The sequence below is a fragment of the Bos mutus genome, chromosome 26 (genome assembly GCF_027580195.1).
Source record: "Bos mutus isolate GX-2022 chromosome 26, NWIPB_WYAK_1.1, whole genome shotgun sequence".
Classification (NCBI taxonomy): domain Eukaryota; kingdom Metazoa; phylum Chordata; class Mammalia; order Artiodactyla; family Bovidae; genus Bos; species Bos mutus.
The window spans coordinates 35,176,557-35,281,783 of NC_091642.1; the positions used below are offsets into that span (position 1 = coordinate 35,176,557).

General features: G+C 39.1%; 1 protein-coding gene and 1 long non-coding RNA gene across 5 annotated transcripts; one reads left to right on the forward strand and one right to left on the reverse strand.

Moving 5' to 3' along the window:
* Window positions 1–41,884: 41,884 nt before the first annotated feature.
* Window positions 41,885–65,905, forward strand: LOC138985788 (uncharacterized). Of its 3 annotated transcripts, none has more exons than XR_011462743.1 (3): window positions 41,885–54,750; window positions 54,917–57,690; window positions 58,605–65,905. It is a non-coding gene; the product is annotated as an uncharacterized lncRNA (long non-coding RNA). The 3 variants fall into 3 exon arrangements; XR_011462744.1 differs by having other exon boundaries at window positions 58,873–65,905; XR_011462745.1 differs by having other exon boundaries at window positions 58,901–65,905.
* A 5,629-nt stretch (window positions 65,906–71,534) lies between these two features.
* Window positions 71,535–99,018, reverse strand: LOC102279508 (cytochrome P450 2C9-like). Of its 2 annotated transcripts, XM_014482011.2 has the most exons (9): window positions 98,851–99,018; window positions 97,162–97,324; window positions 96,826–96,975; window positions 91,152–91,312; window positions 89,811–89,987; window positions 81,608–81,749; window positions 76,337–76,524; window positions 72,629–72,770; window positions 71,535–71,898 (listed from the first exon to the last, which is right to left on the reverse strand). In XM_014482011.2, exons 1-9 carry the CDS (start codon window positions 99,016–99,018, stop codon window positions 71,717–71,719), a joined length of 1,473 nt encoding a protein of 490 aa, XP_014337497.2. In that variant the 3' UTR covers window positions 71,535–71,716. The 2 variants fall into 2 exon arrangements, with proteins under 2 accessions (XP_014337497.2, XP_070219621.1); XM_070363520.1 differs by lacking the exon at window positions 89,811–89,987.
* Between the last annotated feature and the right edge of the window lie 6,209 nt (window positions 99,019–105,227).

Consider the following 105,227-nt stretch of genomic DNA (forward strand, 5'->3'; position numbering starts at 1 on the left):
TTTTATTTGTTTGTTTGGTTTTTTTACAACACAGTATCTCTTAACTATTTTTCATAATTGGATTAGAAGTTTCAAGCCTCATTTGAAATTTTTAAAAAATCACTAAGATAATAAGCTTTCTAGAGTTTCAGCAGTAATACTTGATGCCAGAATAAATGGAATTATATCAAAGGTTTGAGTGAATATAACTTAGAATTCTAGCATTCTATTCATACATAGTAAAACAAGTGGAACCAAAATGTCATATATTTTTTAGCTAAGCAAAAATTCATAAGTTTTCTAAAATATATATATTGTATTATACATATATAAATGAAACCTTTTCTGATAAAGGTTTGAGAAAGAACAACAACAAAAATGGACAGAGAAATTGGAAAACATAAACTAAATGAAATGGGAACACTGAATATGAAAGAGAAAAAGTGAAATAAACTAGATAAAAATAAAAAATTATCATATAATCCAGTTACTTTTAAATATGGCTGCTCACTAGAATCACATCTGGAACTTTGGAGAAAATAACAATACCTAAGCATTTACATTTTTCAAAAAATTCGAAGATAATTCTAATGTGCATCTGGACTTGAAAAAGTGATTATGGGTTTTTCTATTAAGTGGTAGTTTTAGTAATATAGAATTCTATTATTTTCTGTTGACCAATCATGACACAATGGTATTAAATGAACAGTAGTCACCTAATCACAATAACGAGAGATGTTTATCAGTTTTCACAATTAATAGCCAGACAAAAAGTACATAATTGCAGTTGCTAGCCATAATGGAAACATGATTAACCTAAAAGTAAAAAATAATTACATTTTGAGGGCTTAAGTAGAGTGATGTGGTAAGTGGAAATGCATACATGCATATATTTCATCTTTCATCCACCCAGACTGTCTTTAGGCTGGTGCATTTAATCCATTTACATGTAAGATTATTATCAATATATATGCTCCTATTACCATTTTCTTAATTGTTTTGAGTTTATTTTTTGTAGGTTGATCTCTTCCTTCTCTTGTGTTTCCTGTCTAGAGAAGTTCCTTTTTCATTTGTTGTAAAGCTGGTTTGGTGGTGCTGAATTCTCTTAACTTTTGCCTTTGTAAAGCTTTTGATTTCACCTTTAAATCTGAATGACAGACTTGATGGGTAGAATATTCTTGGTTATATCTTCTTCCTTCTCATCACTTCGAATATATTGTGCCATTCCCTCTGGCTTGTAGAGATTCTGTTGAGAAATCAGCTGATAAACTTACAGGAGTTCCCTTGTATGCTATTTGTCATTTTTTCCCCTTGTTTTTTAAATATTTTATCTTAGTCTTTAATTTTTGTCAGTTTGATTACTATGTGTCTTGGTGTGTTCATCCTTGGGTTTATCCTGCCTGGGATTCTCTGTGCTTCCTAGACTTGGCTGAGTATTTCTTTTCCTATGCTAGGGAAGTTTTCAGCTATTATCTTTTTGAATGCTTGCTCAGATCTGTTCTCTCTCTCTTCTCTTTCTTGTTCATTGTTGAATCACTCAGTCATGTCCGACTCTTTGCAACCCCATGGACTGCAGCACTCCAGGCTTTCCTGTCCTTCACTATCTCCTGGAGTTTGCTCAAGCTCATGCCCATTGAGTTGATGATGCCATCCAACCATCTCACCTCCTCTCTCCCCCATCTTCTCCTGCCCTCAATCTTTCTGAGCATCAGGATCTTTTCCAATGAGTCAGCATCAGGTTGTCAAAGTATTGGAGATTCACCTTCATAATCAGTCCTTCCAATGAAGGACTCAGCTTCATCAGGAGACTCTTTAGTTTCTCTTTATTTCTCTCATTAAGGTGGTATCATCTGCATATCTGAGGTTATTGGTATTTCTCCCTGCAATCTCGATTCCAGCTTGTGATTCATCCAGCCCAACATTTTGAATGGCGCACTTTACATATAAGTTAAATAAGCAGGATGACAATATACAGCCTTGTCATATTCCTTTCCCAATTTTGAACCAGTCTGTTGTTCCATGTACAATTCTAACTGTTGGTTATCGACCTGCATAGAGGTTTCTCAGGAGGCAGGTAAGCTGCTCTGGTATTCCCATCTCTTTAAGAATTTTCCACAGTTAGTTGTGATACATGTGGTCAAAGGCTTTAGTGTAGTCAATGAAGCAGAAGTAGATGGTTTTCTGAAATTCCCTTGCTTTTTCTATGATCCAATGGGTATTGGCAATTTGATCTCTGGTTCCTCTGCCTTTTCTAAATCCAGTGTATACGTCTGGAAGTTGTCTGTTCACATACTGTTGAAGCTTAGCTTGGAAAATTTTGAGTATTACTTGGCTAGCATGTGAAATGAGTGCAATTGTGCAGTAGTATGAATATTCTTTGGCATTGCCTTTCTTTGGGATTGGAATGAAAACTGACCTTTTTCAGCCCTGTGACCACTGCTGCTAAGTCACTTCAGTTGTGTCCGACTCTGTGCGACCCCAGAGATGGCAGCCCACCAGGCTCCCCCATCCCTGACCACTGCAGAACTTTCCAAATTTGCTGGCCTAGTGAGTGCAGCACTTTTACGAGCTTCATCATTTGGGATTTGAAATAGCTCAACTGGAATTTCATCACCTCCACTAGCTTTGTTCATAGTAATCCTTCCTAAGGCCCACTTAACTTCTCACTCCAGGATGTCTGGCTCTAAGTGAGTGAGCACACCATCGTTGTTGTCTGGGTCATTAAAACATTTATTGTATACTTCTTCTATGTATTCTTGCCACTTCTTAATATCTTCTGCTTATGTTAGATCCATATCATTTCTATCCTTTATTGTGCCCATCTTTGCATGAAATGTTCCCCTGGTATCTCTAATTTTCTTGAAGAGATCTCTAGTCTTTCCCATCCTATTGTTTTCCTCTATTTCTTTGCTTTATTCATTTAGGAAGGCTTTCTTATTTCTCCTTGCTATTATTTGAAACTCTTCACTCAGATGGTTATATCTTTCCTTTCTCTTCTGCCTTTCACTTCTCTTCTTTTCTCACCGATTGGTAAGGCCTCTTCAGACAACCATTTTGCCTTGTTGCATTTTTTTCCCCTTGGGAATGGTTTTGTTCACTGCCTCCTGTACAGTGTTGCGAACCTATGTCCATAGTTTTTCAGACACTCTATCAGATCTAATCCCTTTAATATATTTGTCACTTCTGTTGTATAATTGTAAGAGATTTGATTTAGATCATATGTGAATGATCTGGTGGTTTTTATCTACTTTCTTCAATGTAAGTCTGAAGTTTGCAATAAGGAGTTCATGATCTGAGACACAGTCAGCTCCCAGTCTTGATTTTTTCTGACTGTATACAGTTTTTCCATCTTTGGTTGTGAAGAATATCATCAATCTGATTTTGGTATTGACCATCTGGTGATATCCATGTATAGAGTTTTGTTGGAAGAGAGTGTTTGCTATGACCAGTGTGTTATCTTGGCAAAACTCTGTTAACTTTTTCCTTGCTTCATTTTGTACTCCAAGACCAAACTTGCTTGTTACTCCATGTATCTCTTGACTTCCTACTTTTGCATTCCAATTCCCTATGATGTAAAGGACATAATTTTTTGGTGTTAGTTTTGGAAGGTCTTGTAGGTCTTCACAGAACCATTCAACTTCATCTTCTTCAGCATTAGTGGTTGGGGCATAGACTTGGATTACTGAGATATTGAATTGTTTGCCTTGGAAATGAACTGAGATCATTCTGTTGTTTTTGAGATTGCACCCAACTACTGCATTTCAGACTCTTTTTTTTGACTAAGGGTTACTCCTTTACTTTTAAGGGATTTTTGCTTGCAGTAGTAGATATAATGGTCATCTGAATTAAATTTGCCCATTCTTGTCCATGTTAGTTCACTGATTCCTAAAATGTCGATGTTCAGTCTTGCCATCTCTTGCTTGACCACTTCCAACTTACCTTGATTCATGGTCCTAACATTCCAGGTTCCTATGCAATACTGTTCTTTACAGCATTGGACTTTGCTTTCACCACCAGTCACATCCACAACTGGGTGTCATTTCTCTCTCTCTCTTTTTTTTTAAATTTTATTTTATTTTTAAACTTTACATAATTGTATTAGTTTTGCCAAATATCAAAATGAATCCGCCACAGGTATACATGTGTTCCCCATCCTGAACCCTCCTCCCTCCTCCCTCCCCATACCATCCCTCTGGGTCGTCCCAGTGCACTAGCCCCAAGCATCCAGTATCGTGCATCGAACCTGGACTGGCAACTCGTTTCTTACATTATATTTTACATGTTTCAATGTCATTCTCCCAAATCTTCCCACCCTCTCCCTCTCCCACAGAGTCCATAAGACTTCTATACATCAGTGTCTCTTTTGCTGTCTCGTACAGGGTTATTGTTACCATCTTTCTAAATTCCATATATATGCGTTAGTATACTGTATTTATGTTTTTCCTTCTGGCTTACTTCACTCTGTATAATAGGCTCCAGTTTCATCCACCTCATTAGAACTGATTCAAATGTATTCTTTTTAATGGCTGAGTAATACTCCATTGTGTATATGTACCATAGCTTTCTTATCCATTCATCTGCTGATGGACATCTGCTTTGGCTCAGCCTCTTCATTCCTACTGGAGCTATTTCTCCCCTCTTCTCCAGTAGTATATTGGTCACCTACCAACCTGGGTTTTCATATTTCCATGTCATATCTTTTTTCCTTTTCCTTTTCATTCCTGTTCATGTGGTTCTCAAGACAAGAATGCTGAGGTGGTTTGCCATTCCCTTCTTCAGTGGACCATGTTTTGTCAGAATTCTCCACCATGACCCCATCCATCTTGGGTCACCATACATGTTACATTAAGTTCCACAAAGCTGTGATCCATGTGATCATTTTGGTTAGTTTTCTGTGATTGTGGTTTTCATTCTGTCTGCCCACTGACGGATGAGGATAAGAGGTTTGTGCAAGCTTCCTGGTGGGAGGGGCTGGCTGTGGGGAAAGCTAGGTCTGCTTTGATGGGCAGGGTCATGCTGAGTAAATCTTTAATCCAATTTCTGCTAATCAATGGGGCTGTGTTTGGCCTAGGCCAAACTATGGTAGGGGAAATGGTGACCTCCCCCAAAAGGACTTATGAAAGTATGTCCTCGGGCTTCTGCTATCAGTGCCCCTGACCCCATGCTGGCCATTGTCAACCTACACCTCCGCTGGAGACTCCTGGACACTCACAGGCAAGTCTGACTTAGTCTCTTGTGCTGTCACTGCTCATTTCTCCTGGGTTCTAGTGTGCACAAGGTTTCGTTTATGCCCTGCAAGACTCTCTGTTTCCCCAGTCCTGTGGAAATTCCATAATCAAGTCCCACTAGTTTCAAAGTCAGGTTTCCTGGGGATTGTAAGTCCCTTTGCTGGATCCCCAGGTTGTGAAGTCTGTTGGGAGCCTAGAAATTTTGTAACACTGTAAGAACTTCTTTGGTATAATTGTTTTCCAGTTTGTGGATCACCCACCTGACAGCTCTATATTATTAATGGTGACCTCCTCCAAGAGGACTTATGCCACATGTCACACCTTCCAGGACTGCTGCTACCCTGTCCCTGCAGTGGGCCACTGCTGATCCATGCCTCTGCAGGAGACCCTCAAACACTCAAAGGCAGGTCTGGCTCAGTTTCTTGTTGGAGTCACTGCTCCTTTTGCTGGGTCCCGATGTGCACAAGGTTTTGTATGTGCCCTCCAAGGATCTCTGGTGGGTATGAGGCTTGATTTTATATATGATCACACCCCTCTTACCATCTTGTTTCAACTTCTCCTTTGTCCTTGGACATAGGGTATTTTTTTTTTTTTGGTAGGTTCCAGCATTCTCCTGTAGATGGTTGTTCTTAACAGCCATTTGTGATTTTGGTGTTCTCACAGGAGAAGATGAGTGCACATCCTTCTACTCTCCCTTCTTGAACCTGTCTTCCTGTCTTCTCCTTCTGGAACTCTTATAATGCAACTGTTTGTGTTTTTAATGTCTCAAAAGACTCCTAGGCTATCTTCATTTTTTTTTTTCCATTCTTTTTTTATATTCTGTTCTACAGCAATGTTTCTACCTTTCTTACCTGTTCTTATCTGGTCACTTATCTGTTCTTCTGCTTCAGTTATTCTGCTCTTAATTCCTTCCAGTGCATTGTTCATCTCTCTTTACTTGTTTTTTAGTTCTTCTAGGTCTTTGGTAAACATTTCTTGCATCTTCTCCATTCCTTTTCAAAGATCCTGGATCATCTGCACGATTATATCAAGTCTTAGCGTTTACAGGCTCTATGATAGGGTTTTCATTCTGTCTTCCCTCTGATGGAGAAGGATAAGAGGCTTATGGAAGCTTCCTGACGGGAAAGACTGACTGAAGGGGAAACTGGGTCTTGTTCTAATGGGCAGGGCCATGCTCTGCTAAGTTGCTTCAGTCGTGTCCGACTCTGTGCGACCCCATAGACGGCAGCCCACTAGGCTCCCCCACCCCTGGGATTCTCCAGGCAAGAACAGAGTGGGCTGCCATTTCCTTCTCCAATGCATGAAAGTGAAAAGTGAAAGTTAAGTCGCTCAGTCGTGTCCGATCCTCAGCGACCCCATGGGCTGCAGCCTACCAGGCTCCTCCGTCCATGGAATTTTCCAGGCAAGAGTACTGGAGTGGGGTGTCATTGCCTTCTCCAGTTCTCAGTAAATCTTTAATCCAATTTTCTGTTGATGGGCGGGGCTGTGTTCCCTCCCTGTTATTTGACCTGAGGCCAAACTACGGTGGAGGTAATTAAGATAATGGTGACCTCCTTCAAAAGGTCCCATGCACCCACTGCTGCACTCAGTGCCCCCAACTCTGCAGCAGGCTGCTGCTGACCCAAATCTCTGCCAGAGACTCTTGGATGCTCATAGGCAAGTCTGGGTCAGTCTCTTGTGGAGTTACTGCTCCCTTCTCCTGGGTCCTGGTGCACACAAGATTTTGTTTGTGCCCTCCAAGAGTCAGTTTCCCCAGGCCTATGAAAGTTCTGGTGGCTCTATGGTGGGGTTAATGGTGACCTCCTCCAGGAGAGCTTGTGCCGTACCCAGGTCTACTGTACCCAGAGCTCCTGCCCCTGCAGCAGTCCTCTGGTGACCTGTATCTCCGCAGGAGATACTCAAAACACAGTTCTTCTCAGTCTCTGGGGGTTTTTGGCTTCTGGTGCACCCAGTGTTTGTTTGGGCACTCTGAGCCTCTCTGGAAGGTATGAGGTTTGATTCTAAATTGATTTTGCCCCTCCAACGGTCTTCCTGGGCTTTTCCTTTGCCCTTGCCCTTGGACATGGGGCCTCTCCTCAAAGTTGCTTCAGTACCATGCAGGCGCTGGAGAAGACTCTAAACATGGACATCACCAGATGGTCAATACTGATCCAGACTGATTACATTCTTTGCAGGCAAAGATGGAAAAGCTCTATACAGTCAGCAAAAACAAGACTGGGATATGACTGTGGCTCAGATCATGAACTCCTTATTGCCAAATTCAGAGTTATATTGAAGAAAGTAGGGAAAACCACTAGACCATTCATGTATGACCTAAATCAAATCCCTTATGATTATACAATGAAAGTGACAAATAGATTCAAGGAACTAAATCTGATAGAGTGCCTGATAAACTATGGATGGAGGTTCATGACACTGTACAGGAGGCAGTGATCAAGACCATTCCCAAGAAAATGAAATGCAAAAAGGCAAAATGGTTGTCTGACCAGGCCTTACAAATAGCTGTGAAAAGAAGAGAAGCAAAAGGCAAAGAATAAAATGAAAGATACACCCTTTTGAATGCAGAGTTCCAAAGAATAGTAAGGAGAGGCAAGAAAGCCTTCCTCAGTGATCAAAGCAATAAAACAAAGAAAAACGATAGGCTAGGAAAGACCAAAGATCTCTTCAAGAAAATTAGAGATACCAGGGGAACACTTCATGCAAAGATAGGCACAATAAAGTACAGAAATGGTATAGACCCAAAGAAGCAGAATATATTAAGAAGAGGTGGCAAGAATGCACATAAGAAGTATATAAAACAGTTCTTCATGACCCAGATAACCATGATGGTGTGGTCACTCATCTAGACCCAGACATCCTGGAATGCAAAGTCAAGCGGGCCTTAGAAAGAAAGCATCACAATGACAAAACTAGTGGAGGTGATGGAATCCCTGTTGAGCTATTTCAAATCCTAAAAGATGATACTGTGATAGTGCTGCACTCAATATGCCAGTAAATTTGGAAAACTCAGCAATGGCCACAGGACTGAAAAAGGTCAGGTTTTATTCCAATACCAAAGAAAGGCAATGCCAACGAATGCTCCAACTACCACACAATTGCACCCATTTCACATGCTAGCAAAGTAATGCTCAAAATTCTCCAAACCAGGCTTCAAAGGCACGTGAACTGTGAACTTCCAGCTGTTCAAGCTGGATTCAGAAAAGGCAGAGGAACCAGAGATCAAACTACCAAAATCCATTGGATCATTGAAAAAGCAACGGAGTTCCAGAAAAACATCTATTTCTGCTTTATTGACTATGCCAAAGCCTTTGACCGTATGGATCACAATAAACTGTGGAAAATTCTGAAAGAGACGGGAATATCAGACCACCTTACCTGCCTCCTGAGAAATCTGTATGCATGTCAAGATGCAACAGTTAGAACTGCACATGGAGCAACAGACTGGTTCCTAATCAGGAAAGGAGTACGTCAAGGCTGTATATTGTCACCCTGCTTATTTAACCTACATGCAGAGTACATCATGAGAAATGCCAGACTCGATAAACCACAAGCTGGAATCAAGATTTCCGGGAGAAATATCAACAACCTCAGACATGCGGATGACACCACCCTTATGGCAGAAAGTGAAGAAAAACTAAAGAGCCTTTCGATGAAAGTGAAAGAGGAGAGTGAAAAAGTTGTCTTAAAACTCAACATTCAGAAAACTAAGATCATGGCATCTGGTCCCATCACTTCATGGCAAATAGATAGGGAAACAATGCAAACAGTGACAAAATTTATTTTGGGGGAGCTCCAAAATCACTGCAGATGGTGACTACGGCTGTGAAATTCAAAGATGCTTGCTCCATGGAAGAAAAATTATGACCAATCTAGACAGCATGTTAAAAAGCAGAGACATTATCTTGCCAACAAAGGTTGATCTAGTCAAAGCTATGGTTTTTCCAGTAGTCATGTATGGATGTAGAGCTGGACTATAAAGAAAGCTGAGCACAGAAGAATTGATGCTGTTGAACTGTGGTGTTGGAGAAGACTCTTGGGAGTCACTTGGACAGCAAGGAGATCTAACAAGTCCACCCTAAAGGAAATCAGTCCTGAACATTCATTGGAAGGACTGATGCTGAAGCTGAAACTCCAATACTTTTGCCACTTCATGTGAAGAAATGACTCATTTGAAAAAATCCTGATGCTGGGAAAGGTTGAAGGCAGGAACAGAAGGGGATGACAGAGGATTAGATGGTTTAATGGCAACACTAACTCAATGGACATGAGTTTGAGTAAACTCTGGGTGTTGGTAATGGACAGGGAGCCCAGGTGCTTGCAGTCCATGGGGTCACAAAGAGTCGGACATGACTGAGCAACTGAACTGAACCGAATGATAGGGTTAATAGCAATTTCTCAAGAGGGCACTTGCCAAGAGGCTCCTCCCAGGACTGCTACTACCATTGCCCCTGGACTGTGTGGATCACAATAAACTGTGGAAAATTCTGAAAGAGATGGGAATACCAGACCACCTGATCTGCCTCTTGAGAAATTTGTATGCAGGTCAGGAAGCAACAGTTAGAACTGGACATGGAACAACAGGAAAACTCCAAATAGGAAAAGGAGTATGTCAAGGCTGTATATTGTCACCCTGCTTATTTAACTTATATGCAGAGTACATCATGAGACATGCTGGACTGGAAGAAACACAAGCTGGAATCAAGATTGTCGGGAGAAATATCAATAACCTCAGATATGCAGATGACACCACCCTTATGGCAGAAAGTGAAGAGGAACTAAAAAGCCTCTTGATGAAAGTGAAAGTGGAGAGTGAAAAAGTTGGCTTAAAACTCAACATTCAGAAAACGAAGATCATGGCATCTGGTCCCATCACTTCATGGGAAATAGATGGGGAAACAGTGTCAGACTTTATTTTTCTGGGCTCCAAAATCACTGCAGATGGTGACTGCAGCCATGAAATTAAAAGACGCTTACTCTTTGGAAGGAAAGTTATGACCAACCTAGATAGCATATTCAAAAGCAGAGACATTACTTTGCCAACAAAGGTTCGTCTAGCCAAGGCTATGGTTTTTCCAGTGGTCATGTATGGATGTGAGAGTTGGACTGTGAAGAAGGCTGAGCACCAAAGAATTGATGCTTTTGAACTGTGGTGTTGGAGAAGACTCTTGAGAGTCCCTTGGACTGCAAGGAGATCCAACCAGTCCATTCTGAAGATCAGCCCTGGGATTTCTTTGGAGGGAATGATGCTAAAGCTGAAACTCCAGTACTTTGGCCACCTCATGCGAAGAGTTGACTCATTGGAAAAGACTCTGATGCTGGCAGGGATTGGCGCAAGAGGAGAAGCGGACGACAGAGGATGAGATGGCTGGATGGCATCACTGACTCAATGGACGTGAGTCTGAGTGAACTCTGGGAGTTGGTGATGGACAGGGAGGCCTGGCGTGCTGTGATTCATGGGGTCGCAAAGAGTCGGACACGACTGAGCGACTGATCTGATCTGATCTATGTTGCTGCAAGTAGAATTATTTTGTTCTTTCTATGGCTGAGTAATAGTCCATTGTATATATGTATCGCATCCTTTTTATCCATTCCTCTGTTGATGGACATTTAGGTAGATTTCATGTCCTGGCAACTGTAAATAGTGCTGCAGTGAACATTGGGGTGCATGTTATTTTTTGAATTATTTTCTATGAGTATATGCCCAGGAGTGGGATTACTTGATCATATGATAGCTCTATTTTTAGATTTTTAAGAAACCTCCATACTGTACTTCATAGTGGCTGTACCAATTTATATTCCCATCAACAGTATAAGAGAGTTCTCTTTTCTTTCCATCCTCTCCAGCATTTAGTGTTTGTAGATTTTGATAATGGCCCTTCTTACCAGTGTGAAGTGACAATTTATGATAGTTTTGATTTGCATTTCTCTAATAACTAGTGATGTTGAGTATCTCTTCGTGTGTTCTTTGACCTTCTGTATGTCTTCTTTGGAGAAATGTCCATTTAGATCTTGTGCCCATTTTTGGATTTTTTTTTTTTATATTGAGCTGCATGAGCTTTTTGTATATTTTGGAGATTAATCACTTGTCAGTTGCTTTCTTTGCGAATATTTTCTCCTATTTTGTGAGTTGTCTTTGTTTTGTTTATGGTTAGCTTTGCTGTGCAAAAGATCCCAATGCCTCTGATCTCACCAGTAAGTAATCATTCCAAGTCTCAACCAATTTTTTTCTTAACAAAAGCACCTTATTTTCTGTGAGCTTCAATTGTAATTTTTAAGTTTTTTTTAAGCTTTTTTTTTTTTTTTGCCAAGTTGTGAGGTGTGCAGGACCTTAGATCCTTGACCAGGAATGGAACCTGTGCCCCCTGCAGTGGAAGTATGGAGACCTAACAAATGGATCTCCAGGGAATTCCCACCAATCATAATTCTGACAAACAATTTATGTAGCTCTGCAGTTTTTTGCCTTTATAAGCTTCTCCCATTTGGTAATCTGGTGGGACTCAATTCAAGTGCTTCTTGAAACTGTGTCTCCTGGGCTGCAGTCCTAATAAAACTCAATTAGACACATCTTTATTTCAACGAGGTTTCTGTTCTTGTAATTCTTGGTTAACACTAACATAATTCAAGCATCTTAAATGACCAAACACAAATTGATTAACTAACTAAATTACATGAAATCTTCCCCTTTCCTCTAAAAATAATAAAATAAAATAAACAGAGATTATTTTTTCATACTTTTCAAATGAGTGAAATGAAGCCTCTGGGAGAGCAGGAGAGCTTTCCAGGGTCACACAGCTATATTTAATAAAACTAGGATTGAAACTGAGATCTTCTGGTGCCCATTTCTAGCACTCAGTTATTACCAAAGAAGAAAAACTTTAGTAAAAAATCAAACTAAACTGCCGCCAACACAATCAATTAGTTCAGTTTAGTTGCTCAGTCATGTCTGACTCTTTACAACCAAATAGCCTGCAGCACACTAGGCTTCTCTGTTCATCACCAACTCCTGGAGCTTACTCAAACTCATGTCCATCAAGTTGGTGATGCCATCCAGCCATCTGATTGCCATCCCCTTCCCCTTCCTCCTACAATCTTTTCCAGCATCAGGCTCTTTTCCAATGAGTCAATTCCTCGCATCAGGCAGCCAAAGTATTGGAGCTTCAGATTCAGTATCAGTCCTTCCAGTGAATATTCAGGACTGATTGCCTTTAAGAGTGACTGGTTTGATCACCTTGCAGCCCAAAGGACTCTGAAGTATCTTCTCTAACACCACAGTTTAAAAGCATCAACTTTTCAAAGCTCAGTTTCTTTATGGTCCATCTCTCACATCCATTCATGACCACTGAAAAAATCATAGCCTTGATTAGACAGACTTTTGTTGGCAAAGTAATGCCTCTACTTTTTAATATGCTGTCTAGGTTGGTCATAACTTTTCATCCAAGGAGAAAGTGCCTTTGAATTTCATGGCTGCAGTCACCATCAGTGGTGATTTTGGAGTCCCCCCTCCCCCCCAAAAAAATAAAGTTTGTCACTGTTTCCATTGTTTCCCCATCTATTTGACATGAAGTGATGGGACCAGATGCCATGATCTTAGTTTTTTGAATGGTGAGCTTTCAGCCAGGTTTTTACTCTCTTTCACTTTCAAGAGGCTCTTTAGTTTCTCTTCACTTTCTGCCATAAGGGTGGTGTCATTTGCTTTTCTGAGGTTATTGATATTTCTCCCAGCAATCTTGACTTCAGCTTGTGCTTCATCCAGTCCAGCATTTGGCATGATGTACTCTGCATATAAGTTAAATAAGCAGGGTGACAATATACAGCCTTGACATACTCCTTTCCATTTTGAACCAGTTCATTGTTTCATGTCTAGTTCTAACTGTTGCTTCTTGACCTGCATACAGATTTCTTAAGATTGGTCAGATAGTCTGGTATTCCCATCTCTCAAATAATTTTCCACAGTTTATTGTGATCCACACAGTCAAAGGCTTTGGCACAGTCAATAAAGCAGAAGTAGATTACTTTCTGGAACTCTCTTGCTTCTTTTATGTACCAATGTATGTTGGCAATTTGATCTCTGGTTCCCCTGCCTTTTCTAAATCCAGCTTGAACAGCTGGAAGTTCTTGGTTCATGTACTGTTGAAGCCTGGCTTGGAGAATTTTGAGCATTACCTTGCTAGCGTGTGAGACAAGTGCAATTGTGCAGTAGTTTGAGTATTCTTTGGCATTGCCTTTCTTTGGGATTGGATGAAAACTGACCTTTTCCAGTCCTGTGGTCACTGTGGAGTTTTCCAAATTTGTATATTGAATGCAGTGCTTTAACAGTGTCATCTTTTAAGATTTTAAATAGCTCAACTGGGATTCCATCACCTCTACTAGCTTTGTTTGTAGTGATGCTTCCTAAGGCCCACTTGACTTCACATTCAAGGATGTCTGGCTTTAGGTGAGTGATCACACCATCATGGTTATCTGGTCATGAAGATCTTTTTTGTATAGTTCTTCTGTGTATTCTTGCCACCTCTTCTTAATATCTTCTGCTTCTGTTGTGTCCATACCATTTCTGTCCTTTATTGTGCCCATCTTCACATGAAATGTTACCTTGGTATCACTAATTTTCTCGAGGAGATCTCTAGTCTTCCCCATTCTATTGTTTTCTTCTATTTCTTTACATTTATCACTGAGGAAGCCTTTCTTGTCTCTCCTTACTATTCTTTGGAACTCTGCATTCAGATGAGTATATCTTTTCTTTCCTCCCTTGCCTTTCACTTCTCTTCTTTTCTCAGCTCTTTGTAAGGCCTCCTCAGACAACCATTTTGCTTCTTAGAATTTCTTTTTCTTGAGGATGGTCTTGATCACAGCTTCCTGTACATTGTCATAAACCTCCATACATAGTTCTTCAGGCACTCTGAAGATCTAATCTCTTGAATCTATTTGTCACTTCCACTGTATAATCGTAAGAGATTTGATTTAGTTCATACCTAAATGGTCTAGTGGTTTACCCTACTTTTTTCACTTTAAGTCTGAATTTTGTGACTAGGAGTTCATGATCTGAGCCACAGTCAGCACCTGGTCTTGTTTTTGCTGACTGTATAGAGTTTCTCATTTTCAGCTGCAAAGAATATAATCAGTCTAATTTTGGTATTGATGATCTGGTGATATCCATGTGAAGAGTCGTCTCTTGTGTTGTTGGAAGAGGGTTTGGTATGACCAGTGCATCCTGTTGGCAAAACTCTATTAGCCTTTGTCCTGCTTCATTTTGTACTACCTTGCCAAACTTGTTTGTTATTTTAGATATCTCTTGACTTTGTACTTTTGCATTCCAGTCCCCTATGATGAAAGGACATCATTTTTTGGTGTTAGTTCTAGAAGGTCTTTTGCTGCTGCTGCTGCTGCTAAGTCACTTCAGTCATGTTCGACTCTGTGCGACCCCATAAACGGCAGCCCACCAGGCTCCCATCCCTGGGATTCTCCAGGCAAGAATACTGGAGTGGGTTGCCATTTCCTTCTCCAATGCATGAAAGTGAAAAGTGAAAGTGAAGTCCCTCAGTCGTGTCCTACTCTTAGCGACCCCATGGACTGCAGCCTACCAGGCTCCTCCGTCCATGGGATTTTCCAGGCAAGAGTACTGGAGTGGGGTGCCATTGCCTTCTCCGAGAAGGTCTTTTAGGTCATCATAAAACCATTCAACTTCAGCTTCTTCAGAATTAGTGATGGGGCATAGACTTGGATTATGGTAATATTGAATGGGTTGCCTTGGAAATGAACAGAGATCATTCTCTCATTTCTGAGATTGCATCCAGATAATCACGATGATGTGATCACTCACCTGGAGCCAGACATCCTAGAATGTGAAGTCAAGTGGGCCTTAGAAAGCATCACTACAAACAAAGCTAGTGGAGGTGATGAAATCCCAGTTGAGCTATTTCAAATCCTAAAAGATGATGCTGTGAAAGTACTGCACTCAATATGTCAGCAAATTTGGAGAACTCAGCAGTGGTCACAGGACTGGAAAAGGTCAGTTTTACTTCCAATCCCAAAGAAAGGCAGTGCCAAAGAATGTTCAAACTACCGCACATTTGCGCTCATCTCACATGCTAGTAAAGTAATGTTCAAAATTCTCCAAGCCAGGCAGGCTTCAGCAATACGTGAATCCTGAACTTCCTGATGTTCAAGCTGGTTTTAGAAAAGGCAGAGGAATGAGAGATCAAATTGCCAACATCTGCTGGATCATCGAAAAAGCAAGAGAGTTCCAGAAAAACATCTATTTCTGCTTTATTGACTATGCCAAAGCCTTTGACTGTGTGGATCACAGTAAACTGTGGAAAATTCAGAAACAGATGGGAATACCAGACAGCCTGACCTGCCTCTTGAGAAACCTATATGCAGGTCAGGAAGCAACAGTTAGAACTGGACATAGAACAACAGACTGGTTCCAAATAAGAAAAGGAGTACGTCAAGGCTGTATATTGTCACCCTGCTTATTTAACTTATATTCAGAGTACATCAGAAACTCTGGGCTGGAGGAAGCACAAGCTGGAATCACGATTGCCGGGAGAAATATCAATAACCTCAGATATGCAGATGACACCACCCTATGGCAGAAAGTGAAGAAGAATTAAAGAGCCTCTTGATGAAAGTGAAAGAGGAAAGTGAAAAAGCTTGGTTAAAGCTCAACATTCAGAAAACTAAGATCATGGCATCCGGTCCCATCATTTCATTACAAATAGATGGGGAAACGATGGAAACAGTGGCAGACTTTATTTTCTTGGGCTCCAAAATTATTGCAGATGTTGATGAAGTCCTAAAATTAAAAGACGCTTCCTCCTTGGAAGGAAAGTTATGACCAATCTGAGAGCATATTAAAAAGCAAAGACAGTACTTTGTCAACAAAGTTCTGTCTAGCCAAGGCTATGGTTTTTCCAGCATTCATGTATGGCTGTGAGAGTTGGACTATAAAGAAAACTGAGTGCAGAAGAATTGATGCATTTGAAATGTGGTGTTGGAGGAGACTCTTGAGAGTTCCTTGGACTGAAAGGAAAACCAACCAGTCCATCCTAAATATCAGTCCCGGGTGTTCATTGGAAGGACTGATGTTGAATCTGAAACTCCAATACTTTGGCCACCTGATGCGAAGAGCTCACTCATTTGAAAAGATCCTGATGATAGGAAAGATTGAGGGAGGGAGAAGGGTTGACAGAGGATGAAATGGTTGGATGGCATCACCAACTCAATGGACATGGGTTTGGGAAAACTCCAAGATTTGGTGATAGACAGGGAGGCCTGACATGCTGCAATTCATGGGGTCACAAAGAATCGAACACGACTGAGCAACTGAACTGAACTGAACTGTATTTCAGACTCTTTTGTTGTCTATGAGGTCTACTCCATTTTGTCTAAGGGATTCTTGCTGACAGTAGTAGATATAATGGCAATCTGAATTAAATTCACCCATTCCAGTCCATTTTAGTTCACTGATTTCTAAAATATCGATGTTCACCCTTGCCATTTCCTATTTGACCACTTCCAATTTACCTTGATTCATGGTTCTAACAATCCCAGTTCCTATGCATAAATTATTGTTCTTTATAGCATCAAACTTTACTTTCATCACCAGTCACATCCACAACTGGGAATTGTTTTTGCTTTGGCTTCATCCTTCATTCTTTCAGGAGTTATTTCTCCACAATTCTCAGTAGCATTTTGGGCACCTGCCAACCTGGGCCATTCATAATAATAAACAAGCAATAAGCAGTCTATGATAAAGAATTAAAGTGAAAGTGAAAGTCATTCAATCATGTCCAACTCTTTGTGACCCCATGGACTATACAGTCCTTGGAATTCTCTAGGTCAGAATACTGGAGTGGGTAGCCTTTCCTTTCTCCAGGGGATCTTCCCAACCCAGAGATCGAAGCCAGGTCTCCCACATTGCAGGCAGATTCTTTAACAGCTGAGCCACAAGGGAAGCCCATAATACAGAATAGAAGAGTATTATCTGTGTCAAACTGAGAACTATAGCCCAGGAGACAGTCTCTCAGTAGCCTTGAGAAACTGCTCCAGACAAGGATGGTTTCATCACAGTTTTCTATCTCATCAGAGGAAAGGTCATACATCAAACATGACAGGGGTACATACCTTCAAGGTTTGAAAAGAGACAGATTAGCATTTACACAACGAGGTAGTGTGACCTCGGCATCTGAGAAGGAAACCTTATCTTCAATGGACTACTAGTATGAGTACCATAGGAAGGGAGGCATTTTACCCCTATTTTCAAAGTGAACATTCTTTACTTCTGAATTTTATCTTCTTTTCATTAATGGTTAAAGTAGATGTACAACATATGATAAAGCCATAAGACAGGCTCTTCTAGTTATCCTAAAGTTCAGGTTAAATCATGTATAAGCAGAATGACTTCCCTGCATCTCAATTCATGATAATTTCTTCAATCATCTCCAAACATGTTACTCTGAATGTACACCCCACTGACTGTTCACAAAAACTAGACTGCATATTAAATAGATGCCTCTTGACTCCAAGGATTAAAGGGTCATAGATTCTCAAGAGAGAAAATAAAAGATAGGAATTCTCCCCTCTCCATCACTGCAGAGGTGAAACTTGCTCAGGTACTAAGGAAAGAGCCAATCTCAATATTTTAGTGGGGACAGTTTGAAAAACTATGGCTCAAGCCTCCTAGCAGCCTTCAGACACACAATTGCTTCTGTTCTTTTGAAGTCTGTGTTTGTCAGAAATAATAGAATGAAGTATGCACAGTGTTAACAAAAATCTAGAAAATGAAGACCTGATTAAAATTAAAAAGTGTTTATTGGAGGTTTGTTAGTACTGTACCCTAGGAGACAAAGACACAAGAAACACTTGAATTGTGCTTCCCTGGACTACAAAATAGGGGAAACTTATAAGTGTGAAGATTGCAAAGTTACAGTTAGTAACATGAGTTGTTTATCAAGATGTATAATTGACGGTGGAAAGAAGTAAGTGTTCTTACTGAAAAAGTATTGGTTGGTGTCTCAAATGGTTGCACAGTTAAAAGGGGAGACCTTGAGAATACGAAGATGCAGCTGGTATGTGTTGTTCTGAATAGGGCTAGTCCTGTCCTTGGGTTTGGATCAGGTCAAAGAAATGCCAAGTTCTCAGTGATACAAAGACATACCCAAGACCACATCCCCAAAAGCCCACTGACTCCATTTTTGTATGTCTGAACTGTAATTATTCCTTTATAATATCAATTTATCATCAAGAGCAAGGAAGGGAGATTTTACATAGAACAACAGGTGTGGATTCAGTGGAGGATGGGAGACAAGGATTTCATTAAACTGATGCTCAGCACAGAACTACCAGACATGCAGACCTGAACAGGAGAGGATAGTTAGTGGTCATGAAGATCTAAATATCACTGGGATGGTAAACATCACTAGATCACTAATGCTGGTACTTTACAAACATATATTCTACAAAGATATCTTCATATTAGTTTAAGGTGATAAGTGTATTTATTTCTAAGGACTTTTAGTAAGGAAAAAAATAAGTTTCTGTCAAGACCTAATTACAAAATGTTTTGTTCCTAATGTTTGCATGGATTCATGTTTTATTCCTCATGTAACTGAGAATTGGCATACCCGTGATAACTCTTTGGATTCTTTCAATTACCTCTTCCTGAGACACTCACGCTTCTCTCTAAGCAAACATTCAATTCTCCAGGTGCTGATTATGTACTATGACTCAATATTTTGTCATTTATTCGAGTAATGATTTTCCAAATATATCAATTTGGTTAATAATTACAGCATCAGTTGAATAAAATGAGGGTCAGAGAAGTTTAGCTTTGTATATGAACTTTAAACTTTACTGACTCCAAGACTCTGTGTAATATTTATTTAGGACAAAGAGAATCAGTAATTTTCTGCCTAACTCACACAGCTTTATACTGTAAAAGAGGTACACCAGTTTATTTTGGATCAAACAAATTTTGTCACTTTCTCTAGAGCAATCATTTTATTCTTTGGGGAAATATTGTCCTTGTTCTGTCCCACTTCCCCTCTGTTGAAGCCCATTTCCTTTTACAGAATTAAAGAGTCAAATGTAACTTAGAAATACAAGGAATCTCTGAGATCAATTAGTCTAATCTTTATCTCTCCTAAAGAGCAATTGGTGAGATAGTGTCATCACTGTGTTAGTACAAGACCTTGTCTTACAAACTCTAGTTTCCCAACTTTCAGTTCATTGGCACTGCACATCAAATAGCATTTCCATTGCTTTTCAAATGATCAGGAGGTCATCAACATCAAGCCCTCCATTGTCACAGACTAATGAAAACCAGTTCGACTAGTTTGACTAGAGTTGTGGATTAGGGATTTTTTTTTATTAATACAATTTTTTAGAACAGTTTAGGTTCACAACAAAACTAACCAGAATGTACATAGTTCTCACACCACACTTCTCCCACCCAATACAGTCTCTGCTACCACCAACAACCCTCACCAGCGTTGTATATTTGTCACTATTGGTGAAACAACATTGATACATTATAAACCAAAAGTCCATAAATAACATTAGGGCTCACTCATAATTTTGAGACTTCTATGGATTTTGACCACTGCGTAATGACATGTATTCACCACTAAAATAATACAGAATAGTTTCACTGCCTTAAAAACTGTCTGTACTTCATCTATTCATCCATCCATCTACCCAAGACCCTGATAACCACTGATTTTTTAATTTTCTCCAAAGTTTTCCCTTTTCTAAAACATTATAGAGTTGGACAATAATGGCATGAAGTCTTTACATACATTTCTTTCACATAGTAACATTCAGCATGTCTTTTCCTGGCTCGATACTACATTTCTTTCTATGAGTGAACAGTATTCCATTGCACTGATGTATCACAGTTTGTTTATACATTCACCAATTGAAGTATTTCTTGGGTGTTTCCAAGTTTTGATATAAACATGAATAAGGTAACTATAACTACTTGGTTAATGAGTAAACATAAATATCATTTTGCTCATACACATACATTTATGAATAAAGCAACTATAAATGTTCATGTGCAAGTAAGCAAGGGAATTCCAGAAAAACATCTATTTCTGTAAAGCCTTTGACTGTGTGGATCACAACAAATTGGAAAATTCTTAAAGAAATGGGAATACCAGAGCAGCTTACCTATCTCCAAAGGAACCTGTATGCAAGTCAAGAAACAACAGTTAGAGCTAGACTTGAAACAACTGATTGGTTCAAAACTGTGAAGGGAGTAAGACAAGGCTGTAGATTGTTACCCTACTTATTTAACTTATATGCAGAATACATCATGGGAAATGCTGGGCTGGATCAATCACAATCTGGAATCAAGATTGCCTGGAGAAAAATCAACAACCTCAGATATGCAGATGTTGCTACCCTAATGGCAGAAAGTGAAGGAGAACTAAAGGGCCTCTTGATGAAGGTGAAAGAGGAGAGTGAAAAAGTTGGCTTAAAACTCAACATTCAAAAAACGAAGATCATGGCATCAGCGGATGCCATGCCAAATGGAAACTGACAGACTTTGTTTTCTTGGTCTCCAAAATCACTGAAGATGGTGACTGCAGCCATGAAAGTCAAAGATGCTTGCTCCTTGGAAGAAAAGCTGTAACAAACCTAGATAGCATATTAAAAAGCAAAGACATCATTTGCTGACACAGGTTCATCTAGTCAAAGCTATGGTTTTTCCAGTAGTCATGTATGGATGTGAGAGGTGAATCATAAAGAAAGCTGAGGGCCAAAGAATTGATGCTTTTGAACTGTAGTGCTGTAGAAAACTCTTGAGAGTCCCTTGGACTGCAAGGAGATCAAACCAGTCAATCCTAAAGGAAATCAACCCTGAATGCTCATTGGAAGGACTGATGCTGAAGCTGAAGCTTCAGTACTTTGGCCACCTGATGTGAAGAGCCGACTCACTGCAAAAGACCATGATGCTTGGAAAGACTGAGGGCAGGAGAAGGGTGAAACAGAGGATGTGATGGTTGGATCGCATCATTGACTCAGTGGACATGAGTTTGAGCAAACTCTGGGAGATAGTGAAGGACAGGAACGCCTGGCATGTCCCAGAACAACCACAAATCACATGTGCATTAGGCAAACATTCTATCCCAGTCTGTTGCTTATTATTCCCTTGGCTGTGTGTTTCACAAAGCAGAAGTTTTTAACTTTAATGAAATCCAAGTTATCAATTCTTTAATGGATGATGATTTTAATGATGTATTTAAAAGGTAATCATCAAACTCAAAGTAATCAGATTTTCTCCTTATGGTGTCTTTTAAAAGTTTTGCATTCTGCATTGAGTTCTATGATCCATTGTTGAGTTAATTTTTGTAAAGTATATAACATCTGTGTGTAGACCTTTTTTTTTTTTTGCATATAAGTGTCCTGCTGTTTATCAAGTCAAGGAAGTTCCCTCCTTATTCCTGCTTTCCAGAGAATTTTTATCCTGAATGACTTTTATTTTGCCAAATTGTTTTCTACATCTATTAGTATCATCATGTTGATTTCTCTTCTTTAACCTGTTGCTATTGAACCTTAATTGATCCAAATGATGGATCAATCTTGCATACATAAAGTAAATCCCACTTGGTCATAGGCTATAAATCTTTTTATATATTCCTGAATTCTATTTGCTGTTTTCCTAAAAGCTATACTGAATTCTTTAGTGACTAGATCATAATAGTCCATGGATTTGTGCTTAATTCTTAGCTGCAGCTGCTGCTAGGTCGCATCAGTCAAGTCCAACCCCACGGACAGCAGCCCACCAGACTCCCCCGTCCCTGGGATTGTCCAGGCAAGAACACTGGAGTGGGTTACCATTTCGTTCTCCAATGAATGAAAGTGAAAAGTGAAAGTGAAGTCGCTCAGTCGTGTCTGACTCTTAGCAACCCCATGGACTGCAGCCCACCAGGCTCCTCCATCCATGGGATTTTCCAGGCAAGAGTACTGGAATGGGTCGCCAGTGCCTTCTCCGTAGTTGTTAGAGAATCACTGATTTCTTTTGGCAATGGCTTGTTGCCTTCATTTTTCATGTTCTTATAGTTTTGTTTTGTTGCTTTCATATTTGAAGTAGCAGACACCTTCTTAAATCTTAATTGGTTGCCTACAGATGGTGGTATTATTTATTGGTGTTTCTCTATCTGAGGTGTCCTAGGTTTTGTACTGAAAACTCACATTCTTTCTTTGTTCTCTCTTATGGCAGAATTCTTAATCTTCTGTTTTCTCTTGTTCTTAAAACTAATCAGACTGCTGGTGGAAACCTCCTTTCTGTTTTCCAGAAGATAGGACTAAGGCTTCATTTTATAGTTCCTCACTTCTCCAACACACCCTGGTCTGATTTTCTGAGAGTACTCTGATTGCTAGTTCTGCCCACACCACTAGAATAGACAACAGACATTAGTATCCAACTATAATGTGTAAGTACTGGATTTAGCACTCCAGGCAGTGGTAGTGCCTGCAGACCTTGTGGGGAAACCCTCAATGCGAGGCATTGCCAGAGGCTTGTGGGCAGACTCCCTGCTGAAGGACTCTGTCCCTTATAACATCCTCTGAAATTTTTATCTGCTTTTCTGCCCCTGGTCATGGGAGTCCTGCTGTAGTACTCTGGTTGCTGCTGGAAAGAAATGAGTTTCTCCAGTTGCATCCCACATAACTAAGGTGGCCAGGCACTCACTCACTGCTTTCCACCTTCTCCACGGGAGAGGACGTTGCCACCACACAGCTCAATCTCTGGCAGAGGGGCAAAGGGAGGGGTCTTTGATGGAGTTCTTCTCTCTTCACTGTATCTAAATTCAAATCCTTCTTGCTCTGATGCTATGCTGGAATTGTCCCTCAGACACACTAGACTTCTAGAAATTCCCTCTCATCTGTGGATATCTGCCAAAGTCAGCACTCTCCATGTTTTTACCCTGATGGCAGCAAGAGGTAATGGGGCAGTTTCACTGACTTCTTTGCATTGTCAGCCATTACTGAGGTCTGTCTATTTTGGGGGGCACACGTGGCTCCACAGTTCCCACTGATGCACATTATTCATGGATAGCTCTTTAAATGATTGTTGTTAAAGTGAGGAGAGAAAGGAGGAACATTTTAAGTCACCATGATGACGACATCTCTCATCCTCTGTCTTTTCTGATTACTTATACTTGCTTTTGGAGAAGGCAATGGCACCCCACTCCAGTACTCTTGTCTAGAAAATCCCATGGTCGGAGGAGCCTGGTAGGCTGCAGTCCATGGGGTCGATAAGAGTCGGACACGACTGAGCCACTTCACTTTCACTTTTCACTTTCATACATTGGAGAAGGAAATGGCAACCCACTCCAGTGTTCTTGCCTGGAGAATCCCAGGGATGGGGAGGACTAGTGGGCTGCTGTCTATGGGGTCGCACAGAGTTGGACACGACTAAAGTGACTTAGCAGTAGCAGCATCAGATCAGATCAGTCGCTCAGTCGTGTCTGACTCTTTGTGACCCCATAAATCGCAGCATGCCAGGCCTCCCTGTCCATCACCAACTTCCGGAGTTCACTCAGACTCATGTCCATTGAGTCAGTGATGCCATCCAGCCATCTCATCCTCTGTCATCCCCTTCTCCTCCTGCCCCCAATACCTCCCAACATCAGAGTCTTTTCCAATGAGTCAACTCTTCGCATGGGGTGGCCAAAGTACTGGAGTTTCAGCTTTAGCATCATTATTTGCAAAGAAACCCCAGGGCTGATCTTCTTCAGAATAGACTGGTTGTATCTCCTTGCAGTTCAAGGGACTCTCAAGAGTCTTCTCCAACACCACAGTTCAAAAGCATCAATTCTTCGGCGCTCAGCCTTCTTCACAGTCCAACTCTCACATTCATACATGACCATAGGAAAAACCATAGCCTTGACTAGACAAACCTTTGTTGGCAAAGTAATGTCTCTGCTTTGGAATATGCTATCTAGGTTGGTCATAACTTTCCTTCCAAGGAGTAAGCGTCTTTTAATTTCATGGCTGCAGTCACCATCTGTAGTGATTCTGGAGCCCAGAAAAATAAAGTCTGACACTGTTTCCACTGTTTCCCCATCTATTTCCCATGAAGTGGTGGGACCGGATGCCATGATCTTCGTTTTCTGAATGTTGAGCTTTAAGCCAACTTTTTCACTCTCCACTTTCACTTTCATCAAGAGGCTTTTGAGTTCCTCTTCACTTTCTGCCATAAGGGTGGTGTCATCTGCATATCTGAGGTTATTGATATTTCTCCCGGCAATCTTGAGTCCAGCTTGTGCTTCTTCCAGCCCAGCGTTTCTCATGATGTACTCTGCATATAAGTTAAATAAGCAGGGTGACAATATACAGCCTTGACGAACTCCTTTTCCGATTTGGAACCAGTCTGTTGTTCCATGTCCAGTTCAAACTGTTGCTTCCTGACCTGCATACAAATTTCTCAAGAGACAGATCAGGTGGTCTGGTATTCCCATCTCTTTCAGAATTTTCCACAGTTTACTGTGATCCACACAGTCAAAGGCTTTTGCATAGTCAATAAAGCAGAAATAGATGTTTTTCTGGAACTCTCTTGCTTTTTCTTTTTTTTTTTTTTTCTCCTTTTTTTTTTTTTTTTTTTTATTAATTTTAAAAAAATCACATGCTCCCCATCCTGAACCCTCCTCCTCCCAACCTCCCCATACCATCCCCTGGGCCTTCCCAGCGCACCAGCCCCAAGCATCCAGCATCGTGCACTGAACCTGGACTGGCATCTCGTTTCATACATGACATTTCACATGTTTCAATGACATTCTCCCAAATCTTCCCACCCTCTCCCACAGAGTCCATAAGACTGTTCTATACATCAGTGTCTCCTTTGCTGTCTCGTACACAGGGTTATCGTTACCATCTTTCTAAATTCCATATACATGCGTTAGTATACTGTATTTATGTCTTTCCTTCTGGCTTACTTCACTCTGTATAATAGTCTCCAGTTTCATCCACCTCATTAGAACTGATTCAAATGTATTCTTTTTAATGGCTGAGTAATACTCCATTGTGTATATGTACCACAGCTTTCTTATCCATTCATCTGCTGATGGACATCTAGGTTGCTTCCATGTCCTGGCTATTATAAACAGTGCTGCGATGAACATTGGGGTACACGTGTCTCTTTCCCTTCTGGTTTCCTCAGTGTGTATGCCCAGCAGTGGGATTGCTGGATCATAAGGCAGTTCTATTTCCAGTTTTTTAAGGAATCTCCACACTGTTCTCCATAGTGGCTGTACTAATTTGCATTCCCACCAACAGTGTAAGAGGGTTCCTTTTCTCCACACCCTCTCCAGCATTTATTATTTGTAGACTTTTGGATGGCAGCCATTCTGACTGGTGTGAAATGGTACCTCATAGTGGTTTTGATTTGCATTTCTCTGATAAAGAGTGATGTTGAACATCTTTTCAAGTGTTTGTTAGCCATCTGTATGTCTTCTTTGGAGAAATGTCTATTTAGATCTTTGGCCCATTTTTTGATTGGGTCATTTATTTTTCTGGAGTTTGAAAGCATTTCCTCTAAAGTCAGGAACAAGACAAGGGTGCCCACTTTCACCATTACTATTCAACATAGTTTTGGAAGTTTTGGCTACAGCAATCAGAGCAGAAAAAGAAATAAAAGGAATCCAAATTGGAAAAGAAGAAGTAAAACTCTCACTATTTGCAGATGACATGATCCTCTACATAGAAAACCCTAAAGACTCCACCAGAAAATTACTAGAACTAATCAATGATTATAGTAAAGTTGCAGGATATAAAATCAACACACAGAAATCCCTTGCATTCCTATACACTAATAATGAGAAAACAGAAAGAGAAATTAAGGAAACAATTCCATTCACCATTGCAACGAAGAGAATAAAATACTTAGGAATATATCTACCTAAAAAGAAACTAAAGACCTATATATAGAAAACTATAAAACACTGGTGAAAGAAATCAAAGAGGACACTAATAGATGGAGAAATATACCATGTTCATGGATTGGAAGAATCAATATAGTGAAAATGAGTATACTACCCAAAGCAATTTATAGATTCAATGCAATCCCTATCAAGCTACCAACAGTATTCTTCACAGAGCTAGAACAAATAATTTCACAATTTGTATGGAAATACAAAAAACCTCTCTTGCTTTTTCGATGATCCAGTGGATGTTGGCAATTTGATCTCTGGTTCCTCTGCCTTTTCTAAAACCAGCTTGAACATCAGGAAGTTCACGGTTCACATGAAGCCTGGCTGAAGCCTGGCTTGGAGAATTTTGAGCATTACTTTACTAGCCTGTGAGATGAGTGCAATTGTGCAGTAGTTTGAGCATTCTTTGGCATTGCCTTTCTTTGAGATTGGAATGAAAACTGGCCTTTTCCAGCCCTGTGACCACTGCTGAGTTTTCCAAATTTGCTGGCATATTGAGTGCAGCACTTTCACAGCATCATCTTTCAGGATTTGGAATAGCTCAACTGGAATTCCATCACCTCCACTAGCTTTGTTCGTAGTGATGCTTTCTAAGGCCCACTTGACTTCACATTCCAGGATGTCTGGCTCTAGGTCAGTGCTCACACCATCATGATTATCTGGGTTGTGAAGATCTTTTTTGTACAGTTCTTCTGTGTATTCTTGCCATCTCTTCTTAATATCTTCTGCTTCTGTTAGATCCATACCATTTCTGTCCTTTATCGAACTCATCTTTGCATGAAATGTTCCTTTGGTATCTCTGATTTTCTTGAAGAGATCCCTAGTCTTTCCCATTCTGTTGTTTTCCTCTATTTCTTTGCACTGATCACTGAAGAAGGCTTTCTTATCTCTTCTTGCTATTCTTTGGAACTCTGCATTCAGATGTTTATATCTTCCCTTTCCTCCTTTGCTTTTCGCTTCTCTTCTTTTCACAGCTATTTGTAAGGCCTCCCCAGACAGCCATTTTGCTTTTTTGCATTTCTTTTCTATGGGAATGACCTTGATCCCTGTCTCCTGTACAATATCACGAACTTCATTCCATAGTAGCAGCATACCTGCTTTGTTACTTCTTTTCTGATTGTTTCCCTAGGGCTCCCCTAGTGGTCCAGTGGTAAAGAACCCATGTGCTAATGCAGGAGACTTAAGGGATGTGGGTTTGATCCCTGGATCAGGAAGATCCCCTGGAGGAGGGCATGGCAACCCACTCCAATAGTCTTGCCCAGAGAATCTCATGGACAGAGGAGCCAGGCAGGCTACAGTCCATGTCCAAGTCCACTTTAAAATAATTTAATAATGTTTTATAGCAAGTACAAACACCTTGTAACAGAATATGTCTAAGACTTCTCTCCCCTTACTTGTATCATTTTTTTCATTTATCTCACTTTTCCTAAGATAATTTCACAAAATACATTATTGCTATATTTTCAAATAGACTATTCTATTAAATCAATTAAAAATAACAAAAAAGTTGTTATGTTACCTTCCATTATATCATGAGAAAACATACAAGAATAAACTCAAAATGGATTAAAGATATAAATATGACCATAAAACTCCTAAAATGAGGGGATTGGGAGGGTCCTAAGATGGCAGAGGAATAGGACAGGGAGACCACTTTCTCCTCCACAAATTCATCAAAAGAGCATCTGAATGCTGAGCAAATTCCACAAAACAACTTCTGAACGCTGGCAGAGAACACCAGGCATCCAGAAAGGCAGCCCATTCTCTTTGAAAGAAGGTAGGACGAAATATAAAAGACAAAAAGATAGACAAAAGAATTAGGGACAGAGACCCATCCTGGGGAGGGAGTCGTGAAGGAGGAGAAGTTTGCAAACACCAGGAAACCCTCTCACCAGCAGGTCTGTGGGGAGTTTTGAAATCTTAGAGGGCAACATAACCAGGAGGAAAAAAAAAAAAACCCACAGAATACATGCCTAACCACAACTCCCAGCAGAAAAGTAGCCCAGACACTCACATCCACCACCAGCAAGCGAGGCTGAACAGGAAGGCGAGGGTTGCATGCTTAGGGTAAAACTGGGCCTGAATGCCCTGAGGACAATCTGAGGGAGCTAACGTGAGATAGCAACCCAAACTCACGGATAGCCAGAGAGAGGGAAAAAGACAGAGAGAGAACTTACCACGAAAAGCTCTAACCTAAGGCACACACAGCCTGGCCTGCTCACAGAACAAAGGACTTGAGTGAATACCAAAGGAGAGCTAGTGGGCTATGGATCAGCCCATCCCCCCACCAGCAACAGCCAGAGCCAGCCAGAGCCAGAAGGCGAGGGGCAATCTCAGCCCCAGAGACGCCCAACTGTGAGCCACCAAACTGTGAGCAGGCTCCCAGTCGCTAACCAAGTCTTACTGGGATCCTGGACGGTTGACACCTGCCAGGAGGGTCGCACCCTGAGATCAGCTTACCAGAGGAGACACACAGGACACCTGGGACGGTGCCCTTGCGGTGCACCCAGGATACCAAGTGGCCGGGACTAGGGAGGTGATTAAGATGCACAGCCCACTTGGGACAGTGTGTTTGCCAAGCAAACGTCACCTGAGCGGCTCTGATCTGGGAAGGGCACAAAACGCAGGCCCAACCAAGTCTGTGTCCTGTAGAGTACCCAAGAACCTGGACCTGAGCAGCTTAGACCAGGGAAGTGCATGAATCCCAGGGCCCGCTTTGGATAGTTCCCCTGCAGAGCAACCTGGAGCCTGAGCAGTGTAGACCAAGAAAGCACACACCCCGAGAGCTGGGCAAACCTAGTGTGGTTCATACACTGCAAGCACTGCCCACACATGCCAGTGATATTTGTTTGCAGTGTTCCTCCCTCCCCACATCACAACTGAACAAGTGAGGCTAAATAAGTGACCTCTGCGCCCCCTTGTGTCAGAGCGGAAATTGTGCACTGTAGAGACCGGCAAACAGAGAAAGCCAAAATAAAGAGGGAACCGCTCTGGAAGTGACAGGTGCAACAGATTAAAGCAGTGTAGTCAGCATTGACTAAGCATTGGAAGCGGGAGAAGGCGATGGCACCCCACTCCAGTACTCTTGCCTGGAAAATTCCATGGACGGAGGAGCCTGGTGGGCTGCAGTCCATGGGGTTGCTAGGAGTCGGACACGACTCAGCGACTTCACTTTCACTTTTCACTTTCATGCATTGGAGAAGGAAATGGCAACCCACTCCAGTGTTCTTGCCTGGAGAATCCCAGGAGCAGCAGAGTCTGTGGGCTGCCATCTATGGGGTCGCACAGAGTTGGACATGACTGAAGCAACTTAGCAGCAGCAGCAAGCATTGGAAGGGGCCTATAGACCTTGAGAAGAAATATAAGCTGGAACAAGGAGCCATCTGAAACTGAACTGACCTCATACTGCCCTCAACAGCCCCAGAGAAATTCACAGGTATGTTTTGTTATCATTTTTTAATTTTTTTATTTTTAGGTTCTTTTTTGTTCCTTTAATTTTCATCTTTATAACTTACTATTACCTTGCAAAAAAAAAAAAAGACCCTATTTTTAAAGCAAGTTTCACATTTATATATAATAATTTTTGTGATTGATTTTGTTTTGTATTTTTAATATTGTACTTTTGAGAGTCTAACCTCTACTACAGATTTTTAATCTTTGCTTTTGGGTATTTGTTATCAATTTTGTACCTTTAAAAATCTAATCTTCAGTACCCATTTTTACTTAAGGGTGTGATTACTGGCTTGATTGCCCTCTCCCCTTTTGACTCTACTTTTTCTCCCAGGTCACCTCTATCTCCTTCCTCCCACTTCTCTTCTCTACTTAACTCTGTGAATCTCTCTGGGTGTTTGGGGCTGTGGAGAATACTTAGGGAACTGATTACTGGCTAGATTGGTCTCTCCCCTTTTGACTACCAGTCTTCTCCTTCTGGTCACCACTATCTACCTCCTCGCTTTTCTAGTCTCTATGTAACTCCGTGAACCTCTGTGAGTGTTCCAGACTGTGGAGAGCACATAGGGAATTGATTACTGGCTAGATTGCTCCCTAGCAATCTAGAAGAGAAGACTCCCCCTCTTCTCCTTCTGATCACGTCTATCTCCCTCCTCCCTCTTTTCTTCTCCATGTAACTCTGTGAAATTTTCTGGGTGTCCCTCACTATAGAGAATCTTTTCATCATTAACCGAGATGTTTTATAATCTGTGCTATATGGATGGAGAAGTCTTGAGGTTACTGTAAGAATAAGACTGAAAGCTAGAGGCAGGAGGCTTAAACACAAAACTTGGGAACACCAGAAAACTCCTGACTCCAGGGAACATTAATCGATAGGAGCCCTTCCAAAAGGCTCCATGCTGCTGCTACTGCTGCTAAGTCGATTCAGTCGTGTCTGACTCTGTGCGACCCCATAGACGGCAGCCCACCAGGCTCCTCCGTCCCTGGGATTCTCCAGGCAAGAACACTGGAGTGGGTTGCCATTTCCTTCTCCAATGCATGGAAGTGAAAAGTGAAAGTGAAGTCGCTCAGTCATCTCCGACTCTTAGCGACCCCATGGACTGCAGCCCACCAGGCTCCTCTGTCCATGGGATTTTCCAGGCAAGAGTACTGGAGTGGGGTGACACCACCTTCTCCAAAAGGCTCCATACCTACATTGAAATCAAGCTCCACCCAAGAGCCAACAAGTTCTAGAGCAAGACATACCAAACTAATTCCCCAGCAATGCAGGAACATAACCCAGAGCATTAAAATACAGGTGGCCAAAAGTCACACCAAACCCATAGACACCTCAGAACTCACTACTGGGCACTTCATTGCACTCCAGAGAGAAGAGATCCAGCTCTGCCCACCATAACACTGATGCAAACTTCCCTAACCAGGAAACCCTGAAAAGCCACTTGTCCAACCACGTCCACAGGGAGCAACTTCCACAATAAAGAGCAACCACAAACTTCCAGCATACAGAAAGGCCACCCCAAACACAGCAATCTAAACAAGATGAAAAGGCAGAGAAATATTCAGCAGGTAAAGGAACATGATAAATGCCCACTAAGCCAAACAAAAGAGGAGGAGATAGGGAGTCTACCTGGAAAAGAATTCAGAATAATGATAGTAAAAATGATCCAAAATCTTGAAAACAAAATGGAGTTACAAGTAAATAGTCTGGAGACAAGGATTGAGAAGATGCAAGAAATGTTTAGCAAGGAACTAGAAGACATAAAAAAGAGTCAATCAATAATGAATAATGCAATAACTGAGATCAAAAGCACTCTGGAGAGAACCAACAGTAGAATAACTGAGGCAGAAGATAGGATAAGTGAGGTGGAAGATAGAATGGTGGAAATAAATGAAACAGAGAGGAAAAAAGAATTAAAAGAGATGAAGACAAACTTAGAGACCTCTGAGACAATGTCAAACACCCAAACATTCGAATCAGGAGTCCCAGAAGAAGAAGACAAAAAGAAAGGCCATGAAAAAATACTTGAGGAGATAATAGTTGAAAACTTCCCTAAAATGGGAAATGAAATGGCCACACAACACCAAGAAACCCAGAGAGTCCCAAACAGGATAAATCAAAGGTGAAACAACCCAAGACACATATTAATCAAATTAACAAAGATCAAACATGAAGATCAAATATTAAAAGCAACAAGGGAAAAGCAACAAATAACACACAAGGGCATTCCCATAAGGATAACAGCTGATCTTTCAATAGAAACTCTTCAGACCAGGAGGGAGTAGCAGATGTACTTAAAGTGATGAAAGAGAAAAACCTACAGCCCAGATTACTGTACCCAGCAAGGATCTCATTCAAATATGAAGGAGAAATAAAAAGCATTACAGACAAGCAAAAGCTGAGAGAATTCAGCACCACCAAACCAGCTCCTCAACAAATGCTAAAGGATCTTCTCTAGACAGGAAACAGAGAAAAGGTGTATAAACTCGAACCCCAAACAACAAAGTGAGGGCAATGGGATCATCAGTTCAGTTAAGTCGCTCAGTCGTGTTGGACTCTTTGCGACCCCATGAATCACAGCACGCCAGGCCTCCCTGTCCATCACCAACTTCCGGAGTTCACTCAGACTCACGTCCATCCATTCAGTGATGCCATCCAGCCATCTCATCCTCTGTCATCCCCTTCTCCTCCTGCCCCCAATACCTCCCAACATCAGAGTCTTTTCCAATGAGTCAACTCTTCGCATGGGGTGGCCAAAGTACTGGAGTTTCAGCTTTAGCATCATTATTTGCAAAGAAACCCCAGGGCTGATCTTCTTCAGAATAGACTGGTTGTACCTCCTTGCAGTCCAAGGGACTCTCAAGAGTCTTCTCCAACACCACAGTTAAAAAGCATCAATTCTTTGGGGCCTAGCTTTCTTCACAGTCCAACTCTCACATCCATACATGATCACAGGAAAAACCATAGCCTTCACTAGACTGACCTTTCTTAGCAAAGTAACGTTTCTCCTTTTCAATATGCTGTCTAGGTTGGTCATAACCTTCCTTCCAAGGAGTAAGCATCTTTTAATTTCATGGCTGCAGTCACCATCTGCAGTGATTTTGGAGCCCCCAAAAATAAAGTCTGACACTGTTACCCCATTCATTTCCCATGAAGTTATGGGACCAGATGCCATGATCTTCATTTTCTGAATGTTGAGCTTTAAGACATTTTCACTCTCCTCTTTCACTTTCATCAAGAGGCTTTTGAGTTCCTCTTCACTTTCTGCCATAAGGGTGGTGTCATCTGCATATCTGAGGTTATTGATATTTCTCCCGGCAATCTTGAGTCCAGCTTGTGCTTCTTCCAGCCCAGCATTTCTCATGATGTACTCTGCATATAAGTTAAATAAGCAGGGTGACAATATACAGCCTTGATGTACTCCTTTTCCTATTTGGAACCAGTCTGTTGTTCCATGTCCAGTTCTAACTGTTGCTTCCTGACCTGCACATAGGTTTCTCAAGAACCAGGTCACGTGGTCTGGTATTCCCATCTCTTTCAGAATTTTCCACAGTTTCTTGTGATCCACACAGTCAAAGGCGTTTGCATAGCCAATAAAGCAGAAATAGATGTTTTTTCTGGAACTCTCTTGCTTTTTCGATGATCCAGCAAATGTTGGCAATTTGATCTCTGGTTCCTCTGCCTTTTCTAAAACCAGCTTGAACATCAGGAAGTTCACGGTTCACATATTGCTGAAGCCTGGCTTGGAGAATTTTGAGCATTACTTTACTAGCGTGTGAGATGAGGGCAGTTGTGTGATAGTTTGAGCATTCTTTGGCATTGCCTTTCTTTGGGATTGGAATGCAAACTGACCTTTTCCAGTCCTGTGGCCACTGCTGAGTCTTCCAAATGTGCTGGCATATTGAGTGCAGCACTTTCACAGCATCATCTCTCAGGATTTGAAATAGCTCCACTGGAATTCCATCACCTCCACTAGCTTTGTTCATACTGACACTTTCTAAGGCCCACTTAAGTTCACACTCCAGGGTGTCTGGCTCTAGGTGAGTGATCACACCATCGTGATTATCTTGGTCATGAAGATCTATTTTGTACAGTTCTTCTGTGTATTCTTGCCACCTCTTCTTAATATCTTCTGCTTCCATTAGGTCCATAGCATTTCTGTCCTTTATCAAGCCCATCTTTGCATGAAATGTTCCCTTGGTATCTCTAATTTTCTTGAAGAGATCTCTAGTCTTTCCCCTTCTGTTGTTTTCCTCTATGTCTCTGCACTGATCACCAAGGAAGGCTTTCTTATGTCTCCTTGCTATTCTTTGGAACTCTGCATTCAAATGGGAATATCTTTCCATTTCTCCTTTGCTTTTCACTTCTCTTCTTTTCACAGCTATTTGTAATGCCTCCCCAGACAGCCATTTTGCTTTTTTGCATTTATTTTCCATTGGGGTGGTCTTGATCCCTGTCTCCTGTACAGTGTCATGAACCTCCGTCCATAGTTCATCAGGCACTCTGTCTATCAGATCTAGTCCCTTAAATGTATTTCTCACTTCCACTGTATAATCATAAGGGATTTGATTTAGGTCATACCTGAATGGTCTAGTATTTTCCCTACTTTCTTCAATTTAAGTCTGAATTTGGCAATAAGGAGTTCATGATCTGAGCCACAGTCAGCTCCCAGTCTTGTTTTTGCTGACTGTATAGAGCTTCTTCATCTTTGGCAGCAAAGAATATAATCATTCTGATATCAGTGTTGACCATCTGGTGATGTCCTTGTGTAGAGTCTTCTCTTGTGTTGTTGAAAGAGGGTGTTTGCTATGACCAGTGGGATCATACTTATCAATAATTACCTTAAATGTAAATGGGTTGAATGTCTCAACCAAAAGACAAAGACTGGCTGATTGGGTACAAAAACAAGACCCCTATATATGCTGTATACAAGAGACCCACTTCAAAACAAGGGATACATACTGACTGAAAGTGAAGAGCTGGAAAAAGATATTTCATGCAAATGGAGACCGAAATAAAGCAGGAGTAGCAATAGTCATATCAGATAAAATAGACTTTAAAACAAAGGCTGTGAAAAGAGACAAAGAAGGACACTACATAATGATTAAAAGATCAATCAAAGAAAAAGATATAACAATTATAAATATATATGCACCCAACATAGGAGCACCACAATATGTAAGCAAATGGTAACAGGTACGAAAGGGGAAATTAACAGTAACACAATAATAGTGGGAGACTTTACTACTCCACTCACACCTATGGATAGATCAACTAAACAGAAAATTAGCAAGGAAACACAAACTTTAAATGATACAATGGACCAGTTAGAACTAACTGATATGTATAGGACATTTCACCCTAAAACAATGAATTTCACCATTTTCTCAAGTGCACATGGAACCGTCTCCAGGATAGATCACATCCTGAGCCATAAAATTAGCCTTGGTAAATTAAAAAAAAAAATCAAATCATTCCAAGCATCTTTTCTGATCACAATGCGGTAAGATAAGATGTCAACTACAGGAAAAGAAACTATTAAAAATACAAACATATGGAGGCTTAACAATGCACTTCTGGATAACCAACAAATCACAGAAGAAATCAAAATATACATAGAAATGAATGAAAATGAAAACACAGCAACCCCAAACCTAAGGGATTCAGTAAAAACAGTGCTAAGAGGATCAGATCAGATCAGATCAGTCACTCAGTCGTGTCCGACTCTTGCGACCCCGTGAATCGCAGCACGCCAAGCCTCCCTATCCACCACCAACTCTCGGAGTTCACTCAGACTCACGTCCATCGAGTCAGTGATGCCATCCAGCCATCTCATCCTCTGTCGTCCCCTTCTCCTCCTGCCTCCAATACCTCCCAGCGTCAGGGTCTTTTCCAATGAGTCAACTCTTCTCATGAGGTGGCCAAAGTACTGGAGTTTCAGCTTTAGCATCATTCCTTGCAAAGAAACCCCAGGGCTGATCTCCTTCAGAATGGACTGGTTGGATCTCCTTGCAGTCCAAGGGACTCTCAAGAATCTTCTCCAACACCACAGTTCAAAAGCATCAGTTCTTCGGTTCTCAGCCTTCTTCACAGTCCAACTCTCACATTCATACATGACCATAGGAAAAACCATAGCCTTGACTAGACGAACCTTTGTTGGCAAAGTAATGTCTCTGCTTTTCAATATGCTATCTAGGTTGGTCATAACTTACCTTCCAAGGAGTAAGCGTCTTTTAATTTTATGGCTGCAGTCACCATCTGTAGTCATTCTGGAGCCCAGAAAAATAAAATCTGACACTGTTTCCACTGTTTCCCCATCTATTTCCCATGAAGTGGTGGGACTGGATGCCATGATCTTAGTTTTCTGAATGTTGAGCTTTAAGCCAACTTTTTCACTCTCCACTTTCACTTTCATCAAGAGGCTTTTGAGTTCCTCTTCACTTTCTGCCATAAGGGTGGTGTCATCTGCATATCTGAGGTTATTGATATTTCTCCCGGCAATCTTGAGTCCAGCTTGTGCTTCTTCCAGCCCAGCGTTTCTCATGATGTACTCTGCATATAAGTTAAATAAGCAGGGTGACAATATACAGCCTTGACGAACTCCTTTTCCTATTTGGAACCAGTCTATTGTTCCATGTCCAGTTCTAACTGTTGCTTCCTGACCTGCATAAAAATTTCTCAAGAGGCAGGTCAGGTGGTCTGGTATTCCCATCTCTTTCAGAATTTTCCAGAGTTTATTGTGATCCACACAGTCAAAGGCTTTGGCATAGTCAATAAAGCAGAAATAGATGTTTTTCTGTAGCTCTCTTGCTTTTTTGATGATCCAGTGGATGTTGGCAATTTGATCTCTGGTTCCTCTGCCTTTTCTAAAACTAGCTTGAACATCTGGAAGTTCACGGTTCACATATTGCTGAAGCCTGGCTTGGAGAATTTTGAGCATTACTTTACTAGCCTGTGAGATGAGTGCAATTGTGCGGTAGTTTGAGCATTCCTTAGCATTGCCTTTCTTTGGGATTGGAATGAAAACTGACCTTTTCCAGTCCTGTGACCACTGCTGAGTTTTCCAAATGTGCTGGCATATTGAGTGCAGCACTTTCACAGCATCATCTTTCAGGATTTGGAATAGCTCCACTGGAATTCCATCACCTCCACTAGCTTTGTTTGTAGTGATGCTTTCTAAGGCCCACTTGACTTCACATTCCAGGATGTCTGGCTCTAGATGAGTGATCACACCATCGTGATTATCTGGGTCGTGAAGATCTTTTTTGTACAGTTCTTCTGTGTATTCTTGCCATCTCTTCTTAATATCTTCTGCTTCTGTTAGGTCCATACTATTTCTGTCCTATATCGAAGGTTCACTCAATACACGCTTACCTCAAGAAACAATAAAAAAGTCAAATAAATAACCTAATTCTACAACTAAAGCAACTAGAAAAGGAAGAAATGAAGAACTCCAAGGTTAGCAGAAGGAAATAAATCATAAAAATTAGGACAGAAATAAATGCAAAAGAAAAAATGAGACCATAGCAAAAATCAACAAAGCTAAAAGGTGGTTCTTTGAAAAGATAAATAAAATTGACAATCCATTAGCCAGACTCATCAAGAAAAAAAGGGAGAAGAATCAAATCAACAAAATTAGAAATGAAAACGGAGAAATTGCAACAGACAACACAGAAATACAAAGGATCATAAAACACTACTATCAGCAACCATATGCCAATAAAATGGACAACTTGGAAGAAATGGAAAAAATCTTAGAAAAGTATAACTTTACGAAACTGAACCAGGAAGAAATAGAAAATCTTAACAGATCCATCACAAGCATGGAAATTGAAATTGTAATCAACAGTCTTCCAGCAAACAAAAGCCCAGGACCAGATGGCTTCACAGAAGAATTCTACCAAAAATTTAGAGAAGAGCTGACACCAATCCTACTCAAACACTTCCAGAAAATTGCAGAAGAAGGTAAACTTCCAAACTCATTCTATGAGGCCACCATCACCCTAATACCAAAACCTGACAAAGATGCCACAAAAAAAGAAAACTACAGGCCAATATCACTGATGAACTCAGGTGGAAAAATCCTTAGCAAAATTCTAGCAAACAAAATTGAACAACATATTGAAAAGATCATACATCATGACCAAGTGAGCTTTATCCCGTGAATACAAGGATTCTTCAATATCCACAAATCAATCAATGTGATATACCACATTAAAATTTGAAAGATAAAAACCATATGATTATATCAATAGATGCAGAGAAAGCCTTTGACAAAATTCAACATCCATTTATGATAGAAACTCTCCAGAAAGCAGGAAGAGAAGGAACATACCTCAACATAATAAAAGCTATATATGACAAACCCACAGCAAACATTATCCTCAATGGTGAAAAATTGAAAGCACTTCGAAGCCCTAAAGTCAGGAAAAGGACAAGGGTTCCCACTCTCAACACTACTATTCAACATAGTTTTGGCCACAGGAATCAGAGCAGAAAAAGAAATAAAAGGAATCTAGATTGGAAAAGAAGAAGTAAAATGCTCACTGTTTGCAGATGACATGATCCTCTACATAGAAAACCCTAAATATGCCACCAAAAAATTACTAGAGCTAATCAATGAAGATAGTAAAATTGCAGGATATAAACTTAACACACAGAAATCCCTTGCATTCCTATACACCAAAAATGAGAAAGCAGAAAGAGAACTTAAGGAAACAATTCCATTCACCATTGCAATGAAAAGAATAAAATACTTAGGAATATATCTACCTAAAGAAACTAAAGACCTATATATACAAAACTATAAAGCACTAATGAAAGAAATCAAAGATGACGCAAATAGATGGAGAAATATACTGTGTTCATGGAGTGGAAGAATCAGTATAATGAAAATGAGTATGCTACCCCAAGCAATCTATACATTTGACGCAATCCCTATCAAGCTACCAAAGGTATTTTTCAGAGAACTAGAACAAATAATTTCACAATTTGTATGGAAATACAAAAAAACCTCGAATAGCCAAAGCAATCTTAAGAAAGAAGAATGGAACAGGAGGAATCAACCTGCCTGACTTCAGACTATACTACAAAGCTACAGTCATCAAGACAGCATGGTACTGGCACAAAGACAGAAATATAGATCAATGGAACAAAATAAAATAATAAGAGATAAATCCATGCACCTATGGACACCTTATCTTTGACAAAGGAGGCAAGAATATATAATGGAGAAAAGAAAATCTCTTTAACAAGTGGTGCTGGGAAAACTGATCAACCACTTATAAAAGAATGCAACTAGAACACTTTTTAACACCACACACAAAAATAAACTCAAAATGGATTAAAGATCTAAATGTAAAACCAGAAACTATAAAACACCTAGAGGAAAACATAGGCAAAACACTCTCTGACATAAATCACAAGCAAGATCCTCTATGACCCACTTCCCAGAATATTGGAAATAAAAGCAAAAATAAACAAATGGGACCTAATTAAACTTAAAAGCTTTTGCACAACGAAGGAAAGTATAAGCAAAGTGAAAAGACAGCCTTCAGAATGGGAGAAAATAATAGCAAACAAAGCAAGTGACAAGGGATTAATCTCAAAAATATACAAGGAAGTCCTGCAGCTGAATTCCAGAAAAATAAATGACCCAATCAAAAAATAGGCCAAAGAACTAAACAAACATTTCTCCAAAGAAGACATACAGATGGCTAACAAACACATGAAAAGATGCTCAACATCACTCATTATCAGAGAAATGCAAATCAAAACCACAATGAGGTACCATCTCATGCTGGTCATAATGGCTGCTATCAAAAAGCCTACAAACAGTAAATGCTGGAGAGGATGTGGAGAAAATGGAACCTTCTTACACTGTTGGTGGGAATGCAAACTAGTACAGCCACTATGGAGAACAGTGTGGAGATTCCACAAAAAAACTGGAAATAGAACTGCTATATGACCCAGAAATCCCACTGCTGGGCATACACACTGAGGAAACCAGAATTGAAAGAGACACGTGTACCCCAATGTTCATCACAGCACTGTTTATAATAGCCAGGACATGGAAGCAGCCTAGATGTCCACTGGCAAGTGAATGGATAACAAAGCTGTGGTACATATACACAATGGAATATTACTCAGCTATTAAAAGAAGGCATTTGAATCAGGTCTAATGAGGTGGATGAAACTGAAACCTATTATACAGAGGGAAGTAAGTCAGAAAGAAAAACATCAATATAGTATATTAATGCATATATATGGAATTTAGAACAATGCTAACAATGACCCTATATGCGAGACAGCATGAGAGACACAGTGTAAAGAAGAGTCTTTTGGACTCTGTGGGAGAAGGCGAGGGTGGGATGATTTGAGAGAATAGGATTTAAATATGTATATTATCATATGTGAAACAGATTGCCAGCCCAGGTTCAAGGCATGAGACAGGGTGCTCAGGGCTGGTGCACTGGGATGACCCTGAGGGATGGGATGAGGAGAGAGGAGGGAGGAGAGTTCAAGATGGGGAACACATGTATACCCATGACTGATTCATGTCAATGTATGGCAAAAACCACTACAATATTGTAAAGTAATTAGCCTCCAATTAAAATAAGTACATTAATTAAAAAAAAAAAAACTGAAGCAACTCAACATGCATACACAGGATTTATTTATATTTTATAACAGGAAATTTGTACCTTTTGACCAGGTTCATTCATTTTGAACACTTGCAGTGTCTGGGAGTCATCAATGTTTTCTCTGCATTTATTTATGAGTTTCAGGATTTTATTTTATAGATCATGTATGGGTAAGATCATATGGTATTTCATTTTCTCTTCCTGATTTACTCTACGAAGCATAATGCCTTCAAGGCACATCTGTGTTATCATAAACGGCAGAATTTCCTTCCTTTTTATGACTATATAATATTCCATTATAAATGGGTTATTTATACACATAGTTTAAAATGGCAGTTTAAAATGGTTAGATGTAGTGTATGATTTACTTCAGTGTACTACTTTTTATTGTAAAAAGTACAATACCAGAAATTTTCTGGAAATTTTTTTAAAATATCAAGTATTGTACTTTCTAGTTTCTGAATTTCTATTTGGTTCTTTATTATAATGCTCCTCTGATTATTGATATTCCCAATTGTTCTTATACTTCTCTGATATTCTTTAGTTCTTTATATGGTTTCATTCATCTCTCTTAGCATATCTAAAACATGTATCTTATAGGTTTTATCTAGTAAGTTCAGTGTCTGGGCTTCCTCAGCAGTGGCTTGTGTCATTTTTTTTTTTTTTCAGCTGTCAATGGACCATACTTAAGTGTTTTATATATTGTCATGTGGTAACTCTGGAAATAAGATTTTATACTCTTCTAACAATTGCTATTTTTATTTGATGAAGACTGTATGTCCAAGGTCAGGGCAGCGGCCAAGAGGAGCAACCCCACGTCCAAGGAGCCGGCTGCTGTGCGGGCACAGGAGGGCTGAGAGGAGCTACTCCACGTTCCAGGTCAGGAGGGGGTGACCTCGTCCAAGGTAAGGAGCAGTGGCTGCGCTTTGCTGGAGCAGCTGTGAAGAGATGCCCAACGTCCAAGGTAAGAGAAACCCAATTAAGATGGTAGGTGTTGAGAGAGGGCATCAAAGGGCAGACACACTGAAACCATAAACACAGAAAACTAGCCAATCTGATCACACGGACCACAGCCTTGTCTAACTCAATGAAACTAAGCCATGCCATGTGGGGCCACCCAAGACAGGAGGGTCATGGTGGAGAGGTCTGACAGAATGTGGTCCACTGGAGAAGGGAATGGCAAACCACTTCAGTATTCTTGCCTTGAGAACCCCATGAACTGTATGAAAAGGCAAAATGATAGGATACTGAAAGAGGAACTCCCCAGGTCAGTAGGTGCCCAATATAGGAGATTAGTGGAGAAATAACTCCAGAAAGGATGAAGGGATGGAGCCAAAGCAAAAACAAAACCCAGTTGTGGGTGTGACTGGTAATAGAAGCAAGGTCCGATGCTGTAAAGAGCAATATGGCATAGGAACCTGGAATGTCAGGTCCATGAATCAAGGCAAATTGGAGGTGGTCAAAGAGGAGATGGCAAGAGTGAACATTGACATTCTAGGAATCAGCGAGCTAAAATGGACTGGAGTGGGTGAATTTAACTCAGATGACCATTATATCTACTATTGTGGGCAAGAATCCCTTAGGCGAAATGAAGTAGCCATCATATGACCCAGAGGGATGGTACGGGGAGGGAGGGGGAGGGGGTATCTGGATGGGGAGCACGGGTACACCCGTGGTGGATTCATGTTGATGTATGGCAAAAACCAATACAATATTGTACAGTAATTAGCCTCCAATTAAAATAAATAAATTTAAATTAAAAAAAAAAAAGAGTCTGAAATGCAGTACTTGGATGCAATCTCAAAAATGACAGAATGATCTCTGTTCATTTCCAAGGCAAACCTTTCAATATCACGGTGATCCAAGCCTATGCCCCAACCAGTAACACTGAAGAAGCTGAAGTTGAATGGTTCTATGAAGACCTACAAGACCTTTTAGAACTAACACCCAAAAAAGATGTCCTTTTCATTATAGGGGACTGGAATGCAAAGTAGGAAGTCAAGAAACACCTGGAGTAACAGGCAAATTTGGCCTTGGAATATGGAATGAAGCCTTAAAAAAAAAAAAAGGCTTTTTAAGGCTTTTTCTGCCTTAAAAAAAAAAAAAAGGATGCATAAAATATATACCATTTTTTCTATCATAAAATTCTTTAATAACAATTCCATTAATTTGGACCCTGTATCCCTGATTCAGCTGCCTTCTGACTACTGTTAACTCCTTGACTGATGCATTTTAATATATGCATATGAGTCAAGAAACACCTGAAGTAACAGGCAAATTTGGCTTTGGAAAACGGAATGAAGCAGGGTAAAGACTAATACAGTTTTGCCAAGAGAACGCACTGGTCATAGTAAACACCCTCTTCCAACAACACAAGAGAAGACTCTACACAAGGACATCACCAGATGGTCAACACCAATATCAGATTGATTATATTCTTTGCAGCCAAAGATGGAGAAGCTCTATACAGTCAGCAAAAACAAGACTGGGAGCTGACTGTGGCTCAGATCATGAACTCCTTATTGCCAAATTCAGACTTAAATTGAAGAAAGTAGGGAAAACCACTAGACCATTCAGGTATGACCTAAATCAAATCCCTTATGATTATACAGTGGAAGTGAGAAATACATTTAAGGGACTAGATCTGATAGACAGACTGCTTGATGAACTATGGATGGAGGTTCATGACATTGTACAGGAGACAGGGATCAAGACCACCCCCACGGAAAATAAATGCAAAAAAGCAAAATGGCTGTCTGGGGAGGCATTACAAATAGCTGTGAAAAGAAGAGAAGTGAAAAGCAAAGGAGAAATGGAAAGATATTCCCATTTGAATGCAGAGTTCCAAAGAATAGCAAGGAGACATAAGAAAGCCTTCCTTGGCGATCAGTGCAGAGACATAGAGGAAAACAACAGAAGGGGAAAGACTAGAGATCTCTTCAAGAAAATTAGAGATACCAAGGGAACATTTCATGCAAAGATGGGCTTGATAAAGGACAGAAATGCTATGGACCTAATGGAAGCAGAAGATATTAAGAAGAGGTGGCAAGAATACACAGAAGAACTGTACAAAATAGATCTTCATGACCAAGATAATCACGATGGTGTGATCACTCACCTAGAGCCAGACACCCTGGAGTGTGAACTTAAGTGGGCCTTAGAAAGTGTCAGTATGAACAAAGCTAGTGGAGGTGATGGAATTCCAGTGGAGCTATTTCAAATCCTGAGAGATGATGCTGTGAAAGTGCTGCACTCAATATGCCAGCACATTTGGAAGACTCAGCAGTGGCCACAGGACTGGAAAAGATCAGTTTTCATTCCAATCCCAAAGAATGCTCAAACTATCGCACAATTGCACTCATCTCACAGGTTAGTAAAGTAATGCTCAAAATTCTCCAAGCCAGGCTTCAGCAATATGTGAACCGTGAACTTCCTGATGTTCAAGCTAGTTTTAGAAAAGGCAGAGGAACCAGAGATCAAATTGCCAACATCTGCTGGATCATCGAAAAAGCAAGAGAGTTCCAGAAAAACATCTATTTCTGCTTTATTGACTATGCCAAAGCCTTTGACTGTGTGGATCACAACAAATTGAGGAATATTCTTAAAGAGATGGGAATATAGAAACTAGGATCACAAGAAACTGGAAAATTCTAAAAGAGATGGCAATACCAGAGCACCTGACCTGGTTCTTGAGAAACCTATATGCAGGTTAGGAAGCAACAGTTAGAACTGGACATGTTTATGATTGTGTTTCTGGGAACAAGTGGCATGTGACTCCAAGTCTCAGTGAGGAAAGTTTACATGTCATTCAATCTGTTCTCCTGCTACCAAACTTGAAATTACATGTGACAGGGCTTTGTCACTTGCCCTCATATTTTGCCGTGTCTTTCAGAGAGAGAGAGACCCCCATAGATCCCTGAGAGATAAAAAAGACACTTGATGCTTCCTCTCTTTCACTCTTTTCTTCATCTGACACCGAATCCCTTTTTCTTGATTTCCTATGGCTAGTAACAGGGAACAGCAGGGTAATGCACTTCACAGGCAAAAGCTCTGATTCTCCCAGACTGGTATCGTCTCTCCTCACCCCCAAAGACTTCTTGCTGACTCTGTGTTCTAAGTGGTCAAAGCAAACCAAGAAATAATATGAATCAAATGAAGAGAAACCAGCTCTAAAGAAGGTGAACACAGGAGCAGTGCAGGGGAAAGGCTAGATGGGTAGGAAAGTGGAGATTTTCTCTCTTATTCTGGGAATATGGATGTGATTAGTGTTGAAAACTGAGAGATCCCTGTGACAGGGATTTGAGATTCCTATTTCTTTTTTGCCTGTCTCTGGCCCCAACACTTTATCATTGTGAGGCCTTGTCAGAGCTCTGTCCCTTGTATCATTTACAATCTAATCTGTCAACTGTGGGCTTCCCTGATGGCTCAGTGGCAAAAGAACTTGCCAGTCAATGCAGGAGATGTGGGTTCAATCCCTGGGTCAGGAAGATCCCCTGGAGAAGGAAATGGCAATCCACTCCAGTATTCTTGCCTGGGAAATCCCATTAACAGAGGAGCCTGGCATGCTACAGTCCACTGGGTTGTAAAGAGTTGGACACGACTTAGTGACTAAACAATAACTGTCAGCTGAGGGGTCTTGAAGAATCAAATAGCTAATGTCATTCTCCAACTTTGAGCCAATAAAACTGAGTCCCCCAAACCAAAAGGTCTCACTGCTGCTGTTAAGTCACTTCAGTCGTGTCCGACTCTGTGCGACCCCATACACGGCAGCCCACCAGGCTCCCCCATCCCTGGGATTCTCCAGGCAAGAACACTGGAGTGGGCTGCCATTTCCCTCTCCAATGCATGAAAGTGAAAAGTGAAAGTGAAGTCACTCAGTTGTGTCCGACTCCTAGTGACCCCATGGACTGCAGCCCACCAGACTCCTCCATCCATGGGATTCTCCAGGCAAGAGTACTGGTAAACTTTATTCATGCACATAAAAATTGTTCTCCTAGTCCCTTCTGAAAGGAAGTACAGCAGATGTAGTTCAGGAAAGATTAACCATAACTTTAATAATATGAACTGGACACATGATATTATCATTCAAAGCCTTAATATAATGAAACACCCTAATTGAGACTTCCCTTGGTATTTACTATGGGCCTGTATTGATCTATTGCTATGAGATTAGAAAGAATAAACAACAACAACAACAACAAAAGAACTGGACATGGAACAACAGACTGGTTCCAAACAGGAAAAGGAGTACGTCAAGGCTGTATATTGTCACCCTGCTTATTTAATTTATATGTAGAGTACATCATGAGAAATGCTGGGCTGGAGGAAGCACAAGCTGGACTCAAGACTGCCAGGAGAAATATCAATAACCTCAGATATGCAGATGACACCACCCTTATGGCAGAAAGTGAAGAGGAACTAAAAAGCTTCTTGATGAAAGTGCAAGAGGAGAGTGAAAAAGTTGGCTTAAAGCTCAACATTCAGAAAATGAAAATCATGGCATCTGGTCCCATCACTTCATGGGAAACGAACAGGGTAACAGTGTCAGACTTTATTTTTCTGGGCTCCAAAATCACTGCAGATGGTGACTGCAGCCATGAAATTAAAAGACGCTTAATCCTTGGAAGGAAGGTTATGACCAACCTAGATAGCATATTGAAAAGCAGAGACATTACTTTGCCAACAAAGGTCCGTCTAGTCAAAGCTATGGTTTTTCCAGTGGTCATGTATGGATGTGAGAGTTGGACTGTGAAGAAAGCTGAGCACCGAAGAATTGATGCTTTTGAACTGTGGTGTTGGAGAAGACTCTTGAGAGTCCCTTGGACTGCAAGGAGATCCAACCAGTCCATCCTAAAGGAGACCAGTCCTGGGTATTCTTCGGAAGGGCTGATGCTGAGGCTGAAACTCCAGTACTTTGGCCACTTCATGCGAAGAGTTGACTCATTGGAAAAGACCCTGATGCTGGAGGGATTGGGAGCAGGAGGGGAAGGGACGACAGAGGATGAGATGGCTGGATGGCATCACCGACTCGATTCACATGAGTTTGGGTGAACTCTGGGAGTTGATGATGGACTTGGAGGCCTGGTGTAACATGATTCATGTAACATGATTCATGAACATGATTCATGAATCATGTAACATGATTCATAGGGTTGCAAAAAGTCAGACATGGCTGAGCGACTGAACTGAACTGAACTGAACTGTATTCATTCATGTAGTAACTTTTCCAGATTAATTTTGCCAAGACTACTTTCTTATCCTGTGTAGTCACTTGCCTCTCTGTTATCTCCATAGTTAGATAGTGAACTTACAGAGATTCTCTTAAATACCTGAACCTAAGTATAAATAGGAAAAGAAGGGATTCTCTCAATATTTTCAGTGTTCTCTGCGCCAGCCTGTCTGAGATCCAAACACACAATCCCAATGTAGAAGAATATGGTCCAGTTTCCTACTCTGAGATCCATTGGCTGCACCACAAACATAGTCCACACTTCCTACAACTCTCGGCCTTGGAACTGGGTTGTGAAGAATGTTAGGCAGCATGTGAAATGTCATATATCAGACATTTTTATTTAAGTACATTGGTTGCATTAGACTAGTGTCTAACTAGTTTCCAGAGTACTAACATTGTTTCTCACTCTGTCCTTAGACAATAGCTGTTTCAGTAGAGGAAGTTTCTGAAACAACTTCTCTGCCTTCTTTGTTACATTAATCCAGTGATGCTATCATAACAATACTGACTTTTGATCTATGTCAAGAAAGGTTTTTTTAATTTATATGTTTTCTTTTATTTCTTTCAATACTGTTTTAACAATTCCTTTCAGCAGTGTTTTGTGTAATCTAATAAAGATAGGCTGTGTACACATAACCACTTTATCTCTAAATCCAACTCAAGAAATAGAAATACTAATATTGTTTTATGAGTGCACTGCTTTTCTTTAGATTTGTACTGCTTTTCTTTAGATTAATTTTGAATTGACAAGCTCATATCTTGTGTGAAGCCAAGGGCAATGATACTTTTTCTAACAAGTACACACATTCAGATTGTTTAGTCTGCCTTGAATGCATTTATTACTTAATATTAGACATGGCATTGGACCCCTGGAGATTGCAAATGCATCCTAAAATTAATACTGGCCTAGGGATGGTTTTGCAAAAATATACTTTTTTGCATGTTAACAATCCCTTCTATTTAGTATTTGAAACTGTCTCGTTGTTGTCTATTCTACGTACCATCATCTATCTCCTCAGTCCTAAACCAATATTCCTTGTACTTCAAGTGCTTTTTCTCTCCCAGTTTCCAAGTGACAAGAGCTCTATTCCATTAGTCTGTCAGTCTTGGCATTTGCTTTACCCCCTGTCTGTCCTTTTGCCTTAAGGACAGTGAATGTCCCAAATTTTCGTCTTCATGAACGTAGTGGCAATTCAGATTGTATGTTTCAATTCATTCTATATTTGTTTCCTAGATCAAACTGTTCATTGCATTGCATGAGGAATACAATTGTGATGGCCCTGTATGGTCTTTGTGAATCCATTCACTCACTATCATTCATTTTAAGTTGTGCTACAATATTAGCCTTTGCAAAATTTCAATTTCATAGTGAATACATAGACAATTTGAGGTTTATATACATTTTTAACAAAGAAAAGAATTATGAAATGTTAATTCAGGCTTATAGCATCCTTTATAATATGGCCCTAAGTTAGCTATTTCTAATAATTAAGATTGTGTTCATCTAAAAATAAGAGAAAAGTTGTTAACAGTGGCTTTAACAAATAGTGGGTTTAATTACCTCATATACAGAGTCTTGTCATGTGTCAAAATCGGGATACTATAGTAGCCCCGAAACATATGAGTTTTAAATGCCTTCCATTTTTCTTTACCCATTCTTAATATATAGGCCCCATTTGATGGTAACATCCTCTTGTCCCAAGATCATGTGTACCCTATCAACTTTTCAAATACTTGTTTTTTTTTAAATTTTATTGAAGTATAATTGATTTACAATGTTATGCTAGTTTCAGGTGAACAGCAAGGTGAATCAGTTGTGAATATACATATATCCACTCTTTTTAAGATTATTTCCCCATATAGGCCATTATAGACTATTGAATAGATTTCCCTGTATTATACAGTAGTCCTTATTAATTATCTATTTTATATATAGTAGTGTGTATGTGTCTGTCCCAATCTCATGATTTATCCCTAGCCCCCACCTCCAGCCCCATCCCCTGGTAACTATAAGTTTATATTTTACATCCATGACTCTATTTCTGTTTTGTAGATAAGTTCATTTGCACCCTTTTTAAAATTCCAAATAAAAGCAATATCATATATTATTTGTCTTTCTCTGACCTACTTCACTCAGTATGGTGATCTCTAGGTCCATCCATGTTGTGCACATGGCATTATTTCACTCTTTTTAATGGCTGAATATTATTCCATTGTCTATATTTACCACATCTTATTTATCCCTTCCTCTGTTGATTTAGGTTACTTCCTGTCCTGGCTATTCTAAATAATGCTGCAATGAACATTGGGGTACATGTATCTTTTTGAATTGTGGTTTGGTATTCTCCAGGTATATGCCCACGAGTGCGATTGCTGGGTCATATGGTAGTTCTATTTTTAGTTTTCTGAGGAACTTTCATACTGTTCTCCATAGCGAATATACCAATTTACATTCTTACCAACAGTGTAAGAAGGTTCCCTTTTCTCCACACTTTCTCCAGCCTTTATTGATGGTAGGTTTTTTTTTGATGATGGCCATTCTGACTGGTGTGAGATGATACTCCATTGTAGTTCTGATTTACATTTCTCTAATAGTTTGTGATGTTGAGCATCTTTTCTTGTACCTCTTGGCCATCTGTATATCTTCTTTGGAGAAATGTCTCTTCATATCTTGTGTCCATTTTTTAAATTTGTTTTTTGATACTCAGTTGCATGAGCTCCTTGTGTATTTTAGAAATTAATACTTTGACAGTTGCTTCATTTGCAAATACATTCTGCCATTCTGAGGGTTACCTTTCCATCTTGTTTATGGTTTCCTTTGCTGTGCAAAAACTTTTAAGTTTAATTCAGTTCCATTTATTTTTTTTTGTTTGTTTGTTTTTATTTCCATTACTCTAGGAGGTGAATCAAAAAAGATCTTGCTGTGATTTACATCAAACAATGTTCTACCTATGTTTTCCTCTAAGAGTTCCATAGTATCCGGCCTTATGCTGAGATGGTAAAAAATCTGCCTGCAATGCGGGAGACCTGAGTTCAGTCTCTGGATAGGGAAGATCCCCTGGAGAAGGGCATGGCAACCCACGTCAGTATTCTTGCCTGCAGAATTCCATGGGCAGAGGAACCTGGTAGGCTACAGTCAATGGGATGACAAAGAGTCAAACATGACAGAGTGACTTACACAAACAATCCATTCTGAGTTTATTTTTGTGTATAGTGTTAGGGAGTGTTCTAATTTTATTAGTTTACATATAGCTGTTCAATTTCCCCAGCACCACTTATTGAAGAAGCTGTCTTTTCTCCATTGTGCATTCTTGCCTTCTCTGTCATAGATTTGGTAACCATAGGTCCGTGGGGTTATTTTTGTACTTTCTACCCTATTTCATTGATATATATTTCTGTTTTTGTACCAGCACCATACTGTCTTGATTACTGTAACTTTGTAGTATAGCCTGAGGTCAGCGTGCTTGACTCTTCCAGCTCTGTCGTTCTTTTTCAAGGTTGCATTGGCTGTTTGGGGTCTTTTGTGTTTCCATACAAATTGTAAAATTTTGTTCTAATTCTGTGAAAAATGCCTTGTTGACTTGGTAGGGGTTGCATGGAATTGTAGATTGCTTTGGGCAGTAAAGTAATTTTCATAATATTGATTCTTCTAATCCATGATCATGGTGTATCTTTCCATCTGTTTGTGTCATCTTTGATTTATTTCATCAGTATCTTATAGTTTTCTGAGTACAGGTCTTTTGCCTCCTCCTGCTGCTGCTGCTGCTATGTCACTTCAATCGTGTCCGACTCTGTGTGACCCCATAGACGGCAGCCCACCAGGCTCCCCTGTCCCTGGGATTCTCCAGGCAAGAACACTGGAGTGGGTTGCCATTTCCTTCTTCAATGCATGAAAGTGAAAAGTGAAAGTGAAGTTGCTCAGTCGTGTCCGACTCCTAGTGACCCTATGGACTGCAGCCTACCAGGCTTCTCTGTCCATGGGATTTTTCCAGGCAAGAGTACTGGAGTGGGGTGCCATTGCCTTCTCTGCTTTTGCTTCCTAGGGTACGTTTATTCCGAGGTACTTTATTCCTTTTGATGTGATGGTAAATGAGATTTGATCCTTGATTTCTCTTTCTGATCTTTTGTTGTTAGTGTATAAGAATTCAGAATATTTCTGCATATTAGTTTTGTATCCTCCAACTGTACCACATTCATTGATGAGCTTTAGTAGTTTTCTGGTAGCATCTTTAGGATTTTCTGTGTATGGTATCATGTCATCTGCAAACAATGACAGTTTTACTTCTTTTCCAGTTTGAATTCCTTTTATTTCTTTGTCTTCTCTGATTGCCCTAGCTAGAACTTCAAAAACTATGTTGAATAGTAGTGCCAAGAGTGGACATCCTTATCTTGTTCCTGGTCTTAGAGAAAATGCTTTCCATTTTTCACCATTGAGAATGATATTTGCTGTGTATTTGTCATATGTAGCCTTTATTATGTTGAGGTAGGTTCCCTCTATGCTCACTTTTTGGAGAGTTTTTAATCATCAATGGGTGTTGAATTTTTTTAAAAGCTTTTTCTGTATCTATTGAGATGATCATATGGTTTTTATTCTTCAGTTTTTTAATATGATACATCATATTGATTGATTTGTGTATACTGAAGAATCCTTGCATCCCTGGGATAAATCCCATTTGATCATGCACGGTATGTGATCCTCTTGATGAGTTGGTTTCAGTTTGATGGTAAAAAATTGAGAATTTTTGCATCTATGTTCATCAGTGATATTGGCCTATAATTTTTTTTGTATGATATCTTCCTGTTGTTTGGTGTCAGGACAATGGTGGCCTCAGAGAATGAACTTGAGAGTGTTCCTTCCTCTGCAATTTTTGGGAAGAATTTCAGAAGGGTAGATGTTAACTCTTCTCTGAATGTTTGATAGAATTCAGCTGTGAAGCCATCTGGTGCTGGACTTTTGTTTGTTAGAAGATTCTTAGCCACAGTTTAGTTTCAGTACTTGTGTTGATTTGTTCATATTTTCTATTTCTTCCTGGTTCAGTTTTGGAAGGTTGTACTTTTCTAACCATTTGTCCATTTCTATGTTGTCCATTTCATTGACATACAATTTCTGATAGTAGTCATTCTGATCCTTTTGGTGTTTCTATGGTGTCCCATGTAACTTATCTTTTTATTTATAATTTTATTGATTTGAGTTTTTTTGTGTTTTTTTTCCTTGATAAGTCTGTCTAAAGGTTTATCAATTTTGTTTATCTTCTCAAAGAATCAGCTTTGGTTTAATTGGCCTTTGTTATTTTTTATTTATCTCTGTTTCATTTAATTCTGCTCTAATCTTTATGATTTTTTCTTCTACTAATTTTGGTTTCTGTTTGTTCTTCTTTCTTTAGTTACTTTAGGTGTAAAGATAGGTTGTTTATTTGTGATTTTTCATGTTTGTTGAGGTAAGACTGTATTGCTATAAAATTCCCTCTTAGAACTGCTTTGTTGCATTCCATAGATTTTGGATTGTCGTTTTTTGAGGTAATTTGTCTCTAGGCATTTTTTATTTCCTCTTTCATTTCTTCTGTGATGAATTGGTTATTTAGTATTATATTGTTTAGCCTCCATGTGTTTGTGTTTTTTCCAGTTTTTCCACTGCTAGATTTCTGATTTCATAGCCTTGTCGTCAGAAAAGATGTTTGATATGATTTCAGTTTTCTTAGATTTACTGAGTTTTGATTTGTGATCTATCCTGTAGAATGTTCCATGTGCCTTTAGAAGAAAGTGTATATTGTTGCCTTTGGATGGATTGTTCTATAAATATCAATTAAGTCTATCTGGTCTACTGGGTCATTTAAAGCTTGTGTTTCCTTCTTAAATTTCTGTCTGGATAATCTGTCCATTGTTATAAGTGGAGTGTTAAAGTCTCCCAATACTATTGTGTTACTGTCAAATTCCCCTTTTATGGCTATTCAGTTCAGTTCAGTTGCTCAGTCGTGTCCGATTCTTTGCGACCCCATGAATCGCAGCACACCAGGCCTCCCTGTCTATTACCAACTGCCACAGTCTACCCAAACCCATGTCCATCCATTCAGTGATGCCATCCAGCCATCTCATCCTCTGTCATTCCCTTCTTCTCCTGTCCCCAATCCCTCCCAGCATCAGAGTCTTTTCCAATGAGTCAACTCTTCGCATGAGGTGGCCAAAGTATTGGAGTTTCAGCTTTAGCATCAGTCCTTCCAATGAACACCCAGGACTGATCTCCTGCAGAATGGACTGGTTGGATCTCCTTGCAGTCCAAGGGACTCTCAAGAGTCTTCTCCAACACCACAGTTCAAAGCAATTCTTCAGTGCTCAGCTTTCTTCACAGTCCAACTCACACATCCATACATGACCACTGGAAAAACCATGGCCTTGACCAGACGGACCTTTGTTGGCAAAGTAATGTCTCTGGTTTTCAATATGCTGTCTAGTTTGGTCATAACTTTCCTTCCAAGAAGTAAGCGTCTTTTAATTTCATGGCTGCAATCACCATCTTCAGTGATTTTGGAGCCCAAAAAAATAAAGTCTGACACTGTTTCCACTGTTTCTCCATCTATTTGACATGAAGTGATGGGACCAGATGCCATGATCTTCATTTTCTGACTGTTGAGCTTTAAGCCAACTTTTTCACTCTCCTCTTTCACTTTCATCAAGAGGCTTTTTAGTTCCTCTTTGCTTTCTGCCATAAGGGTGGTGTCATCTGCTTATCTGAGCTTATTGATATTTCTCCCGGCAATCTTGATTCCAGCTTGTTCTTCTTCCAGTCCAGCAGAAATAAATGTTTTTCTGGAACTCTCTTGCTTTTTCCATGATCCAGCGGGTGTTGACTATTTGATCTCTGATTCCTCTGCCTTTTCTAAAACCAGCGTGAACATCTGGAAGTTCATAGCTCACGTATTGCTGAAGCCTGGCTTGGAGAATTTTGAGCAATACTTTACTAGCATATGAGATGAGTGCAATTATGCGGTAGTTTGAGCATTCTTTGGGATTGGAATGAAACTGACCTTTTCCAGTCCTGTGGCCACTGCTAAGTTTTCCAAATTTGCTGGCATATTAAGTGCAGCATTTTCTTTATATACTGATGCTGGCTTCTGCTGGCGTAAGAAGCCTATGTTGGCTTCATATATGATTACAATTGTTGATCTTCTTCTTGGTTTGATCCCATGATCATTGTGTAATATCCTTCCTTGTCTCTTGTAACAGTCTTAGTTTTATTATTTTTTGTTTGTTTGTTTGACTGCCCCAGGTCTTAGTTTTGGCACGAGAAGTCTATTTGGTCTAATATGAGTATTGCTACTCCAGTTTTCTTTTGATTTCCATTTGTATGGAGTATCTTTTTCCATCCCTTCCCTCTCATTCTGTCAAATACTTGTTTTAAGTAAGAAGAAGAGGATGTGTACCATTAGCCTTCTACTTTTATCTTATTGGCAAAAACGAAGCTGCATAGCCTACCTAAATGCAAAAGAGGTTGTTGAGTGTAACTTTTTAAGCAAGTGAGGAATAAGATAGAGAAAATGATGTCTGAGTCAACAGATCTACAGTAGTTTTGTTTTACTGTACAGTAGTTTTTATCTTGGGCTTTCCTAGTGGCCGAGTGGTAAAGAATCTGTCTGCCAATGCAGGAGACACGGGTTCAATCCTGGGTTGGGAAGATCCCCTGGAGAAGGAATTGGTAGTACTGCTCCAGTATTCATGCCTGGGATATCCCATGGATAGAGGAGTCTGGTGAGCTATAGTTCATGGGGTCGCAAAGAATCAAACATGACTTAGTGACTAAAAAGCAACACTTTTTTTCTGTAAATGCACCTTTGTGTATATGTTGCTTTAACTTTAAAGGGCTTCCCTTGTGGCTCAGCTGGTAAGGAATCCACCTGCAATGCAGGAGACCTGGGTTCTATCCCTCGGTTGGGAAGATCCCCTGGAGAAAGGAAAGGCTACCCACTTCAGTATTCTGGCCTGGAGAATTCCATGGGCTGTATATATATTCCATGGGGTAGCAAGGAGTCAAACACAACTGAGTGACTTTCACTTTCACTTTCTTTAACTTTAAAACACTATGAGCTATTTTGGATTAACTGCAATTCTGGTAAATCAGGTTGTCAAACAGTGTTATCAAATCATTCCTAGGAAAAACACAATCAAGAATTGGAGTTTACTGTTGAAAACTTGATTATCACTGTATCTGATTTGTTTGGAGCTGGGACAGAGATGACAAGCACCACTCTGAGATATGGGCTCCTCCTGCTGCTGAAGTACCCAGAGGTCACAGGTATGATACATGGTGGGCATAGTGACTTCAGTAGAGATGATAGAAACATGCTTTAATGTATTGCACTTTGTTTATCTCAGAGAATTATGTAAATCTCTGTTTGAGCAGCTTAATTTTTTCAGATTTAATGAACAGATGGTAATGGGGGCATCTTTATATAATACAGGAGGATGACAGAGAGGAGTGAAGACACTGTGAATAATAGGAACATCAACACAGCAGCGTCTGGATTTCACGAGGTCATGTGTAACAGCCACGGCCAGCATGAATCATCTTGGAGCTGCATACTGGTTTTATTATGGAAAGACACTCTGATGTCCCCTCATTGTAAAAATGCAGTGTTCGAAAGCCCAGATGGGCAGAATTCCCACGCCGATCTAGTGCTTCCATCTAGTGCTTATGACTATGCCTCCCAATGCAGGGGTATGGTTCACGGAACCGACATCCCACATGCTGCAGGGTGTGCCCAAAAATTAAAAAAAAAAAAATAAGAGAGCCAGGGATGGGAAAACGGTAACTCTCCTTATTGAAGCATAATTGGAAATTGTAAAAATTTAGTGAGGTTGCCTGATATAATTTCCACAGTCTAGGAAGTTCTCTAAAAGTTAGATTCACAAGAAATTGGCTTAAGATATGTATATAAAGAAATTATATTACTCCATAAGTTGTTTTTTTTTTTTTTTTCAGAAAAATGGTTATTGCCAAAATACACATTTGAGGGGTTGGCAATTTTATCTTTCATAAAGAACTTTTTGTTAGAAATTAACTTTTAAAGGTTTGTGGTTATGCATAGCTGTTTAGAAATACATTTCATCTTGTTTAGTGTCAGAATACCACTAAAATGATTATAACCAATAACATATGAGAATTAGCCTTTTAAAGTTGGAGAAGAGGATGTCAGGAAGCAGCTAACAAATATTCAACAAATTTCTGAAACACAGAGAGCATATTGAGAGGTGACAATGAAGTCAGTAGAGAGGATGAAGTTAATAGCCTAAATGTCAGAGTAGGAGGCTATGTGAGGAGGAGAAGTCATTTACGTTCTTAGAATCCTGTAAGGTTCTATATTTGGAAGTATTTCATTCCAAAAATGATAGAGGGAGACATAGTCTGATAAAGGTAGCTCTCCCAGCCATGACTTTTTGATAACTCCTTTCATCAGTTAACTTTATTTCTCTAATAGGATGAGAGAGGTTTGCTGTATAGAGAAAGGGAATCTAAGAGGCACTCAGGACACTGGCAGAGACAGGAGAAAAGACTGAGGTCACAGCGTAGAGGAAAGGTTAGGGAAGAATCCTCTTCTTAAATTCAGAGATTCTTAGTTCCTTTCTCCATCCTGCTTCCTGAAATTCAGCAGCCAGAGGAAAACTCCAGAGAGTGAGGACTCCGGAGAAAAGTCTTCCAAGTTTTGCCATGTAGACAGAAAATTCTCTCAACATGTCTAACACAGTGAATGAAATAAAAACATCCACCCCAATTCACTGGATTGTGAGATATCAGAACACCAGGATAAAAGAGAAAATCACAAAAACTTTCAAAGAGATGTAGCAAATCATAGATAAAGATCAGAGTTCACAACAGCATCATATTTAAGAACAACTATCAAACTGGGTATTTATTTTTTAAAAGATATTTTTAGACCTGTATGTTTGACAAAACTTTTACACACTCTTTTCCTTTTCTCATCCAAATGCCTGAAATCATGTCAGAGGAAGTTATGGGCTCCAGGAATTTGGAAACCTCGTGAAAGAGAATGAAAGTGTCAGTACTGTTGCTAGAGAGCAGGCCTGGAAAATATCTTCTTCTAAATGGATTAGATGGATAAAGCAGGGATGAGGGGATACACCAAGAGCAAAAGAGAGGTGATGAAGTATATTTGTGGCTTATAAATAATAGGGTACTTATTATTCGGGGTTTGAAACATCTTTGGAAATAATCCTAAATCAAACTACAGAGTATTATTCAAAATACAGATATTATGGATTGGTTAGGTCCAAGAAAGTACCAAATATGAAGCACAATCATAATTGTTTTACTGGGGGCATTGTTTATTTAGCCAGAATAATGTTAAAATGAATATTCTAGCAGTCAAAATTTGTGGTGTAAATATATTGGGGACTTGGATTAAAGGGATTTGTTTGTGTATATTTTGTATGAGGTGGGGATGCAGATATAAATTCTCTACTCTCATACCAATAAATCAGATAGTTTATAAAAATTGGTAAATAATAAATAGAGACAGAGAATCATTATTTAGAAACAGGACATGAATTTCTAAAAGAAACTGCTAAAAGGCTGAAAGTGGTGGCATTTGGCGATTGGAGGATGAAGTGAGTATCATTGCAAACTGCACACACACAATACACAACACAAAACAGATATATTATAATTTAACTTTTTAATCCATATTATTTTAATATAAAATTAATATTTAATTCTTGTTTTTTTCTTCAAGGACTATAATTTCTTGACTTTATGTTGTTTATATTTGAAACATTTCATCATTTCTCTTTGTTTTATCACATATGCTAATATAGAGGTATGTATAGATGCGTCTTAAGCCTTGTTTGTAAGAGACTTATATGTGTATTATGGCCGTTATCTCTCTATATTTAGATGCATTTCTGGACATATAGTTTATGTGTCTATGATGTTGGGACACCTTCATAATGCCTCACATATCTGATTTGGTATGGAAATGTGGTGTGCATTTTCCTCTTTCTCCATCATTCTTATTTACCTCTTATCAGCTAAGTTCCAGGAAGAGATTGATCATATGATTGGCAGAGACCAGAGCCCCTGCATGCAGGACAGAAGCCACATGCCCTATGTGGATGCTGTGGTCCACGAGATCCAGAGATATATTGACTTGATATCCCCACCAACCTGCCCCTTGCAGTGACCCATGATGTTAAATTCAGAAACTACCTCATCCCCAAGGTAAGATTGCTTTCTCTTATAGTAACCTCACTGGTCTTGAAGTTCTTATTTACAAAAATATGGGTACAAACATCGATGAACACAAAGTGAGAGAAGTAAAAATAATCATGTGTGTGGTGGCTTGATGGGTTGTGTGTTGTTTCCAGTTTAGTCTGTAAAGCTTTATAACAGATTTTGACAGGTAGTAAAGCAAGACTTCCACATTTTTTCTGTTTCTTTTATATTGTTTGGTTAACCATTGCTGTCCACATTGAATGTTAGTATCAATTTGTCAAAACACTCTGCTGGACTTAAAAAGTCCATTTTAGGTGCCATTTTAGATCAATTTGGAAAGATTTAATATCATTAAGGGATTCCCTGGTGGCTCAGCCAGTAAAGAATCTGCCCACAATGTGGGAGACCTAGATTCAATCCATGAGACAGGAAAAAGGAATGACAACCCACTCCAGTATTCTTGCCTGGAGAATCCCATGGACAGAGGAGCCTGGCAGTCTACAGTCCATGAGGTCACAAAGAATTGGACACAACTGAGTGACTCACACACACACAACATGGTGACACACTGAATCTTGCAATTAATGAATGTGATATAGTCTCCCTATTTTAAAGGGCTTTATTTAACTTTATTCAATAATTTTTTCAGACATTGTTTTGCATGTTTTTTTGTTTGTTTTTAGTTTTCCAAAGGTGGTTATTGTTGTTGTTATAATTTTTTAATGACTTTTCCATTTTTTATCTGGAATATGGAAATACAATTGATTTTATCATTTTGATATGCTTATATCTAGCAACCTTGCTAATTTTAATATCATTTTGAAAAATCTGTCTCTGGCTAATTGTGATTACTATATATATTATCCTGCTGTCTGGATTAATGTCTTTTTTTTCATCTTTATTTCATTTCTGATCTGAAGGAGAGAGAAGGTTAACATCTCACTATTGGGAATGACTATGAGGGCTACTCCAATTCTTCTAAGGGATTCTTGTCTGCAGTAGCAGATATAATGGTCATCTGAATTAAATTCACCCATTAGGTCCATTTTAGTTCACTGATTCCTAAAATGTCGATGAGGGCCTGACCTGCATGGAGCTCTTTTTATTCTTGACCACAATTTTACAAAAATTTACTTTGAAATCTGTGGTTGATCCAAAGGGCATTGACACCACCCCAATTGTCAATAGGTTATTTTCTGTGCCACCTCCTTACTAGCTGTTTCATTCCTGTGTGAAGAATGTTAGATCATCTGGCTTCTTCAGTGATGCTGTCTTCAACTCCCTCTCATCTGCGGCATCGTTCATCTGCTTCCCATCATCTTTCCTGAGAGTGCCTGCTCCAACCTCTCCTCATTGATTGTGCAGTTTCAGTGCAGAAATATACCTTCTCTTCTTCATATTCTGTAACATCTGTATTGGCCACTATGTTTGTAAATAAAATATTGAATTGTTCTATGTGCATAGTACTATGTGAAAATGTTAATCACTGAGTAGCATCTGACTCTTTGCCATCCATTAGGCTCCTCTGTCCATGGAATTCTCCAGACAAGTATACTGGAGTGGGTAGTCAGTCCCTTCTCCAGGGGATCTTCCATACAAAATTAAAAAAGAAGATTTGTGTGTATCAATACAGAGTTATTTCTCCTATGTATATTCCTTAAAAAACTAAAAAATAATAGAGATACCATGGGAACATTTCTTGCAAAGACAGGCACAATAAAGGACAGAAATGGTATGGACCTAACAGAAGCAGAAGAAATGAAGAGGTGGCAAGCATACACAGAAAACTATACAAAAAAGATCTTCATGACCCAGTAATCATGATGGTGATAATTCACCTAGAGCCAGACATCCTGGAATGTGAAGTCAAGTAGGCCTTAGGAAGCACCACTATGACAAAGCTACTGGATGTGATGGAATCCCAGTTGAGCTATTTCAAATCCCAAAAGATGATGCTGTGAAAGTGCTGCACCCAATATGCCAGTAAATTTGGAAAAGTCAGCAGTGGCCACAGGACTGGAAAAGGTCAGTTTTCATTCCAATCCCAAAGAAAGGCAATGCCAAAGAATATTCAAACTACCGCACAAATGCACTTATGTCCCACGCTAGGAAAGTAATTGGAGAAGGCAATGGCAACCCATCCCAGTACTCTCACCTGGAAAATCCCATGGACAGAGGAGCCTGGTAGGCTGCAGTCCATGAGGTTGCTAAAAGTCGAACACGACTGAGAGACTTCACTTTCATTTTTCACTTTCATGCATTGGAGAAGGAAATGGCAACCTGCTCCAGTGTCCTTGCCTGGAGAATCCCAGGGACGGGGGAGCATGGTGGGCTGCTGTCTACAGGGTTGCACAGAGTCGGACACGACTGAAGTGACTTAGCAGGAAAGTGATGCTCAAAATTCTCCAAGCCAGGCTTCAACAGTACGTGAGCTGTGAACTTCCAGACGTTCAAGCTGGATTTAAAAAGGCAGAGGAACTAGAGATCAAATTGCCAACATCTGTTGGATCATTAAAAAAGCAAGAGAATTCCAGAAAATCATCTATGTCTGCTTTATTGACTATAGCAAAGCTTTTGACTGTGTGGATCACAACAAACTGTGGAAAATTCTGAAAGAGATGGGAATACCAGACCACCTGACCTGCCTCCTGACAAATCTGTATGCAGGTCAGGAAGCAACGGTTAGAACTGGACATGGAACAATAGACTGGCTCCAAATCAGGAAAAGAGTACATCAAGGCTGTGAATTGTGGCCCTGCTTATTTAACTTGTATACAGAGTACATCATGAGAAATGCTGGACTGGATCAAGCACAAGCTGAAATAAAGATGCTGGGAGAAATATCAATAACCTCAGATATGCAAATGACACCGCCCTTATGGCAGAAAGTGAAGAAGAACTAAAGAGCCTCTTGATGAAGGTGAAAGAGGAGAGTGAAAAAGTTGGCTTAAAGCTCAGCATTCAGAAAACTAAGATCATGGCATCTGGTCCCATCACTTCATGGCAAATAGATGGGAAACAGTGGAAACAGTGGCTGACTTTATTTTGGGGGGCTCCAAAATCACTGCAGATTGTTACTGTGAAATTAAAAGACGCTTACTCCTTGGAAGGAAAGTTATGACCAACCTAGACAGCATATTCAAAAGCAGAGACATTACTTTGCCAACAAAGGTTCATGTAGTAAAGGCTCTGGTTTTTCCAGTATTCATGTACGGATGTGAGAATTGGACTGTGAAGAAAGCTGAGTGCCAAAGAATTGATGCTTTTGAACTGTGCTGTTGGAGAAGACTCTTGAGAGTCCCTTGGACTGCAGGGAGATCCAACCAGTCTATTCTAAAGGAAATCAGTCCTGGGTGTTCTTTGGAAGGACTGATGCTAAAGCTGAAACTCCAATACTTTGGCCACCTCCTGCGAAGAGTTGACTCATTGGAAAAGACTCTGATGCTGGGAGGGATTGGGGGCAGGAGAAAGGAAAGACAGAGGATGAGATGGCTGGATGGCATCACCGACTCAACGGATGTGAGTTTGAGAGAACTCCAGGAGTTGGTGATAGACAGGGAGGCCTGGCGTGCTGCAATTTATGGGGTCGCAAAGAGTCGGACATGACTGAGCGGCTGAACTGAACTGAACTGATATTTAGAGAGTTTTTCTTGTGATATATTTAACACTAGGATATGTTGTCCTTGAAAATGAAAGGTTTTAAAATATTTTACTGTACATCTGTGGCGGATTCATGTTGATGTATGCCAAAACCAATACAATATTGTAAAGTAATTAGCCTCCAATTAAAATAAATACATTTATATTAAAAAATTAAAAAATAAAAAGCAGAGACGTTACCAACAAAAAAATAAATAAATAAAATATTTTACTGTACCATGCTAGAGTTACAGATACAGCTACATAAAATAGCTAATGATGATATGTTTCAGTTCAGTCAGTTCAGTAGCTCAGTCACGTCCGACTCTTTGTGACCCCATGGACTGCAGCACCCCAGGCTTCCCTGTCCATCACCAACCCCCAGAGCCTACTCAAACTCATGTCCATCACTTCAGTGATGCCATCCAACCATCTCATCCTCTGTTGTCCCCTTCTCCTCCCACCTTCAATCTTTCCCAGCATCAGGGTCTTCCCAAATGAGTCAGTTCTTTGCATCAGGTGGCCAAAGTATTGGAGTTTCAGCTTCAGCATCAGTCCTTCTAATGATTATTCGGGACTGATTTCCTTTAGGATGGACTGGTTGGATCTCCTTGCTGTCCAAAAGACTCTCAAGAGTTTTCTCCAACACCACAGTTCAAAAGCATCAATTCTTTGGCTCTCAGCCTTGTGTATAGTCCAACTCTCACATTCATACATGACTACTGAAAAACCATAGCTTTGACTAGACGGATCTTTGTTGGTAAAGTATGTCTCTGCTTTTGAATATGCTGTCTAGGTTGGTCATAACTTTCCTTCCAAGGAGCAAGCATCTTTTAATTTCATGGCTGCAATCACCATCTTCAGTGATTTTGGAGCCCAAAAAAATAAAGTCTCTCACTGTTTCCATTGTTTCCCCATCTATTTGACATGAAGTGATGGGATCGGATGCCATGATCTTAGTTTTCTGCATGTTGAGTTTTAAGGCAACTTTTTCACTCTCACTTTTCACTTTCATCAAGAGGCTCTTTAGTTCTTCGCTTTCTGCCATTAGGGTGGTGTCATCTGTGAATCTGAGATTATTGATATTTCTCCCAGAAATCTTGATTACAGCTTGTGCTTCATCCAGCCCAGCATTTCTCATGATGTACTCTGCATGTAAGTTAAATAAGCAGGGTGACAATATACAGCCTTGAAGTACTCCTTTCCTGATTTGGAACCAGTCTGTTTTTCCATGTTCAGTTCTAACTGTTGCTTCTTGACTTACAGACAGATTTGTCAGGAGGCAGGTCAGGTGGTCTGATATTCCCATCTCTTTTTTGAATAAGATGTTTAAGATCATTCAGATATCAAGATGGAGTAATTTTGGTTCAGGCACCCAAAATAGAATTGAGTAGTCATTGTTGGATGTGGACATGTTTCTGCATCACTGAGAATTTCAATGTTCTGTACTGTATCAAATTCAAGGATACCACAGGTCATTTTTTAAACAATATATGCTAGCAGCAGCTAGCTGGAATCTTGAAGTTTCAAAGATACAAATGTCTGCCCCTCCTGACCTCACAAGTAAGAAAGAGATCATTTCAAATCTCAACCACATTTTTTTCTTAACAAAAGCACCTTCTTGTCAATTCCAATATTAATTCTTTTGTGTTGTTTTGGCTGTGTCACATGGCATGCAGAATCTTAGATCCTCAATCAGGGATGGAACCCATACCCATGTAGTGGAAGCATGGAGACCTAATTACTGGACTGAGAGGGAATTCCTACCAAGTGTAATTCTTTTTTTTTACTTTGATGGTAATTCTTGACAAACAATTTATGTAACCTTGTGTTTTTATCTTTATAAGCTTCCCTTGTTTTGCAGTCAAGCAGAACACAATTCAAGTGCTTCTTGGAGCTCTGTCTCCTGGGCTGCAGTCATAATAAAACTCAACTAAAACCTCTTTATTTCAATTGGGTCTCTGTTCCTGTAATTCTTGGTTGAACACTAACATAATTCAAGCATTTGAATGATCAAAAACAAAGTAAGTAATTAGCTAATTAAATTTATATGCCTTTTACCATGAAATATTTCTTCTCCCTCCCCAACCAAAAAAAAAAAAAAAAAATACACTGGAAAACAAAGCTTATCATTTTGTATTTTTCAAATGGGGGAAAGGGAGCTTTGGGGAAAGCAGGATAACTTCACAGGGTCACAGATGATAATTAAAACTAAGATAGAAACTGAGATCTTCTGATGTCCATTTATTGCACTCACTTACTACTAGAGAAGAAAAACTTTAGCAAAACCAAACTAAACTGCCAACACAAATAATCAATAAGCAGTCTATAATAAGGAATAGAAGTGAGTTTTATCTGAGCCAAACTGAGAACTGTAGCCCAGGAGAGAGTCTCTTAATAGCCTTGAGAAACTTCTCCAGAGAAGCATGGTTTTCATCAGTTTTATATCTCCTCAGAGCAAAGGCCATACATCAAACATGACAAGGTTTCAAAAGAGACAGATCAGCATGTACACAATGAAGTAGTGCGACCTTGACATCTGAGAAGGAAATCTTATCATCAGTGGACTACTATTATGAGTACCATAGCAAGGGAGGCATTTTATCCCTATTTTCAAAGTGGACATTCTTACTTCTGGATAATTTATCTTTTAATGCTTAAAGTAGATGTACATGTATGATACCTGGAGGAGGAAATGGCAACCCACTCCAGCATTCTTGCCTGGAAAGAGGACCCTGGCAGCCTACCTCCACGGGATCTCAAAGAGTCAGACATGACTGAGCAACTGAGCATGCACGCATAATGTTTAATAACTTAAGGCCATAAGACAGGCTGTTTTAGTTATCATAAAGGCCAGGTTAAATCATGTGTAAGCTGAATGACTTCCTCCCATCTTAAGAAATGAAAATTTCTTCATTTCCCAACATATTACTCTGAATGTACATCTGACTGGCTATTCACAAAATAATGGGCTTCATATTAAATAGATGTCCCTTGACTCCAAGGGTTAAAGCATCATAGATTCTCAAGAGGGAAAATAAAAGATAGGGATTCTCCCCTCTCCAGCACTGCAGAGGTGAAATTTGCTCAGGTAACTGAGGGAAGAGCCAATCTTAAGATTTTAGTGGGGAAGGCTTGAGAAACTATGGCTCAAGCCTCCTAGTTGCCTCCAGAAACAACCACTTCTGTTGTGTTTTGGAGTTTGTAAGAAATAATGAAATAAAGAATGCACAGTGCTAGCCAAAACTTTAGAAAACCAAGACCTGATTGAAATAAAAAGATGTTTACTGGAGGTTTGTTAGTACTATAGCCAGGAAGACACAGAATTGTGTCTTGAATTGTGCTTTCCTGAACTACAAAAGCAACAGTTAGAACTGGACATGGAACAACAGACTGGTTCCAAATAGGAAAAGGAGTACGTCAAGGCTGTATATTGTCACCCTGCTTATTTAACTTATATGCAGAGTACATCATAAGAAACGCTGGCCTGGAAGAAATACAAGCTGGAATAAAGATTGCCGGGAGAAATATCAATAACCTCAGATATGCAGATGACACCACCCTTATGGCAGAAAGTGAAGAGGAACTCAAAAGCCTCTTGATGAAAGTGAAAGAGGAGAGTCAAAAAGTTGGCTTAAAGCTCAACATTCAGAAAACGAAGATCATGGCATCTGGTCCCATCACTTCATGGGAAATAGATGGGGAAACAGTGGAAACAGTGTCAGACTTTATTTTTCTGGGCTCCAGAATCACTGCAGATAGTGACTGCAGCCATGAAATTAAAAGACGCTTACTCCTTGGAAGGAAAGTTATGACCAACCTAGATAGCATATTGAAAAGCAGAGACATTACTTTGCCAACAAAGGTCCGTCTGGTCAAGGCTATGGTTTTTCCTGTGGTTATGTTTGGATGTGAGAGTTGGACTGTGAAGAAGGCTGAGCGCTGAAGAATTGATGCTTTTGAACTGTGGTGTTGGAGAAGACTCTTGAGAGTCCCTTGGACTGCAAGGAGATCCAACCAGTCCATTCTGAAGGATATCAGCCCTGAGATTTCTTTGGAAGGAATGATGCTAAAGCTGAAACTCCAGTACTTTGGCCACCTCATGCTAAGAGTTGACTCATTGGAAAAGACTCTGATGCTGGGAGGGATTGGGGGCAGGAGGAGAAGGGGACGACAGAGGATGAGATGGCTGGATGGCATCACTGACTCGATGGACGTGAGTGTGAGTGAACTCCGGGAGTTGGGGATGGACAGGGAGGCCTGGTGTGCTGCGATTCATGGGGTCGCAAAGAGTCAGACATGAGTGAGCAACTGAACTGAACTGAACTACAAAATGGGGGAAACTTTTCAGATGTGCTTTGTATTCTTAATAATACTTCACTTTCTCCATTATTTGGATTTTAGCCATTTTATACTTGGGTAGTGGTGTCTATTTGTTAATTTTGTTTGCAAGTTCCTAATGATATATGATGTTAAGCATTTTTCAGATGCTTTATTGTGATCTGTGTATCTTCTTTCATGATGTGTTTGTTCAGTTTTTTTGCCCAAACACATGTATACCTGTGGCGGATTCATTTTGATATTTGGCAAAACTAATACAATTATGTAAAGTTTAAAAATAAAATAAAATAAATAAATAAAATAAAATAAAACAAAAAATTTTTTTTAATTGGAGGAAAATTGCTTTACAAAGTTGTGGTGGTTTCTGTCATACAGAAATGCAAATCAGCTGTAATTATAGGCTCCCTCTTGAACCTTCCTCCCCTCCCCTATCCCACCCTCTAGATCATCAAAGAGCGCCAGGCTGGGCTCCCTGTGCTATACAGCAACTTCTCACCAGCCATCTATTTCACACATGGTAGTTTATATATGTCTTTTCTACTTTCTCCATTCCTCTCACTCTCTCCTTCCCCCACTGTGTCCAGAAGTCTGTTCCTGATGTCTGCATCTCCATTCCTTCCCTGCAAATAGGTTCATCAATACCATTTTTCTAGATTCCATATATAGGTGTTAATATACATTTGTTTTTCTCTCTCTGACTTAATTCACTCTGTATAACAGGCTCTAGATTCATCCACCTCATAGAACTGACTCAAAGGCATTTTTTTTTAATGGCTGAGTAATAACCCATTGTATATATGTACCACATCTTTATCCTTTCTTCTGTCAATGGACATCTAGGTTGCTTCCATGTCCTAGGTATTGTAAATAGTGCTGCTATGAACATTGGGACACATGTGTATTTTTTAATTATAGTTATCTCAGGGTATATGCCCAGTACTGCAATTGCTGGGTTATATGGTAGTTTTAGGGGCTTCTCATGTGGTGCTAGTGGTAAAGAACCTCTCTACCAATGGAGGAGATTTAAAAGTGTAGGTTCAATCCCAGGATAGAGAAAATACCCTGGAAGAAGGCATGGCAACCCACTCTAGTATTCTTGCCTGGAGAATTCCCAGGAACAGAGGAGTCTGGCAGGCTATAGTCCATAGTGTTTCAAAGAGTTGGACATGACTGAAGTGACTTAGCACGTGCACACATGGTAGCTTTATTCCTAGCTTTTTAAGGAATCTCCATACTGTTCTCCAGTGTGGTGTATCCATTTACATCCCCACCAACAGTGCAAGGGGGTTCCCTTTTCTGATTGTTTACCTAGAGTTTTCAATATACGTTTACAGCTAATCCAAGTCTATTAAAAAAAAAATCCAATTCTGTTTCATATGAAGTACAAGTACCTTGTAAAAGTGTATCTAAAGTGTCTCTCCCCTGACTAATATCACTGTTGTCATTTATCCCACTTATCCATAAGATATACTCACAAAATACATTATTGCTACATTTTCAAATAGACTTTTCTGTTAAATCAACTAAGAACAACAAAAATGAAATTGTTATGTTACCTTCCATTATTTTTTTCTGAGACAATATACAAAAGTAAACTCAAAATGGATTAAAGATATAAATGTAAGAATGCAACCATTAAACTCCTAAAAGAAAACATAGTCAGAACACTCTGACATAAATCATAGAAGTATTTTTTTGGATCTGTCTTATAAGGAAAGGAAACAACAGGGTAAATAAACAAATAGGACCTAACTACACTTAAAAGCTATCACAAAGAAAAGGAAATCATCAACAAAATGAAAAGAAAACTTCTCAAATAGAAGAAAGTATGTACAAATTGCTTGATCTATTAGGGGTTAACATGCAAAACGTATAAACAGCTCATACAACTCAATATCAAAAAAATCCAAGCAAACATTTAAAAATGGGCAGAAAAAAAAAATGGGAAGAAACCTGAATAGATATTTCTCCAGAGAAGATACACAGGAGACCAACTGGGACAAGAAAAATACTCAATACTGGCAATTATAAGAGAGTGTAAATAAAAATCACAATGAGATACCACTTTACACCTACCAGAATGGCTATCATCAAAAAGACTACAAGTAACAAACATTGGTAAGGATGTGAGAAAGGGAAGCCCTAATACATTGTTGGTGGGGTTGTAAACTGGTACAACCACTAATGAAAACAGTATGCAACTTTTCCAAAATATAAAAACAGGACTACCATATGATCCAGCAACTCTAAGGTTGGTTATATATCTAAAGATCACAAATGCATTATTTTGAAAAGATACATGCATCCCATGGTCATAGCAGCATCATTTACAGTAGCCAAGATATGGAAACAGCCTAAGTGAATATCAACAGATAAATGGATAAAACAAAATAGTTGGTATACACATATGCTTTGAAATATTACTCGGCCATAAAAAAGAATGAACTTTTTCCATTTGCAACAACATTAGTGAACTTAGAGAGCATTATGCTTAGTGAATAAAGTCTGAAAGAGAAAGGCAAATACTTTATGTCAACACACATGTGAAATCTGAAAAAATAAGATGAATGTATGTAACAAAACAGACTCACAGATGTAGAGAACAAACCAGTAGTCACCAGTGGGGAGAAACAAATAGAGAGGGGCATAACAGGGGATGGGATTAAGAAACAAACTTTTATGTATAAAATAAATAAGCAACATGGATATGTTATACAACATGGGAAAATGAAGTCATTATTTTGTAATAACTTTAAAGAAAGTATACATAAAATATTGAATATGTTGTATTTCTGAAACTAATATAATATTATAAAACAACTGTGTTACAATAAAAGAAGAAAAAGAAAAATACATGGTTTCCCTCTCCATCACTGAAGAGTTAAAATTTCATCGGTGTAACTGATAAAGACACAATCTGAAAGTATCAGTGTAACTGAAAAATAATTTATTGGGAAAGTTTGAGATACCATGTCTTTCCCCACCTCTCAGTCACTTTGAGACATAGCTTCTTCTGTTGCTTTTTTAGTCTGTCATTGTCAGAAGTAATGGACTTAAGGATGCACACCAGGGAAGGGAAATTATAGAAAGAACAACAATTGAAGATTTAGTACAGGAGAGAAGGCTGGGACTTCATTAAATGCACCCACAGCAGAGAAGCACCACAACACACACAGCTAAACACAGAGGACATGTACTGGTCATGAGAGATTGACAATTCACACAATTTCCATGCCATCAAATCTCTTCAGATTTTCTCAAATAACTTTGCCTAATGTAAACTGCTCTCACCTTAAGGATGAAGAAACAGGTTCTCTGAGAGTCAGTACTTAAGGCAAGGACATACAGACCAAAGGTATTAGGGCTCACATTGGAACCCACATACTTAGGCTTGGACTTTTCCTTCCAGCAAAACATTCAGTGCAACTAGGTACAAGAGTATCTACTGTACTGTTAGGGTTCATAATGCACCCTAGTCAGTGACTTTCAAAGTAAATATTAATGTAGTTAATAATTATAGAACCTGTTTATTTAATTGGGGGTCAGAAAAGTTTGGTTTTGTAATCTTTTGAGCTGAGTGAACCTAGGTCTACGTGACCACTTTAATCAGGACAAACCTAAGAACTGATTTGTTGCCTAACTCACATGGATCTAACTCTGATAGAAGTAAATCAGTTTATTTTGAATAAAATAAGCTCGGTAATTCTCCTTTAGCAACTATTTTATTCTTTGAGAAAGGAGTGTCTTGCTCTGTACTTCCTTCTTCTTGCTAGGGTTTATGAATGGCAATTCTTCTTATGGTATGAAAGAATGACAAATAATTGGAGCTCTGAGATCAACTCACCTGATCTTAATTTTTTCAAGTGAACAATCACTGCAGATGGTGACTGCAACCATGAAATTAAACTGTCATCAATTCATCAACACCAGAACTTATCTGAGAATTCAGCATTTTTCGCTCTCAGTTTAGTCATATCGCACATCACCTGAAATTCCAATTGATGTCCAAATGATCAGGAGGGCATCAGCATTAAGCCCTCCACAACCATAGATGAATGCACCTTGCCTTGACGAGAGTTGTGAAGTAGAGTTGGAGTTTTTCTTTTAAATTACTAGAAGCTATTTTTAGAAAAGTTTTAGGTTCTCACCCAAACTAGGTGAAATGTATACAACTCCCAAATGTCCATTACCATACCCAAAAACTTCTATCAGCAGCCTTCACCAGTGTAGTACATTTGTTTCACTCAATGAACTGACACAGTATTATCAAGCAAAGTCTTTGGTTTCTAAAAGTTTCATCTTCTGTGTTGTGTTCTATTTTTTTTTTTTTTTTTTACAAAACCATAATAATTTGAATAGACCATTGTGGTATCAAACAGAATAGTTCCATTACCCTAAAAATCTGTGATTCACTTATTCATTCTTCCCTCCTACCAAACTCCTGGAAACCACTGATTTTTTTCACTGTCTCCATAATTTTGCCTTTTCAGAATGTTGTATGGTTGAAATCATAGTATGTTGTCTTCAGATGGTTTCTCTCACTAAAGTAATTTTCATAAGGTTTATCCATGAGTTTTCATGGTTTGTCAGCTCATTTCTAACAACAAAATAATGTTCAGTTGTATGGATGTGCTGCAGTTTATGCATTCACCTACTGAAGGATTCTTGGTAGCTTCCAGGTTTTAGCAACTATGAATAAAGTAACTATGAAAATTCATGTGAGGGTTTTTATGTGGACAGAAGTTTTCAACTCATTGGGTTAATACCAAGGAGTGTGATTGCTGGATCATTTCAAAATCACATATTTTGTTTTGTAAAAACTATCAACTGACTTCCAAAGTGGCTGTACCATGCAAAATTGTACACAATAATAATAGTCCTTGTTGCTTACACATCATCACCAATATTTGGTTTTGTCAACGATTTGGATTTTACTAATTGTTATTTGGGTGTAATGGTATCTCATTGCTGTTACTGTTTGCAAGTTCCTAGTGATATATCATGTTGAGCATTTCCACGTGCTTATTTGCCATGCATATATCTACCTTGGTGAGGTATCCATTCAGGTCACTTGCTCTTTTTTTTTTTTTCCTGGCTGCACTGTGCTGTGCAATGAAACTTACCCAACCACGGATCAGACTCCTACCCTCTGAGGTGGAAACTCAGGGTCTTAACCAGCGGACCACCTGGGAAGTCATTTACCCATTTTCAAAATGGCTTGTTAGATTTCTAATTGTTGAGTTTCAGAGTTCTTAGTACACTTGAATGGGCTTCCCAGGTCGTGCTAATGGTAAAGAACCTGCCTAATAATGCAGGAGTCCTAAAAGGTATAGGCTCAATCTCTGGGTTGGGAAGATTCCCCTGGAGGAGGGCAGGGCAACCTACTCCAGATTCTGGCCTGAGAAATCCCATGGACAGGGGAGCCTGGTGGGCGACAAGCTATGGGATCACAGAAGAGTTGGACATGACTGAGCAATTAAACAAAAACCATCACTGATCTCAATATTTCCTACAGGATGAAACTGCTCCTGAAAACAATTTCTCCACCTTCAAATCCAAAACTTAGGTAACTCATTTTAACATGCAGCCCAGGGAGCTTTTCTACTCCCATTCCCTCTGTCCTTCTCTGTGCATATGAGAACCATGTGACATCTTTGCCTTTTTTCTTTCCTCCCTTATATGCAATATGTACAAAAGAAGGAAAGCTTGAAAACTGGCTTATCAAATTATGTGTTTTATTAGGAATATGCATATCAGAAATAGCTCTGTATTGTACACAGTGATCATCCTGTTCTATATTGTGTGGAGCGCATAGTACTATGCACACAGAACTACTCAATATTATGTAATTATTTGCATATCTGGAGGCCAATATAGATGTTACAGAGTATGAAGAACAGCAGATACATTTCTGTAGTGAAATTACACAATAAATGAAGAGAGGTCAGAGCAGGCACTCTCAAAAAAGATGATGGGAAGCAGGTGAACAATGCCGCAGATGAGAGGGAGTTGAAGACAACATCACTGAAGAAACGAGAGGATCTAACATTCCTCACACAGGAATGAAACAGAGCTGGTAAAAAGGTGGCACAGAAAGTAAGCCATTGACAACTGGGGTGGTGTCGAGGTCCTTTGGGTCAACCACAGATTTCAAGGTAAAGTTTTGTAAAATTGTGGTCAGGAATAAAAACAGCTCCATGCGGGCCAGGCCCTCTCCCACACAAATCCGTTTCCCTGGAAGCAACAAACACAGAGGGTACATACTCCTTGAACTCTGTCTTTCTGGCTGTCAGAAAAGAGACTATGTAGTAGCCATTTGATGAATGTTTGAATGGATGGATGGAATGGCTGGATAGACAGATGGGAAAAGGGTGAACACATATGCTATCCACCTAACATCTTATCATAATAAATATCATTCCTTCAAGAAATATTTACTGACTATTCCAAACACTTCATTAAATTATTCATGCATTATAACTGCAATTTCATATTTTCAAATTTCTACCCATCTTTTTCTAGAAAGCCACGTATACTGGCTGTATTTTCTGATCCTAGTCTAGTAGTCCCACATGTTTCTTTTCATTCTTCACAGCCTCTGTTCTCTGCTCTAAGTATACCTACTCTTCATCAAACTCCAACACACCTTTAAGTTTCAAGTTTTATAACACACATTTTTTTTTTTTTTTGGCTAAGATGTAGTTCTCTGGTATTTTCAGTTCCCAGCTCAAGTTTTATTTCTAAATGGAAAGAACTGGGTCACCTCTCCAAAGTTTCAGTAATCTAGCCCAATAATGAGGATGTTTCATGGGGATGGAAAGAGCATAGTTATTGGGCTGCTACCCCTCATCATGGACAAAGAGCATTTCTACCAGCCCCAGGGTAGGTACTTTGTAACTCCCAACTGATCCTTAGAAGGTATCCTGTCCTCTAAAGTACTGAATGGAGAAAAAAAAAAAATTACCTGTTGAGAAAGCCATGAAATGGTCACTCTTCCTAAAGTTGCCACTCTCATCCAGAAAGTGGCCAGGGTCAAACACCTCTGGGTTGGGAAATTCTTTGTCATCATATAGCACAGAAGTCAGTGATGTTAATATACCTGTGCCCTGGAAAGAACAGATGAAGATAAACTGAACTATGAAAAAGTCACAGAGCTGGAAGAACTGCCTCAAATCATTTAGTCCAATCTTGTGATCAATAATGAAGAATCCTCAGACCAAAGAAGGGCAGTGACATTTTGAGGAAGAAAGAACAAGTTATAAAGAAGAATACATTTAAGACTAGTGGCAATGATGCTGCTAAGTGAACAGCCTCTGAAATACTAGGTACATGGATTCTGGGGTGCCAGACCTTATGAACCATTCTGCTTATCACATTTGGACAGTGGTATCTGACCACACCAGCTGCTTTACTTTATTTATTTTTTGAAATTTAATTAATTTATTTTACTTTACAATATTGTATTGGTTTTCCCATACATTGCCATACATTTTTGCCATACATTGACTTGAATCTGCCATGAGTGTACATGTGTTCCCCATCCTGAACCCCCTTCCCACCTGCCTCCCAATACCATCCCTCTGGGTCACCCCAGTGCACCAGCCCCGAGAATCCTGTATCATGCATCAAACCTGGACTGGCGATTCGTTTCACATATGATATTTTACATGTTTCGATACCATTCTCCCGTATCATCCCACCCTCGCCCTCTCCCACAGAGTCCAAAAGACTATTCAATACATCTGTGTCTCTTTTGCTGTCTCACATACAGGGTTATCATTACCTTCTTTCTAAATTCCATATATATGCGTTAGTATACTGTATTGGTGTTTTTCTTTCTGGCTTACTTCACTCTGTATAATAGGCTCCAGTTTCATTCACCTCATTAGAACCGATTCAAATGTATTCTTTTTAATGGTTGATTAATATTCCATTGTGTATATGTACCACAGCTTTCTTATCCATTCATCTGCTGATGGACATCTAGGTTGCTTCTAAGTGCTGGCTATTATAAACAATGCTGAGATGAACATTGGGGCACAAGTGTCTCTTTCGATTTCTAACACCATACACAAAAATAAACTCAAAATGGATTAAAGATCTAAATGTAAGACCAGAAACTATTAAACTCCTAGAGGAAAACATATAGCAAAACACTCTCTGACATAAAACACAGTAGGATTCTCTATGACACATCTCCCAGAATACTGGAAATAAAAGCAAAAATATACAAATGGGACTGAATTAAAATTAAAAGTTTCTGCACAACAAAAGAAACTATAAGTAAGGTGAAAAGACAGCCTTCAGAATGGGGGAAAATAATAGCAAATGAAGCAACTGACAAAGAATTAACCTCAAAAATATACAAGAAACTCCTGAAGCTCAATTCCAGAAAAATTAATGACCCAATCAAACAGTGGGCCAAAGAACTAAACAGACATTTCTCCAAAGAAGACATACAGATGGCTAACAAATACATGAAAAGGTGCTCAACATCACTCATTATCAGAGAAATGCAAATCAAAACCACTATGAGGTACCATTTCACACCAGTCAGAATGGCTGCGATCCAAAAGTCTACAAGCAATAAATGCTGGAGAGGGTGTGGAGAAAAGGGAACCCTCTTACACTGTTGGTGGGAATGCAAACTAGTACAGCCACTATGGAGAACAGTGTGGAGATTCCTTAAAGAACTGGAAATAGAACTGCCATATGACCCAGCAATCCCACTGCTGGACATACACACTGAGGAAACCAGAAGGGAAAGAGACACGTGTACCCCAATGTTCATCGCAGCACTGTCTATAATAGCCAGCACTTGGAAGCAACCTAGGTGTCCATCAGCAGACGAATGGATAAGAAAGCTGTGGTACATATACACAATGGAGTATTATTCAGCCATTAAAAAGAATACATTTGAATCAGTTCTAATGAGGTGAATGAAACTGGAGCCTATTACACAGAGTGAAGTAAGCCAGAAAGAAAAACACCAATACAGTATACTAACACATATATATGGAATTTAGAAAGATTGTAACAATAACCCTGTATGCAAGACAGCAAAAGACACACAGATGTATAGAACAGTCTTTTGGACTCTGTGGGAGAGGGCAAGGGTGGGATGATATGGAAGAATGGCATTGAAACATGTATTATATCATATGTGAAACGAATCGCCAGTCCAGGTTCGATGCATGATACAGGATGCTTGGGGCTGGTGCACTGGGATGACCCAGAGGGATGGTATGGGAGGGAGGTGGGAGGGGAGGTCAGGATGGGGAACACGTGCACACCTGTGGCGGATTCATGCTGATGTATGGCAAAACCAATACAATATTGTAAAGTAATAAGCCTCCAATTAAAATAAATAAATTTATATTAAAAAAAAGAAAATTAGGACATTTTAAGTATAACTTGTACATTAAATAATATTATTGTTTCAGGGATAAGTCCTGTGCACAAATGGTATTATTCCTCTGCGTCCAATAATCACTGTTATTGAGGTATGCATACTGAAGTAGGGAGCTTTTGATGGATAGTTGGATATGGATAGATAAGCATTTATTAATGGAAGAAATTTTCACATATTGCCATATAGTGAAGTCATTCTGTTTTATAAATAATTTAACTTGAATTCTGTATTAAGTAAAAGATCCTGTTACGGTCTATTGAATATGTTGTCCATGCTCCTGCTCAGTCATGTCCGACTCTTTTTGACCCCATGGACTGTAGCCCACCAGCCTCCACTGTCCATGGGATTTTTCAGGCAAGAATACTGGAATGGGTTGCCATTTCCTTCTCCAGGAGATCTTCCTGAGTCAGGGATTGAAATGGTATCTCCTGCATCTCCTGTATTGGCAGGTGAATTCTTTTATCACTGAGCCCAGGGAAACTTCCCTAATCTGATTTAAAAAAAAATCTAACAAAATATACATAAAACATTATTCCTAATAGTGAGATGTTAACTTCCACTTTCTTTCATATCAGAGATGATACAAGGATGACATGAAGAAATTAACCCAGATAGCAGGATAATGTATATGGAAATTGCTATTAACTAGAGACATTTTCAAAATTACATTAAATTTAGCAAGGTTGTTACATATAAGGTCATCAAAATGATAAAATCAATTATATTTTGATCTTCCACATAAAATGGAAAATGCATTTTAAAATGCTTATAACAACAACAATAACCACCTTGGCAAGACAAAAAAATACGTAAACCACTGCCTGAAAAAATTATTGAAAAAATTAAAGAAAGCCCTTTAAAATAGAAAGACTATATCATATCCAATAAATGAAAAATTCAATGTGTCATGATATTAAGTCTTTCCAAACTGATCTAGCATGTCACTCTGATAAAAAAAATCCCAGCAGAGTGTTCTGGTAAATCAACAAATTGATACTAATGTTCATTTGGAAATGTGGACAGCTGTTGTTAGCCCAACAACATAAAAGAAGCAGAACAAATTTGGAAGTCTTGCACTGCTACCTGTCAAAATCCATTATAAAGCTTTATAGACTAAACTGGAAACAACACACAACCCATCAATCCACAACACACATGGCTATTTTTACTCTCTCACCTTGTGTTCATCAAGGGTTGCACCCATACTGTGTAAATGAGAACTTCAAGACCAATGAGGTCAGTAAAAGAAACCAATCCTACCTTTGGGATGAGGTAGTTTCTGAATTTAATGTCACAGGTCACCTCATGGGGCAGGTTGGTGGGGACCAGGTCAATGTATCTCTGGATCTCGTGAACCACAGCATCTGTGTAGGGCATGTGGCTCTTGTCCTGCATGCAGGGGCTCCGGTGTCTGCCAATGACACGGTCAATCTCTTCCTGGACCTTAGCTGAAAGGAAGGTAAGGAAGACTGATGGAGAAAGAGGAAAATTCACACCACATTCCATACCAATTCAGGGATGCATGAGCACTATGATGGTGTCCCAGTATCATTATACACAAAAACTGTATGACCATAAGTAGAACTAAACATAGAGAGATAATGGGCCATAATACAGACACATAAAAGTCTCTTACAAGCCTGGCTTAAGCATCTATCAGTTCAGTTCAGTTCAGTTCAGTCGCTCAGCCGTGTCCAGTTCTTTGCGACCCCATGAATTGCAGCACGTCAGGCATTCCTGTCCACCACCAAGCCCCGGAGTTCACTCAAACTCATGTCCATCGAGTTGGGGATGCCGTACAGCCATCTCATCCTCTGTCATTCCTTTCTCCTCCTGCCCCCAATCCCTCCCAGCATCAGAGTCTTTTCCAATGAGTCAACTCTTCGCATGAGGTGGCCAAAGTACTGGAGTTTCAGTTTTAGCATCAGTCCTTCCAAAGAACACCCAGGACTGAACTCCTTTAGAATGGACTGGTTGGATCTCCTTGCAGTCCAAGGGACTCTCAAGAGTCTTCTCCAACACCACAGCTCAAAGCATCAATTTTTTGGTGCTCAGCTTTCTTCACAGTCCAACTCTCACATCTATGCATGACCACTGGAAAAACCATAGCCTTGACTAGATGGACTTTATTGGCGAATTTATGTCTCTGCTTTTGAATATGCTATCTAGGTTGGTCATAACTTTCCTTCCAAGGAGTACGTGTCTTTCAATTTCATGGCTGCAGTCACCATCTGCAGTGATTTTGGAGCCCAAAAGAGTGAAGTCTGACACTGTTTCTACTGTTTCCCCATCTATTTGCCGTGAAGTGATGGGACTGGATGCCATGATCTTAGTTTTCTGAATGTCGAGCTTTAAGCCAACTTTTTCACTCTCCTCTTTCACTTTCATCAAGAGGCTTTTTAGTTCCTCTTCACTTTCTGCCATAAGGGTGGTATCATCTGCATTTCTGAGGTTATTGATATTTATCCCAGCAGTCTTGAGTCCAGCTTGTGCTTCTTCCAGCCCAGCATTTCTCATGATGTACTCTGCATAGAAGTTAAATAAGCAGGGTGACAATATACAGCCTTGACGTACTCCTTTCCCTATTTGGAACCAGTCTGTTGTTCCAAGTCCAGTTCTAACTGTTGCTTCCTGACCTGCATATAGGTTTCTCAAGAGGCAGGTCAGGTGGTCTGGTATTTCCATCTCTTTCAGAATTTTCCACCGTTTCTTGTGATCCACATAGTCAAAGGCTTTGGCATAGTCAATAAAGCAGAAATAGATGTTTTTCTGGAACTCTCTTGCTTTTTTCATGATCCAGTGGATGTTGGCAATTTGATCTCTGGTTCCTCTGCCTTTTCTAAATCCAGCTTGAACATCTGGAAGCTCATGGTTCACGTATTGCTGAAGCCTGGCTTGGAGAATTTTGAGCATTACTTTACTAGCGTGTGAGATGAGTGCAATTGTGCAGTAGTTTGAGTATTCTTTGGCATTGCCTTTCTTTGGGATTGGAATGAAAACTGACCTTTTCCAGTCCTGTGGCCACTGCTAAGTTTTCCAAATTTGCTGGCACATTGAGTGCAGCACTTTCACAGCATCATCTTTCAGGATTTGAAATAGCTGAACTGAAATTCCATCACCTCCACTAGCTTTGTTCGTAATGATGCTTTCTAAGGCCCACTTGACTTTACATTCCAGGATGTCAGACTCTAGGTGAGTGATCACACCATCGTGATTATCTTGGTCATGAACATCTTTTTTTATACAGTTCTTCTGTATATTCTTGTCACCTCTTCTTAATATCTTCTGCTTCTGCTTGGTTCATACGATTTCTGTCCTTTATCGAGCCCATCTTTGCATGAAATGTTCCCTTGGTATCTCTAATTTTCTTGAAGAGATCTCTAGTCTTTCCCATTCTGTTGTTTTCCCTATTTTTTTGCATTGATCGTTGAGGAAGGCTTTCTTATCTCTCCTTGCTATTCTTTGGAACTCTGCATTCAGATGTTTATATCTTTACTTTTCTCCTTTGCTTTTCACTTCTCTTCTTCTCACAGCTATTTGTAAGGCCTCCTCAGACAGCCATTTTGCTTTTTTGCATTTCTTTTCCATGCGGATGGTCTTGATCCCTGTCTCCTGTACAAGGTCACGAGCCTCCGTCCATAGTTCATAAGGCACTCTATCTATCAGATCTAGTCTCTTAAATCTATTTTTCACTTCCACTGTATAATCATAAGGGATTTGATTTAGGTCACACTTGAACGGTCTAGTGGTTTTCCCTACTTTCTTCAGTTTAAGTCTGAATTTGGCACATCTTTCTATGTTAGCATACATGATAAAGCAAAGAGAAATGATGAAATGTTTCAAATATAAACAGAATATAAAGTCAAGAAATTATAGTCCTTAAAGAAAGAAACAAGAATCAAATATTAACTTTATATTGGAATAACATAGGTTGAAAAGTTAAATTATAAAACATATGTTTTGTGTATTTGTGTATTATGCATGTGCAATTTGCAATGGTACTCAGGTCATTCTCCAGCTGTCAAATGCCACCACTTTCAGCATTCTAGCAGTTTCTTCTGAAATTCATGTCCTTTTTCTTAATAATGACTATTTTTATTTCTCACTCACAGATTGTTAAACAATATCTGACATCTTGGTATGAGAGTTGAGAATTTACATCTCCATCCTTCCTCATACAAAATCACACACACACCACACACACATACACATCCCCTTAATCTATTTCCCCAATATATTTACACCACAATTTTTGATGGAGAATATTCATTGTACCATCATTCTACAATGCTCTCTGGTAAGACAATTATGATCATGCTTCATATCTGTTACTTTCTTAGACTTAACCACATGTCTTTATTTCAATTCATAAAATTCTCTACCCTGATTCAATTATTTCCAAATGCTTAGGTAGATGTTCAAATTATTCAGAAGCCACAAGTAGTCTATCACCTCTGTTTTGTTCTTAGTATCTCCTCAAATACCTGCTTTATTCATATAACCCATTTAGAAATGGATATTTTCCAGGCCTGCTGTCTAGCAACAACATTGACACTTTCACTCTCCTTCATGAGATTTCCAAATCCCTGGAGCCCATGACCTTCCTCTGACATTACTTAAGGCATGTGGATGAGAAAGGGGAAAGAGTGGGTAAAAATTTTGTTAAACATACAAGTCTGAAAATACCCTTTTAAAAATTAATACCCAGTTTGATAGTTGCCCTTGAATTATGATGTTGTTGTGAACTCTTTTATCTATGACCTGCTACATCTCTCTGAATGTTTTTGTGATTTTTCTCTTTTATCCAGGTATTCTGAAATTTTATGACCCTGTGTCTTGGGGTGGATGTTCTTATTTCATTCACTCTGTGGGACATGTTGAGAGAATTTTCTATCTACATAGCAAAACTTGGAAGTCTTTTCTCCAGAGTGCTCACTCTCTGGAGTTTTCCTCTAACTGCTGAATTTCAGGAAGCAGGATGGGAAAGGAGCTAAGAACCTCTGAATTCAAGAAGTGGATTCTTCCCTAACCTTTCCTCTAAGCTGTGACCTCACTCTTTACCCCTGTCTCTGCCCAGTGTCCTAAGTAGGGCCTCTTAGATTCCCTTTCTCTAGACAGTAAACCTCTTTCATCCTATTGAAGAAACAGAGTTACCTGATGAAAGGAGTTATCAAAGACTTGTGGTTGGGAGAGTTTCCTTTATCAACCTATGTCTTCCTCTATCTTTTTTGAAACTAGGTACTTCCAAACATAACCTTAAGGACTGTAAGAACATAAATGACTTCTTGTTTGATGACACCACTCTAATGGCAGAAAGTGAAGAGGAACTGAAGAGCCTTTTGATGAGAGTGAAAGAGGAGAGTGAAATGCTGGCTTAAAACTCAACATTCAAAAAACTAAGATCATGGCATCTGGTCCCATCACTTTATGGCAGTGATTAGATAGCATTGCTGACTCAATGGACATGAATTTGAGCAAACTCCAGGAGACAGGGAAAGACAGGGGACTCTGGAATGCTGAAGTTCATGGGGTCATAAAGAGTTGAATACGACTTAGCCACTGAACAACAACCACAATATTATACCGTTTCCTCTTCTGACATTTAGGCTATAACTTCATCCTCTCTATTGACTTCATTGTCAACCCTCAATATGCTCTCTGTGTTTCAGAAATTTGTTGAATATTTGTTGGCTGCTTCCTGACTCCGGCTTAGAAAGGCTAATTCTCATAGGTTATAGGTGATAATCATTTCAGTGGTATTCTGACAATAAACAAGAAAATGTGTGCTTCTAAACATAACGATAGCCTTTAAAAGTTAATTTCTAACAAAAAGTTCTTTTTGAAAGATAAAATTCTTGACCCCTTAAAATGTGTATTTTGGCAACAACCATTTTTCTGGAAACAAACTTATGGATTAATACAATTTCTTTACATACATATCTTAAGCTAATTTATTGTCAATCTAACTTTTTAGAGGTCTTCCTAGATTGTTTAAATTGCATCAGGCAGCCTCACCAAATTTCTATGATTTCCAATCTGTTTAATAAGGAGAGCTTCCAGTGTCCCAACCCTGGTTTCTTTCTTTCTTTCTTTGATTTTTGGCCACTCTGTCCATAGCATGTGGGATCTTAGTTTCCTGACCTGGGTTTGAATTAATACTCCCTGCACTGGAGATTCAGTTGTAACCACTAGACCACTGGGGAAGTTCTTGGACCATGGTTCTAGAACACTGTATTTTCAGAATGTGGGGACATCAGAGTGGTCTTTCCATAATTGAAACCAATATGCAGCTCTAGGCCAATTCATGCTGGCTGTGCTTGCTACACATGACCTCCCATGAAATTCTGATGTTTAATATCTTCACAAATTATATAAAGATGTCACATTACTATCCCTTCATTAAATCTGGGGGGGGAATTAAGCTGCTCAGTCTGAGATTTAGGTAATTCTCTGAGAGAAACAAGGTGGAATACATTCAAGTGTCTTTCTATCATCTCTTCTGAGGTCACCCTGCCCACCATATTATTATACCTGTGATCTCTGGGTGTTTCAGCAGGAGGAGGAGCCCATATCTCAGTGTTGTGCTCGTCGTCTCTGTCCCAGCCGCAAACAAATCCAATACAGTGTGTGCCAAGTTTTCAACTGTATACTCCAGTTCTTGATTGTGCTTTTCCTAGGAATGATTTAATTAAAAAGTTACAAAGCATACAAAAAAGGAGGAAGTATGGACCAGTAATAGCAAAAATAATAAGTTGACACAAATCATTTCTGAGGAAATCCAGATATGGACTTACTAAACAAAAACTTTAAGATACATGTCTTTAATATGCTTAAATAGCTAATGAAAATCATCAAGAACTAAATAAAATATTGAAAAGATATTGAAAATAATGAAAAGTGTATGAATAAGTATAGAATAACAAGAAAGGTACTATAAAAATAAAAAAAAACAGAATTTTGGAGCTAGAAATCACACTACCTGAACATTTTTAAATTTACCAGAGAGTTTGAACAGTAGACTATGGGAAATCCGAGAAAGAAACAGCAAATCTGAAGCAGAATAAAAATTTCCAGTGTGATTATCAGAAAGAAAAAGGAATAAAGAAAAATAAATAGAACCTAAGGACCCATGGCACTCAATCAATTGTACTAACTAACATCCACTTTATGAGATCCCAGAAAAGAGTTAGGGAAGGAACAGAAAATAAGTATTTGAATAAGAATGACTGAAAACTTCCAACATTTTGTGAAGTACATGAATCTAGAAATCCAAAAAGCTAAACAAACTCCAAGAGGAATGAAACCAAATAGACTCACTTTGAGGCATATTTTAATCAGACTGTCAAAAGCCAAAGCAAAAGAGAGAACGTTCAAAACATCAAGAGAATAGTAACTTATCATGTACAAAGGATCATCATTAGGATAACAGCTCATTTTTTCCACAGACACTGTAGAGGCCAAATATCAATGGAAAGATATATTTAAAATCTCAAGTGTAAATATGTCAACCAAGAATTTTGCATTTGGCAAAACCATCCCTCCATAAATTACGAGACATAAGACATCCCCAAATTAAAAGCTAAGGGGTTCCAGTTAACAAAACCAAAGGACAAGATGATAATTCAAAGCCAGATTGACAAAGTTCCTTGTTAAAAATAACTATGTAGGTAAATGGAAAAGCAAAAGCTACTGTATTCTAATTTAAAAGCCTCATTTCATTTCCCATATTATTTAAAAGAAAAAAACATGAAACAATCATTATAAGTATATGATTCTAGGCACAAAATATAAAGATGTGATTTTGTGACACCAATGAAATAAAGGGGGGATGAAGCTGGATGGGAGCAGAGTTAATGTACATGATTTGAAGCTATTGAGAAATCAGTTCATACTGAATTGTTATGAATTTAGAATGTTAACAGTAATCTCTTTTATAAGTACTAAGAAATTAGTTTTAAAACACAAAAAAAATTTGGATGGAATTTTAAAAACGTACATTAGGAAAAGATCAAACAAAACTAAGGCTATATTGAAGGAACTAAGAAACAAAAATTATGAAATACATTAGAGCAAAAAATTATAGGGCAGAAATAAATTCTTCAATGTGAATAATAAATCAATTGAAACTCATGGTTTAAGATAGATATTGAAAGAATAAGATTTTAAATTGTTTATCTAAATATTCCACTACATATTCATAATATATCTATACAAATATAGAATATAATTTAGCCATTTAAAAAAAAGGAAATCCTGATATCTGTGACAACATGGATGGGCCTTGAAGTTGTGCTAAGTGAAATAAATGAGACACAGAAAGACAAGTTACCATATGATCAAATTCATATGTGAAATATTTTAAAAGCTTGGTCTTATAAATAGAGAGGATACATTGGTGGCTGCAAGGGTTGGGAGGAGAGATCAAAATGAATGAAGGGAATAAAAGGTGCAATAAGTCCAGTTATAAAATAAATAAGTCCTGGTGATGTAATAAACAGCATGATGACTATCAGATCAGATCAGATCAGTCGCTCAGTCGTGTCCGACTCTTTGCGACCCCATGAATCGCAGCACGCCAGGCCTCCCTGTCCATCACCAACTCCCGGAGTTCACTCAGACTCACGTCCATTGAGTCAGTGATGCCATCCAGCCATCTCATCCTCTGTCGTCCCCTTCTCCTCTTGTCCCCAATCCCTCCCAGCATCAGAGTCTTTTCCAATGAGTCAACTCTTCGCATGAGGTGGCCAAAGTACTGGAGTTTCAGCTTGAGCATCATTCCTTCCAAAGAAATCCCAGAGCTGATCTCCTTCACAATGGACTGGTTGGATCTCCTTGCAGTCCAAGGGACTCTCAAGAGTCTTCTCCAACACCACAGTTCAAAAGCATCAATTCTTTGGTGCTCAGCCTTCTTCACAGTCCAACTCTCACATCCATACATGACCACTGGAAAAATCATAGCCTTGACTAGACGAACCTTTGTTGGCAAAGTAATGTCTCTGCTTTTCAATATGCTATCTAGGTTGGTCATAACTTTCCTTCCAAGGAGCAAACATCTTTTAATTTCATGGCTGCAGTCACCATCTGCAGTGATTTTGGAGCCCAGAAAAATAAAGTCTGACACTGTTTCCATTGTTTCCCCATCTATTTCCCATGAAGTGATGGGACAGGATGCCATGATCTTCATTTTCTGAATGTTGGGCTTTAAGCCAACTTTTTCACTCTCCACTTGCACTTTCATCAAGAGGCTTTTGAATTCCTCTTCACTTTCTGCCATAAGGGTGGTGTCATCTGTATATCTGAGGTTATTGATATTTCTCCCGGCAATCTTGATTCCAGCTTGTGTTTCTTCCAGTCCAGCGTTTCTCATGATGTACTCTACATAGAAGTTAAATAAGCAGGGTGACAATATACAACCTTGACGTACTCCTTTTCCTATTTGGAACCAGTCTGATGACTATAGTTAATGACATATTCCCTATTTCAATTGCTAAGAGAGCAAATCCTAAGATTCACAAGAAAAAATCCGTAACTATGTGTGATAATTAATGTTAATTATATATATTGTAGTAATCATTTTTAATATATGCATATATTGAATCATTATGTGACACTATAATCTAATAACTAATATGTTATATGTCAACTATTCTCAACAAAAAACCTTGTATGTGGTACAAGATATTGTACATTTGAGATGCCAAAACACAAATACATTAAATGAGAAAGAGGAAAGGAGATTTTGCAAATTATGAGTCCATTCTGAAGGAGATCAGCCCTGGGATTTCTTTGGAAGGAATGATGCTAAAGCTGAAACTCCAGTACTTTGGCCACCTCATGTGAAGAGTTGACTCATTGGAAAAGACTCTGATGCTGGGAGGGATTGGGGCCAGGAGGAGAAGGGGATGGCAGAGGATGAGATGGCTGGATGGCATCACTGACTTGATGGATGTGAGTCTGAGTGAACTTCAGGTGTTGGTGATGGACAGGGAGGCCTGGCATGCTGTGATTCACGGGGTCGCAAAGAGTCAGACACGACTGAGTGACTGATCTGATCTGATCTGATCTGAAATAAAGCAAGACTGGAAATTTTTTATCAAAAATAGTTTAAAGGGACCAAATAAGAATGGGATGTTTTATACTGGACTAAGAAAGGTGAATTCATCAAGTCATATAATTATAAACACATATTCATCAAGCAACAGAGCCCCCAAAATATATGAAGCAAACATTTATAGAATTGAAAGGATAAATGGAGAGTTCTACAATAAGAGTGGGAGGTTTCAAAACTCAGCTTTCAATAATTTATAGCATACCTAGACAAAAGATCAATGAGTAAATATATAAGACTTGAACAACCCTAGAGTCAATTATTCTCACAGATATATAAAGAATACTCCACTCAATAAGAGCAGAATGCACAGTCTTCTCCTGTGTATATAACTTTTTATGTTATATGCACTTATGTTATATGCACTTCTCAAGTGTACATATAACTTTTTCCACAGTAAACTATATGTTAGGTCATAAACAATTCTTGACAAATTGAAAAAGATAAAAATGATACAAACTATCTTCTCTGACCACAATAAAATGAGGCTAGAAATAAAAAACAGGATGAAAATGTATGAATGCATAAACAGAGAAAAATAAATCTGATATCTCCACATGTAAAGACCCTGGAAGTTTCAACTCCATTCCTAATAACAAGTGAAAAGCTGAACAGACTAAAATCAACAATTCTTTTAAGACTCCTAAGAGAGTTGAGCACAAAGGGAAAATCACTGTCCCCTAAATTGGAGAGGTTGGCAGGGCGATACAGGGAGTCAGACTTACCAAAGAAGAGTGCACGAATGGAAATCACAATGAAATTCAGTGGTAGGGTAGGAAAATCTGAATAATATTTGAGAAATTGCTAAAAGCTCAGTGTGGAAAACTCTGAGAGAAGGAGGACTCCACAGGATGACTGAGTCATCCAGGAGCTACCATAATTTTTGAAATTTATTCTAGGAGCTTGACCAAATTCTGACAGTACAACTGGAGAAAAATCCCCTCATGTTTCCAGCAGAGGAAGGGCAAAAGGAAAAAAATAATTAAATGAAGTATAGCTTATTTTTAAAACTGTGCTAGTTTTAGGTATACAGCAGAGGATATACACTTTTTTGGATTCTTTTCCATTATAGGTTATTACAAGATATTGAATACAGTCCCTTGTGTTTTACAGTAATTATCTATTTTATATATAGTAGTTTTAATAATATTAATAAGATTAATAGTAGTATCTATTAATCCCATACTCCCATTTAATCACCCCCTTCCCTTTATTACCTAACCGTAAGTTTGTTTACTCTGTCTGAGTCTGTTTCTGTTTTATAAATAAGTTAAATATATATATATATATATATATATATATATATATATATATATATATTTAGATTCCACATATAAGTGATATATAATATTTGTCTTTGTCTTGCTTCACTTAGTATGATAATCTCTAGGCCCATCCATATTGCTCAAATGGCATTATTTAATTCATTTTTAATGGCTGAGTAATATTCCATTGAATATATATATATACCACATCCTCTTTATCCATTCATCTGTTGATGATTACTTAGGTTGCTTTCATGTCTTGGCTACTGTAAATAGTGCTACTATGAACACTGGGGTTCATAACATCAAATTATAGTTTTCTCTGGATGCATACCTAAGAGTGGGATTGCTGATCATATGAGAACTCTATTAATAGTTTTTAAAGGAACCTTCATACTGTTCTCCATAATGGCAGCACCAATTTACATTCACACCAATAGTGTAGGAGGGTTCCCTTTATTTCACATCCTCTCTACCATTTACGGCATGCATGCCTAGTTACTCATTCGTGTCCAGCTCTTTTTGATTCCATGGACTACAGCCTGACAGACTCTTCTGTCCATGGAATTATCCAGCACGAATACTGGAGTGGGTTGCCACTTCCTTCTCCAGAAAATCTTCCTGACCTGGGATCAAACCCTAGATCTCCTGTGGCTTCTGCACTGGCAGGCAGATTCTTCACCATTGAGCCATATTTGTAGACTTTCTGATGATGGCCACTCTGACCAGTGTGAAGTGACACCTCATTGTAGTTTTTATTTGTATTTCTCTAGTAATTTGCACTTCCCTTATGGCTCAGATGGTAAAGAATCCAACTGCAGTGTGAGAGACCTGGGTTCAATCCCTGGGTTGGGAAGAGCCCCTGGAGGAGGGCATGACAACGCATTCCAGTATTCTTGCCTGGAAAATTCCATGGATAGAGAAGCCTGGTGGGTTGCCAACTCCAGTCCATGGAGTTGCAAAGAGTCAGACACAACTGAGTGACTGAGCATGCATGCATGCATATATGTAAGCATATAATACCCAAAATATCCATTTTTACTTTATTTTTGTAATACCAAAATATCAAAGCTCAACAACAAAGACAAGGAACCTAATTTTAAAGGGGTAAAGGACTTAAATAACAATATTTCTCCAAAGAAGAAATAAAAATGGGTAATGACACATGAAATATATTCTATATCGTTGTTCGTTGAGGAAATGCAAACTAAAGCCACAAAGAGAGATCACTTCACATTAACCAGACTAGCATTAATAACTACAAGAAACTAGAAAATAAATAATGGTGACTATGTGGGAAAATAAGAATGCTTTACATTGCTGGTAGGAATATAAATGCTTCAGTCACCATGGGAAAGTCTGGCTATTTCTAAAAATGTCAGACTTAAAATTACCATAGGCCTCATAGATTTCACTCCTAGGAATATACTCAACATAAATGAAAATATGTCCATGAGGAAATTTGTACACAAATTTTTGTGGCAACAATGTTCATTAAGACCCAAAGGGAAACACCAACAATGTCCACAAATACATAAATGTATAAAAAGTCATGGTACTTATATTAAAATGGAATATCATGCAGCCATACAAGACAGTAACAAATACTGGTATACACTATAACTTAGATAAGAATCCAAAACATACTAGATGAAGCCAAAAACAAAAGGGGCAATGCTATGAGTTTTTTTATATGCTATATTCATGCATGCATGCTAAGTCGTTTCAGTCGTGTCAGACTCTTTGTGACTCCATGGACTGTGGCCTGCTAAGCTCCACTATCCATGGGATTCTCCAGGCAAGAATACTGGAGGGGGTTGCCATGCCCTCCTCCAAAGGATATTTCCAACCCAGGGATTGAACTCTTGTCTCTTATGTCTCCTGCACTGTCAGGAGGGTTCTTTACCACTAGCACCACCTGAGTAGTCCCATACTATATTCATAACAAGCAAATCCATAGACATAAAGCAGAAAACAGGATAACACATGATGGGGTGGAGGGAATGGAGAGTGATCATTTAATGGATATGGTATGTTTCTGGAGAGCGATAGGAAAGTTTTGAAATAAGAGAACTAGTGATTACACAACATTTTGAGTGCAAGTTTATACAACTAAATCATATACTTTAAAATGGTGAATTGCATGTTATATGAATTTCACCTATATTTTAAAATGATGTTGCTCCATAAGTCGATCAACAGATTTCCTGCAATCCCTATAAAAATCACTAATTTCTTTGCCTAAATTGACTAGTTTATCCTATAATTAACCTGAAAATTCAAAGCATTCAGAATAGCCAAAACACTTTTTAAAATTAACAACAAAATTAGAGTTCTCACATTTCTCAACTTCATAAGTAATTACAAAACTAATAATTAAGATGACCAGATGATATGCTACCAGTATAAGGACTGACATTTAGATTAATGGAATAGATGTCAGGTTACACAAATAATCTAGGGCTTCCCTTGCAACTCAGTCAGTAAAGAATCTGCCTGCAGTGCAGGAGACCCGGGTTCAATCCTTAGTTAGGAAGATCCTCTGGAGAAGGAAATGGCAACCCACTCCAGTATCCTCGCCTGGAAAATCTCATGGACAGAGGAGCCTGGTGGGCTGCAGTCCACGGGGTCGCAAAGAGTCGGGCCCGACTGAGCAGCTAACACTTACTTACTTACTTACACAAATAAAGGGTCAAATTTTGAGTGCACTAATCTTTGACAAGGGTGCCAAGAAGGAAAAAGTGTGTCTTTTCAACACATGGTATATAATTCATGCCCACAGACATATAATTCCAGCTCCATATCTATACCAATTCATTTTTACTTCACACTCAAAGTGCTCTCTCTCTCTTCCATCCACCTACTCTTTTTCATCACAGGCCTATGTATACTGTATATAATATATACAGTATTCACCATCTAAAATTCCTTCCCCTGTCCTTCAATGCAAATATATTAAGATTTATTTCCAACCACTTGGTATGCAGGAAGCCCAGCTAGATTAAGCCATTCTTTTCCATTCCCTCATACAGTGTGTGCAATGATCATGTTCAACTTCATATTATTCCATGATATTTTGTGTTTTTTAACTTGTTTATAATTGTTTCCATTTCATCAGAGGTGTCATTCTGTACTTCTGTAGGAAGATTACTAGTAGGTGAAGAGTAGAATCAATATATTCAACTAATTTAACAATTAAACATTGTATCTTCCATAATGCGTACTATAGATTTGGACATACATCACGTACTTAAAATGTTTGTCAACATTGCTGGCCAAACCACTGAAACATCGCTGGTAAATTCAACAGCCCTAAAAATGCACAAGCAATCAAATAATCGAGCTGTCATTAACATTTTACCTGTTCCATCTTGGTCAGGAAACAATCAATAAAGTCCCGAGGGTTGTTCATGTCCAGGGATGCTTGGTGTTCCCTTGTTTTCTCCAAAACATAACTTTTCATACAAGCATAATTTTCAAAGAATTTTTTATGTTTCCCTGGGACATAATCAATGAGAGCAGGGAAAGAACTGCAGAGCTAGAAAAAAAAAAAAAGTTCATTAAAAGAAACACTTAATGAAGATTCAAATATTGGCATACCAAGTCCTGGTTAGAAAATGTATTTTAATATTAAAATAATATGATCACTATATAGATGGGACTTTTTAACTTCACAAATACATAGTTTTCTATGCTGATAGATGTATTTCAGGAGAAAATTATAACCAGGGATCAATGATGGTATTCATCTCCTATACTCATACATCATGTTTACAGTACAAAGGCATCTTTGTATCAATTCTTTCATTTTCTGCATTAATTCTCCCCACAATTATGTAATAAGAGATAGCACGAAACACAATGATTCACCTTTTATAGATGACATCAGACTGGGAGTTTAGGTAATCTGATATAGAAAACAAGCTGATCCCTGATATCTCTTTTTCTGTTTAGTAGCATCAACCATAAAATTGGTATTTTAGGACTAAAAGGGTCCTAAAGATACCATGAAACACAACTCAACATTTTATGGATGAAGTAACTGGAAACCAGAGCAATTAAGTGACCTCTGTACGGTCACACCATTGTCTTTTAGGCAGGGGGCAGAACATTTAGCTCAGCACAGGGTACACCAGTGATGTTGGTTTGTGGTTCCTACACTAAAAAATAATCATTTTGTCATCCTCAAAGCAATTATTTTGTCAGTTAAGATACCAACTGAAGCATCAAACTCTCCTATCATATTCAGTGTCCTGTGGGAGCCCCTTGAAGGAAATACTGTCTTTCTTCCCAAACAGATATTTCTGTCAGCTAACATGCTGAAGAATCCATGAGTAGAGATTGGGTAACAAGACTTGTGGGCAATGGAAGCCTTTCCAGTAGGACCTTGAAGTCCTACTTCTGTGGTCACGCTTTGGGGAAATTACCAAGTAGTTTACAGAAATTGGTCTTTGGATCTTGCTGGAAAAACCACTGAACAGAGTCAATGGGACTGAATTGCAGTTCTGTATTCTGGGCATGTATTTTCCTGTCTATCATTAAAGGCTCTGCCGTCGTCCCCAGATGAGTATGCCATGATGCTAAGCTCTGGGCAGGAGTGTGCTGTTCACATTCACCTCATAGCTTGGTGCCCAGAGAGATCTGGATCTCATGGAGAAAACAGCCAAAATGATTTCTTGAGAAGAAAGGACTTTGGCCTCACCTGAATCCATGGAGAGCCCAGAATTCTGGCGTTTTCATTCAGTCTTTCCATTAGATCTAGAAAAATCTGATCTTTATAATCAAAACGATTCTGGAAAATAATGGAGCAGATCACATTGCAGGGAGCACAGCCCAGGATGAAAGTAGGATCACAGGGCAACCCTAAAGAATAACAAACAATTTAAACACACCATTAAAACATATGCAAGAGACACTTGGTGTTTGAGATAACAGGTAAAGGTAATTTTAGAAACTCTAAAGTGATATCTCATCAACAAATTCCTTTAAAAATAAATATTCAGCATGCATAAAATCAACACATCACTTTACCTTAACCTGAGTAGGATATTTCAGCACAGCTAGTTAAATAATGGGCTTTTACAAATATTAAATTCACTCCCACCTTTACTTGTACCCTTTTCACTCAAGGTGCCTGTTAATTTGAAGGGAAAATGACAAGAACATTTAAAGAGGCCATTTTGTATGATTTAATAATGAAAGTTATCAATGTTGAATATCATCTGTCTGAAAATTAAACACGACAGAAAGAAAGAAAATAGTTAGGGAACTCAAAATGAATAGCTGAAAAACTCATGTGCAGAATCAGGGAGGAAAAGCTAAAGTGAGAAAGAGAGACTACAGTTGAATTCATGCATTTGAAAAAATAAATGTAATAAAACACAAAGTACCCATGCTATATGAGAAGAAAAACTAAGGTACAAGTGAACAATTAACCAATTATTATAAATTGGATTTTTGTCTAAAGTAATATAAAATGTAAAACCCCCAGATAAGTGAAACAAAAGGGTAATTTGATGAGTGGAATTCCCTTAATTTTGTTTCCATGTTTAAAATTTCTTCTTTTTTAAGAATTAATGTCCCTCATTTATCATGGTCATTAAAATTAATATATTTGGAATAAATACTGTAGAGGATGTGGAGAAAAGGAAACACTCCTATACTGTTGGTGGGAATGTAAATCGATGGAACCACTATAGAGAACTGTATGGAGGTTCCTTAAAAAACTAAAAATAGAGCTACCATATGATTCAGCAATCCCACTCCTGGGCGTATATTCAGAAAAGATAAAAACTCTAATTCAAAAAGATACGTGCATCCCGATTTCATGGCAGCACTATTTATAATAGCCAAGACAGGGAAACTGGAGAAGGCGATGGCAACCCACTCCAGTATTAGTGCCTGAAGAATCCCATGCAAAGAGGAGCCGGGTGGGCTACCATCCGTGAGGTCACAAAGGGTCGAACACGGCTGAAGTGACTTGGCACAAGACATGAAAACAACCTAAATGTCCATCGACAGATGCATGGATACCGAAGATGTGAAACACACACACACGTAATGAATATTGCTGCTGTTGTTTAGTCTCTAAGTCATGTCTGATTCTTTGTGACCCCAGGACTATAGTCTGCCAGGCCCCTCTGTCCATGGGATTTCCCAGGCAAGAATACTGGAGTGGGTTTCCATTTCCTTCTCCAGGAGATCTTTCCAGTCCAAGGATTGAACCCACATCTCCTGCATTGGCTGGCAGATTCTTAACCACTAATGCCATCAAGGAAGCCCCCCAAAATATTACTCAGTCATTAAAATAAAGAAATAATGCCATTTTCAGCATTATGAAATTATTATATTGGTGAAGTAAGCCAGACAAAGATAATTATCATATGATATTGCTTATGGTATGTGAACTGAGAACTTCTAGATGTACCATCTCCGTTTAGAAAAGGCAGAGAAATGAGATATCAAATTGCCAACATCTGTTGTATTATTTGCAACAGACTTTCAGAAAAACATCTACTTCTGCCTCACTGACTACACTAAAGCCTTGACTGTGTGGATCACAACAAACTGTGGAAAATTTTCAAGAGATGGGAATACCAAACCACCTTACCTGCCTCCCAAGAAATCTGCATGCAGGTCAAGAAGCAACAGTTAGAACCAGACATGGAACAACAGACTGGTTTTAATTGGAAAAGGAGTATGTCAAGGCTGTACATTGTCACCCTGCTTATTTATCTTATATGCAAAGTACATCATGTGAAATGCCAGGCTGGATGAAGCACAAGCTGGAATCAAGATGCCAGGAGAAATATCAATCAATCCAGTTCAGGTCAGTTGCTCAGTCCTGCCCTGATCCTCTGTGACTCCATGGGCTGCAGCATGCCAGGCTTCCCTGTCCATCACCAACTCTGGGAGTTTGCTCAAAGTCACCTCCATCAGGTCAGTGATGCCCTCCCACCATTTCATCCTCTGTTGTCCCCGTCTCTTCCTTTCGTCAATCTTTCCCATCATCAGGGTCTTTCCAAAGAGTCAGTTCTTCACATCAGATGACTAAAGTATCAGAGCTTTAGCATGAGTGCTTCCAATGAATACTCAGGACTGACTTCCTTTAGCATTGACTGGTTTGATCTTCTTGCTGTCCAAGGGACTTTCAAGAGTCTTCTCCAACACCACAGTTCAAAATCATCAGTTCTTCGTCACTCAGCTTTCTTTGTGGTACAACTCTCTTACATCACTAGTAGTGATCTTACATCACTACTGGAAAAACCATAGCTGTGACTATCTGGACCTTTGTTGGCAAAATGAGGTCTCTGCTTTTTAATATGCTGTCTAGGTTGGTCATAACTTTTCTTCCAAGGAGCAAGCATCTTTTAATTTCATGGCTGCAGTCACCATCTGCAGTGATTTTGGAGCCCAAGAAAATAAAGCCTGTCATTGTTTCCACTGTTTCCCAATCTATTTGCCATGAAGTGATGGGGTGGGGGGAAATGCCATGGTATTCGTTTTTTTTAATGTTGAGTTTTAAGCCAGCTTTTTCATGCTCCTCTTTCACTTTCATCAAGAGACTCTTAGTTCTTCTTTGCTTTCTGCCATAAGGGTAGTGTCATCTGCATATCTGAGGTTATTGATATGTTTACCGAAAAGGTGACTTCTACCTATTAACTTTAGGCTGCCTAAAGTTATCCTGAGCCAACAGCTTCCTCTAAACATACCCTGTGACACAGCTCTGCCCACAAGAGGGACAAGACCCAGCTGCACCCACCAATGAGCAGGTTTCAGTCCCACCCACCAGGAAGCCTGCACAGCTCCAAGACCAATCTCACCCCCCTAGGGGCAGACATCAGAAACTAGAAGAACTACAATCCTGCAGCCTGTGGAACAGAGACCACAAACACAGAAGTTTAGACAAAACGAGATGGCAGAGAAATATATTGCAGACTGTACATTTGTTACTAAAATCCAAAAAAGATGGGGCAAAATTTGCAAACTGAAAACAGAACCAAATTCTACTTGGAGAAGACAAAATAAACAGGTGTTGCTAAGGTCAAAATTTCATTAAATAAATATTTTATGACTTGGTTCCAAATACGAAAAGGAGTACATCAAGACTGTATATTGTTACCCTGCTTATTTAATGTATATGCAGAATACATCATGAGAAATGCTGGGCTGGAGGAAGCCCAAGCTGGAATCAAGATTGCTGGGAGAAATATCAATAACCTCAGATATGCAGGTGACACCACTCTTATGGCAGAAAATGAAGAAGAACTAAAGAGCCTCTTGATGAAAGTGAAAGAGGAGAGTGAAAAAGTTGGCTTAAAGCTCAACATTCAGAAAAATAAGATCACGGCATCTGGTCCCATCACTTCATGGCAAATAGATGGGGAAATAGTGGAAACAGTGGCAGAATTTATTTTCTGGGGCTCCAAAATCACTGCAGATGGTGATTGCAGCCATGAAATTAAAAGACGCTTACTCCTTGGAAGGAAAGTTATGACCAACCTAGACAGCATATTCAAAAGCAGAGACATTACTTTGTCAACAAAGGTCCGTCTAGTCAAGGCTATGGTTTTTCCAGTAGTCATGTATGGATGTGAGAGTTGAACTATAAAGAAAGCTGAGCACAGAAGAATTGATGCTTTTGAACTGTGGTGTTGGAGAAGACTCTTGAGCGTCCCTTGGACTGCAAGAAGATCCAACCAGTCCATCCTAAAGGAAATCAGTCCTGGGTGTTCATTGGAAGAACTGATGTTGAAGCTGAAACTCCAATACTTTGGCCACCTGATGCAAAGAGCTGACTCATTTGAAAAGACCCAGATGCTGGGAAAGATTGAGGGCAAGAGGAGAAGGGGATGACAGAGGATAAGATGGTTGGATGTCATCACCAACTCAATGGACTTGGGTTTGGGTGGACTCTGGGAGTTGGTCATGGACAGGAAGGCCTGGTGTGCTGTGGTTCAAGGGGTCGCAAAGAGTCAGACACGAATAAAAGACTGAACTCAACTGAACTGACTTGGTATATATGTGTTTTAACAGAAGTAAGATGTAGCATATATTTATTCAAAATATATAAATTGGTACAATTAGTATTGAATAACAAGAAATAATGAATGCTGATACTTTTTAAAGAGTGCTGTCACTGAGGAAACCAGAATTGAAAGAGACACGTGTACCCCAATGTTCATCGCAGCACTGTTTATAATAGCCAGGACATGGAAGCAACCTAGATGTCCATCAGCAGATGAATGGATAAGAAAGCTGTGGTACATATACACAATGGAGTATTATTCAGCCATTAAAAAGAATACATTTGAATCAGTTCTAATGAGGTGGATGAAACTGGAGCCTATTATACAGAGTGAAGTAAGCCAGAAAGAAAAACACCAATACAGTATACTAATGCATATATATGGAATTTAGAAAGATGGTAATAACCCTGTATACGAGACAGCAAAAGACACACTGATGTATAGAACAGTCTTTTGGACTCTGTGGGAGAAGGAGAGGGTGGGATGATTTGGGAGAATGGCACTGAAATATGTATAATATCATATATGAAACGAGTCGCCAGTCCAGGTTCGATGCACGATACTGGATGCTTGGGGCTGGTGCACTGGGACGACCCAGAGGGATGGTATGGGGAGGGAGGAGGGTTCAGGATGGGGAACACATGTATACCTGTGGCAGATTCATTTTTATATATGGCAAAACCGATACAATATTATAAAGTTAAATAAAATAAAATTTTTTTAAAAAGATAGTAATATAAAGAGTGCTGTCTTTACAGAGAAAGCATAATTGATGAGAATTGCACTAAGATATCCCAAGATGATTAAAACCATAGATGGTATTACTATTGGCCAGAATTGTAGGCCTGAGCCTTGGAAGTAACTCTCAAAAGTGTCTGTAAGGCTGAATATATAAATATAGTCCACTTACGTGAACACACATATTACTTGTTTCATGCCACATAATGGTCATTCCCACCCTGTCCAATTAACAAGTATTTCCTAGTAAAATATTCCGGAATAGACAACCACATTACCTCTACCCTTCTCTGTTCTTTAATATTTTTAGGAAATGACTCAAAACTATGTTTTGTGATTTCTGATTTGAAAACAAAGTTCAGGAGATAATTTGATTAAATGATCTTTATACTCACACTGCATGCATAGTCATGGGAGTATACACATAATAAGCACAGATACACAAAACCTCCTTGGCTGCCTATGCTTTATAACCCCCTCCCCCCATCTAAGGGCTAACAACCAATACTAGTATGAAAGATGAGGCTGTCCCTGAAATATTTCCAAGGATGTCACTGGAGAGAGAGAAGTCTGTTAAGGTTAGACTTAAGAGAAAATAGAATCACCCACCGTCGGTTTTTCTCAACTCCTCCACCAGGCAGCACGCTTCCTGTTGAACACGGTCCTCCATGCTCCTCTTCCCCATCCCGAAATCCCGCAGGGTCATGAGGGAGAAGCGCCGGGTCTCCTTCCATATCTTCCCATTGCTGAAAATGACTCCTACCAGCAGGGGAAACAGAAACTAGGAGCAAGTTCTAGGGAAGGAGGAGTGAGCTGACACATGGCAGCCTCAGAGAGGGAACACGATCTGCTGAGGAGCCATGGCAGACAGTTGTCAAATTTCCTTTTCCATCCTCCCCACTCCTACCATTTACCAATGCTGAACACCCACACATACACACCTACCATATCCCTTAGAAGCTCTTTGAATCACTGGGCAACTGCCTCTTCCAGAAAACTCCTCTCCCAGGTCAATCAGAGCTTCTTTCACTGCTTCATATCCATGCAAGACCACCAGGGGGTTCATGCCAAAATACAGAGTGAACACAGGGCCGTAGACTTTTGAGAGCTGGGAATGGAGATGCATGTAATAGCAAAAGAAGTCAATATGAGATACTATGTTGTGCCTGATGCAGAATGTATCATCATCCTGCTATTATGTTTTTATTCTGCCAGAGACAGCCTAATTATGTATTAAATTCAGAATTTAATGCAGAAATATGGTGGTAATTGTTATAGGTTCTACTTATGGATGACTTGAAATGCTGAGTAATGGCCCAAGTAGCTGGTACACAGGTTATCATTAATCCTCAAATCAGCACTTTCAGTGGGTTTATTTGCCCTACTATAAATAAGGAAACTAAGGTTGTGGAATTCTGTTCCATGTCCAGCACCCCAGGGCTAATATTTATAGGATTCAAATTTGAAGATCATAGTCACCCTCTGATCCTTGAGAAGCAATGTAGCAATCCTTAAGGTCCACCTTTTGGACCAACAGCCAGCTCACTGCTTCAGAATCACCCATGAAGCGGTCATTAGAATTCTGACTCTGTAGCCCTATGATGAATACTAGAAATTTATAACTTAAAAAATAAGTTCATATAACTCTAATGCCCAGCCTAGTTTGAGATCCTCTGGTATCACTAACACAGAAAGAGAGGAAGCATCATAGAGGCAGTGCCAGGACATGCAGCATCTCATGGAAGAACAACACCTTCTGTGCGGCAGCATTCACAGGATACAGATGGCAGTTTCCTGCAGAATCCAAATGAATGCTGCTGCCGCCAGTGGGACCCTAACTGATGACTTCTTTCTTTCATTCCCCCATGATCATCCTAATCCTAAGTTAATTCCTTAACACCAGGCACAATGCCCTTCTTCAGAAAAGTTCTGTTTTCCTGGTCATCTGAACAAAACACACAGCTTATATAGTAAATGATTTCAGGAAAGAAATCACTAATCTCATGCTGAAGCTGAAGCTCCAGGACTTTGTTTGGCTACCTGATGTGAAGAGCCAACTCATTAGAGAAGATTTTGATGCTGGGAAAGATTAAAGGCAGAAGAGGATGACAGAAGATGAGATGACTGGATGGCATCACTGACTCAATGGACTTGAGTTTGAGCAAGCTCTGGAGGGTGGTGAAAGACAGAGAAACCTGGCATCCTGCAGTCCATGGGGTCACAAAGAGTAGGACACAACTGAGCAACTGAACAACAATATAGTAAATGATTTCTGGAAAGAAATCACTAATCACAAAACACTTCACTTACCCTTTACTTTCAGTCCCAAATCGTAGCAAATGGCTGTGAAATAAAGAAAGGAGGCAACACTCCCAGCTTTTAAAACTTAATTATTTTGATTCTACCATACAAAGACCTAAACTCTTCTCTACTCACAAAACACATTACTTTATTCCTCTATTTATGATAATAACAGGCCTGAAAAGGCAAGAAAAATATCAAATTTACAGGGAGTAATTTGCTTCAAACTGACCTGCTTTAAGAGTGTGCTCAAAATAGTATATATTATTTTTTTAATTGGGCTTATTTTACTTACCTTTTACAAGACACTGGAGGAACATAAAACCTACTTACATTGCTTACAGATTTGCTGATGTCCTTAACATCTAATTGTAGGATATTTCCAAGAATTGGGAGAGGAGTGGGGCCCGGCGGGAGCTTCCCTTTCCCAGAGCTCTGTTTCCAGAGTGAGATAAGAAGCAGACAGCAGAGACAGAGCACCAGGACCACAGGCAGATCCATTGATGCCTTCTCTTCTTACTCGGATGACTGTGAGCCTGAAATCAAAAGCTTTTGTAACAGTCCCTGCTAATTCAACTTGGGCCTCTCTGAGGAATAAAGATACCATTCAATCACATCCATTTTGTACTCTATTCTGAATGGACTTTGGCCACTGATAAAGATAAAATTAAAGTGTCCTTTAGTCTTGTTTTCCTTCTGTTAAATGACTGTCATTTAATTGCACTGGATTGGGATCAGGTTTGCTAATTAAAAAAAAAAAAAAAAGTATTTCCATTGTGCAGCCAAGAATTAGAACCACTAAAATAAATAATTTGATGCCCCAAACAGCTCAAAACTCTGGATTCTAGTCAATGACAAGTTGCAAATGTATGACTTTGAGGGAAATTAGTGTATTCTATGCCTTTTTATTAAAAATATATATAGATATTTATCTTATAATGCAATATAGGATAATTTGTCCTTGAAAATGTATGTGTTTAAAGTTTTTAATGTATTGCACTACCATTACAGTTATAAAAAAATAATTAATTATGACATATGTAAGATAGTTTAAAAATCAGAATAGAGTAACTATGGTTCTGGCATCCAAAATGAAGTTCAGTGGTCACTGTGGATGTGGTTTTAGACATAAGTGTTCCTATATCACTGAGAACTTGAATTCTTTTCTGTGTCAAACTCAAGGACTCCACCAACCATTTTCGAAACAATATATGCTAGCAGGTGCTTGCTACAACTTTGTATTTTCAAAGTCCTCTCCAGACTGTCCTCCCTCCCAACCCCATCTCTTCCTCCACTGCTTCACAACTCTGTAACCATTTCTAACTCCAACCTATTTTGCTTACAAGCATCCTTACCTCTTGCCATCTACAAGTCTCAGTTCAGTTCAGTTTAGTCGCTCAGTTGTGTCCGATTTTTTGTGACTCCATGAACCACAGCACAAGTCTAGTTCTTGACAAAAACTTCACCTACTCTTGTGGTTTCTTGTCTTTATTAATTTCCCCATGTTGTAGCCTGCTGCTGCTGTGGCTAAGTCGCTTCATTCGTGTCTGACTGTGTGCGACCCCATAGATGGCAGCCCACCAGGTTCCTCCGTCCCTGGGATTTTACAGGCAAGAACACTGGAGTGGGTTGCCATTTCCTTCTCCACTAGAAGAACATAATTTAAGAGTTTCTTGGATCTGTGCCTCCTGGGCTTCAGTCCTATCAAGCTCCAAATAAACACCTCTTGATTTTCACATGATCTTCATTCTTGGAATTCATGCTTAAAATTAACATAATTCAAACCTCTTAAATAATCAAAGATTTATTTGATTATTTAACAGTAATTATCTAAGTAAATTTACATGACTTTTACCTTGAAATCTCACATCTAACTTAGCAAAGAAAAAAAGGAAGGTAGAGATAGTAATTTTATATTTTTCACATGAGGGAAAGGGAGATCTGGGGTAAGAGAACTGTCCAGCATCACAAGGCTCATAATAAATAAAATTAGGATTTAAACTGAGATCTTCTGACTCCTGTTGTGATGCATTCTCATATATACCTCAGCTACCTCAAGAACAATTTTAGAAAAACAAAACCAAATAGCCTAAAATATTACTCTGAATATGCACCCCACTGATTGTTCATTGATTGTTCATAAAATAACAATAACAGGCGTCACAGGATACGCGTGTCCCTGGACTTCGAGGGAAAAAGTCATAGATTCTCAAGACAAGAAATTCTAAAAAGATATTCACCCCTCTCCAACACCAAAGAGGAAAAACTCACTCAGGCAATGGAGGGAACAGCCAGTCTCAAGAATTTAGTGGGGAAGGCTTGAGAAACTATGGCTCAAGCCTCCTACTTGCCTCCAGAAACAATTGTTTCTGTTGCCTCTGGGAGTCTGTCTTTGTCAGAAATAATGGAATTAAGAATACACAGAAAATGCAGACTTGACTGATATAAAAATGTGTTTACTGGGAGTTTGTTAGGACTGCAGCCCAAGAGACAGAGATTCAAGAAACAACTGAATCACACTCTGCTGGACTACAAAAATGTGGAGGCTTATGAGGGCAAAATTCACAAAATTACAAAAAGTGTTTGTCAAGAATCACTGTTGGAGCTGGCAAGTAAGGGTTTCTATTAAGTAATCATTGGTAGAGGTCCAAAATGGTTGCATAGTTACAATGGGAGACCTTGAGAATATAAGGATGTAGCTGGTAAGTGTTCTCTGAATAGGGCTAGTCCTGTCCTTGGGTCTGGTATAGGTCAAAGAAACATCAAGTTCTCAGAGGTGTGGAGACAACCCTAAGACTGGATCCTCAGTGGCCTGCTGACTCCATTTTTGTATGCCTGAACTGTGATTACTCCATTATAATTTCAATTTGTCATCAAGAGCAAGGACGAGAGATTTTACACAGAACAACAGGTGTAGATTCAGTGGAGGATCAGAGGCATGCACTTCATTAAACAGACCCTCAGCCCAGAACCACCAGATCATGCAGATTCAAACAGAAGACTGTTAGTGGTCATGATGATCTAAATATTACTGGAGGGGTAAACATCACTAGATCACTAATAGCAGTGCTTTACAAACACAGATTCTACAAAGATGTCATATTTGTTTAGATTGACTAGTGCAGTTATTTCTAAGATCTTTTTGCAGAGATAAGTAAGTTTTTGTCAAGACTCAATTACAAAATTAAAAAGAATTTTTATTTTATATTGGAGTATAGTTGATTTACAGTGTTGTGTTAAGTTCAGGTGTACAGCAAAGTGATTCAGTTATACATATACCTATTTTTTTTTCCACATTATTTTCCCATATGGGTTACTATAGACTACTGAGTAGAGTTCCTTATCTTATACAGTAGGTCCTTGTTTATTATCTATTTTATATATAGTAGTGTGTGTAGGTTATTCCCACCTTCTAGTTTATCTCTCCCTCCCCCTTTCTCCTTTGGTCATCATCGTGAAGTCGCTCAGTCATGTCCGACTCTTTGCGAGTCCATGGACTGTCGCCTATCAAGCTCCTCAGGCGACAGTCCATGAAGTTTTTCAGGCAAGAGTACTGGAGTGGGTTGCCATTTCCCTTTCCGGGGGATCTTCCTGACCCAGGGATCAAACCTGGGTCTCCTGCATTGCAGGCAGACGCTTTATCATCTGAGCCACAGGGAAGTCCTTCCCCTTTGGTAACCATTACTTTTTTTTTTTTTTTCAAAATATGTGAGTCTATTTCTGTTTTGTGAGTTCATTTGTACCACTTTTTAGATTCCACATATAAGTGATATCATATGATATTTGTCTTTGACTTCACCCACTATGATAATCTCTATGTCCATCCATGTTACTAAAAATGACATTATTTCCTTCATTTTTTAGGTTGAGTAGTATTCCATTGTCATACGTACCACATCTTCTTCATCTATTCATCCGTTGATAAACATTTAGGTCTACTCCATATCTTAGCTTTTGTAAATAGTGCTGCAGTGAACACTGGGGTGCATGTATAATCGTGAAGTATGTTTTTCTCCAGATACATGCCCAGGGGTGGGATTGTTGGACCATATGGTAACTATTTTTAGTTTTTTAAGGAACCTCCATACTGTTTTCCACAGTGGCTGTACTGATTTACATTTCTACTAACAGTGCAAGAAGGTTATCTTCTCTCCACACCCTTTCCAGCATTTACTGTTTGTAGACTTTTTGTTGATGGCCATTCACCGTGGTGTGAGGTGATTTCTCATTGGAGTTTTGATGTGCATTTTTCCAATACTTAGTGACTTTGAACATCTTTACATGTGCTTTTTGGCCATCCATACATCTTCTTTGGAGAGATGTCTATTTCTATTTTGTGCCCACTTTTAGCTTGAGTTTTTTTTCTTTTTTTTAGTAATGGGCTGCATGAGTTGTTTGCATATGTTGGAGATTAATCTCCTATGAGCTGTATCATTTGCAAATATTTTCTCCCATCCTGTGGGTTTTGTGTTCATTTTGTATATGGTTGCCTTTGCCATGCAAAAACTATTCAGGTCCTATTTATTTTTTTAAATTTTTCATTACTCTAGGAGGTGGATCCAAAAAGTTATTGATTCAATTTATCTCAAAGAGTGTTTTGCCTATGTGTTCCTTTAAGAGTTTTATAGTATCTGGTCCTACACTTAGGTCTTTAATCCATCTGAGTTTATTTTTATATATGGTGTTAGAGTATGTTCTAATTTTATTCTTTTACATGTAGCTGTCCAGTTTTCCCAGCATCACTTATTGGAATGACTGTCTTTACTCCATTGTATATTCTTGCCCTCTTTGTTGCAGATTAATTGACCAAAGGTGCATGGGTTTATTTTGGGGCTATCTATCTTCTCCCACTCATCCTTTATCCCTCATGTTTACATGGATTCATGTTTTATTCACCATGTTTAACAGGATTTTCACACCCAGGATTTTCTCTCAATTACCTTAACTGAAGGTAAAACTATTTTCATTTGGGGGATGAAGAAACTGGGCCTTGGAGATTCAGTACTTGTGCCAATGACACAGTACCTACATGTGGTAGAGCTGAGACTGGAACTCACATCTCTTGAGTCATGTGTGCTTCCCCCTAACCAAACATTCAGTTCACCAGGGTCACCACACTTACTGCGTATGTGGCATGAGTCAATATTTTGTGATTCATCCTACTCAGTGAATTTCCAAATATATTGACTTGGTTAATAATTACTGCACCAGTTGATTAAAATGGGGGTCAGAAAAGTTTAGTTTTGTAACCTGTAAACTTGACTGAGTTTAAGACTCAGAGTAGCTTTTATTTACAACAAAGAGAAGCAGTAATTTGCAGCCTAACTCAGGTAGCTCTAAACTCTAAAATAACTGAATAGTTTATTGTAGATGAAATCTATTCAGTCAGTTTCTTTAGAGCTGCCCTTTTATTCTTTGAGAAATGAGTGTTCCTGCTTTGTTCCACTTTCCTTTCTGTTAAAAGTTCATTGCTTTTTATAGAATAATAGAATCAAAGATAATTTAAAAATTCAAGGAATCTCTGAGATCAATTAGTCCAGTCTTTCTTTTTTCTAAGGCGCAATTAGAAAATTGACTTGGATGGTGTTTCCTCATTACATTAGTTCAAGGCCTTGAGTGACAATCCAAGTTTTCCATCTCCCAGTTCAATACTGTCTGACATCAAATAGCATTCTTCTGGCTGTCCTAATGATCAGGAGGTCATCATTATTAACTCCTTCATTGCCATTGAATAATGCAAACTTCAGTTTGGCTAGAGTTGTGAATTAGTGGGTTTCTTTTTTTAATTAATAGAAATTATTTTATTTTTAATTGAAGCACAATTGGTTTCTAATATTATATTAGTTTCAGGTGTACAACATAGTGCTTCAGTATTTTTAGAAATTATACTCCACTGTTACTAAAAGATAATGGCTATAATTGACTGTGCTGTACAATATATCCTTATTGCTAATCTATTTTATACACAGTAGTTTGTATCTCTTAATACCATACCCCCCCCACTTGCCACACACCCTTCCCTTCACCCATTTAGTAACCACTATGTAGTTTTCTCGGAGAAGGCAATGGCACCCCACTCCAGTACTCTTGCCTGGAAAATCCCATGGGTGGAGGAGCCTGGAAGGCTGCAGTCCATGGGGTCGCTGAGGGTCGGACACGACTGAGCGACTTCACTTTCACTTTTCACTTTCATGCATTGGAGAAGGAAATGGCAATCCACTCCAGTGTTCTTGCCTGGAGAATCCCAGGGACGGGGAAGCCTGGTGGGCTGCCGTCTATGGGGTCGCACAGAGTTGGACATGACTGAAGTGACTTAGCAGCAGCACTTAGTTTTCTATATTTGTGAGTCTGTTTTGTGTTTTGCCTGTACATTCATTTAAATTATTTTTTTCAATTCCTGATATAAGTGATCATACAATATTTTTTTATCTGTCTGAAATATTTCACTATGCATAATATTTTCTAGGACTATCCACTTTGTTGCAACTGGTGGAATTTCATTCTTTTTTTAAATATAAGTTTATTTATTTTAATTGTAGGTTAATTACCTTACAGTATTGTATTGGTTTTCATCCTTTTTAATGGCTGAGTAATTATTTTATCAAAAATTATATTATATTCCAGTATAAATATACAGACCACATCTTCCTTACCAGAGTCATCTGTTGATGGACACATGAGATGCTTCCTTATCTTGGCAAGTGTAAGTA

What these genes read in the sequence shown, in the direction of transcription:
- LOC102279508 (XM_014482011.2), bottom strand. Translation starts at nt 99,018, where the DNA reads ATGGATCTGCCTGTGGTCCTGGTGCTCTGTCTCTGCTGTCTGCTTCTT. An exon ending in AAGAGCTTCTAAGGGATATG is followed by an intron (nt 96,976 to 97,161) that starts GTAGGTGTGTAT and finishes CCCTGCTGGTAG; the next exon opens with GAGTCATTTTCAGCAATGGG. An exon ending in TCCTGACCAAGATGGAACAG is followed by an intron (nt 81,750 to 89,810) that starts GTAAAATGTTAA and finishes AATCATTCCTAG; the next exon opens with GAAAAGCACAATCAAGAACT.